We start from the raw sequence: 131,829 nt of genomic DNA, 5'->3' as shown, positions 1-131,829 counted from the left end.
AAGTTTTTGTAATTGGTACATGTTTTGTTAAACCGCCCATAAAAACCATATTTTGACTTTTAGCTGGAGAATATCCGACAAGAGCTTCCATTGAATGAATAATGGATCCAGATCCTAAAAACAACAATGCTTTTGAATAAGCATGAGTAATCAAATGAAATAAAGCACCTCGATAAGATCCCATACCCAAAGCTAACATCATATAACCCAATTGAGACATTGTAGAATAGGCCAAATTTTTCTTAATATCTTTTTGAGCAATAGCTAAAGTAGCTCCTAATATTACTGTTATTATACCTATAAAAGCTATTGCGTTCATTATTTTGGGTAGCACTATGAAAAGAGGAAAAAGACGAGCCACAAGAAAAATTCCAGCGGCTACCATAGTAGCAGCATGTATAAGGGCAGAAATTGGAGTAGGTCCCTCCATAGCATCGGGTAGCCATACATGAAGAGGAAATTGGGCAGATTTTGCAACTGAGCCACAAAATAGCAAGAGGGCAAACAGAGTAAAAAAAAAATATTCATTTCATTTTTAGAAATCAAATTATTTATAATTTGAAACAAATGCCGAAATTCCAAACTACCCGTTATCCAATAAAGACCTAAAATTCCCAATAATAAACCAAAATCCCCTACACGATTCGTTACAAATGCTTTTTGACAAGCATTTGCCGCAATAGGGCGGGTGAACCAAAAGCCTATTAATAAATAAGAACACATTCCAATTAATTCCCAAAAAAAATAAATTTGTATCAAATTCGAACTAGTAACTAATCCCAACATTGAAATATTAAAAAGAGTAAGATAAGCAAAAAATCTCAAATATCCTTGATCATGAGACATATAATTATCACTATAAATAAGAACGAGAATGCCAACCGTAGTAATTAATATTGACATAATAGAAGTAAGTGAATCGATCAAGTACCCAAACTCTAAAGAAATATCATTATTTATGGTCCAAGACCATACATATTGAAAAAACAAACTATTCTTGATTTGATGAATAGACAAATCAAGCGAAAAAATCATAACTATAGTTAACAATAAGATACTAGGAAAAGCCCAAATACGGCGAATATTTTTCGTTGCAGTGGGAAAAAGTAGAAGTCCCACTCCTATTAACATCGGAACTGGGAATGGAATAAAAGGTATGATCCATGAATATTGATGTGTATATTCCATACAATAAAGAAAAAAAATTAGGATTCTAATGAATTTGGTTTCTTAGGTTTTTCTTTTATCTTTTTTGTAAAGTAAAGGAATGGTTTCGGTTAATAACAAAGAAAGATAGAATTTAATAAAATAGAATAATCGATTATTCATTATTCTGACTCTTTGGACAATATTTTTTGAACATTGGTTTAGTTCATTAAATTTAACTTAACTAATTAAGTTTTTATTACAATAAGAAATAGCGATTTGGGGAAAACTTTCTAAAAAGTATTATATTCTTATTATAAATATAATAAAAACAAAAATGGAAATTCAAATATATAAATTTTCAAAAAGGTCCACCAATGTTTTTATTGACTTATTACATATTCATTGAGTAGAAGAAATTAAAGGTTGTCTGCCTTCAAAGGGGGAACAAAATGGGGTCCACCAATGCCCTGAGATTATTATTCTATTCAAAATTTTTACAAATAAATTGTCCAAAAAGTCTATCGTGGGTTACATCTTACATTTCACTGAGTCGCATGATAAATTTCAAAAAGGTCCACCAATGTTTTTATTCACTTATTACATATTCATTGAGTAGAAGAAATTAAAGGTTGTCTGCCTTCAAAGGGGGAACAAAATGGGGTCCACCAATGCCCTGGGATTATTATTTTATTCAAAATTTTTACAAATAAATTGTCCAAAAAGTCTATCGTGGGTTACATCTTACATTTCACTGAGTCGCATGATAAATTTCAAAAAGGTCCACCAATTGAGCGTCGAAATTGGGGAAAAGTTTAGGTTAGGTTATGAAATTGGGAGTGTGGAGGGGTTCGGGGATTGAGCAACGACAGCAGAAAAAGTTGCGTCCAAGTGTTGGTGTGAGACGGAGCGGGAGCGGGAGAGGGAGAGGGAGAGGGAGAGGGATTCGGGTTAGGGTTTCTCGTTGGGAGGGGTTTTGGGGTTTCTGGACCGGTTGGTGGGAAAACGTGGAGAAGAGGTGTGTGTGGTGCGGGTCTGTGTGTGTGCGGGAAGAAGGAGCGCAGAGGGGTTTGAGGGCGCTTTGGAGAAATGGAGAAGCGGTGGAGCAGTGAAAGACTTTTCAAAAAAGAAAAAAGAAATGCGCAGACTGGTGTTGGATGAAAGTGGCAACGGGCTGTGACCACGCACGTATAAGAAAAATGACTCTTCCTGCACCCAATTTAATTTTTCAATTAAAAATTAAAAATTTTAAATCTGATTTCCGTTGCCACGTAAGCTGGTCATCAAAGTGGTAATTTTGGAGTGTCATTCTATCATTATTCTTTCCGAAATAGATAATAAAATAAAATGAAATTAATTTCACTTGGGAGTGACTGAAAGAAGATGGCAGCGGTGCGGCTGGTGGCGTTGCGGCTGCGCGTGGTTCCGGTGGCGGCATACCTCCTTCGAAACGCCGTCGTAATGGGCGGAGACCTTCGCAGCAGCACCAACACGAGCATGAGCGGAATGGCTGGGAAGAGGATGAGCTCTGGTTCGGGATGGTTGATGGGCGGAGCATTGAAGTTACCGAAAATTGTGAAAGCCGGAGAGCCGGTTCTGCACGAACGAGCCAAAGAAGTTGAGGCGTCGGAGATGAAATCCGAGAGAGTGCAGAAGATCATCGACGACATGATCCGCGTCATGCGAAAGGCACCTGGAGTTGGCCTCGCTGCTCCACAGATTGGAATTCCTCTTAGGGTTTCTATCGTATCATTTTCTGGAGTAATAGTACTTAGCTATACAATCGTATCAAAATATATGATTTATTTTATGTGTTTGTGTGCAGATAATTGTTTTGGAAGATAAAGAAGAATATATGGGTTATGACGATGGGGAAACACTCAAAGAACAAGATAGAAGACCTTTTCATCTTTTGGTATGTCTATGTCTGTCTTCATCCCCAATGTTATTCAATGCAAAAACAGGAGAGAACTATTCGATTCAATTTCACACTTTTTCCCTTGGCATCGTAATAGGCATATTCATTCAGATATGTTGATTTGAAGTAGGTGATATTGAATCCTAAGCTCAAGAAGAAGTCCAATAGGACTGCACTCTTTTTTGAAGGATGCTTGAGGTGTGTCTATACCTAGTTAACAATTCTTTCACCCTTTCTTTTCCTCTTATCATACATTACTTGTTTTTCCACAAGTTTCAATCATTCAGTGGCATATGCGTTTGTGTTTTTACTTTTAGGAATTCTGCATTGAGAAATGCTGGTTACATACTTTGTTATATACTCTTGTTTGAACTCACTCTTTATTATTGATTTCAAATTTATTTCAAATTACTAAATTTTGAACTTCTTACTTTGTTATTATACTCTTGTTTGTCCTATTGTAAATATGCCTCGTTTTCAGTAAGATTGTCCTCCAACCTGATTGGATCCAAATGAATTTGTTGATTAATGATTGCTGAGGTAACAGCTAATTCACAATATAAAAATTCTGGATCGCGTGTTTTATGTGATAGTTTGTCTAGCATGTATGTCATCTGTAACAACGTTTTGCAGTGTTTCTGGGTACGCTGTGGTAGAACGATACCTTGATGTTGAGGTTGAAGGTTTTGATCGTCACGGGGAACCCGTAAAAATAAATGCTACTGGTTGGCAGGCTCGGATTTTACAGCATGAGTGTGATCACTTGGATGGAACACTGTATGTTGATAAGATGGTACCTAGAACTTTCAGAGTTCCAGAAAACAGTTCTAAGCCTCTTGCCCGTGGCTGCCCAAAACTTGGCCCTCGCTAACGCAGTTGCTTGCCGGAGCTTGAAGTTGAAACAGCTTTTTATGAGCTCATCAACACAAATTTCATGTGCATGTCAGTGAAAAGTTGTCACTAATAGATCTTAGCATGTAGTCCAGATGCATTGAGTTAGAAATATTTAGAGTTTGGGAGTAACTAAGTTTCACTCACTTTTCAGTGTTATAATTGAATTTTGCCTTTCTGTTTGATCAGTTCACTTCATACAAGTTTCAATATCATGATATTGATTATACAACGAATCTTCTGGGGTATATACCATAAACATGCTAGGTGTTTTTGTTTTGAGATATAAAGTTGTATGTTTATTATTAGTCTATTCAAGTGGTCTCCTTTTACCATTTATGTGCTGCTGAAGAAGTCATCTTCTACTGTATGTAAATGGTAGAAAAGTTAATATCAATATAAAGAAATATCATGCAAATGGAGTTTAACATTTTTCTTTATGTGTATTTGTTTTTGCCTTATCAGAGAGCATAATTCTGATGCTCAGAGATTACTCAACACTTTTAAAACGTGTAATTGGAATTTGACAAAAAAGACCAGAGAATCATGATATGGATATGTCTTCCCCTATAGACAATGGCTTCAAAATAGTTAAACTAAATCATTTGTTCAATAATATAATATTTTTTGGTTATGCTTATTCTATGATTTTAAATTTTATGAACCAGTTTTAAAATGTGAATATTGAGTTGGAAATATGTAAAGTGGCATATGATATGCTTGCTAACAATGATTATTTCATCTGAACATAAATCTGGACTTCAAAACCTTCAAAATGGATCAAAAGTGATCATATCTACCTTCCCTTTAAACGATAGAGTACAAACTAATTTCTAAGGAACTCGCATACTCATTTTATTCTACACGTAAATACCTTTAATCTGTATACCTTCAATTCAAACGGAATGAATAGCATGGTTTGACTCTACGAAGATATTTTGTCTAATAAAATCATCACTGGTTGAGAAACAAGTAGGAGGATACAAGAAACCCCGAGCAGAACCGTGAGCTTGCCAGCAGAAAGAGTTAGTATTTTCTCCAAAGCATGATACAAGAAAAATATTTTCAAGATATAGATCTTCACATGGAGAAACGTCACTGCAAGCAAATTTAATTGCTTCTTCAGAGGCTGAAGTTCCTTGTATATCAATGAATGATATATTCTCCACGCTAACAGCCGAAGTCTGTAATTTGATACATGAAATTACATTCTTGCAGCATATTTGAGCTTCAGCATAGGTTACTACAAATTCCATACCTGGTTTTCACATGGATGTTGCGAATCACAGTAGTATTGATCTATTATTATTGGATTGGACACATTTTCCATCAATATATTCTGGAAGGTGATCTTGGAGGCCAAACCAGTACCACCCTGACGAAAATTTGACAGAAGACAATCAATGTGTACATTGCTGGGTGACTATAGAAATGAAAGTGCTACAGTTGTCAAGAAACTCACCTGCCAAGTTTTGATCCTCAACCCATTATCTGTGTTGTAAAGGTAAGCTCCCTCCACAATTACATTTTGCACACTCTCCCATTTATTTGATTTTCCCAAGCTACCGATGCTGGAAAAAATAGGTTCCAGGATCCGTTAAAACAATTGTACCACTTAATGTCTTGAGAATTGAAAAGTGAAAGTTACTTTCACCTTATCCCATGTCCAGGACCACAATATATGTTTTTGATCCAGACCCGTGAAGAATTTCTAACTATTGAAATGCAGTCATCACCTGAAATTGAAAATAATGAACAGAATTATTTTGCTTTTGGTATATCATTTGACCACTAAAGTTTATTCTGGAAGATAATGCAAATGATGAAAGTATTCATTGCATTTAGACTTGGCTTTCGTCCAAATTCTGCAACATGCATGGTTTTTCACAATTACATTTTGCCTGTTATTTTTCATGTTTTGCTTCTTTTTTCTTCTGAATTTTGTTGTCTCTTAACAATAAAGCAAACTTGGTACGATGTTATTGAAAGGCTATATATCCTGAAAGTAACAAGTAAGAATTGACATGCAAACCATTAACTTCAGACAGCTTTCAGCACCAACGAAGAAAAAAAAAATCCAGACATCTTCACAATCCATGTCAACCAAAAGCTTATCAGATAATTACTTTGTTCTTTCATTTCTTTATTACCATAGGGTTTCAAAACCATTTAAACTAGTGTCATTCTGCTTAACTTGATCTTTATTAACATGAGGCATATGCATGTGTTCTGTAACGTGGCTAATTATTTAACAATTATATGACAATCGCTATTTGAAGGTAAAAAACATATATAAATTACCGTTGAAACCATAATATCATTCAAGCCTAAAATGACACTTGGTTGAAAATAACTGTACAGCAGCAGTACCTGTTCTAATTACACTATCCCTGACCTGCACTCCCTTTGTTGCACTAATATGGATTCCATCAGTATTAGGGCTGGAAGCAGGTGCTAATACTTTGAGATGGGATGCAACAACCCGCATACAGTTAGTGAACGACAAGTGCATTTGTTGGCTATTTATCAGCATAAGATTTCTAATTTTTAGATCCTTGCATCTATGAAAAGTCAGAGCCTGCAGTGTCAATGTTGTTTCATATTCAGCTAATATAAAACACATAGCAAATATCAGATGAGGGAAAACGATCTGGTTTGCTCCATATATTTGAAGCGCCACTAACCGTTGGACCAGGATGACATGGCTGCGAAAGGACATTTTGAAGCCACTTTAGTTACACAGTTGATTAAACTTGAAGAAAAAATATTAATTTAAGCTTTTCAGGAAGCAATACATTTGTGGAGTTGATCTTGCAAGATCTGGCCCACCATTCCTCTCCCATTCCATTGACACTCCCTCCACCATCAACAGTGAGGTGATTCACCCCATGGAAGTAAAGCCATTTTCGCTGATTCAAACCAAGCCACACCTCAGGATCTTGAGGTGCAACTATTGTACCTGATATCTATAACAAATTTGAAAATTAATAGTGAATATTTTCTGTAAAATCACACCTCATTCAAGAACTGAAAAGGAGAAGATGACAAGAATTTTCTTCAACATGTGAGAGTTTTGACTCTGTGAGCGTACCGTCAAAATAATCTTAGATCGACAAGGCCCACCAATGTCCACTGGATAGATAAGAAAAGTTTCCCCAGATGGAAAAACAAGATTTACAAATCCAGCGAGAGAACATGCGATTCCCCAAGCCCCCAGGAAGGCCTGAAAAGAGAAATAAATAGACAAAGTCACGGGGACATTCCTAATCCTACCTGGTCCGTTCAGACAAATTATCAAACATTTCATGGGCTATTATGAAATCTACTATAACCTGGCCGCAAGACTTGAATCTGAATACTTCAGTTTTAAGCAAAAGAATCATCCAAATTACCCTCCTCCTTGATTCACACTCTAAATAAACATTATTAAGCACATCGGTTCACTATATGTAACTGATTTCTCTGTTGCAGAAAGTATTTGCTTACTATGTAAACTCAGAAATTACAAAATAGAAGGAATCAATTACCTCAGTGTCATTGTGAATACCATCGCCTTTCGCACCATAATCACCGACATAAAGAACCCATTTGGATCTAGTTCGGGTTCTTCTCCACCTGGAACGTGGGTACTGGATCACAGAATCAAACCCTTCTGCACGAGTGAGATATGGAGTGACAAGTACATTTACATGAATGAATATAATGACAAACGCCCAACTGAAACAATATCTGAGATTCTTCATTTTCTGTCAGATTCCGACCATCGACAGGTTTCGTGACAGAATCTTATGTTGCTGGTTCAACATGAACAACTAGTGACAGAAACACCATTTGAACACACTGCACACTACTACAACGTCAGTGGCGATGTTTCTATTCATCAAACCATAACCGAACCCTTTTTCTCTTTACATGTGCATGCAATATAATTTTTGTCAAAAATAAATGTCACATTCATGTTGCAAAATTTAACTATTTTAGCATAGAATTTATCTCTCTTGTTAATCTAATACTTGCAAGACCCGAAATTTCCTTCTCTTGTACCCTTCTTTCCTTACTACAATAACTGCATCCAAATGTTAAAGAATTTCGCGCTATGTCGTTTGTTCACTCTCTTTACTCTTGTTTTCTTCTTGCTTTGGGCCTAAATCAGTAAAACTTTTGCATCAAAAAAATTTCATGGCCATTATTATTAAAAAAAATAGAAGTAAAAATTTGAAAGTTCGTTTTTTACATGGACGGAACTGGCACTCAAAATCAGTGGAACAAAATTATAAAATTATAGAAATAAATATATAAAATTGGGAGACAAAATAACCTTTTTTTAGTAATAACAAACATGTATTGCTAGATTGACACATCATTCTGGACTTGGTATGAACTTTTACCTCTTCATGATATGAATTTGAATATTCTTAACACGATTTTTTTTTTTTAATGAACAAACCTTCAAGTGTGTTCCTTCAAGTCTAGGAATTAATAAAGTAATTATAACTAAATTAGTTTGTATAATTTTTATAGTCCTCTATTGATACTCTTCATCATATCATTAAGTATTAATGATTATTCGTGGTGCCATTTATTTTTTCTAATTTACTTACGGGGATAAACTTTTACAGAATTACTCAACAGAACTTAACAAACAATAACTTTATATTTTCTAGTTGAAGTCGTATTTGTAAATAAGATTTTATTTTTTTCTTGCTAATTATTATTTTTTTATCTGAAAACGAGAATCTACTCTTTTTTTAATTGAAATTGTGCTTAAAACACAATTTTAATAAAAGAAATCGTGTTTAGGAAATATAATTTTAATTTAGTTAAAGAACAACAATATTTTTAAAATTTTATGTACTTTGATAAATCACGAAAGAAAATAAACTTAAATTATCTCACAAATAAAGATGATTCTACTCTCCCCTAGCTTAACAACTTACCCAGTTATATCGGTGTTTTAACTGTTATTGGACTTTCTTGTGAAAATATCACATCTGAGAAATTATATATGCTCCTAAGGTGCATATCAATTATTTTTTGTTTCGATTCTAAGTATATGAAAATGAGTTTTAAAGACGAATCCTACTTCTCAGAGATGTTTTTTTAAGATAAAATTATAACTTCAAATATTTTCTCAATATACTTGGAATAGGAACATTTTTAATTATTATCTTATGTAACTAGTATTATTTATTAATTTTTGTCTACTTAATTAGTAATTTTGTCACAAGACATATGTTGTATCTATATATTTTTTTACTCAATTGAATTTATGTTTTTATTTTTAACATAGTCTATGTGATATTTTATGTTAAATCAACATTAACACTTTGTAATGTGTAAGTGTGCGAATCTTTGATTTTCTTTTCTTCTTTTTATTTTCTCCTCCAAACTTCCAACACCTTCATTTATCATTTATAAGGAACCGGCTCATCTCATTTTATATTCCTAAATATCACTAAAAAATCTCCTTAAACACTTCATATACATCAATTATGAACTCAAATTTCAAATAGGTAATAACCAACAACATCATTAATAAAAATATTTAACTACAATCAAAGTTTGAACAACAATCAAAAATCATAAACTCCAAGGAAGTCGGAGAGAAACAAGAAAAGGGTGGTAAGCTATGATACACGAATACTTCAACTTGGATCACGTATTCGTGTCCGACACGTATCGTGTTACTTTAGGATACTTTAACAATAATTATCAATGAAGTATCTACTTTATAAAGTCATAATACACTACGATAAAATCTTTGAATAGTGAACAATTTTAATGATAAAAAATAATTAGTCACTATATTGATAATTAAAATAGTTCTAAAAAATTATAATTAGTCTCTAAATTGATAATTAAAATAATTTCAATTATGAATTGGTTTTTAAATTGGTCACTAACATTAGCTACCAGTTTTTGACTACTAAAATAATTGTTCTCTAATTAAAATTTTTGGATTCACACATTAATAATCATATATTTATTATATTTGTAAAATTATTGTACATTTTTCAATATTTATATATAGTGTATCTATCACGTATCGTATCCTATTATTTTGAAAATAAATGTATCAGCGTATCGGATACATATCATATTCGATACACATATCGTATCTGTGCATCATAGGTAGAAGAGGCAAAAAAAAAATAGGAAAAAATGATGGGTGGAAAAGAGAAAGAAAGGGAAAAATGGTGGTAGGAGAAAATAACATAAAAAACAAGAGAGATTTCAAAAATAAAATATAATTCAAATTTTTACCCGTGACACTTAACAAATAACTTTAACTTCAATCTAACAAAAGAGTTAATATTGTCTCTATCTAAAAATAATAGTCTCGATTAATATTAAAACAAAAACAAATGAATTATAGATTTAGAACTAAGGTACTAATTAAACTTTTAGTTTTTATCATTTTAATCTCTAAAATATTAAAAAGAGTATTGAATGGTGGGTTTGAGATGATGACCCAATCTCCACGGATATATAAGCTTGAGTGAATGGCCACCGTAAAATTTGGGCTTCATATCATATTGAAGCAAGTGTTGTGTGTTTGTTTGGAATGTGTCCCAATAGATACCAAAATCTAACGCATAGATAATAAATGAGTGCCTATCTAATACTTTCCACCTTTAGTGGACACCTCTTCACGCATAATACGCCAAGAAAAAAAAAGATAGAATGAATAATTTATATTTTGGTTAAATATGTTTTTGGTCCCTTAACTTTTAGTGAATTTTAAAATTAGTCAATTTTGAAACTTTTGATCAATTTAGTAATTTATCTTTCGAAATATGTGGATTTAGTCTTATTAATCAAATTTTGTTAGATTTATTTGATATTTCGTATTGTACTGCATTTCATGATTGTATTTGAGTTGTTTATAATATTTGACACATTTTTACTTTAATGATAAATTAAATACTATTATGAAACACACTTCAAATGTCAAATAAACTTAACAAAATTTGATTAAAATAACCAAATTCACGTATTTTGAATAATGAATGACTAAATTGGTCAAAAGCTTCAAAATTGACTAATTCCAAAATTCACTGAAAGTTAAGGGACCAAAAACATATTTAACCTTTTATACTTTTATGTTATAAAAATTTTAATAATGAAAATTTGTGTTATTAAATCAATTAATTAAATAAAGTATTAAAAAATGAAAGTGAGAATAACATGAATAATGTTTTGTTGCAATTAGTTTTGGGATAATATATAGTTATTTTCTTAAAGCTCTCTAAAAATATTATTTAACCCAAATAAGTTACGTTAGATTTACAGAAATAGTTTGAGTGGGGAGATACAACACTAATGAGACCACATAAGACATTCATATCACTCTCAATCCAAAACCTTAAGACAATAGATTGATGGATCGTGTTTTACTTTCTCATTTCTAACTAATGTGAGATTTAGACTCAAAGTTAGATTTCTAACAAGTTAAACTAAACCTACTCATTATTTTAACCCCATTTCATAAATTGCAGAAAAATTATGTTGTTAAAAACTCAATTCTTGTATTTATAAGGATAGATAGAATTAATTTACAGGAAAATTGAGTTAGAACTCAATTCCCTCGTTTAAAATTCTTAGCAAACTTTGTATAACTATATCTAAAGTTATTTAATATATAAAACAACATTCTATATTAATATAAACACAAAAATTCCTCGTACGATTACTCAATTAGATATCATTACTTTACTAGGAAAGAAAAAAAAAAACAGAGCAGGACAACAACTACTTAAAAGTTAAAGTACTGTAATGATTTGTCAATCTATGATTAACATTAATTTTGTTTCAAAATATTTAGTAGGTTTATATTATTTAGGTGTTGAGATCAAGAAAATTTGAATATCTTTTGTTTTTTTCTAATTCTTTGAAAGATAGTTGAAGAACAAAATTTTACATGAGCAGATTTTGAAACTGATAATATTTCATATACGGCAATAAAACAATCTAATATTTTATATTTATAGTAATGATTTAATACTTTTTTATTTAACGTGGTTTTTGTTATTAATTAAAGTTGTTTAGAGATGATGAATTAAAGTTTATAAATACAATTAGCCATTCTTTTTACGCATTCTCTTTACCCGTTTATTATTAAATCTCAAAGATAAAATAAGAGGAGCGATATTAATGTTGACCTAACATAAAAAATCATTTTTTTAAAATTTAAAGACCACATTAAATAAAAAATATTGAAATCACAAAAATAAATAAATAAAATATTAAATACTACAAAATATAAATTGATATATTTGTCGTATTTGTTTCCTCATTATCCTGTAGTTTGCAATTTGCTGTCATAGCTAACATAATCATTAAAATATCCCGTTTTTGAGATTTGCTTTGTATAAAGATAACTTAATCACAATCAATACGCATTCCCATATAAAGATTATATCACTATTCGACCCAATAAAAATGTTAATCTATTTTTTTACCCATTTTAATTTATTATTTTAATCACTATTAAATCATCACATTATTCAAAAAATATTAAAATAAATTATCTAATTGAAATAATAAATTAAAAAAATAAAAAAAATAGTTAAAATATAAAATTAGTGGAAGACAATTTCAATGATGAAAAAACAAACTAATAATAAATCTGAACATAGTATAGAGTGAAATGAAGAGAGAAGAAGTAACAGAGAAGTGATGACTCATGATTATGTTCTTAATTTAACATCAATTCAACTCAACCGGCCCTACCCTACAAACCTAAAAGTAAAAGACATTACATCATAAAACCAAAAGAGTAGAAACCTGGCCGGAATATTCTCTCTCCGTCGCCTGAAACCACCGTCGTCTACCTCGTTCGATGCTTGGCGGGTTTAGTCCGCTGCGCCTTGTTGTGGTCCCGTGGCGGTGCTTTTCCAAACGCGGCGCAGAAGCCGCATGCAGAGAGTCTGGGAGACGGAGGCTCGATCGCCGGCGAGACTTTTCCGGTGCGGTAGGCGCGCGTTCCGCCGTTGGAGCGGGTTCTCTGGAGGGGCGGCGCTGGTTGAAGTTGAAGGTCTTTAATCTCATCGGTGTCGTTGTTGTCGTCGTTGTTTTGGTGTTGGTTGTTGACTTTGTTCAATTCCTCTGATAAGAACCTATCGTCCCAAACAAAGCCAGAAGAACCCTGCCTCCTGAAGGACACTGCAGATCTTTGAAGACCAGCCATGGCGGCGAGAGTAAGGAATTATGAATTTTTGTTGTAGCTACTTAGCTCTACTTCGGAGCAATACCCACCATCAATCTCTCTTTTAACTCTTCATCTGTTTTTTTGTGTTGTGTTCGCTATGTATCACTTTTTCTTCACTATGCGCATAATAAATAAATGAGAGAGGCAGTTGGTGAAGGTGAAGAAAATGGTTAAAAGTGGTTAATAGGAGTGTCCTATTAAGCCATATCCAACTCAATGTCTCCTCTCCTCCCATTTTTTTATTGTTTTTTAATTATATTATTATATTATTGAGTATACAAAAGATAGGTATGAAAGTTGAATTTCTTTTACTTGTACGCGGAAGAGATTTTAATAATTCCAATAAATTAAAATATATAGTAATTTTGAATTTTTTATTTATTAAATAATTAGATTTGATTAAATAATTGAAATATTTTATTTTTAATTCTTTTATCTGAGTCGATTTGTTCCGAAATTTAATGGAATTAATTCGTGAATTTAATGGAATTAATTCGTCTTAATTTTTGGTTCACACAATTCAATTTTTGAAAATTTTCAATTTTCTTTGTTTGAGTGCATTTCAAAATATAATATTTTAATTATTTAAAATATTATTTTAAAATTTTTTATTTCAAATTTTTTTAATTTTCTCATTCAAACATGCCAAAATTTTTTTAAAAGAATTTTAAATTATTCAAATACATAAATTACCAACTTATATTGTCACCATTACTGAAATTTTTGGTGTTGTTTACTCATTGTGTTTTTTAAATTCCAACATCTAGTCATATAGATAACATAATCCGATCAATTATTATAACCCAATCATATTGGAAATATTGTTTATTTTAAAACATAATTTTTATTAAAATTTTATCTTTAGAAAAAAAACTTTAAAATATATTTTAAAGATGATTGGATAGAGTGGAACAACTTTATTTTGAATATTCATTGAGAAGAAAGGAAAAAATTAATCAAAAATTTGTATTAAAGATTTCATGTCAATTATAAATAAGACAAGTTTACATCATATAAATATGTACAAAGTTAATTTTATAAGATCAAGTTAGATTTTAAGTTCATTTCTTAACGTAGTACCATAATCATGATTAAAATCTATTGTAACAAAAGAATTTGTTTATTTAATTTATTGTTCTATCTTTTATCATGATAGTACTATTGAACTATCTTTTAATTTTTAATTTCATGTTCAAGATATATAAAATTTAAAATTCATTTTTTAATATTTTTGATATTATAAATAATTTTAGTGGTAAATAATGATTGAAAATAATATACGAAGATTTTTAAAGATCGTGCATGTAAAGACCCTTAAAAAGGTATAGACACTAATTAATATAGGAAGTTGAATAATAAATGGTGGAGGCAAAAGCTTGAATGTATATTTGGATATATTAATTAAAGAATTGTTAATTAATGGTTTATTTGGGGTGGTGGTTGTGTAAATTAGAAATATAAAAAAAAAAAATGATGGGCATTGTGACTTTGTGCGCAACTTGGCATGACACACGGGGTGTTAGGTCCACCAAGTGAGTGAGTGTGTGCACACTAACTCCACCGGCCTGTCATATCATAATCACTCAATAAATCAAACAAACAAAACGCAATTCACGTCCTTGTCTCCTAACAAAGCCTTACCACTAATTATTTTCTATTTCCAACTCATCTTACATTATTTAATATATTATTAACTACGGATTTTAATATTTATCTGTTCATGTATAAAATGATATAATGTTGTAGTAGTCACTTTTTGCCTAATGTTATATACTTTGCACGTATAGGAAATATTGACTTAAAAAAAGACTTGTTAGAACTTATAGATGAAATGGAGTAAAAAAAAGAGAAAATGTAAATAAATTACAAATTCTTTGAAGCGACAAAATTATCGGCAAATAATACAAATTCTTCGAGTTACAAAATTATAAGTAAATTGCAAATTATTTAAAGTAACAAATTTATAAATAAAATGAAGTAGAAAAGATTGCATACCTTTTAAAGTTTTTTTTAGTTGCTGATATAAAGAATACTGAAAAAAAGTTAAATAGATCGGACAAAGAAACAAAATTATAAACAATAGAAATCCAAAGAGACGAAAATGGGAAGATTTCTTGACTATTGTCACTTTTCATGATCTTAGTTCGTATGTTACCTAGCACTGTTCAAAAGTTAATTAAATTAGAAAATTTAAAAGTAACAGAATTATAAGAAGAGGAAAAAATTAATTCCGCGAGTTACGGAATAACGATAAAATAAATTATAAATTATTCCAAGACAAATTTATGTACCCACAATGTATTCGCACGCGTCTAATAATCCAACCGAGGATAACTAAGAAAAAATCAACGATGATGATAATTCACTTACACTTCCTTCTAATATATCTACCCGAACATGATTCACCAAGACAACCAAGAAGACAAGAAAAGAAGACCATATAACACGTCTCATAGATAATTTGTTTAGCATTCCCTTGTAAAAACAAAGCCATTGTACAAATTTACTTTTCATTTAAATTTTTCATTTAATTCAACAATCTTATTTCTTTTAGTTACTCATATTTTTTACACAACAAAATAAAGACACTTAAAAAAAATAAATTAAAACCAAAATATACATATACAAACCAAACTATTAAAACATAGTAAATTTAATGTCACGATCTTAAATAAAGGAATATAGACATATGTAATGGATTATCAAATATCTTCAACGAAATAACATAATATACTATTTTAATAAATTACTTATTAAATAGTTTGTTAAATAATTGATTAAAAAATTGTTTAATAAATAAATTATGTACTGAATACACTGTGACATAAATTGTTACACAAATTAATAAAAATGTATTACTTTATTTAATTTAACACTATTAAACAAATCAGTGTATTTTTTATTTAATTTCTTTTATTAACATATATTAATGAATAGTTTAATATTAAATAGTTGTTCACATAAATAAAAAATGTTACAAATATTGTTAGATAAATTAAACTAGTTATTAAATAATTTATTACATGATTTTGTTTCATATTTTTTCCAGCCAATTTTTAAAATTTTATTTTCTTATACAAAATATATATATATATATATATATATATATATATATATATATTAAATTTTGAAATTCAAAAAAAAAAAAAAATTCAAACAAGGGAAAGTCATGATTTATGCAGACGACTTCTCCTTTATAATAAAAACAAAGAATTCCTCTTTCTCGAATACTATTTCACCCAATTATCGTATTATTACACTAATTAAAGACTACTTCATGGATTAACAATTTTCCACCAAAATCTAGTTATGCTTCCATAACTTTTATTATTAATTTCTAGCGCAACTTGAAATCATATTTAATAAATATGACTTTTCTTGAATGAAGGCATGCACATAAAACATGATTTATCCATTTCTGTAATAAATGCAGTTCACCCCCACCAACCAATTTAACCTATTTGTATTTTCTGCTGTTTTTTTAATATTACTTTTAAAGATCTTAAAGTTTTAAAATATATTAAAAAGAATTTTAATATACCATCGTCAATCTATTTTTAATGCTAAGCAGATCACAACAAAACACACACACCAGAAAATATGAACTACTCACCAATTCTCAACGGTTTGGGCTGAGAGTGAAGTTTTATGGAAAGGACAAGCATGTTCTTTTATTACAGAGTGATGAATTGATTGTTTTTGAAACACGGCAGCGTTTCTGTTATTCCATTTACGCCATAGAAGGCAAGGTATTAAAGCACATTTATTTGAAACTTTGGCCGCATCACATTTAACTCTTCCCGGCCATAATTTATTCGTTGCATTAAATAAGAATTCAAGTGGAGGAGTTGGGAAACATTCTACTGAGACGTGCAATATATAAGAAAACTCCAAATCTTAAACCAAAACCTAATCTCACAGCATAATCTTTAATCCGATATTTACGCGAAAAGCACACTCATAGTATACATTGATTAATGAGAAGAAGATTAGAAAACGAAGATTACACACCTGGACCTGGAACACATTAAGGTAGAGAACCACACAGGAAGCGAGAAGAGACTAACCCGTTCCGAAAGATAGTATTAGAGTCTGATGCGAGCGTTAGAGCGGCGTTGGGACTGCGATCTCTAAGTCGACGACGAGGGTTAAAGTCGTCGGAATCGGAATAATCGAGAGCAGAGAGACACGAGGTGAAGGGAGATGAAGTGATTTAAAACGGTTGAAGCGATGCGCAGATGAGTCTCCAAGGAGTTTTTTATAGGAGTGTGCACAAACTAAAAATATATTTAAACTAAAATAATATTACTAAAATTAAGAGTGGCATTTTAACACTAAAAATATACACCCAAAAGATAAATACATCACAATGTTTGACTCTAGGTTCCAATCAAATAAGATAATATTTTCTAAACATAACAAGTTTAAATTTAGAATTAAAATAAAATAATTTAATGATTTTTATTATTTTTAAAATAAATTTACTTAAAAATTCAGCATTTATAAAAAAAATCATTATTCATTGTATCTTTTTCATTATTATATAATGCGATATTAATACTGGCATATTAAGTTTGTATTCTATTATTACTTGTATATACGAAATATGAAACATAATCTATGATGTGAATACCCCACCTTTACTCAAAGGAAAAAAAAAAGAGTTTTCAATAATAATAATAATAATAATTTATAATAGTGTGTTTGATTTTATAGATGTACCAGTTAAGGATTTTACCGAGAATTTTTTTTTTAACTTTTACCACTAAATAGTCAAAAGATTCAGAGAAGTATTATAAGAAATTTAAATTCTTTTGGAGGTGTAACAACAGAATTCTTTGGAGGTGTAGAGAGAAACCCTCTTCCATTAATTTGCATTGACTTGACGGATTTAAAGAATGACCGAATTTTACACAAATTTATAATATATTTTACTTTTAATTAAATTTTTTCACTTTTATTTGAATTTTAACTATATGGTAAAATTTTCACTATGATAATAATAACGATAATATTGATAATAATAATTTTATTATTATTAATTAATTTTAATCAGAGAATAAAATTGTAATTTAATTATTTTATTTATTAAAATAACTTTTGTCTATCACATTATTTATTAAAATTGAATTTACTAAATTAACATACTTTATTAGAATTGAATTTGATCAATATCAGCGAAATGAATTATTTTAGAACTCATTATGAAGTAAATATAGTACAAAATTAATGACTTCAATAAATGACCAATAAGAATAGGTCTTAGACTAAATCTAAAACTATATTCGACGGTATGTGTAACCATTTAATTTAATATCAGCGAAATGAATTATTTTAGAACTCATTATGAAGTAAATATAGTACAAAATTAATGGCTTCAATAAATGACCAATAAGAATAGGTCTTAGACTAAATCTAAAACTATATTCAATGGTATGTGTAACCATTTAATTTAATGAGATCGTACCATTCTATTAAAAATAAATCATGTCATCAATTTTTGAATCAAGGAAATAATAATTCATAATAAAATGCCACGATTAAACGATCTCCACACAAGGTTATGTAGTCATACATTCTATGTAATATCACATCTAATCCCATTTATAAGAAAAATAATAATTTAATTTGATTTATACAAAAAAACATTAACCTATTTTCGAACTAAGTCCTTGTTAAATTATTTAAGTGCCCTATATTTATTAAGAAATATATTTCTGAGACATTAATGCAAGGATAATTGGGAATGAAAGTATAATTTGTTATAATTAAAAAAAAAAAACTCTATACTTATTGGTCTTAGTAAATTAGTTATTTGTGTTTTATAAATTGGAAAAGAAGCAGGTAGTATTAGCAATGAAATAAAGGATTGAAAGTTCTCATGTCTGTCACCTGTTAGCTCTGTTAGCTAAAAGTAGTTGTACTAACATGGATAAGAAAATCCCTAATTTGGATGAAAGGGCAACCATGTTTTGCAGTTGCATGGATCCAGGCAAAACTTGTCCGGCGTTAGCTGACAACATAGAAGAAAGTTTGGATTTAGTATATCAAAGCAGGCAGATCATCACAGAAAGATCGGAAACGCCTAATAAAACTCTTACTGTAGAGAATCATCTACTGATGTGTCATGTTAAAAAATGGCCTCCACAATTCCATGGCTACATTGCTGAAGCTCCAACAAAACTAGAAAATATGGAGGTCTCATCTTTCAGAAGAACCTGTGGGTTACCCTGTTCAGCCTGCGCCAACGAGAGGAAAGGTCATGTTATTTCATGTTGCCTGATTCTTTTTTAACAGCAACTTACACGAAATTCTTGGAATATTCAGTCAAAATACTCACAAAGGTCCATTTAATTTTCAGTTGGCAATAGTTAAATGAAGCTGACAACAAAGAATGACCTTGAGCTAGTTCCAACTCGGACAAGTGAAAAGTTTAAGAAAATAAAGCATACCAGTTTCCCATGGTCAAGAATCAGAATGTTGTCCATGTTTATAACAGTTGAAATCCGGTGAGCAATTGTGAGAACTGTCATTCCTTTGCATTCACCGGATATGGTAGTTTGCAGCAGTGAAGCAGTTTGAAGGTCTACATTGGCTGTGCATTCATCCAAACAGAGAACCTAAGAGGACAAAAGGAACCTCTCAGTTACCTAATGATCAGATCTGGGAGTAGTGTACGATATTTTGTTGAGATAACAATATCTGGAAGCTTTTGTTCTGTGAAATATCTATTCAAGAAACCTTAATAAGACAAGACAAAAAATCCTCAAATAATCATTCTTACCTTGGAAGATTTCAAAAGTGCACGGGCAAGGCAAAGAAGTTGCCGCTGGCCAACTGAAAATGACGTCCCTCCTTCCTTTACAAGAAGGTCCAGCCCTCCAGCTGCTTCTACTTCGTCTTTCACATGGCACTTTTCCAATGCATTCAAAATTTTTAAGTCATCATTCATTTTGAAAGGATCTAGGTTATCCCTAGAACATTGAGAATGCAGGGCATAAGTATTGATGAAATGTAGGTGCAGTCAGAACAAAAGCTAATACAGTTTCTTCTTGAAAAGAATGTAAGAACATTATCATTGAGAAGGAGCTAAATCAGAGTTTGCCTCAGAAGTATTAAGTAGAAAAGTCCAAATAAAGTACCTTAATGATCCTTCGAACAAAAATGGACTCTGAGGGACAATGGCCAAATGTGTACGTAGTTCTCTGACAGAAATATTTTTAATATCCACGCCATCAATTGAGATGGAGCCTGTACATATTGGAGTAAGACGGAAAAGAGCATTTAACACACTGGACTTTCCAGCACCTGTTCTTCCAATTATTCCAACCTGAATTACATGTTGTGTAATTAGTATTAAACCTAATGGGTGTGAACCTAAGAAAACTTCAATACAAATTCAAAAGTAGTTCACTGACTTGGGTTCCTCCAGCAATTCTAAAACTAAGATTGCAGAGTGCAGCTGGCAAAGATGGCATATATTTCAAAGTAACACAATCAAATTCGATAAATCCTTGATTTGGCCAATCTGGATTCAAGTATAGGCCTCCGGTTTGTTCTTCTTGAGGAATGTCCATGTACTAAAAAACATTAAACGGATATTAGGCGTCAGCGTATATATGTCAAAACATGTTTCAATTAAGGGAAATAAGTCTCTTATTCATACTTGAAGAGTTCTTTCAACTGAAACCATCTCCTTTTCTGTTTCAGTGAAGCTTGACAAAAAACTTCCCAATAAGGACACAATTGGAGCTGCATATGAGAGGGCCAATCCTACCTTTTAAAAAAAAAGTTACATGTTCAGTTTTGATATAAATTGGTTGATCAAATCAGAGATTTAATTAAAGATTAAAGGATAGCAAACAAACCAGTCCTGGGGTACCAAAGTTGATGGGCAGACTGCCACGAGATCCAATAACAGCCATCACAGCTATGAAAGAGATGATAAATGCACCTAATAACTGGAAGAAAATAATTATTAGCAACAACCAATAATCCAGATTCAATACAAATTCATATTTAACCTTTGGATGTACTGTATTGTTGCACGTATAAATCATATAAAGTTTAACATGTTTTAGGTGAATTGCTGTATTTTCTCATCTTGAAATGTTAATAAATATACTTGGCTCAAAGGACATACCTGAAGACGCAAGGAAAGCCACAAACTTGCTACTATCTCTGTGTAGGAAGTCTTCTGATACAAGGTTACATGTTCAGTGAATTTGGTAAAGAAAAAGTCCTGGTAAAAATGAACATTGTAACATAGTTAATTAGTTACACCAACTCACATAGTATAAATTTTTCCAGTACATATGACAAGCAACTAATGCATGTAGAAAAAAAAAAAGCTTTAAAGTGCAGTAAAAGTCAAGAAAATGTATTTAGGTTAATATAACTCCATAAAACCAGCTTACAATGTGGAATGGACACCCACTTATATATTATAATTTAGTTATATCTCTAGTCATTGTAAAATTTTCAACAAAAAGGTATCGGTAAAGGCACCATAACCAGATAAAAAAACCAAACAAATAGCCAGCACTTCAGAAAGTTCAGTTGACAGTGCTGCCTATTTCCAAGTAACCTTGAAAATAACTATGCTTTAAAGTAGTTGTTTAAAAACACTAATCGATATCTTGCAATCTTTTCCTCTGATAGTAACAGATCTTGATAGGCGGATACGCGTGCTGCAGGTTCATCTTTATGATTGCTTTCTTTAGGAAGATAGAGCATGTACTCTTCTTAATTTTGTTAAGGTAGTTATTATAATACATAGATCAAACAATAGTTTCCAGCCACGTCTAAATCTTTACTTAATAGCATACATATTTCTTGGCAAGAAATTTCACATGGTAAACGAGGTTTTTTGGAAACACTAAAAACTACAATAGTCAGTAGCAGTAGGGTCACTCCATAAACAAAATTTTTATATTATGAATGGATGTGACAAGTAAAAGATTTTAAAACAAATAGTTATCTTCTCGTCCTCAAATCTTATTGATATGCATGATATATCTTAAGTACCCTTGTTGAGTAAAGTTCTTCAACATGATACAAAGTTCTTTTTATTATCATTACTTTAAAATGACTTATATTTACCTCAGATTTAAACGCCCTAATAGTTGATGATCCATCAAGTGTTTCAGTGAATGATGAGTATATTGGAGAACGTGAAACACTATCCAGTCGTCGTAATTCTCTCGATGTTGACCTGTAGAAGAACTGAAGCCACTGCATAGATCAGTTGATTGTTGTCTATTATACCAAGTCAAAGAAGTGATTATGGTTTTAATCGTTTGAGACCGAAGAAACACTGAATAATTTATTTGTAGTTTTATAAAAGCCTTATTTTGTACTCCATAATTATGAGGGTTTCCAAATTCGTACAATTTAATAACAAATAATCCTAATAGATTTAGGAACTTACAGTCTAAAAAACAAGGAGTGTGGTTAAATATAAAAGTATCAATAAGAAAAATAATACCTGAAGTCTACTGTAGATATACCAAAATGGCAATAGCAAGAGTAAGAAGAAGACCTACAGAAAATCGAAAGATAAAAATAGATCATGGGGAACATTAAGACAAATCTTGGTAGTTCCATAATACATATGACAAACTAAGAAAATCATTGCACCTGTACGTAACACAAAATTATTGTAATACCCAACAGGCCTACGAAATTCGCTAGGAGAATGTTTAGAATGAATGGAAGTGAATCATCAATGGTATAAAGATCTGAAGATAACCTACACAAAACATAAGAAATCGTGAAACACAAAATTCATATTATCATTATCTGCTATTATTCCCTGAAGACATCTTATTCTAACCTGTTCAGTATTCTCCCACCAGGGGTCTGATCAAAGAATTGGACAGGCGCATTCATAAGCTTGTTGAGCAATTTATTGTGTACCTTAGTTGCAGCTTGTAATCCACCAAAAGCAAAAGAGAATGCCCTCACCAATGTGAAAAAGGAATTAATAATACAAAAGAGACACAGTATAGCCTGCACCATTAATTATCATCTCAAACAAATTAGAAAATTACATTCAATAGTAGCTTATAGTGTAGTAGGTAAATAATCAGGTAATTTTAACGTACTACAAATGATTTTAAAATAGTGAACCAAGAAATTAAAAAAAGTTTAATACTGAAATTATCTGAATTACTTCAAGTATTTTGCATTACTTTCTAAATTGTTATAAACCTTTGCATTACTTTGAACTGTTATAATTGTTTTGTGCTTCTTGCACTAGCTATATTTAAATGTCCATGAATATTTGCTGTGCCATAAAGTATTTAATTGTCCATGAGTCATGTCCAGAAAGAAAAATGTACTATGGAAGCTAGCACCGCTGCTCATCCCTTACCAGATAGAAAGACACAGAATATCTTGTCTGACTGCTTTCTGTTGTTGTATCAACCCAATATGACAACCATAAATCGTTTCCATTACGAGAAGCTTGCATCAGAATAGCTGATAGGCATATAATGACTGTCATGAACCAGCCAGTGAAGACAGCATAATTCCTTCAAAAGGCACTAAATTGTTAATCAACTATTGAAGACCAATCTCCATACATGTCTGATATCAGAAACGTATATGTTTACTTACTTATACACTCCAATTTCAACTTTTCCCTCTTTCCTCAGCTCAACTTCAACGATCTCCTCTGCTCCCTCCAGAGCACGCACAATACCTGTGCCAAGAAGAGACTGCTCCTCGGATTTGGAAGAAAGATTTGGGCTGCAAGATTCTCCATGATTCTGTAAAGCTGAATCAATTTCATTCAGCGGAGAGAATTGTGTACATGAATTAATTGGAAAGTCATCTGAATTTCCTATCCACTTTATGCGTCCCTTGTCCATTACAACAATCTTGTCAGCAGAAGATATTGCCTGCACATAAATTTAGATGCATCAATAAGTTAATCCTTATACAAGTACACCTTTTATACCAATACAAAATATATAATACATATCTACTGAAAAATATCAGTGAAAATATCATGTTCTTCTGAATTTAATCAGAATACTTGACAAAATAATAGTTTTGAAGAGAGTACACAATAACCTGAATATTGTGGGTACAGAGCAATCGGGTTTTTCTCTGCATAAGGGGGCCTAGAAGGGCATTGTATAAGATACATTGAGCAACTTGTACATCTACTGCACTCAGGACATCATCAAGCATAACAACAGCTGAGTCATGATACAATGCCCTGTTAATTGAGCAGTATTAGGACAACTTTTTTTATAAAAGTAATCAAGGCATAAATCTCTCAAAATATAAGCACCTTGCCAAGGCAAGACGAGCTCTCTGTCCACCTGATAAGTTGACTCCTTTCTCTCCAATATAAGCCATGTCACCTCCAATCATCAATGAGACATCAACATCTAATGCACATGCCTTCAGTGTATCAGTATACCTGTTAAGAGCATTAGTTATTTTGGTTCAAAACATATTTATAAAGGTCAAGGTCACACGTTGAGCAGAAGAAAAAAGTCTAGGTTTCAACAAGATTAAAATTGAGGCATAAAAAACTCCTAAAGTTGAAGGCATTATACCTTTCAGGATCATAACTTTTCCCGAATAATATGTTGTCGCGCACCGTTCCAGATAAAATCCAAGGGACCTGCTGTGTGAGAATTTGAGGAAACAAAGACACAAGAAATTTCACTCAAGGCTAAGCATATCAATTATCATATACAAACCTGTGGTACATAAGCAATGGATTCATTGGAATAAATAGAGCCACGAACAAGTTGCATTTCTCCAAGGATTGAATATAACAGGGATGATTTACCTGAACCAACCTGAATACACACAGTAGAAGTAATTATAGATATAACTAAGTTGTGTTTCAGATATTAGTAGGTTCATTTATCAATTTGAATTATGAATATTGAAATTCTGGTGATGTTGACAGATATAGAGGACTGAGTGAATGGAATCATGACATACATTATGTATTTTAGTATCCATTTTTCATAAATTTGATAGGTGAGCATATCCAATGAAATTACTCTACCATATAAGATTATTTTACATTATTTGCTAAAGACATCTTGATTAAATTCAAAAAGGGATCTGACCTCTCCAATAACTGCAACAAAGGAACCCTGGGACACACTTAGAGTCACATGATTCAACACCATATTTAATGCCTGTTCCTCACTACTTGACCAAGTACAACATGCATCTTGGATAAATACACCCAAACGTTGAACAGAATCAGGTTGTTCACTTAGGAATGATGATGGAGAGGAATTTGTGTCTCCCACTTTAAATTTATGTTCAGAACAAGCGAGAAACCTACTCAACCGTCTAGAAGATATGATGGCCTGTAGTGACATTAATAAAAACTATTCATCCCAATGCATGTACAAATCAAATATGTTCATAAAAACTATGGAATATAGGAGACTCACATCAATCAATCCATTAATTACCCAAGGGAATGAATTTAGTGGTGAAATAAGGGTGTTGAACAATGCAAGACAAGTGAAAACCTGCAATAGAGGTTTTTTACTGCATTAGATTTCTTAACATTGACAGAAAATAATTAAGTGCAAAATAAAGAAGAAAAACTAATCTGTAAGATTAGGTGAAATAAATTTCAAAATACCATTGCAGCATCAAGTTGATGTCCCATCAGTGCATAGAGTCCAAATGTGAAAAGGGAAAAGAGTGTTGGTGTTGTAGCCCAAAAGAAAACACACCACGCATCCAAGTACTTTCGAGTCTATAAAAGTGGATGAAACATGATCATAAACATTAGATAAGAAAGAAAGCAAACAATTTTCTTTTGCCATTCTTGAATACTACCTCAGTGGATTTCAAGAAAAACTCTACAGTGTTATCCATAAAATAAAATCAGAACACCAATTCTTACAGCTAAGTGTTTGACTTCCAAAGATCTTGTATCCATCAACCAACTAGAAAAAAGAAGTTCCCATCCATACATCTTCAAAGTGCGAATATAAGTCAAAATTTCTCCTGTCTTACGAATCCTGTAACAAAATCATAACTTTTAATATTGCAAATATGCACCAACAGATTTGATCATATCCATCCACCATTGCCCCAAAGAAAAAAGTTAAATGAGAAAATTAGGCAAAGAATAATAAGCTGTTAATCTTAAGAGTAAAAGTTGCTTCTCATCCAAGCAACACTTTACTTTCTAGAAACTCCGATCATTCACTGATAACTAGAAAACTTCTCCAAACTCCAAAGCAAATGAAATGATTGCACGAATGTTAGAATTTATGCATAGCAGCTTATGTGCTGCAAATTTTTACATTACATGTCCATGAGACATGTGACTGTAACTTAAATTGCACTTTTAGCATTGTGTCACAACTTCAAGAGTTAAGAAAATTTTAAGCAACATGCAATGCACTGTGTATGCCCTCCGTAAGAATATAAACTTTGATGGGAAAATTATATTGACACGTGTAATATAATTGGAAAAGCAACACAAATTGGAATAACACAATTTGCAATATTTGAGGAGGGAACTGACCAAATGAATTAAATGAAGTATGAAAGTCAAAGTTAATCAATTTATTTATGGTTACCTTTCATCTTTCTCCTTCATCATCTGCTCAGTAGCCCTTGCAATCAATTGTGCTATCCATTTATTCACTGAAGATTAAAATTGAGTAATAAACCAAAACATTAATTTTTTAAATACATGAATGAACTTCAAGGTCAAGTAAACATTTCTTAAAAATTATCCACTATAAAAAGCTGCTAATAGCGTCCCCAGCAGGCTTGTCTTTTGAATTTCTTAGGATGAAAAAACTGTTTCTTAAAGAAATCCCGCATTGGAGATAATAGACGTAGCACAACCAATTTCTTCACCATAAAATTTGTTTCTTATAAAAAAGAAACGGTTTATTCAAATTACAAAACAACATTTTATAGCTTAAGAAACTCATATTAGAGATGCCCTAAGATACATGTTAAATAAAAACAGATAGCAGACAAACATCCCTGAAAGTACAACTTAAATTAAATGTTATTGATACAGTATAAAATAAAAACTTCTCTCTAAATTAAGTTATTGTTAATATTTAAGAAAAATTACTGTTTGGATTTTAAGAAACAATTTTATGTATAGATACAGTTGTAACTTCTACGCAAATTCATTCCAACTGATATTCACCATGATGAACTCAAACAGGTGAAAAAGGATTAAACACAGGGCGTAAGATAACAAGTCCGGCTTATTATCACAAAAAAAAAACAAAAATCTAAGTGATATTTCTACCTGGTATCAATAAAATGGTTATTGCTAATCCAGATACAAATGCAAATTTGACTTGAGTATACAAAAGATAGAGAGCCACTCCAATTTGTAGAGGCAGGCTGAAAAAAAAAAAACAGTGCTTAAGATGTATACAAATTACATCGTTAATAACGGCAATGACTTCATATCAAATGTAAGCTACAGAAGATGTTTTCCGGTTAGCATAAATTCTATCAAATATATCTGATGTAAGACCCAATATTATCAGATACAGGTACAGCTAAACTTCAGCAGGTTCAATGAAACAAAAAAGTAGCCTATAATCATATCTTTAATCCATAGAACAAATCATTCACGGTAACTTTATGGAATACCTATGAATGAAATTCACACTCAGACAAAATAAGGATCTTTTACGATTGATAAGTATGTTGGTGTACAAATATTTAAGAGAGAAGGAAAAAAAAAATGGTAAAGCCTATTGGCATTAAGAAGTTCAAATTAAAAAGGGAATACCTCCACATATCATGGAAACTATTACATAAGTTTACAGTTCGGTCAGCATCCACTGACATAAATGTCTGAATTTCTCCATTTGTAAATTTTGAACGCTCTGCTAAGTTCACTCGAAGACACTTCAAACACATGAAACAATGTCTATATTTTAGTACCAAAGCATAATCATGAGTCGCTATCAAAAGCCATGCATGCATCAGCAACAACAGTAGAGGAGTATAGAAAAAGGGTATGCGCATTTTATTATTAAAAAAAACTACAATTACAACATTCACAAACAGTTCGGTCAGCATCCATTTACAAAAATATCTGAATTTCTCCATTTGTAAATTTTGATCTGCTAAGTTCACGCATAAGTACTTCAAACATATGAAACAATGTTATGTTTTATTACCAAAGCATAATCATGAGTCACTATCAAAAGCCGTGCATGCATCAGTAACAACACTAGGGGAGTATATAAATAGAGTATGCGCATTTTATTATTATGAAGAAAACTATAATTTCAGCATTCACAAACAAATAAAAGAAGAGAATTGCGTACCTTCTCATAGATTAGAGTCACGATACTAGATCGCAGCTTCAGCTTCAGTTTGGAAAGATGAAAAGTATATTGTGTATCTAAAAAGGATCTAGACCAGAAAGACACTTCTCACTAATTGTTACTGGTAAATAAAGCCAAAAAACATGAAAGTTATGCTAACCCATACAACAAAATATACGTTGCTCAAAGACCAAAGGAAGCAACGTAAAAATATTGCCTTATAGAAGAAAATGAAATGAAGACATGTTTACGTTGTTTATGTGGAGGCCTGTGGATGGTTTTATTTTATATCAACACATTGATGCAATTCCGTTTTCTGTTGAAAAAGATAATGATTTTTTTTATTGGGTTCTCAACTTCACTCTTTGTGAATCTAATGCTACTTCCACAATTAAATAGCCATTATAAACAATGGTTGAATAATTATTCTATACATTTTTATTTCATACATTTTATTTATCTCGGGATTTGAGTTTAAGACTCTCAACCCCACGAAATCATTTAAGTCATAACTTTAGTCGATATGACTATACACCACCTTGAGGCTACAAATATAAAACCTCCAAAGGGACCACAAGACTAAGGCAGGTTAGGGATGACCCACAATCAAGATAACTTTCCAAAAATAACGCACAAGAAGAGAAGATAACTTAAATAGAGCTTATAAAGTTTGGACAATCATCACCTGAACCTTAAACTTATTAGGCAGAAAAAATATATAGGTGAAATATAATGTAATGAACTATATAACTGCAAGAGTTAAACTTACTTAATTATAGAGGTGAGCCCCAAGGATAATGCAAGTAAATACCCATCCACATTCACTGAACCTGGAAGAAATAACAAAAATGGAACCAAACTTTTCTTAAGTTTTCTTGTTACAATTGTTTGATATGCAAATAGAAGGAAATTATTTAAGAAAAAAAAAAGGAATGGCATTACCATCACTATAACCATGTTTATGTTAGTATGTTTGACAGGTAGATATTTGCAATGTTTTCAACTGACATATAAAGTTGTGTATCAAGGAATGCGAAATAAAAGTATCGTGCCTAAAGGGAATAAAGTAATGAAGAAGCTTATCAAATAAGAGATAAATAAAGCAATCGGTATCAACAATGGAGAAACTCAAACTATTGCTCGTCGTAACACCTTGTTGAAGAAACTGGATCAGTTTATTGAGAAGCAATGGCCCCACAAAACCAATACAATCATTAATCACCTGGAAGAATTTCATACACTTAGTAGACGCGTATAATAAATTGAAACAAGATAAAACAAAGCAAAATCGAATTAAATTTTGGTTTATTTATGGCCAAAGAATTGGTATTTTAATATTGACATAGATATACTTCATAAAAGACATCCAAATACAAAACAAGGACATGATAAGCACTCATTATCATATGGAACATCTTGTTGTGTTCTCTTGTAACCAATAAGTACATGTGTCAATTGTCATGGTGTTGGTGTCATTAAAATTACGTAATAATCCTTGTAAACCTTCTTAAGTGATCTTATTTTTAAACTGACATGATAAACAATTCCGATTCTGTAACTTTAAAACATGTCAAGGTATCAATACCTTGGACCATGGAATGCCATATACAAACTATGAAAAATTCTCTACTTATTTAGACATTGACAAAGATCGGATTTTTCCAATAAAGATGTCAAGGTACAAGTAAAACATATTATGTCATGCAAGCTGTCATACAATCAGTATATTTTCTAGTGGCACAACCGAAATTTCTAAGTACATAAACAATCAGTTATCTATCACAATAGTTGGGAAACTATACTATTTTGATTGATAGACCTTGAACCATTGCTTGTTACAGAAATCAATGCATAGTTCAAAACAAAAAAGCATCTTCTGTACACATAAGGACAGACAATAAATTTCCTTTCATTCCAAGATTAAAAAAAAAGGCTAGAACTTGCATCTCCACAGAAAAAGTCAGAATCCCATGTTGGAATTAAAAATTCGAAAGTGTTGAAGGAGATATAACTTGGACAAATTAGATTCCAGCAGTCCATAACAGCCATATGGTATAAATATTGCATATAAACACTAGTAGAGAATAACGCACAAGCTTTTTGGTTTAGCATGTGAGAGGAAAACACGATTTTGAATTGAAAAATACCTTCAATAAACCCAGGCGGAGATATGGCCATCCATATGCACTACAGAGTGCTCTAAACAAAGATGGATTAGAGCCATTGTTACTCAGTTGAGCTTGCCAGCAGGATAAAATCACATCATGACAGGAAGAAGGACCCATATCAGTCGGTAGAGGCAACAGGTCCTCAGAGTCTAATTGTTTTACCACACCATGATTCATTACTGGAGTTATGAAGTTGAAAGTCATCAAATCCCAAAAGTTTCCATCATTTCCCTATATAGGAAGAATATTAAACAAGTAATAGTAAAAACATATCACTCCTGCAAATTGAAAATAAAAATAACATAATAAAACAACATGAAAAGAGTATATTTTCTTTAAAAAATAAGCCAAACATATAATTATCTCCAAAACAATTATGAAATTTTCGTAATTATCAAAAGCCCCATACTAATAAAAAAATTTGTACATTTCCCCTTTAACTTTTCCACCAACCAACTATTTAAAAAGCACACAAGAACTAAATTGTATTCAAATTCAAGTTATACTCTACACTTCATCCCATACAAAAATGGAGACTAATTATTTTGAGAGTAAGCAAAGGAGTCTATGAAGAGAATTATGTTTGATGATTAATCAGACTTACAAGGTCTTGATAACCACCTTCCTCAAGGTCCACGCCATTCGAAAGAAGTGGATCTTCCAAAAAACTAAAATCGTGACAGCAGATTCATTCAGAATTAAAATGTGCTCTAAAAACAAAAAAGTAATTTTCATATCTATATAATAAATCACATATACTATAAAATGAATACACTATGCCTGCTACTACAATCAAATCAACTCATTTTAAATGGCATCAAATGCTTCTTCCTATATAGTATATAACCAAGGATATTTAAGAATCTAGCATGGCACACAGTTTACTAGCTGCTGCTTTTAAAATTTTATCTAATGCTTATCACTAATTTTATCTAAAAAAGAAAGTGATCCTGTAAGAAACACATGCCAGTATATACCTGCTTTTGTAAGATGGTCTCTTTATCCTGATCACATTGATGGCTATGCCAAATGAGATATTCAAGAGAACAACTAAGCTCTCCGTGATGCAAATTGAAACCTACTATTGAAAGTGCGTCAGTGTTTCACATGTAACTAACTGGTTTACAACTTATTTAAAAGAATAAAAGTATTACTAATAAAGGTAAACTTGTCATGCCCAATTAAGAAAAATATAAGCCAAGAAATAATAGCACCTTCAATGATGAAATCTTTGTCATCAAATACAAAACTGTCAATATTGCTTTAGGAATCCACCAGAAACATAAAACACGATTGAAGACAATGTGGTGACTGCTGCCACGCTTTGTGAAGAAAATAATATTTATCTACATACAAATACGAGTGAATAATAAGCAATCAAATATGTTAAACTCTACACAAAACTGGAGCTGACATCTAAAAATCAGGAAGCTTACCCACACCATCAACTCAGAACAGCTATAGAACCATTTATGATATCCAACAAAGTGACTACTATGCTCTTTCTTCCACAGAAAAAATATGTCTACAATTGAAAGACATACTCCAACAGCTGGTATAAAATCCAGGACAATTTTTTCTGGAAAGGTCATCTGTTTATTCAATGTAAAGCATCAAATGTGAATGTCATTTATCTCAAGTAAATACTACTGTAGAATACAGAAACTATGTGTGGGGGTAATGATAGCTATCCAGGTGAACCAGACATGTTTAATTTAACAAAGTTTGACAATATTGGACAATCACTAGCTACTGTTGATAGCAGCAGTGACTATATTTATATGCAAGAAAGAAGAAGGTCAAGAACAAACAAGAAAAAGACGGAAGAAGAAGATAAAAAACAAACAAGAAAACAGAGGGTAAAACCAGTGGCAGCAGAGTGTGAATTAACTCTGGCTCTGATACCAGTCCTGGATGAAAATAATAGGGGCTATTGGGGTTTTGTTACGTCCCCGCTAGCTACTGTTGGTAGCAGTAGCCATATTTATATGCAAGAAAGAAGAAGGTCAAGAACAAACAAGAAAAAGACGGAAGAAGAAGATAAAGAACAAACAAGAAGACAGAGGTAAAGCCAGTGGCAGCAGAGTGTGAATTAACTCTGACCCTGATACCATATCGGACATCTTGGTTCATCTAAAAGGAGGATAAAACTTGTATGCAGAATGTGTAAGCATGAGATGAGAACATGTCCTGCATGTATATCAACATATCTCCATAAAAGCCAAGAGGAGTAAGAATCTGTTTTCTTATTTTTCTCTTGATGTGAATGAAATTAAGCCTATATATAAGCTTGTACAAAATAAAAGAAAAATAAAGAAAGGAAAACGGAAAACGGAAAACGGGTTTCTTAACAAAAACTCTAAGATCGGCTAGTACCTGGCCATCTGATCTCCGAACTCCTCGATCAATCTTCTGGCTAAATCCAAGCACAACGACCATAACAGCAGTCACTATGTTAACCCCAAAACCTAAAACAGTAGGAAATATTAAGGAAAATCAATTCATATACGTATTTGTGTGTATAGTGCGTGAGCTGAAACTAAAATCTCAAAAACAATGAGGATATATGTCTTCAAAGCAGTCAGAGAACCTCTCTCCATCCCAAATCTGTAAACAAGGAAAAAAGGTACAAGTCAAAATGAGATTCCAATCAATTTTCATGATCTTTAATGTACAAACATTAAGGCACACTATGATATTCCTTTCATTTTGAGTCGTTTCTCAATATCTCAGAAAGAGTGTTAGTCACTGACAGTGTCACATAAGTGTAGTTAATTTTGAAGTCAAAAGCTATCAGTAAAAAACTAAAGAATCTGGAAGAAAAAGAAACTTCCTTCTGTGTTGAAAAGAAAGAAGAACAAAGAAACTATACCGTTTACGATCACAGCTATAGTCAAAACAGGGAAACAAACACCCCTAAGCTAATAAAAGAAACAAAATATTCATATAATTGTTATCTCAAAATCTCCAACAATGTTCCCATACCATCAAGAAAGCGGCAGAACACAAATTTAGTAGCAAACAGAGCAAACACGATAAATGGAGATTAAGAGACTTCATGCAATAAAGAATTACAGTTTATTTGGGCATAGTTGAGAAAGAACACAGAAACATACAGTTGTAAAACGTTAGAATTTAAAGAAACGATGACAAGAAAAAAATGGTGGAGATATATTAAAATACAGAAATGTATGGCTGTGGGTGGCAAGAGTCGGTTGCTTGTAGAAAATTGCTTACAGAAAATAGAGGAAAGAAAAAGATTGGAAAGAGGAAGAGATGCATACGAATGGAGAATTAGGGCAAATTAGATGCAAGAAATCGTCCATGGAATAGAAGAAGAGCAAGAGACAGAAAGAGTGAGTGACGCAAATGTCGTGTGTGGGTTGCTTTATAGTGTGTTCATGCATAAAAAAAAGGCGCTGGTTCATGGATTTTTTCTTTTTTCTTTTTCCCGATTTATTAGATACGCGCCTTTCACATCAATAGAAGTAAAAGATATTAGGAATTTATTTATTTATGTAAACTTTAATTTTAATATTAATGCAGGGGTTTGATTGTGCACTTATACAACATGTAAAAAAAAAGAGTAGTATATAAAAAAATATTTGTTGTTCTATGAAAATACAAAATTATTTTTTATTCAACGTTTAATTAATATTTTTACCTATGCATGATAAATCATTTTTATATAAAAAAATTTCAATTTCACTAACGACAAATTTTACGATATATATATATATATATATATATATATATATATAAATTATTAATGTATTTTGCCTTAATTCAATTATTTTTTTATTTTTTAATCAAAGTTAGCAAAAGTATAATATTGTATATAATGATTTCATTGCTGAAATACTCAAATCTTGAAGAATTTGTTTAAACTACACAATTGCAATAAATAACAACTTCTCTAATCAAAATGATTTAGATGTCATTTTAACCATTAACTAACTTGTTATTACTCGATTTTTTACTGAAAATTTTAATCTGAACTTAGATTAATTATATTAACATCTTATTTGGATTACTATCCTTAAATAAGTCGGAGCATTAAAAATCTTAAACAAGACATTAAAGAAAAGTGAAGAAAATTAAAATTCACAAAATCAAATTGTAACTCTCATGTACATGTCACGACATGAATGGAATAAAAATAATGATTGAAATAACACCTATTATAGAATTAAAAACTTATGTTAAAGACATACACAAAACACCAAATAGAATGGTTAGATGTTGGGTCTTAGAAAAAAATAAAATATATATATATATATATATATATATATATATATATATATATATATATAATGAAGGTTTAAATAAGATTTTAGTCTATTTATTTTAATATGAAATTAAAATTTGTCCATTTTCAAAAATTTTAATATATTTTAGTTCTCAAACTTTAAAAATTAATGTATATAATTTTATAATTTATAGATGTTAATTTTTATTTGTTAAGTAATGTTTCATACTCATATTTAGATATATTATGTCAAATAATGTAAATAAATAATGTTTTAGATTAACATTGAATTAAAGTATGTCAAACGGTATAAATAATTTAAACGTAGAACATCACTTAATACAAAAAAAAATTAATTAAAATAAATATATTCATTTATTTGTAATTTTTAAGAACCAAATTTATATAAAAAATAATAATTTAACATAAAATTTTAGATACTAAAAACATATTCAACTCTTCAAATAAACTAACAATTTCAGAATTTGTTTATAAATATAATTTACTATATCACTCTAATCAAATCTACTGAGCTTGGTTCGTAATAAAAAAGTGGCTCCCAAAATTTATATATATTTGGTTTCTTTAAAAATTTGTAAATTTATTTTTGACACCTACAAAATGTTCTTTAAGACTTGTGACTCATGAAATCCATTTATATAAGGGTTTGTTGTTGTTATTGCGTTAAATAATTTATATTTATTGACTGATAATTTTACTTGTATTTATATATTCAGAAATATATATTATCAATCCTAAACTTCAAGTAAACATTTTGAGATACTAAAAAATAAATAATCGTAGAATGATATCACGGTGCTATAAAAAAGATTAGTGTATACATTTGAATTTGGATGATTTCCTTTCCAAAGACTAATTCACCAATATAACTCCTTGGATTTATACCATTAAATAAAAAAAATGTTATTTGTCATCTTTTGACTTAACTATTCTACATTTTTATAAATACAAAGCAATTTATTTAATAAAATGAATAATTAAATATTTTTATATTTTAAAACAATCAAATCATTGTTTTTAAAAAATAATTTTCATATGATTTTAATAAAAATTATTAGTGTCTTAAATGATAAAAGCTTTATAAGTAAATGACTTTAGTGGTACAGGACCATTTAATAAAAAAGTAGTGTTTCACACATGGGAACTTTGTGCACAAATGGTAAAGATAGTCACCAAGATTCAATGTGGAGAGACATAAAGAAGAAAGTACATCAGAAAATGGGATAAAGGAGTGATTAAAGTTTCAGGAATCTCTGCACTATTAAAATCTGAGCTTACTTTTACATGCAAATGGTGTCATTAAATTGTGATGCCTTACACATGTTGTACATGTCACACTTCCACTACACTTGTAAATGAAATGTTTATTCGTATTTAATTCTATATTATTTTCGCATTATATTTAAATTCTGACTACTTCAGAGCTGAATATATAAAATTTGAATTGATTTATTAGGTGTTGAGATGGGAATACTTTGAGGTTGCTTTTAGAGAGGATTTAGAGTTACTTAAACTAAAATAAGTTATTTTCACAAAAGATTTTAAAAAATGAAAATTTGAAAAATGTGTAATAATAATTTGGAGACTACTAATCAGTGTTTAGAGCACTGTAGACGAAAAAGAAATAATTAATACGTACTGATTTTATCATTTTTATAATAATTAAATATATTAATTAAAATAATATAAATATATATAACAAATTTTATAAATATATAATTTTTAAATAATAATTTTTTGATGTAAAATAAGAATTTTTGAACTTTTAAAGTCTTTATTAAAAAAAAAATCTCTACTATAATTTTCTATAAACTTTTTAAATATTTAACTCTATTTTTTTTATTTTTTTTAATTCAAATTTTCTTATATTTAATTATATTTGAACTTTTTCGCATTAAAATATAAATATTTTATTATTTATTTATTTTTAACTTTTGTTGAACATTAAATAAAATATTAAACACATTTATAAATATTTTTGTCTTTTAAATAATCTAAAATTATATTAATGGTTATAAAATTGTATTTTATTTAATATCACGCTTAATTATTTTTCTTAAGATTTCATGCATGCAAATTATTTTTAGGCACTGCTAAACAAGATTCTAATAATTTTATTAAAATTCGTAGTTTTTATAATTTATATTTTTTAATTTTTGGTTTAGGTTGTTTACTTCTATTTTTTTCTCTTAAGTTTTATTAGTATAATGTTGTTTTTAATTTTGGTTGATATTATTGATTTACTTTAAATTAAAGTGTTGTTAGTTCGATATCTTCTGTTATTAACGGTGGAGAAAATTTATTTTACGTTATACTTTATCATAAATATGTTTCGGTAATTTTCATCAAGATTATTTTTATATTGGTCAATATTATTTTTCAAAAACTTTATTTAAAATATAATTTTAATGACACTTTCTCTATTTCAAGTAAGATTTCTTTATCAATCTCAACTTTAATTAATTATTTTTAGTTAAAGTTATTTTCTACTCACATCATTGAGGTTATGAGCTGAGCTAATTTTTAACTAGTACTAATAAGAATTTTTTTCTCTACTGTGTGACGTGACTACTTCTCAGCTAATGTAGTAACATATATTTATGTGTTTTCTTATGGAATGATAGATAATTTATTTCTCCCAAATACACAACTGTGAATGGTATTTTGTTATTTGTATTTGAGTTTATATATTAACCTTTAAATTCACACAACTTACTTGTATATTTGAAAGTTGTCACATGTTTAACTTCACTACTACACAAATTTACAATATCTCATAACTTGGACAATAGGTTTAGTTTCCGTTTTACATGTGTAAATACATACTCAATTTTTAAATTTCCTTTACATATCGAAAGATTCTTTTAATGACAATTTATATCCGCTGTTATAAATTTAAGTTTATGATTTAATTATGTTTTAATTTTATGATAAATTTAAGAATTTTTAATTTAGTCTCTAATACATTATTATAGTCTACTGAATACTTAAAAAAACTATTTATGTTTGTTGTTAACCTTTTTTGCTAATTTAGTGTGTTATTGTTGAATTATTAATGTAATTATTATTTTGTTTAATTATTGTCATATATAATTTTATTATTTATAAATATTATAAATTGTAATTTTATAAATATAATAATATGATGATATAATAATATAATAATATAATGATAAGATAATATGACGATATGATAATATAACGATACAATAATATTATGATATTGATTCAAAGATATAATAATATAATGATCTATTAATATAACAATATGACAATATAATTATACGATAATAATAAAATATAACAATAAAATATGATAATAAGAGATCATGTATGCTAAAATTAAGTTAAATGTAATGCAATTATACAAAAATAATAATAATTTTATTGTATTTAACTTTTTATGTGCGGCATCTAATTTTATTTGTTTGTATTATATTAAATCTTGAATTTCTTCTACAAAGGTCACAACAATGCCAATGAAGCCAAGAACAACGAATAGTTACAGTGTGATTAAAAAGTGAAGAATTATGAAATTTATAAAGAACTACTGAAAAAAATACATTGTGGTTATGACTCATTTAATTCATATTACAAATAATCTCAACAAACTAAAAAAGGCATTGTGATCCTATTATTCATTTAATTTACAACTAATCTAACCAAGAAATAATAAAACAATTACCAGGTCAGTTACCTAATCAATGAAAAAATTAATTTGCCAAACAAAAAACTTCAGACACCAAGGTGTAATCTTTTTTTTTCTTTTTTGAAAAAATACATGAACTATAATTTATATATTTTAGAAATACTTATGTTTTATTTTGTTAATTTTTTTTTAATTTTAAAAGTTTTGACCAACTTATATCAAAGTCATTGTTACTCACACCCATATTATATTAATTTTAGAATTGATATTTGATATATTATTTTTACATCAAATAAATTTATATTTAGTTTACACAGACAAAACATATTCCTACCATTCATATAAATATTAAAATAAAAAAATAATACATTGTTTGCAGAATAAAATATTATAATTTTTTGTACAAAAAATTACACGTTTGAATATCTTATCTAAAAATAATTTTAATTACTTTTATATAAATAAATTTATTAAAATAAACTTATTGTTATTTGGACATAAATAATTTTTCAGAGTAAATTAGACGTGAAGTTCTCCATTTAAATTCAAATTTATTTTTACCATTTTGTTTATTTATAATATAATGGAATAGATTACTTGTGTAATTATTTCTTAAACTATTGTTTTTCATATTCTTTATGCAATAAAATTATTAATTTTGAGATAATTACTTAAAAGGTTATATTTATGAAATACTTATAATAAATATAAATGAGTATGTTTTTGTAATTCGAATCCGGTCCAAACACACGTTGGTCTTGGTGCGCCCCCTCTTGGTGCAGAACCAAACCTTACTTTTCAAAATTTTAGGGCTTAAGAGCGGTTTCCTTCAAAACTCTTGCGCGAAGCTTCAGCGAGAGAGCCATGGCGAACGAAGACTTGAGTAGTTGGACTGATCTTCTGCATTCTTCAACGAAGCTTCTAGAACAAGCTGCTCCTTCTGCTCAGTTCCCTCCACTTCAGGTTTCTCTCCAAACTAACTCACGTCACTGTTTCATTTTCATCGTTTATCTGTGAATTTCATACCAATGCCGCCGAATCAATTTGGAGACCGAGTTTGTGAACCAAGGATAACTTCAATTTGTTAAAGATAATGGATATGCATTGCCTGTTGTCAGTTAGATTTGTGAACAGTCACTAAAACGAAAATTAACAACTAATGATTGAATGTAGAGTTTTTGTTGTTGTTGTAAATCTCTGGTTCTGAATCCACTCTCTTATGTTGTTCAGAGGAACTTAGATCAACTAGAATCATTATCCAAGAAGCTTAAATCCAAGACGGTAAGGACTGAGGCACCATCTCAATCTATTGCTGCAACAAGGTACTCTTTGACTATAAAGTTGGATGGATGCTGCAAGTTTTTTTTTATTACGTCTGTAGTAGTCAATCTTGAATAATATAGGAATTATAAAAAATCTTGGATTATGTTATGGCTAGTTGAAGTGCTTTTGAGTTGTTAGAAAATTTTTACTTCTTCGCCAAGCCTTATTGCCTCCAAATGGTGCTGGGTACTTGGATTCCAGGTTTTCATTTTGTCAAAACTATTGGATGAAAAAGAATTCTGATAGAAAACACATTCTTTATTTCTCTTACTTCCCTCTTTACGGTGAGTACTGTTATATAGATGACAGCAGAAGAACTTTTCCCTGTTACAATGTGCCAACTGATTAACTACTAACCAAGGCAGTTTTAACTAATAGTCAAAGACTAACTAGCTAGGAAATATTGCTGTTAACACATTTCATTCAAACTCAATCTTGTATCATGCATTCTGGAAGCCAATGGTTAACTAAAATACTCCTTAACAGTATACCATTTTCAAGTTCTCTCTTGGTTTCTTTTGGTCTTCCTCTATCCCTTTCTAAAGGGCCATGCATTTAACATAATATTTTTTCTTCATAGCACATGTGGAGATTGTCTTCTTACATCCATAAAAGATGGAGTTTCCATATTTTTTTAAAGCAGAGTATGTGTGATAAAAGGATAACACATAGTCAATTATTATTATCATTTTTCTTATTTCTTTTCGATGAACAGGCTCCTTGCTCGTGAGGGGATAAATGCAGAGCAACTTGCAAGGGATCTGAAGTCATTTGAACTGAAGGTACTATTTAACCAACCTTGTAATATTTTATACACTGACCATTTTCTCTTTGCTTGACTTATTGAGTATTCTATTTTTTGCCTGTTAGGTAGATAGTTCATGCATTTGATTATAGGTTTCATAAATTGTGAGCCATAGTTTTATTCACACACTTGTATTCCACTTTTTCTGATCAAACTTGTTAGTTAGCAAAATTAATTTCCCTTGAAGTTTCATGTCAAGTTGTTTTGAAGTGGTTCTCTCTTTTACTTAATTTACATGGCTACTATCTTGCTGATGCCATACCTTTTATCTTTTTCCCCTCTATAGACAACTTTTGAGGATGTTTTTCCTGTTGAGGCAACAAGTGTTGAAGAGTATCTGCAGCAGGTAATTTACACTTTCAGATTGGCTGCTAGTAATTTTGGATGTATTATAATATTTAATTTAGAGATTAGAATGATTCTATTTGGACGGATCAATTTTATCAGTGCCAGATACCATGCATTTCAAAATTTTGCACCCGTGTGAGAAATATTTATTTTTAAGTATTCAAATATATAACTATGTTTTTTTAATTCCTTCATTACTTTTAGAAAATGGACTTTAAGCTTAATTCAGTTTCACAAAATCGACTTGTAAAGTGAAATTTACATCCACTTATATGCTATAATTTAACTATATCTCTAGTTGATATGAGATCTCCAAGATATCTCCTTCATGCTCAGGACTAGACATATCGAATGTGAGACTACATTCCTGTGTAGTTCGGTAGTAGGTGGTACAATGAGTCTAACAAACCTTGCCATGATAGGTTTTGGTATTATCGTAGAAAATAAACTGGAAAGCCGAACTTAACTTCAAAAAACTAGTTTAGGAGGTAAGATTTGCAGCAACATTTATACTATAATTTGATCATATATCTCTAGTTGATATGGGATCTCCAACAATTACATTACATCCTAGAGTTAAAGAGTGATCCTTTATTGATGGAAATTATTATTTGTTCCATTAATATCACTATTTATGTAGTTTTTCGTTTTGCACATGAGCCCTATTATGCCGTCATTGTTATATTATATCTACATGCTGTTTCTGTCCACTGCCATCTTTGTTCTATAAGCAATAGTATTCAGTATATATGTGGTGTTCTGCTGCTTGTTATGTAAAACCAAGAAAATCTTACTTTGTAGTCTGAACATCTATTCCTTTTTCATGGAATTTAGACAATATGTGTACTGTATTTTTCCCGCAGGTTCATGAAATGGCAATGGTCTCTGCCGTACAGGAAGCTCAAAAGGATAATCTCAGGAGTTTCAATGATTACATGATGAAAGTTTTAGAGGTTAGTGTAATAATGTCTTTTATGATATAATACTCTTCATTAAGTTTTCAATTATCTTCCTCTAATTTGAGATTTGGTTCCTCTCTATATTTTACTTCTGATATCTTTGGTAACAGGTATTGTCTAAGTTATATTCATAAAACTATCAGAAAATGAATCTTTGGCATAATGTTGGTAAACTATTTTTTTTGTGCACTTGGTTTGTTCTTATATGATCGTTACATTGCCGAAAACATTAAATCTGTCTTATATGGTTATATCTTCCTTTTCTTTTCTTTTGTTTGTTAAGTTGTTGTAAGATGTCTTTAGAATTTTTATGACCTTTAGGACTTGATTGTAAACTTTCTTATAAAGTAGACTTTAAGTTAACTTTGCAAAACTAGCTTGCAAAGTGAGATTTCCACTCTCTTATATGCATTAATTTGACTATATTTCTAATTGATGTGGGATCTCCCCAAATACTCTGGATTGAACATATCATATGTGAGACTAGATATTTGTGGATGACACGGTATGATAGGCCCAAGAAACCTTATTAGACTTCAAGCTTAATTCAACCTTATAAAACCAAATCTCATTGTAAGATTTGTTTTTACTTATGTAGTATACTTTGATAATATTTGTAGTTGATGTGAGATTTTAAACAAATTTATCACAAAGGGACTGAATATATTTATTGTATTAACATGATTGTTTATTTTTCCATGTTCTATTTTGGTGTCTTTGTTAGTGAGGACATCTCTCTTTTGGGTGGAATTGACTTTCTTAGTAATCCTTATTTACTCTGAAATTTTTTCATTTTTTCTGAAAAAATAAATATGAAGAGAAAACAAAAGGACAAGAAAAAAAATATTTCTGTCCAAGTCATGCAACTTAATAGCTTTTAGCAGTCTTAAGAAGGACAATTAGGTTTGCTGACGTGCTTATCTTTCACAAAAGCATTCGTTTTAGATGATTGGTTTTCTAATTGAGCATGCTTAGGTCAATCCATGGAACTACACATATGAAATGAAGTAGCATAGTGAAGTGAGTAAATAATTTTATCTCACCTTTGCAATGATTAAATGGGATGAGTAGTTTTCTGGCTCAGCTTCCTCACTGTGCAGTAGAATTTACTTTATGACAGGAGGATTGGCAAAAAGAAAAGCGTGATTTCCTTCAGAGTTTAAGTCGAATTTCAACATTACCTAGGACAAACATTGCTGCTAACAGCAGTGTGGGTACCCTCCCAGGTCAAATTGCATCCGTGTCTTCTACTCCACAAGTCTCATCTGGTAGTTCAAGTATGGAGATTGTTCCTCTGACTGGCAGACCTATTGTGGAGAAAAAGGCATCTGTGTATGCTGAGGTAGTGAAGAATCTGAATAAAGCAAGGGAGTCAGGGTTACCATTTAAAGTATGTCCCCTATTTTGTTTATCTCATAAATTTATAATGACATTTCTGTATTAGATTAAACTGTGTTATATTGCCTGTTCAAAATTCATATGCTCCGGTGACCAAAATATTTACTTCCGTGAAAATAGTGTTTTGGAATTTTCATCCAATATCATGTTCATTTTTCATTTTGGATATATAGTAGCATATTATATGTTTTGTCATGTTTTCTATACTATCTTCCCAAAAGATCTTGGCTATATACACCTTTTTGTGTTTACATGCCTGTAACTTTGTATATGCTAACTTTTGTTAATTTTTATGGTTCTTAGCCTGCAGCAGCTTTCAAGGGTGCATATGAAAATTTAGGCATTGATACTAGTAGTGGAAAATCAGTAACGATGCGAAAGATATGGCACCTTGTTCAGGTTGTTCTTGTAGTTGAATACTGTTATAATATTAATAATGTGTGTGAATGCAACTTTATTGCTTGTACCTATCACAAAGTAAGCATTTTATTTATCCTCTATAACTTAACTCATTGAACAGATGCTGATGGGTGAGGACTCAGCCCCACAACGTGTTTCAAAACGGATGTCATTGATTATTGGTGCAAGACGCCACCTTGAATGGGGACATGAAAAATACATAATGGACACCATACAAAGCCATCCTGCACAAGTAATTTGTTATCAGGAATTTCATACTAGTACTACTAGTGTCTGCTGATCATTTTTTTAGTACTTGTTTTTGTTGACAGTTAATTCTGCTTTTCTTCACTGCCTACTGCTTGCCCTCGCTGGCTATGCTTTTGAGGGAGTTTTTCTTTTTGAGAAAAACTTTGTTAAGCTTTTAGAATTCGAATGCTTCCCACTAGTTATTTATTAATATAAATAAAGCCTATGCATTATTTGTGCCAATGTTTATCTTACAAAAATTGTTTACACTTGTTTATTTATTACTGTTAACAATCTACATTTAGATTTCTCATGTTTCCACCCCATGCCTTTGAGGGATATGCTTCTAGAAACTGTGAATAATTTTTCAAGCTTCTCTTAATGTTTTTATCTCTGGTATTCTTTATTCATATAAGATAGAGAGTATGCATTAATTTGTATTTGTTATCAGCACTTAATTTCTGTTCTTTTTTATCTAATGGTAGGCTGCTCTTGGTGGTGGTGTTGGGAATTTGCAAAGAATTCGTGCCTTTCTTCGGGTTTGTCTCAATTTGAATAGTGTCTTATAAATAATGTCATGCATTGAGTTTTCAATAGGTTGCTTATTTTTGTTATTTATATGTAGATTCGGTTGAGGGATTATGGAGTACTGGATTTTGATGCCAGTGATGCTCGGAGGCAGCCTCCTGTTGATACCACATGGCAGCAGGTTTCAGATACTTACTATTAAATTGGCTATACTAAATTGACTTTTTTTCTTGAATATATTTTTCTTTTTTTTGACTCAGTTCGTTGATATATCTTATTCTTTTTTGTTTCTTGAAATTAATACGTTGGTGAGCTAAGCTTGTACTATTTCATTTATTTATTTGGTGACAGATATATTTTTGCCTGAGGTCTGGTTATTATGATGAAGCAAGAAATATTGCCCTATCTTCACGTGCTTCACATCAATTTGCTCCTTTGGTACATACTATGGTCACCACTTCTTACTGATTGATGATATAATATATCTTAACAATTTGCTTGTTTTTGACAGCTCACAGAGTGGATTAATACTGGAGGGATGGTCCCAAAAGAGACTGCAAGTACTGCATCAGAGGAATGTGAAAAAATGTTGAGAACCGGTGACCGGGTTGGTCGAACTGCATATGACAAGAAAAAATTACTTTTGTATGCCATCATATCAGGGTCCCGAAGACATATTGATCGCCTGCTTAGAGATCAGCCAACTCTCTTTAGTACAATAGAAGATTTCTTGTGGTTCAAATTGTCAGCAGTGCGGGATTGTCCTAGTGGACCTTCATCCCTTGTTCTAAGCGATGGTCTGATTCCGTACAGCCTGGACGATTTGCAGAGTTACCTGAATAAATTTGAGCCCTCATACTATACAAAAAATGGAAAAGATCCTCTAGTATATACCTATATCTTGCTTTTAAGCATTCAGTTGCTTCCAGCTGTATTATACTTGTCTAAGGAAGCAGGAGATGAAGGGTATAACATTGATGCTGTACACCTATCAATTGTGCTAGCTGATCATGGGGTCCTTTCTGAAGGTGCTGGTTCTGGGCAAAAGTTGGGAATGATGGATGCTTATGCAGAAGTATCCACCATTATCAGGCAATATGGATCTATGTATTTGCGTCTTGGTGATCTCCAAATGGCCCTGGAATTTTATGCACAAGCTGCTGCAGCAGTTGGTGGGGGGCAGTTGTCGTGGACAGGTAGAGGTAATGTTGATCAGCAGAGGCAGAGAAATCTGATGCTGAAGCAGCTTCTCACTGAACTATTATTAAGGGATGGAGGCATATATCTTTTACTTGGTGCAAGAGGTTCAGGAGAAGAAGGTGAATTGGGACGTTTTGTGACAGATCCGAAAGCCAGGCAACAATTTTTAATTGAAGCTGCATGCCAGTGTCAGGAGGCTGGGATGTATGACAAAGTAATTTCTTTCTTTCTTATATTTCTGTTTTCGTTTATTAGAGGGAAAATAGGAAAAGAAGGACTGTCTTTGTTCGCCATCACCTTAATGTCTGCCTGCCAATGCCAAATTATAACATGACCTTTCTGATAAGAATTATCTCACACATCATAATCAGGTTCTAGAGGAAGCTGGAATGGAGAAGCACTTCATTCTAAATTTAGAGCTCATTTTGATTTGTTTTCTCTTAGACTTCCTTTTTCTGGTGTGGAGCTAAATCATTATTTTAGTGGAGGGATATTGTTCATTAATTCATTTTCAAAGTTTAATAAATGTGATTTCATATAAATTTTAATTAATTTTCACATTTATTTCGTTGTTTTGTGTCTCTACTCCCAGATTTATATTACCAATAATGTTAGCCATACTTCGTTTCCATCATCCATTTATTCATTAACCCCTCTTGTTGTATGTGGAATACTGGGTTTTCATCTAACCTTAATATTGCTTTTGGTTTAGTCAATAGAAATTCAGAAGAGAGTTGGTTCCTTCTCAATGGCTCTAGATACCATCAACAAATGCCTTTCTGAAGCTATTAGTGCCCTTTTCCGTGGAAGATTAGATGGTGAAAGCCGGACTGCTGGCCTCATTCATTCTGGCAATGAGATTTTGGAGACATATACTTATTATCCAGATGTCAGGTCATATTTAATCTTGTACCTCACTACCTCATTTCATAGTACTCCGCTCTGGGATATTGACATTGTTACATTTCTGCTAATTCTTTGAAATATATGAACCCTAGAGGCACATTTAGAACTTATTCTGTGATGATTTCATCCTAACTATGTTTTGCTCTTCAAACACATCTATTATCATGGGGGAAGCAGACCTAATGTCTGTTTTTTGCATAACTGGAGTGAACTCAGGTTTAATACCTATGGGATTGGTCATCTCTTTACTGGTTCCATGGGTATCATTTCGGTTAGGTGTTTGCTATTCTTAAAGTAGGACTTGGAAATTCCAAGAGGCCTGACTATTTCTTGAGTTTCTGCAACTCAGAAGGATTTTGGAAGTTGAAGATGTACTTTTTAATGAATTGGTGATCCTAATAATTTGCTTGTTGGCTCTTCAATCAGAATTATTTAATGAATGCTTTTAACTATACAAAATTATTGTTATTATTTATATGTAACGTGGAAGCATTCCATCTTTCAGTAAAATGATTGATTGAATTCTTTTTGCAGTCTTCAAGAGAGAGAACACGTTTTTGAGCAGCAAACTGTGTTACGACAACTTGAGTCAATATTATCAATTCACAAATTAGCAAGACTGGGACATTATGTCGATGCACTAAGGGAGGTTGCTAAACTTCCATTTCTTCCTCTAGACCCCCGAAGCCCTGATAGTGCTGTTGACGCGTTTGAAAATTTATCTTCACATGTCCAAGCTTGTATTCCAGATCTTTTGAAAGTTGCCCTCACTTGTCTGGACAATGTGACAGACTCTGATGGATCACTTCGTGCCTTAAGGGCTAAGGTATTATCTTGTGGATACCAATGGTTGGTTGGGCTATTTCCATGTTTTTTTCACTTTTTTTTGTTTGAAATACCATAATTCGGATTATTGTTTTTAAAAAGTAATGTGTTAGTAGCAATCACAGATCTAATAAGCTTATTCCTTCCATATAGTATGGTCAAATCTACGAACCCATATCTTGCAACTTTCCTAAGAATCATTATTCATCTGTTAATATGAATCTATGTTTGATAACAATTTCTACTCTTCTTCCCTTAATCACTTTTGTTGTTGTAGTACTAGTAGTATTTGTAAGTTGTAGTATGTAGTTACATTTGGTGTCTGATGGGACGATTGCAGTGCTATTTGATATTTACTTAACAAATATGTGCTCTTGTTTCGTGATGGCTAAATCTATTTTATTTTTTGCAGATTGCGACTTTCATTGCAAATAATTTAAAGAGGAACTGGCCGCGTGATTTGTACGAGAGAGTTGCCCAGAGGTTGTGAAAGTAGCTTATGCGATGGTAATTGTAGTTACCTTTGAGTTCTTGAAAGGCAACAGAATATGTTTGGTTAAAGGTTTTCAGTAGTACAACACATGTAAAATAGTCTTAATGACCTGCAGTGGGAGGAACTATAAAAGGAAACACACTGTTTATGAATGTTCACACACCCTTTACCTTTTTGTTTTAGCTAATGGCAATTTTATACTGTTGGATTAGTATTAACAAGAACATCAATAGCAAATATCATGCTGTTCTTGTTTGCGTCTTTTTCGTTATTTTGGTGGGACTAACATCAACTTGTGTCCAAATTAGTTTGTTTTAACTTAAAAAGGAAATTACTGTCAAAGTCTTATCGAGTAGAGTTGTTGAAGAAATAGTTAAACAGGTGCTTTTGGTTGCAGATGACGACCTTTTATTTAATCCAATTTGTATCTTTTCTGTTTTTGCTTAAAGCAGTTCGCCTATACGAGTCGAAATTTCGATTTCAAATGATGATTCTTTTGCGATGATTATCTACTAGGACTAGCCTGTTTACATGTTGTGAACTCAAAAAGCATGACAGATTCTTTTGCCACCTTTTTCTGTATAGTGGATTTAAAATGCTTATGGTTTAATGACTATAGATTTTGTTCAAACTTTCACGCCACAATGACCGTGAATAGAAGAAACCTAGGGTGTTGACAGTTTTTACACAAGTATGTAATTTTAAAGTATAACTATGATTCATAAATTTTAATATCTTTAACTTTTTTTTTAATCTATTGAGTATTCAATTTTTTTTAATTTTATAATTGACTTTCTATATTTTAATTTTTTGTTTGTTGGATGGTGGTGTTTAATCCTTTTCCTTATCTTGTTGGTTTTTTTACCTGTGAAGTTTTGTTGTTAATATAAATTGATGTGGTTAATATAGAACACTTGTTCTTGTTGAAATGAAAGAGAAAGAAACATATATCTATAAATAAAAAAATACAAAGAGAAAGATATGTATATTTAATAAAATAACAATCAATCTCGGTATATTCAATTATTTCATAAAAGACGGAATTTACACTAATACCTAAAACAAATTAATTCTTACTTATAAGTTATGCTATAGTGCGTCAAACTATTTTAATGAGCGTAAATTGTAACACGATATGGTAAAATATAAATAAATATGAAAATTAATACTAAAAAAAATAGAAGATTATGACAAAAGTGAATAATATTTGCAAAATTATATATTTTCTTAAATGACAACAATAAAGAAGAAAAAAAAATATGACTTTGCAATCTATCATAAGGAAAAAATAAAGAGGTCCAAACCTCGTTCTTATAACAACATACTTAACACTTTTTTAACCAGCTAACTAAAAAAAAGTTGTCCATTTGAGAAATAGCACTACTAATAATCACAATAGTCAAAATCATAGGAAGCACCCTCAGAAATATAAGTGTGGTAGTAAAATGTAACAGGGTCGTAGTAGTTGCTATGTATGCTCACTTTCTCAAGAATCCAATCTTCATCTCCAATCCAATATAGGTGCAGATGACAGATTTGGTTTGCACATGCTCCATATATGTCATAAGTATTCGTGGTGCAATCATCAAAAGGACCATGCACTTCTGGAACATGAACCTATTCAAGATCAATCAAAAATTGGACAATGATATTTTGATTACTAAATTTTAATAATTTTTTCTTATAACATGAGGAGTCATCTTTTAAGTGGTTTTAAAATATTAAGAATGGAAAAATAAAAAAATAAAAAACTACTTAAACGATGTCACCTAAAATTGTAAGAAAAAGTTGTCAAAAAATCATTTTCTATACTAAAAATATATTATCATGTTCAGAATATGAAAATCAGAGCATAAAAGTTCTTAAGAGGAAAAGAGAAACATATATATGATTTTGAATGCAGGACCTCATTGCCATCAGCGTCGCCAAATAGAAGATTTATTTGGCCTCTCGCATAGAAACTTGAACTGCAACTTGTGTATATGTTAACAACGTAACTACAACCCTCGTTCATCTGCAACAATATCTTCAAATGCTCAGTTCAAATTTGAGTATCGAGCTGTAAGGTTGGTTTAATGATAAATGTTGAAAGGGATTGTCATAGGATTATAAAATTGGTTTGCAAGTGTAAGTTCAATTTCCCTACTGACCATGTGTTGTACGGATACAGACATGGTTATAGATATGACATGAACACGAAATATTAACTAAATTAAAAATATATAGGACACGGAACATGACGTGTACACGCATGTTAAGTTTGAAACGATCACCTAACACATTATCAACTAACATAAAAATGAATCTAATCTATCTATTTAATGTCCAATATGTGAAAAGAAGTGATAGTATAAAATTTGTTCCTTATTTTAATCATTAAAATCATGTCAAAGATAAAAAAAATATCTTTCAAATTAGACATAATGTATCCTACAAGTATTGTACAAGTGTTAGTGTCCGATAAATGTCAGACATGGAACACACCATTTATGGTGTCAAAGCATCATATATACTAGCAACTAACATTTTTCGTAAAAAAAAAAAAAAAACTGTATTAACGAAAAGTTTCTTCTTACTTGGTGTTGGGTCTGGTTGAACTTGGAAGATCTGATGGCTTGGCGTTGAGTAACGTTTGGTGTTGCATGTGAGAAGGCAACGATGATGCAAAATGTGAGGATTATAGTCCAAATAAGAACATTCATTATTTTGTTTTGTGCTTTCAAGAGAAAGAGGGGGCTAGGAGGTAGAAGGAAATTAGTTGCTCTTTTCAATTAAATGAACAACACGTGAGTGGTGTTTATTATTTTTTAACAATGGATGTCATGTCAATGTGTGGTGAGTATCTCACTTTTGGTCATGATAGACACAATTTTTCTGATAAAAATTACAAACTTTTTCATCACAATTTTTAGTAAAGTTATTACAAATTTTCTTATATAATTGTTTTTAATAAAAAAAAATGCATGAAATGCAGATCTTAAAAATATTCTTGAATCATCAGTATAGTTTTTCGCATGAAATGTAAAACCTTTGCTTTTCTCAAAGATCATGACTCATTTTTTAATCGTTCCATCTAATTTTTCTGTTTCTTAACGTTGTCGAAAACGAATTTTGAATACTTGTCCATAAATATTCACACTTTATGATATGAAAAGGAAATTCTGAATGAACTTTTAAATTTGACCATATAAGTGCTCGAAATATTATTTCATCTATTAGAAAATTTGGTGAGACAATATTTAAAAAATTAGTAGTTGGTGACCTTAAGAAGTTAGTTTTGAATCATTCACTGTTAATAGACTTCTTTAGCATTAACATAAACAAACTATAATACATCATTCATTCTCTTTTGCCGGCTAGCTAGAACGTAGTGTTTATTTATTTATTTATTTAATAAGTAGAGATAAAAGGAAGAGTCTTTTTCTTTCTTCACCTCCGTAGTTTCTTTATATATTTTAAAATGTTACAAATATAAATTTTACATTTTCATCATTTAAAATGTATTTTTCGTTTTTTATTTTAGAATATACATTTTAAAGTATATATATATTTTATTTCAGAATACATAACTTCCAATACAAGAATTATATTTCAAATTTTACAATCCAAAATTTAAATGTATATTAAACTATGTTTTTTTATTTACATTTATATTAAACTATGTTTTTTATTTTATATTCTAGAATGTATAATTTTGATATAAAAAAGTTTTTTCAAATTATACATTCCAAAGTGTAAAAATTTATGAAATACATATTGAAACTATGAAGACGCACGAATAAGCTGTCCTGTGAGTTTTATAAGAGAGTCTCGGAAAAGTTTTGCTCAAACAGTCAAATTGGGCCACTATGTTGGACATTGGATGGGCCAGCCCGAAAACATGACATCCGAAGTGTAGTTAGTGAGGCCCTTTTCGAAAAAAAAAATCAAAATCCCAGGATGAATTATTATTACTTGGATGAAACTTAATAAAGAAAGTTTGTGATTTGAATAATTTTCATTATATTTTTTACATAAGCGTGGGGCCCAGAAGAGAATGATAGAACCAATGCGAAACGTGACAGTAATACTGCACATGGCGAGAACATCCTTCGATGCTTCCCATTCCCATTCCTTGTCTCTTCTCCTTCATTTCACAACAATTCTTATCGCTTTCTCATCAAATCGCACATGGAATTTTCCTATATGGTAATTTTTTTTTTCTAGTTTTTTCATATATATCACAAATTTTTCCTTCCTTAAATTTTCATTCTCCCGTCGTAACTTAAAATAAAAAAGGTGTATACAGTGAAGATTATTTTTATAGTAACTACTGGAAAATTGTATATGAAATTTAATTAATTTGGGAGCTTCACTCAAAAAATTTAACAAAGAAAACCTACTGAAATTTTGTATACACCGACTGGGTTGTTTTCCGTTTTATTCTTTAGGGTATTTTAAGCGCTTTCACATGGCTCTTGAAAACTAAAACCTTCTGAAAATTTTAATCTCTAAACTTATTCTCTTGTTAATATTATTTTCAAATCTATGTTAAGTCACGTGTATCAAATTTTAAATCAATATACCAAAATGGTCTTGTGCACAATATTTTCTTAGTTGAATTCAGTTACATGATATCTTAGATTTTTTCAACAAAATTATAGATGTAAGTGATGGATAACACATTAGTCTCTCTGTTTTTTTCTGAATAAAAAAGAGTAAACGGAAAGTGTTAGTGAAGAATTGTGGTTTGGTGATGTGCTAACAGTGCGAGGGTGGAGAAAGAGGAGCATGGTGTGGTGGGTTTTACTGTGAGGTGAGAATTGAGAAAGGTTGGTGTCAAATTGTGAAGCCACATGTCTGCACAAGGGCTTTTCTACAACATGCTTCTTCTTCAACGAGGTTCTTACTCTGCAACTCAAATGGGGTTGTAGATTTCACACACACAACAACTCTCAAATTTCGTGGACATTGGAGATGTTGGATGTGATGTCTTTGAGTTATCCGTTCCAAACATTATTACTAGGTTGTGTAACTGCTCCTACTCGCAGATACTTTTGCAGGACAAGGTGGTGCCATGTTCAAGCCACACCCCCCTCTTCAGTTATTTTGAATGCAGATGAAAGTGGGAAATTTTCTGAGAAGATTCATGCCACAAACCTTGCTTCAGGAAAGGGTGTTCCTTTCGCCACTCAGGGAAGTACTGTGGGTATAATTGGAGGGGTGTCTGTGGATGCCACTCTCAAATTTTTGAGAAAACTTGTGGAGTTGAGTTCAGAAGATGGAGGAAATTCTATTCCTTTTGTTCTGTGTTCTGATCCTCTCTTTAGTAAGGAGCTTCTGTCCTTCGAAAGGAGTTATTTTGTTTCTAGCACAAGTAGAGCGGAAAATTTGAAGCTGGATTCTTCTCCGATTGTGGAGAGTCTCAGAAACAAGAGGGTTTTTCTTGAGAATTCTGGGGCCAGTTGCATAGTCATTCCTTGTAATGTGTCACATTCTTGGTATGAACAAGTGTGTGAGGGATGTTCTGTTCCTGTTCTTCACATGGCCGAGTGTGTTGCCAAGGAGCTCAAGGAAGCTAAGCTAAAGCCTCTTGAAGCTGGTAGTCCTTTGCGGATTGGAGTACTAGCAACAAATGCAACTCTGGCAGCAGGTTTTTATAAAGAGAAGCTTCAAAATGAAGTAATTTCCCTTTGCTGTTTTCAATAACCTGATATCTTAACTATCAAGCAAATCTTATTACTGCACATTAGGCTTAGAGAAATTAATAAATCAGGTCAATGTAGTTGCTCTCAGGAATGTCCATTACAGTGTTGCTTTTCATAGTATAACTAACTTTCAGCACGCACTATATGATTCAGACCTGGAACAAATTCTTTCTAAATTTGTTGTTTTCTTCCTGTGAGTTTATGAGTATTGAACAACTGCAGAAGTTTTGATGGAGCTTCTACAGATTTCAGCATATAAAATTTCATAACTATAATGTAACATGTGAAGGCCGAAGACATTCATTGTTACTTGAAACAGATTATAGGAACCTAGCAGTTACCATTTATAATGGAAAATGTGACAGATTACAGGCCTTTTGGAATTGGGAGTTAGGAGCTTTCTTTCAATAGTCTGAGCCAGTTTCTATTAGGGGCATTTCACTTTGTGAAATGTGAGATGCCTGATTTAATGTTTTAGCACTTCCTGACCTCTCAATTTCATATCCATGTCCTTTTCTTTTTCTTTGTCAAGCCATATATCTATGAACATTGCTTGCAGCTTTGTTTCTGTTCAATAGGACTGTGTTTGCAATGAGTAGATAGTTTGTTTTGTATTGTTTACTTGTTTCTTAATTTCAAGCACTGTGACATGACAGTGTTTCTTCTCGATCATTAAATTTCTACATCTTTTAGACCCAGTTTTCTTAGTCAACCCATTATCTATTTCCTGTGTCAAAACCTACTTCTAGATCATTAAAAATGAATCAGTGGTTTAGTATTGGTTTGATATTATGTCAGTTGGAAGACAAAAACCTAAGAAGGGGGAATTCTTATCCCATATTTCCTTTGTAATAGAGTACAAGATCTTAATGTTTTCTTTCTAATGCAGATTATGTACTGTCAGAAGCTTTTGCTTTATTACAATACAACATATACTTCATACATGTACATATGCACATTTTCATATATTTGTAGCTCTCTTCTGGTTTAGCAACATATATGAAGAATAATCTGTGTGTGCATGCAAAGTATAGTTAGATCTCATGATTGATATTATGAACATTGAAAGAATTCTACCTGGCTACGTCTTTATTCTGCTGCAGCTCTACTAGACTATTATTTCAGTGCACAGCAGGGTTACCAATTGCAACTTTTTGTTGGTTTTTGGAATTTTTTTCATTTTCCTATTTATGAACAAGGAGTTGATTGTCAAGAATGTACTTACATATAATGCACTACTAGTTGTTTTTTTCACTCTTTCTGCAAATGTTGAATTGGGATGACACTTGACAAGCCATAGAGATTTGTATATTTGTTAACTTCATTTTCTTATATTCAGGGTTTTGAGGTTGTACTGCCTGATAGAGCAACAATGGAGCATACAGTGATACCTGCAATTGAAGCTTTGAACAGAAAGGACATGGAAGGGGCATGCAATCTATTGAGAATTGCACTTCAAGTTCTTTTGGTGAGAGCAGCAAATTCTGTTATTCTTGCTTCTGATGATATGCGGGACCTCTTGCCCCCAGATGATCCTCTTCTCAGAAAATGTGTTGACCCAATGGACGCATTAGCCAGGTCAACTATGAAATGGGTAAAATCCTCTGAGCATAATTTATGAATAACAAAGGAAAGCAACTACTGTATTTCATTGTGTATCAATATTCTTCTGATTTCATTGATATCGTTCATTTCATTAATGCAAACTCTTGTACTCAATAATACTGTAATCATGCTGAAGATTTATGTGGATTTTCAGAGCATGTATTGCTTTATATTCATGTGCAGATCAGTGTTATTTGAGCTTTCAAAACTTTTTTTTTTCTTATTAATTTTGTTCAAAAGGAGGAGACAAACATTAATACTATGGGTTTTACAACAACTCAGGTATTGTTAAACTGTTATGTGTGTGTGTGTGTGTGTTTTTCTATCTTATCTATAATTTGGTAACAAAGCCAGAAAGTAAAAGACCCAACATAGACACGTGTTTAACCAAAACTATGACAATACAAGTTATTAAGCCTAGTAATATAAAACCTGTAAAAGCTCCTCTTGTTTTTTTGTTTTTTGTTTTTAATGAATGAATAGAAGAAGAGTTTTGTTTTCACTCAAATAGATCGTTACTGGTGATGCCTATGGCTAGACGTAGAGTTAGAAAGAAAATGATACTATTCATAATTCTTAATATTACTTGATAGACATCACCTTGTGCGACGGAATGAAGTATAAAAAAATAGTGAAAGTGTAGAAATTTTGAAATTACGTTATTCATGTTTCAACAACATTCTTAACTCATTTTTATGAAAACTAAAATTTTCGAAATTGATACTTTATTACTAGTTGAATATCATGAAAATTAAAATACTAGAATAACAAATAATCATAAAGTTTTCTATTTTACTAATTTTTACTTTAAATATATGAGTGAAAATTAACTAAAGATCAGATGGAAATGAAGAAAAAAAAATAATGTCATTGAGAAATTTTTAAAAAGAAAAAATGTCTTCTCTAAATTACTAGTTGTAATGCTGAAAAAGTCTTCGCTGAGGAACACACTGTATCAACGTCTTTTGAATATTTTATAAGCTGGGTAATGGTCCAACAGTGCAAAAATGAATATGCACTGCTTACGATTTCAATTTCTTTGAAATCTTCTCCTATTTTTTTGGCTAATATTTTTTTCGTTACTCCAAGGTAAACAAGGGCCATCGACATAAATGTTCTACAACAGTATCATAAATTTGGTAGGTTCAAAAGTTCTATATATTCTAATACCTGATGCAATACTCTGCAAAAAAAAAAGAGGCAAAAAATTTAAACCCAACAATATTCCTCAAAATCAGACTCGATGGGACTGGTTCCTTAGTTTTAACCCATTGATAAAAATTGCTTAGTTTTTTATATAGTGATCTACTTGTCCAGCCAGTTTCTCAGCGGGGTAAATCTGAAATCCAATCAGCATAAATGCGATTGATCTTTTTTAGTTCGTTTTTCTTGAATACGAACTTCACAGCATATGGTTGATTCTTATGGGAAGGGCTAGCTACCCCAGTGCTAGTTGAGGCATCTGCAGTAGCAATATCAGTATCATCAGTTTGCATTGTCCTACTTTCTGCATAAGAAGGGTACCTATCACTTAGAGCAGCTGCAGAAGTTCTCATTCTCTTGTATTCTGCAGAAGAGGAGCGATCAAATTGTCCTACTTCTGCATCACAAAAACAGGGGTCAAAATTTATTAACATGTTCTATTGAATCACAATGCCATGCAAATATTGTAGAATATAGCGTCAAATCAAACCCATCATCAGTTTTGTTCATCAAAATGACAAAAAAACAAATGTATCTGTCTCAATTCTTTCAAAACAGAATTTGTTTTTCGTTCGACCAAATTATTTTTCTTCCCACAGATCCACTCATACCTGACGAAATTTGCTGGCTTCGCGAGCAAAACTTATTTCAGCTCTATTCAATGGATTGACTAAGGACTAGCGGTGTTCAAAATTAAATTAAACCGATTATCATCAAATTGATTCAAATATACTTATATTAATATGTAACAATAAGTACTAATATTTTAAAGTTTCAGTAATGATAGTGTGGGATTTCATGTATGATGAACATTTTGGTTATATTGAACAATGAATTGATGTTGTCCATAGAATATGATTTTTTTTTATTCCATGTGTCCTCCTCGTGGGAGGTCCTATTCAAGGTAACAACAATGAATTTAAACACTTTCTATATTGCATTTTTTTTTTCCTAAAAGATTTCTATTACAATTATTATCACGTATAAATGAGGAATTTCACTTTTACTATTTGGGATCATGTAAATGTCATTTGCAAAAGTTCTTCAATAATCAATATATTTCCTGTAGTACGAAATTAACAACAATGTTAACATGATAAACCATTTTTTTAATGTAACTCAAGTCAAAAACAACTTAGTTGGATTTATGTTTGATATAACATCAAAACCTAATCAAACTAAATTGTGTATGTTATTATGTTTACTTTAAATAACATCTCGTCACGAATTGAACCAATCTGATACTCAGCAGAAAAAAAAAATACTACATAATTAGATTCCATCACGTCCCGTAGGGTCAACACATTTTCAAATGATAGAAATTTTTATTTCAAAGTAAAAGATTAATAAAATAAATTTCAATTACGCATGTATCATGACGAGAGAATATGTATATGTATCGGTATCATAATTACATTATTCAATCAAATAATAAATTAACTACTTAAAAAAGAATACTACTAGCAGAGAGGTAGAGTACTGGAAATATGATTTTGAGGATGGTAAGAAGAAGATCTAGTACATATGAAACCTGCATTATTAATGGTGGAATCGTAAACGTCGCCATGGAATCGCAACGCGTGATAAACAATGAATAGATCTATCTACGTTATGTGATGATAGAATTAAGAGAAGAAAACCTGACTGAGATTTTAGATTTGGAATTTGAAAAGTTGATGGTTGTGGTGGTAGCGGTGGCGGCGTTGGTGTGGCTGAATGCAGGTAGCGACAGGTGCGTCCGTAGGGACAGTGTTTGTTTTGAAGGAACAATCTGCATAGTTTGGGTTGGCGTCGGAGCTCTGCAACGCTGTGCGCGAAATCGCATTTGCTTCCGTGACCGCACACGCCTCTCCTGAATCTCCTGCACAACTCAGTCTTCACCATCAAGTTACGATTATAGTTAACATTGTTGTGATGATTATTGTTACTGTAATTGTTTTCCGATTCTGTTGAGTTTCTGAAATGGTGTGTCTGTGCTCCCTGTGTCTCCATCTTCACTTCACGCCAAATGCACCGCTCTTCATCCAATCATCTAAAACGGTCAAACTCTCGCACTAATGAATGAAACAAAAGGAGTGAATACCAATAGTTGATTTTGCTTTATATATATATATATATATATATATATATATATATATATATATATATATATATATATATAAATATATGCATGTATTTATATTGACCAGTTTTGACACTCAAATTTCTAACACGTAATTCGAGCCCAAATGAGATATTGACAAAAAAATTAGGAAAACAGTCTCACCACCACCCATGTTATGGGCTTTGGACTTCATTTTCAGTTTTGTATGCGAAATAAAAATAAACATTTTGTTATTTACACTCCCTCAATTGATTTAGACATTTCCCTTTTTCTAAATTTACTTAATTAACCTTTTTCCCTTTTCTAAAACCTATGATCAGTTTGAATACTTTAAATCCTAACCTAATTGAAGGAAAATAAATAAGTAAATGAATTCGTAAATTGAAAGCTTAAGTTATATCAAAATCTTTTAAATAAGTTACAAGTGTTCTGTATTATTTATTTAATTATTTTTTGTTGATAAAAAAGCCTCTGAATGAATTAGTAAACCTAAATTTAGATGTAAACTTTTTCTAGATTTTTAATTGCAAAAAATATAATCTCAATTTATTAAATTTCAAAACTGTTCAATCTAACGTTATTATTTAAATAAATTCTTTTAAAAAGTTCGAACTTGGAACTTACTATTTAATAAATGAATATTACGCTGCTTAAGTCACACTCTAGATATGTTATCATTCTCATGGGTGTGCATTGAATTGTAATTTTGAAGAATTAAAAAAGTTATCTATTCAATTAATACTTTAAAATGATATAAACAAATCATGTATTTGATTAGGACTATCATGAATTATTAAAGAAAACAGCAGAATAAGCCACAGTATTCAAATAAAACTTTTATAGCTTACAGATAGTTTTTTTTTTTAAAAAAATTGTATACATTTTGATGAGTTGATTTTAAGATGAATTTCAAAATATTTATTAATTTTTAATAAAGTGTATAAATATGTATCCATCAAATCATCTCACCAACCCTTTATTAACTTCACATGCAATACTTGATAATTGTTCTCTTACAAAAAATATTTTATTGGATTTTTGTATTGAATTAATTATAAGAACTAATATAATATGGCACAAAATTGCAAATTAGAACCCTTATTATTCTAACTCAAGACCGAGAATATGGTAATGCATAAAAACTTATAATTGTTATGACAGATATACCAACAGAAACAGGAAAGTATGAGAAATTTGGTTATTAAAATTAAACCCAACTGGTTTGAAGAGATTGAAAAATCAAATTGATTTGACTTTTCTTTTTATCCAATCTTTTTTTGTACTGACTTGTACTTTCAAATTTTACAATCATTAGCTGTTTCAAATATTTTAAAAAATTTAGATACAAATACATCAAGATTCAAGTTTCATAAATTTGAATACGAAAAGTCTCCATATTTGAATACAATTTTAGATAAATCTATGAATTTTGTCATAATCTTTAAAATTTCAATGGATCAACATGGGTCAGATTGCTAAGGTGTTTTCCTGGAAATGGTTTTTCCTTACCCAATTCGATGGCCTCAATAACTTTTAAAGAACAAACCCAAATGCCAAGAGCGTGAGCTAAAGGGTGACAAATCCACTAACAGAAACAGAAAAGTATGAGAAAACAAAGTTGTTTTAGTTTACCTTTGTCTTTGCTATGGAAAACTAATAGTAAAAATAAACAAGCTATGGACCACAGGAAGTAAAACAGTAATGAAGCATTCCCATTGGTAAATTACAGCATAGTTGGCAAGAATGTCTCTTTTCAAAATTTCAACCTATTGAAGCTTCTTTATTCCTGGAAATGATGGTAATATTGCAACAAGAGCGTCACCATATCCAACAGGATCTGTGAAAAAACAAAAATAAGAGTCACACACCACACAGAAATTAAATTAAATTGATTGGGAAAACCAAAAACTAACCTCCATCCTTCCGCAGTATCTTGATGACCTCTCCGGACACATCAGACTGCAAACATTGAGAGTCATGGCAATGGTAAGTACTCATCATATTACAGTCATTTGCCCTTTCTAAACATAAAAAAAATCATAAACATGAGAGTCACACAATGACTTGGAAGAGAGTCAAGACACAAACCTCAATTGGCACCTGACCACCCAGTTGTTCAATGTAACAAATCACTTGCCCCTCCTCAACCCTTTGTTTCTGTCAATTGGCACACTACTTCATGAGAACACCACGCCAAAACAAAATAATAATAAACCTATTTTTGTGATGTTGCCCTACCAGGAAACTGCTAGCCTTGTTTTCAAAATATTGCAATTGTGTTGTGATCATATGTTTAAATGTCAACACTCAATACAGATAGAGATAGGAAAATCATCAAAAAATAAATTTTACAAGTTGTATGTTTCTGTGTAGCCTCACATGGTGGATAACAAGATTTCCCCAATAAAAAGGAAAAGAGAAAAGCCATCAACAACTGTACCTCTTTACAAGATGGTGGAGAACGCTTCCCTTTTATTGTTCGTGATCTTCTAAAGAAACCCACCTGCTTACGGTTTTAGAGAACATTATGTAAGGTTTGTAAAATGTGAAGTACAAGTTTCAGATTCTTACCTTTGGAGACGGAATTATTACCAAGCCTTCATCAGCAGCTCTGTCAAGGAATTTCTGGATAGATCCTGGAGAAGATATTGGGTCGACCGGGTTTACAGGCTTTGAGATGGCCAATGAAGTTGTAGAAACTGATCCATTTGTTTTAGGGGTTTCTATGACATTATTTGCACTTACAGAAGCAGGAATAGGAGGAGGTAGAGTTTTATGTTTTTGAGTCAAATCCCTCACTATATGCAGGTGAAACCCAGCAAGCTGATACCATTTGGAATTTGGGCAGATGACAATGAAGAGAAGAAACAACAATAAGAAGCAAGTCAAAGATAATATATCTAATGCCATTATGAGAGAGAATTCGAATAATATTGTGCTAATGAAGACATCTAAATTCAACTTCATTGTACTTACTTTTAATTCTAACTCCCCAATTGAACTTGAGTCACATAATTTAGTGACTAGGAATTCCACCTGCAAAGAATGTCCATACATATAGAGATACACGACTTCAAATTTTCCATTCATGAATAATAAATGTAGAAAACAGACTTGTGCATTACAATGTGACAATCTCTTTTCAAGTGTCATAAAAGGCAAGTTTTTATAGCTGGGAAAACTTCAGAACTAAGATTAAAATGATTATTTAACACTTCCAAGTAAAGAAAATCACAGAAGTATCCACACAAATTTCTGTAATAAATGAAAGCTGGGGATGTAGGTCAAGCCTCGGGAGCTAGGATGCTAAACATCTGATAGGTTCATAAGCTTGGACACAAACTGTACTTTTATTTTGGCTTGTGCTTTGTCAGTTTAATCAGAAAGAGCTTAAGCTCCAGAGCTAATGTAGAGCCACATTTCAAGCTAAGCACTGGCCAATATTAGACTAAAATATACTGGTAACATATGCTATACAATATACCAGAGCACATAATGGTTTATCTACATAAAATGGTTTTATAAATATGGAACAGCTTACTCAAATATTGACTAACAAACAAAGAAGGTAATAGATGAAAGCAGCACAATAAAGTCATCATGAATTTGGATCTGTTTTATAGATTATTCGCCCTGAAAAATGAAAAAAGAAATAGATGAATAAACAATGGGATCTTCCAAGTACTAACCTCGTTAAAATTGGGAATAAGCGGACTTGTCAAATCTGAAGATTTAATCTCTTCAGAACCTTCTTCCGACCTTTTAATAACTGTGATGTAATCATTTAAGTATGTTATAGAAGCCAGACAATGGTACAAATATCAAGTTAATAGTATTTGCCATAGTGAGAAACTTCAAATCAATAGCTTTACAGCTTTTACACAATAAGTCAGAAATGTGAATCAGATTACAAAATGTACAATCGTAACATTAAAAAAATCCTATAAAAGATACAGTTATGAAAACTTTACAACAAAGAACAGTACAAGTTCCTGCATAGTGTCCATATTCCTTGTATTTATATGATAAGTACGTACCCAAGCAGTTGGGGAACTCACCCAAAAGCTAACTATTTAAGAGGGGGAGAACCAAATACTCAAACACTCCACCGAGTATTCTAAACTACTCAATGTAGAACTTGGACACCCCATAATACCTAAGTTCCTATCATTATTTCGTACGCCAAAGGTAAAGGTGAAATCAATTTGACTTCCAAGCAAAGTTGATGCTAATATAGTCTATAAACTGCGAAAAGTGACATCAAAATCGCCTTCTGTTTGTTCATCACAAGAGTGAAGGACTTAATCAACATTAGTTTCAATGGCGGAGGCACTAAATTGATATAAACTCTTGTGGAAGGTCAAATTGCTTTCACTTTGATCAAGAAAATAAAATGATATCAGCTTTCTTTGGAGGATAAACGGATGTCACAAACATCTTTGAGGACTAAAATAGAACTCTATTCAACGCAAAATATTTTAAATTGTCAAGTATATAAGTAATTAAGTATGATTTATAGTTTCAATTCCAATAATATAATGTTTGAATTTATACAAACATATTGAATATGGTTTAATTACTTCTTTCCTCAAATAAAAAATAAATTAATAAAAACTTATTTGTTATGCAATCTATTTTAATATAAGGTTTTTCCATATAATGAAGTTGTCATCAACCAATTATTCCAAAAGCTTAAGCTTTAGATGGAAGTACAAGAATGGATTTATATCCATCACATCCTCCCACCCAAGAGTCCTGTGCCCTTTGAACACCGGTCAGTGCAAAGACTCATAGTGTGCTAACATTAAACTTTTTTTAGAAGAACTGGAGGAGCAGCTAAGATTGAACTCTAAACCACTTGCAACATAGGTTCTAATACCATGTCTTCAAACAACTAACTAAAAGCTTAAGCGTCTAGGTTAAAACACATGAATGATTCTTTGTCAAAACAGAAATAACAAGATCTGAATGTGTGTTATATCATGCACACATAGTATGACATGAATATGCATGCCAAAACTCACACCAGATTACTACCAGAAACCTAAATTGGACAGAGATAATGCATTGGATCCACTAGAAATCATTGATGGTAAGAAATTTAATAGGATTTGAAATTGAGAAATAAACTAATGACGGTTTTTATATAACCTATATGACAAAAAATATGTAAAAAATAAAAGAATAGAAGAAATTACCCTTGATCTCTGACGCTGGGTCATTGGATGATGCTAAAAGCCTATCTGCCTGTCGTGACGTAACCAAACCAGTGTACTGCAATGACTGCCTTCTCCAGCTTCTCGTACCAACGTGTTTTGAAAGTCCAACATTTTTTCCACTAAAGTGCAAGTTCAATACTTTAATATTTGGGCTACCTAAGCTACCTGTGATAGAATTTATGACATGATAACCACTCTTTCCGGGGTACATAACCATTTAGTAGTCTTGAAAGAAACACCAAACTCTTGCATACTAAGTATCCAATATATCAAGACAACAGAAAATGATTGAAGAATAAAGAAAAAGTTTCTTTGAAATGTTAAATATTTTGTCAAATGCACACTTAAGTGATGCTTTGGTTAGTAGAAAAAACAAAAAAAAAAAATCACAAGAAAAAGTACATTGATGAAATCAAAGAGAAAAAATACTAAAGAAGAAACAAAATAATAGAAATTTCTAATAGATTCCTACACTATATAATGGAACTTCGGCAAAGATTACAAATAACAGAGCACAATAGAAATGATCTTCGGCTGAAAAAGTACAATTTTCAAGACTCAATCATGATTATATTTTACACACAAAAAATGCTAGAGGGGGAGACATGTATTCTTTTCATTCACACTCATTGTGACCTATGCTTGTTTCTCAGAAATCATTCATAGTTATGTTAATCTACTCAACTAGTAGCCCATCTTTGAGGCTTAGAACAGCAAGCCCATACATAATCCTCACTTGAAGGAACAACAGTAAACCAGTAGGCTCACAAATTAAAGGACAAGATGAAATAGCTGCCCCAATCTGTACAAAGAAGTGTCGGACTATTGTAATGTCACCAGCTCAGGAAAATATCTAAGGTTCAGTCATGAAATTAAAACGCCAAGCAGTTTCACTGCCCTCATACACTGTATAAACTGTACAAATCAAGGCACCTTTTTCCTATTCCAAGGATACTAAAAAAACAGAGTTTTGTTGTCAGGGCTAACTTAATCCAACTGTTTTTCAAATACCCTCTCGGTCTCAAACATAAGCAAACCTAACGAGTGCTGGCCTCGAATATAAGCAAATCTCAACTAATTTTACCTCGTTTAATGAGACTATTTCTAAGATGCCTTCATTTAATTGAGAATAATAACTCTTCTATTCTTGATATCAAGATTTAAAAAGTTAAGATTACGAAAAATATCACTTTCGTAAATGAAACTAGAACAATTAAATACTACTAACATCATTTCTTAATTGATGTGAATTAGTTTTTCTTGGCCTATATTGAAAACGGAGGTAATATATCTTACAATGGACATGAACCTAACAAACTCAAAACACAAGAACCCACAAACAGAGTTTCAGAGACAAGTACAATATTTGGTTCAAAAAATCAATACATTGTACAAAATAATTGAAAAGACATCGTAGTGAAGGCTGCAGCAATTACGAATTTATGAACAATCCGGTACCCATAGCGTTGGTGGGACGAGCAAAGTAGATTACCATACGCTTGACCCATCAGATTAAAAATACAGCAGATTGTCAGTACTCAGTACAAAGCAAATAAAACAGCACTAAACCAGCATCGACCATGTCACCGAAAACTACATCTCAAATATAAAATCACATTCCACTTTCATTTCCCAACCCCACTCACGATATTGCAGAACAAATCACATGAAAAAACATAAATTATCGAAAAGGCCCCTCTTTGAAGTAGTAATTGTAATCTGTAATCGAATGGATATAAAATAGAGAGAAAGAAAAACTCACATGAAGCCATAGGAAGCGTGGAGCAGAAAGTGTCGGGGAAAAGGGTAAAGGGTTGGGAAATGAAGAGAGTGAAAAAGAAAAGAGAAAATTGTGGTGTCACTTGAAAGTTGAGAGAGTGAAAGAAAATGAGACTACAAAAGAATGAGAAGAGAAGAGAGACAGCAACATGAACAAAACCAATACCAACATGGAATGAATGAGGATTGACGGTTACAGCTGGATTTTTTTAGGATTGCTATTTCTATTTCCGTTTCTATTCTTAATCTTCACTCCAAAACTTGGATTTTCTTTTCTCCTCCAAAATAAACCTAATTATTTTTTTTTATTTTTACTCAAATAAACCAATGTAAATATCATGCTAGATCAATTTATTATTTAAGTTGAGAACTCTAAATTTATTATTTGGCTGGTGTGGAGTGAATTTCTGGCCTGATTTTCCAGCTTAAGACTGAGTTTTAGTCTGATTTTTTCAATATTTTTGAAAATTAGGAAAAAAAGGAAGAAAAGAAAATCGAATGTTAGTGTTTAACACGTGAATGATAAATAGGTTTAATTTAAAAATTAAAATAAAAATTAGTTTATTTGGGAAATTTTTTTATTGAATATATATTTTAAGAAAAAATTCAAAACTTGATCCGTTATTAACTAACGTATCTCCACTTTTAATGTGATATTGATTCATTTATTATTTATTAATTGATTATTATGAGTTTTAATTTAACTTTTCTTCTTCCACATTAATTTTCAAGAGTTCAGTTTTGTGAGACCGACCACGCTCCAGAGGTATTATTTTTCTTTAAATTGTATAAAAAAAACATTTTAAAATAAATTTTTTTATTCAGCACATTTAATATCTTATTACACTTCAGCTTTAGATTTATAACTTTAGTCATGATACTACAATAAAATACTTTTATGAATTAAAAATAAAATGATAATTTTAATTACTTATTCAAATAATTAATTGTTAGGAAATTTTTACCGTTTATGTTGTGAAAAAAAAATATTTGAGTAGAGTAGAAGTAATATGAACTATAAAATTAGTATAAGAAAATGTAATTCGTCAAGAGTGATATGCATCATTTTTTATGAATTTAATAATATTATTTATTTTAATAATAATTATAATTATAATTTTTTTTTTATTATCATAAGATAAAAATATATACGTTTCCACTAATTTATTGTAAAAAAAATACTTACAAAATATATTAAAAAGCTATTTACAATAAAATTATTCATATTTTTTATATTTATTATTTTATTATTTAATCATAGAAAAAGTAAATATTTTTAGTGATATAATTTGTCTTTATTTCCAGTCAAAATATAGGTAGCCTAACAAAACCTCGTTAATATCGAAAATGTAGAACTGATTTTGAAGTATTCTGATTCTATTATAATAATAAGATGTTATGATACATGAACATCTGATATTCTATTCAACACCTATCCGATATCAACAAAATAATATTTTTACTTTAAAATATAAAATCATTTAGAATGAATCAATTAAAAGAGTAAAATTAAATTAATTAAATGTTGGAAAGGATGTGAAAATTGAGTATGAACATTTTTTATATAATAAATAGACCAATATAAATAAAAAAATACCTTATAAAGTAAAGATTATACACTACTTATATATTATACTTTGGTATGAAATATATCCAACATTTTTTACAATATATTATTGCTTGTAAATAAAATTTATATTATTATTATTATTTTAACTACAGATTAAGTTAATATTTTAATTTGTAGGGAAACTAATAGCTAACAAATTATAAAAATATGATTTGTTTAATTTTTTATGATTAAATAAATTTATGTATCAATTATTTAAATATGAAATAACATGGTAAAAGTATTGAGAACATTATATGTGCTCCCCGTAGCAATGATATTATAATAACAACAAATTAAAACAAACTATGGTGACTTACACTATATTTTTTTCTTTATTTTGAGCATCAATCGAAGCATACATCATATGTTTGCTTGATTGTAATAAGAAAAATTGAAACTGAAAATGGCAATTTATCGCAAAAATTAAAATCTTCCCTAGTTTGGGTACTATAAGGATATAAGAAGAAAAAACATTTTTTTTTCTGAAAAAATCTTACTTTTTGTGTTTATGAAAACTGAGGACAAAATATAATTTTTGGCTTCTCTCTTTTAATTCTATTAAATTTTGGTTTGATACATTAAGTATCGATTTTTAGTTAATGATCTATTATCTAAAAGGAAAATCATGAGAATGGATTCTTGTTAGCTTTTTCAATAATTTAAAGAACATATATATCAATTAATTACTAATTTAATATCATGAAGTAAATTAATTATTAAATTCTTAAATCCTTGTAAAACAAGTTGTAATGCTAATATATGAATGGTGAATATACCCAAAACTGGATAATCTTATTTCTAATGCAAGTCTCTTGGAGCACAGCATTTAAAACATTCCATTCTGCTAGCGAAGTTATGTTCATTGCATCCAGATCTGCAGAAAGTGAAAAACAAATTGTCATCACAAGAAACACATGGAAGAGAGTTGATGATTCATCAAAATTTCGTTAAAATAAATAAAATAACGTAGCATATATAAAATGAAAAATAATATTTTAACAATTTTGATAATCACATATTTTAAGTGATCTTTCATTTGTTTATTTTTTTATTTTTATATTTTCTTTCGAACAATATGATTTTTATATTTTGATTCTTATCATTTATTCTGATGTAGTTTAGTGAGATTCATTGATTAATAGACCACTATTTTTTTTTTGAAAAAAATCAGTGATTCATAAAGTCATGTCAAAAAATAAATGATGAGAGTAAAAAAAAATGAGAATTATAGTATAATTTTTTATTTCAAAATCAGTCAGAAGATGTCACCTCAAATTATAATAGAAAGTTGTCCTGAAATTTAAGTCTAAAAATATCGATTTTGGATTTTTTGCTGGATTTTTTGTACGGTTCATCTACTGTACCTTCATAATATATTAATTATCACTAATTTTGACGTTTTAAAATATCAACATATTGTATTTTTAATGCTCAGCAGAAAAGACTACCATACCAAAAACAGCACGAGAGAATCTAGACTCAAAAATATCACTCCATCTAAGATATATATGAGTGATCACCTGTTACATATCCAATCACCATGCTTCCATCCAGGTTTCCAAGAGGGTTTTGAAGATGAAGTGTGAGCAGCAGCTGAGTGGTTCCTGGAAGCACCACACTGGAAGCAGGTTGAACGGGTAGCAAAGTTATGTGAAGCACAGTTAGATGCATCACAGTACCAGTCACCTGGTCGAACATCTGACTCAGTGCCAAAACCACCATAACCATTCCCCTCTCCACCTTTACAATCCCCACAACGTTGGCAACACTCTCTCCTCTGAAAGTTCAGGTGCTGGCATGACCTGCACTTCCAGTCTCCCACTCTCATCATTTCTTCTCTGCACTTTTAACACCACTCAAACAAATATTAACAATCAAACCTCACACAGTTTCACTACTAAAGCATTTTCTCAAACAATACATATGCAAGTTTCATTTTTTTCTATGCATCTCTTTCACTTCATTCATAAGGAAAAAAGAGAGTAACTACGTACAAAGACCAACCTGAAGATGATGCAAAGCTTGAACAAATCAGAGAAGCAGAAGCTGAAGAAGAAGGTGGTGATGAGTGAATAAGTGATGACGAGGAAGATGGTTTATATAATGGGAGAAGCCACAGAAAAAGAGAATGAATACTTTTTGATAAATGGAATCATTGAATTCTAAAAGAGAAAAGAAAACCATGCATGCTACAATTCCAAAGATACGATACTTTTGATTTTTGTACAACACTTCCAAGATTTCATGCATCACTGCAAGTAATGTAAGTAAAGTATGTTATAGGATTAACAAAAATCTGTTCCTTTTACTCCAAAATCAGAAAGCGAAAGTGGAATAGAGATAGTCTTTCTCCTTTATCAATCTTTTCTTCAAGGCATGCATGCTTAAAGCTAAAAGCATTTCTGAAGGAGCACTTTAATTTCAACCAACATGGCAAGTGAATCCAAATTTCCAAATCTTGGAATTTGTGGTCTTAATTCATTTTTTGACTTTTGGAAGTTTGCATTCAACTTTAGATGAATTCACACTTGGTTAAATTGCTTACTTAAACGCACTTTTTTGTTATAGAAATAATATAAATAAATTAGGAATAAAATATTATTCAAGTACAGCTCGTTAAATTTCGTATTGTTATGAATTAATGGTCGTCCATTGATTTATACAATTACTCATATGATTGATAATCATATTATTCATTACTCTTTATGATGTAATATTTTGTATTTACTATTTGATTTTATATCCTTTCTGGGTTACCATATTGTACCTATAAATAGGACTCGTCCTATCAGTAATGCGACACACATAAAAACAGAAGTTGCTCCCTACTCTCTCATTCTCTATTCTTCCTCTCCTTTGTCTCTCTTATTACCTTTATTTTATAACACGTTATCAGCACGAGGGTTATCCAACTGAGCGTGAAGGCATATTTTTTTTTTCCCTAAGAACAACGCTCTATATTCCTTAACCGAGGTTCTTTCTAATCTTTTTCTCATTCACAAACTTTATCTCATTTTCTTTTTTTTTGTGTAATGATAATTGTTTGATTTATTTTTCTCTGTCATATTATTATTATTATTATTATTTGATTTTAATAATTTCATACATGAAATTTGATTATATTAATATTTTATGTGCTAGTTTTAAACACGCGAAACGTTGCAAAATTCTCTGTCATAATATTTTTATTATGACGATGATTATTATTAATATTATTATTTTGATGATGATGATTATTATTAATATTATTATTTTATGTGTTAGTTTTAAACACGCGAAACGTTGCAAAATTTGGATTTGTGACCCTTGATATTGTAAGGAAGAATTCCTTATATTGGATTTTAAATGTTGAAATATATTTAGATGCAATGGATATTGGGATACCATTAAATAAAGAAATAAAGCAACTAATTTGCTCATAACAAAAATATTGTGAAAAGAGACTTCACAAATATTGTGAATTTATTTCATGCCTATGCATGGCTGGCTGGACAAAGCAATAAAGCTTTTGATGAAAAATCATGAGATCCGCCTAATCTGCTCCATTCCCAGAAGTGAATGGAGCAATCAATATTATGAATTGATTTCATGCCTTCTTGTGGCTGAACAAAATAATGAGCTCTTGATGAAAAATCATGAGGCCCGACCAACTGGTTCTGCTCCATTCCCAGAAGTGAATGCAGCAACATCTGATCCATATAATCATGGACGAGGTCAAGACCATAATAATAATCGTGGTCGTAATTTTGGCCGTGGTCGTAGCCATGGTCGTGGTCGTGGTCGTGCTATTAATCATGGTCGTGGACATGGTTATAAAGGAAATTTTCAAAGAGAAACTTCATCAACAGAAGTGGAACAAGAATGCGAAAAAGGAAAAAGAAAGGGGTGAAAATAATGGCAAAAAGGCTGAAAATATATGTTACCGTTGTGGTAATAAAGGTCATTGGACCCGTGCCTGTTATACACCAAAGCATCTTGTTGAACTCTACCAAGAATCACTTAAAAAGAAGAATGTAGAAACACACTTTGCTTATGAAGATGGTGATTCTGATTATGGTCATATGGATACTACTCATCTTGATATTGGTGATTTCTTTTCTAAACCCGATGGAAGCATTGATCACCTTATTGGTGATGGGAGTGTTAGAAAATAGTTTTATTTTATGATTAATTTTTAAGACAATGTTTTATATTTAATTCATGTTGCTTTTATATGTACAAGTTTTTATGTTTTTATGAATAAAATCCTCTATTTTATTTTTTTTTTTCTTTCTCTCCTCTTACAAAGTAATCTCTAATATTGATATTTATGTTTATATGAAGAATGAATATTGGCATTAACACCAATGATGAGGATCTGTGCCTTGCTGATAGTGCAACAACTCATACAATTCTCAAGAGTAATAAATTTTTCTCTACTTTGGTAATGCGAGAAGTCAATGTTAGTACTATTTCTGGTACTACAAATATAATTGAAGGCTCTGGAAGAGCTACAGTACTTCTGCCAAGAGGTACAAGATTGCATATTAAAAATGCATTTTATTCTCCTAAGTCCAATAGAAACTTATTAAGTTTCAAGGATATTCGTCTAAATGGATATCATATTGAGACAAATAATGAAGGAGATGTTGAATATCTTTATATCACTCAAATTGAGTCAAATAAAAAATGTGTATTGGAGAAATTATCAGCCTTCTCTTATGGCTTGTACTACACATATATTAATGCGATTGAGACGCATGTTATTGTAAGCCAGAAGCTTACAAATAAGAATGAATTTCTTGTTTGGCATGATCGGTTGGGTCATCCTGGATATATCATGATGCGAAAAATAGCTGAAAACTCATGTGGACATCCACTTAAAAGTCAAAAGCTTCTTCAGTCCAATGATTTCTCATGTACTGCATGTTCGCAGGGAAAATTGATAATAAGACCATCACCAGAAAAAATTAGAAATGAGTCAATCTCATTTTTAGAACGAATACAAGGTGATATTTGTGGTCCAATACACCCACCATGTGGATCATTTAGATATTTCATGGTATTAATTGATGCGTCCACTAGATGGTCACATATTTGTTTACTATCAACTCGAAATCAAGCATTTGCTAAGTTATTAGCACAATTGATCAAGTTAAGAGCCCACTTCCCAGATTATCCAATTAAGAAAATTCGTCTTGATAATGCTGGTGAATTTACATCTCATGCTTTTAATGAGTATTGTATGTCAATTGGAATTGAAGTTGAACATCCAGTAGCACATGTTCATACTCAAAATGGACTTGCAGAATCATTGATAAAACGTCTAAAATTGATTGCACGACCTTTACTTATGAAAGCTAATCTTCCAATGACTACTTGGGGATATGCAATTCTGCATGCTGCAGTATTGATTCGCATCAGACCAACAAGTTATCACAAATACTCTCCTTTACAGTTGGTTTTTGGTCAACAACCAAATATTTCTCATTTAAGAATTTTTGGGTGTGCTGTATATGTCCCAATTTCCCCACCAAAAAGGACTATGATGGGTCCTCAAAGACGTTTGGGAATATATGTTGGATATGATTCTCCATCGATAATAAAATATCTTGAACCATCAACAGGTGACTTATTTACAGCTCGATTTGCTGATAGTCATTTTGATGAATCAATTTTTCCAACGTTAGGGGGAGAAAGAAAGAAACTGGAAAAAGATATTGGTTGGAATGAATTATCATTATCTCATCTTGATCCTCGTACAAAAGAGTGTGAACTAGAAGTTCAACGGATAATTCATTTACAAAAATTGGCCAACCAATTACCAGATGCTTTTACTGACACAAAAAGGGTAACTAAGTCGCATATACCCGCTGCTAATACTCCAATCAGAATTGATATTCCTGTTGGACAATCTAATATAGCAAATGAATCTCAAACACGCCTAAAGCGTGGTAGGCCTTTGGGTTCCAAAGATAAAAATCCTCGTGTGAGAAAAAGGGAAAAAAGGCAAGATGGCCTAATCGAGGGGGTAAAAGTCCCAAAAGATTCTTTTGACATAATCAATGATTCGGTTCCAGAAGAACCTCAGGTACCTGAAATTGTTGAAAATGATGAGATCTCAATAAATTATGTCATGAATCATAAAATATGGAATCGAAATAAAGTCAATATTGACGAGGTTTTTGCATATAATGTAGCAAAGGATGTCATAAGTGACAATGATGATCAAGAACCAATGACAATTGAAGATTGTCGGCAAAGAAATGATTGGCCAAAATGGAAAGATGCAATCCAAGCAGAATTAGATTCGCTTGCTAAACGAAAGGTTTTTGGACCTGTAGTTCGCACACCTGAGGGTGTAAAACCTATTGGGTACAGATGGGTTTTTGTACAAAAACGAAATGAGAATGGTGAAATTGTTAGATACAAAGCACGGTTAGTTGCTCAAGGTTTTTCACAAAGACCTGGTATTGATTTTGAGGAGACATATTCTCCAGTATTGGATGCAACAACATTTAGATATTTAATTAGCCTTGTTGCACAAGAAGGTTTGAATTTGCACCTCATGGATGTTGTTACAGCCTATTTGTATGGCTCTTTGGAAAATGATATTTATATGAAACTCCCTGAAGGATTTAATGTGCCCAACAAAGCAAATTCTAAAAAGGATTATTCAATAAAATTGAATAAGTCCCTTTATGGATTGAAACAATCAGGACGTATGTGGTATAACCGTCTAAGTGAGTACTTATTAAAGGAAGGGTATAAAAATGACCCTATTTGTCCTTGTATTTATATGAAAAGATCCGAGAATGAATTTGCCATAATTGCTGTTTATGTAGATGACATAAACATAGTTGGAACTCCTAATGAGCTCACAAAGGCAATTGATTGTTTAAAGAAAGAATTTGAGATGAAGGATCTTGGAAGGACAAAGTTTTGTTTGGGATTACAAATTGAGTATTTAAACAAAGGTGTTCTTGTACATCAAGAAGCTTATATAACGAAAGTGCTTAAAAAGTTCTATATGGACAAATCACATTCACTATGCACTCCAATGGTGGTGAGGTCATTAGATGTTGATAAAGACCCTTTTAGACCTCAAGAAAAAGATGAAGAACTACTTGGTCCTGAAGTACCATATCTTAGTGCTATAGGAGCACTAATGTATCTTGCTAATTATACTCGACCCGATATAGCATTTGCTGTAAATTTGTTAGCAAGATATAGTTCTTCACCTACAAGAAGACATTGGAATGGAGTAAAACAAATACTCCGTTACCTTAAAGGCACTATGAATATGGGCTTGTTTTACCCAAATGATTCAAAATTAGATCTAATGGGTTATGCAGATGCAGGTTATTTATCAGATCCTCATAATGGTCGATCACAAACAGGATATTTGTTCACATGTGGTGGCACAGCGATTTCATGGCGATCTGTGAAACAAACAATAACAGCAACATCGTCAAATCATGCAGAAATTTTAGCATTACATGAGGCAAGTCGTGAATGTGTTTGGTTAAGGTCTATAATTCAACATGTGCGACAAACTTGTGGTTTATCCTTGGGAAAAATGAAACCAACAACGATATATGAAGACAATAGTGCATGCATTGCTCAATTGAAAGAAGGATATATTAAAGGAGACAGAACAAAACATATTCTTCCAAAATTCTTTTTCACTCATGATCTTCAAAGAAATGGTGATGTAGAGATCCAAAAGATTCGCTCATGTGAAAATCTAGCAGATTTATTTACAAAGTCTTTGCCAAGGAGAACTTTTGAGCAATTGGTTCATAGGATTGGACTCCGCCATCTTAATGATGTAAGTTTACATGAGGGGGAGAAATTAGAAGATGCAAAGAACAATATTATATAGAATGATGTACTCTTTTTCCTTCACTAGGTTTTTATCCCAAAGGGTTTTTCCTAGTAAGGTTTTAACGAGGCACATTCTTTTATCAATGGACACCCAAGGGGGAGTGTTATGAATTAATGGTCGTCCATTGATTTATACAATTACTCATATGATTGATAATCATATTATTCATTACTCTTTATGATGTAATATTTTGTATTTACTATTTGATTTTATATCCTTTCTGGGTTACCATATTGTACCTATAAATAGGACTCGTCCTATCAGTAATGCGACACACATAAAAACAGAAGTTGCTCCCTACTCTCTCATTCTCTATTCTTCCTCTCCTTTGTCTCTCTTATTACCTTTATTTTATAACACGTATTAATTAAAAGTTAAACATATGTAAAGAATAAAACTAATAAATTTATTCTCTCGTATATAGATTAGAGATAATTTCAATCTCTTATATAAGTTTCATACAAATATTACACATTAATGTGTAACTATTTAACCATAAATTTAATGATATTCATACTTTAATAAACTTAAATATTTTTAAGTGAAATGATCAAACGTTTAATAAACAGCTTAAATTATTGGTCAATATATATAGCATTTAAACTATAGACTACTTTTAATTATTTATTTTTTTCATATACATCCACATTTGTTCTATTTTAAATTATCTTATTATTATTTTTGTGTTATTCTACATTAGCTCAGAACAATTCTAAAGAGACCACAGAGTATCAAGTTTTATAATGTTACCTCTTTTTTACTTTTTTTCTAATTCATGTTATAGAGATACAAAGAACCAAAATATGCAATAATAAGTAAATAATATGTAAAAGGAAACGAGTATGGATAAATTATTATAACATTTTGCAATAAATAACACTAGTTTATTTTAAATAGCATTGAAAAAACATACAATGTAAGTGCATACAAACATTAAAGTAATATTTTAATGATAAAAATATGAGTATATTTTGTAAAAATAAAATAAGTGCATATAAATTATTTACTCCATTTGAAAGGTAGTTGCTATTTTATCAAAAATATTAAGAAAAAAACGGTTATTGTCTGTAAGAAGAAATAACAACATAAATAAATAGAATAAACATGAGTGCATATATTAAGAGTTATATGAAGTTTATAGTTTAAGCATTATACTAACTATTAGTTTAATCATTTTATTTCAGATTAACAGAACAGTTCCAGAACCTTCCCTACGTATAGCAAAGTTTATGTAGAAACAAAGCACGAGATTATAAACACACATCTTTAGCAACAAGTATTTTGAATCAATAATTCAACAATAAATAAGTCTAATGCAATAAATATATAGACACTTTAATTTTACGTATATCCTTCATAAATATTGATTTAAATGTAGAACTTTTCTTGCACGTATATCACCATAATTTAGATCATTCGGAGCTTTTGTATTTTCTTCCAAGATGATATAGTTATTGTCAGATTTGAACTAAAATCTAAATTTCATTTTTCTTTTATGGCATTGGATTATTTAATTTGTCCTTTTCCTTATTAACTTCGAAACTTCTTTGTTAGAAAAGTAAGAAAATGCCATTTTTACGTTTTTTCAAGAAACAATTCAACTTATTTAGGTAGAGTTATGCTTTATTTTTAATTTGATTAATTTAAATTCAATTTTTGAACACGAGCTTTAATCAATGTAATGTTTTATCATATACAAATGAAATTGGCCCATCTATTACCAAATTAAGAACTGTTGACAAGTGTTGCAAATCACTAAAACAAATACTTACCTATTATATACATATAAACTATTAACCTTTTATTATAATTATCATGAAAACACACACATATTATAATTATCATTACTAGCGAAAACAGATACGGTATGTTCGATTATTTTATTTTCATCAAAATTTAAGTTAAAATCAATAAAAAATATATAATTGTTAAAATTAAAAAGAATAAAATATATATAGAAAAAAATAAATAAATAACCGTTAAAAAAAGAAATTTTTAAAATAATGATTAAAAATAAACTATTTATAAAATAATTAATTTTTAAAATAATAATTAAAATTAAAATTAAGATAACAAAATATAAACGAAAAAATATATATCTTTATATATTGTTATTTATATAATGTTAGAGATAGATTACATAATTTTTTTCATGTAAATTGTATATACACACGCGGCATACACGTTTAAAATAATCAAATTACTCAAGACCCATCCTAAAAATGTTTACCCTGACTAACATCACAACCGACAATTTTCAAATATCTTTATTGATCTAATAAACCACGAATCGCACAAAGTTCCTTTGACCGTAGCATTTGGTTAAATGCAACGAATTCAATTTTCAGTCCCACCAAAAAAAAGTCGTGTATAGTGATAAAAGGAAAAAAGAAATCAAATAAAGGGCTATTCAAAATGCTTTTAATCCAACCGTGAATGCCATTTGATAATTTCAATAATGTGTTCTTCAAAATGAAAGAAATCACCAAACCGCCATTTTTACTCTATTACTAGCAGAATACATCATCTAGCATCATTTCAACTGAGGCAATACCATTTCCATGTACATTCTACCTATTAAACATCCCATTTTAGGAAAACAATCGTAAATCACCATCATCGATTATATTGGTTGAAGCATTACTTCAAAATAGAGTTTTCACTTCAATATCCTTTTCTGCTCCGGCTACCAGGACTTGCCACCTTCCTAGAACCTGATGATTCCGGTGAACCGTGCAAATTTCTCAGACCAGGAGAGGAACCTCCTCGGTGTGTAGGAGATGCAACTTGTCGAGGAGATCCAGTACTTGCTTCGCTACCTCTATTATATGACTCAGCCTCCAGACTTTTGGCTTCTTCACTCAGAACTGATAGCTGTCATCATATACAACACATAGATGTAAGAAATTATTAGACAAAAGTTTAAAAAAGGTTGAATTTCACAGAGGATCGGGCAAAAAGAATTTGAAATATGTAACTTTTAGAAGCTAAGCTAGTCATACGGTCAGTGAAAAACTATCATGATTCGAAAAATACCCGAATTTGATTATCTCTCAGTCGATCTTGAAGCGTACTTATAGCAGGACTTAAACTGTAAAGTCAGAAAGTAGTAAATTGTTATTGGAGAAGTAGAAGAAAATGAGGAGGAACTAGAAAACGGACATTTTTTCTCTTACCAGTATTCAATCAACTTGCACAGGGAAGCCTGATAAGTAGAAGTGTGGTGTATAAAAGTCAGAGGATGCACTTTCCCATCCCTGGAGAGTAGAAACAAAGGGTACATCGGAAATTGAAGACAGCAGAAAAATGATGACATAAAGCAAATAAACAAGAAAATTAAAGACAATTCGTTGAAGTATTAATGAGAATATATTTTATCAAATTATCACCTCATATTTTGTGAGATGGCCTGATTATATGCACTTCGCTCCTCTTCAAATAGTACATTTTGCAGATCTGCGTATGATGATAATGGCGAATCAAGGTTGAGTATAGACAAGGCTGGCACAACATGAAGGGGAACTTCTTTTCTTACGTTCTGTGCACCTCTGAAACCAATAAAAGCCATTTTAAAACCCAAGACTGGGAAACTATCTTGTCAACCTCAAATGATTAAGCATGACTGACCTGACCAAAAATAATACAAAGAATGCAGAAGAGGATGCTATTGTTTTATAGTAAAGAGTTGCTCTACAGTTATTTTATAGCTTCCGTTTATCATTCAACCAACCACCAAGAATGAGAATCATCCACATAATGAATGCCTATCTCCGTCTCCGGTGTGATTATATTTATTGATAGAAAATTCATGGTGTAACAAGTTATTAAGGCCAATACCTAGCACATATCTTTGATCTTATCAAATCACCTAAGGTTTGAGACTAGATATGAACGGTAGCACCATGTTCCCTTATGGATCAAGAGGACACACAGAATCCAAATACCAAAAATAGGCCTAAACTGTAGTTGATAAATAATAAAGATATTAGTGGTGCATTACGCACTTATCAATATTATATACCTCATGTCCAAATTTGAACGATGCATGGCCTCTTGCATACTATCTGACATATCCATGGGATCAACATCAACTAAGTTAATGTCTGAATTGTTGGGATGGTAGTTGGCATCAGCATTAGCAAAGAAATTCCCCAAGTCTGATCTCCCACCGTCCTGGCAAAAATATATAATTGTATAAGTCTTAAAGTAAGGAAACACAATGCAGTATTTTAATCCAGTATAGAAGAAAAAAACTAGTTTTATTGATAGGACCGCAAGGGACTGAATTCATTTCCCATAATGTGAACATGGAGAGTTTATGTTTTATCTTATACCCTCATCTTGCCATATCAACAAAATGGTATACACAAAATCCAGAGTCGTAATAAGAAACTTCAAGTAAAACCAGTTTCAGAAAAGAAATGCAGATTGGATACATGCCAAGGGTGGTTCTATAATAAAATACAATATTGAGTGCTTAATCATGCACAAAACAACAGTATTCTTGTTGTCCCAGAGACAAAAGTCTCCAACAGAGAGTTCTCTCTTTACGCAAGCTGCACATAATAATACACTTCCTTAATTACACATCCCACTATTACTAGATATAATCCTAATACGTTACTGAAAAATGTTAATTTCTATGAATACCAACCACTATGCAGTTTCCCATACGGAACTAATGCAGAATTACTAATACAAGATGTTATTTTATATTCCATGCATACAATTTCGAATCCCATCTGCCTCCAGCCCATCCGTGGATCCTTCCTAACCCACTTAACTCTAATATTTTCTATGAATAACTGCAACCATGCAGTTTCTAATACAGAACCAATGCAGAGTTACTACTACGCATATTCCTAAAAATAACTGACTCTAACCCATCAATGGATCCTACTACCATTTGGTCCCAGTTCCAAACACTGAATCCAATAGCTTCATTTCATATTCTGAAAAGAGAGACGGGATTCTAAAGCTTGTTGGTTCAAGTATCTGGCATTTAAAACTTTGTCATGATATGAATACACAATAAAAACACCACTGGAGGTGGACACTAGAAAACAATGTCATGATGGTATTTAAACATTAAAAAAATAATTCTTCAAATCATCTACAGATTTGTTTGAAATTGGGACTGGAAAGCACAAAAACAAGCAGAACTACATTTTAATAAAGAAACAAACACCCCTCTAACAATTTCTGTAAGCTGCATCATGTTTTACAAATTTTACATTCAAGCATAATAAGCATTCTAAATACAATTGTGTATTGTACGGCCAACCAACAGCACAAAATACCAAATTTTAAATCACGTTGAAATATAAAAAAAATTATACCTTACTAGCACCGACACTTGTTGAATCACCAGTGTCCTGCACAGGGCTCTCTGCCTTGAAGTAACCAGGTCTCAATGATAAATTCTCCGAGGAACTTGGCGAAGAATCGATATCAATAATAGAGCTTCTATTTACAGGAGACAAGGGTATAGGTCTTGATGTGTGATTCTGCTTCCCATCAGTTGACTGGAAAGCAATTACTTGAATTCTTCCAACCTGAACACAGCCCAAAGGATTTGACGATAAACTTAAAAACAAAAGTTCGAATTAAAGAACGTTTTGGCCATGCATTGAAGACAAACCTTGTTTGCATCTTCACTGTAACAGGAAAAAATCAAGCCAATAAATCCAGTGTCAAGAAGCTGATACATTGCCTGGGTGCGTACATCAACATGGGAAGGGAGAACTGTAATGTGAGGGTGCGAATGGTACCAACCGATAACCCTTGTCGTCGTTCCGGTGGCGACGGTCATTCGGTCAGCGTGGGCAGAAGCGGCGGCCAGCAGCTCAGGGTTGGTTTCCACCCGATCCTTCTGCCGATCAGACCTCGTCTGAGGAGACGCCCCCCAGATCAATGCAGTCACGTTCCCGTTTTTCGAATGCTGAATCAACCCAATCCATCACAATTATTAATCGAATCGAAACCTGGTACTGCGTCTATGCGTTTCTTCAATTGACTCGACAACAGAGAAAGAAATTTTAGGTCAGATTACCTGAATGTCCCCGAGAAGAAGACCCATAATCTCTTCGGTTTCAGTGGACAATGCATGAGTGAGGCAACTTAACCACACTTCTTCCGACATCTTCACGCTAGTTAGAGACATTTTTTTTTCGATTCAATTGATTCTTTCTTCTTCTCTTCGATGCTCGTAGACCCCACCGATTCCGAATTGCTCTCTCTTCTTTCTTTATCTTTCTTCTCCGCCCAACAAAACCTCACCCACCACTCGACAAACACAAACTTTAGCTTCTCTACCTCTTCTTCTTTCTTCTTCTTTTCTTCTTCGTTCTTGATTATTAATTAAAAACTCTTTTCTTTTATTACGTTGCCATACCCTAATGTTACTTACTCCCATTCAGCAAATGCAAATTTAGTTTCATTTAGGAAAATAAATTATCAGAGCAAAACAATTTTTGAAACAGATCAATTAAAAATCATAAAACTTAGTCATGTAATTATCTAACACACTTTTCATCCTAATATAGTTTTAGACATGCAATAACATTTCAAATTGACTTTTTTTATATTTTATAATTACTAATTTCGTATCCTAACATTTTATTAAAGTTCAGTATCATACTTTTGTTGTTCAATTTAATATTCTAATTATCTCGTTAGATCGGAGTTAACATCGTGTCCGTACAGGACACGTGTCAAGCCATGAATTTTTTAACTTTTTTTAAATTCTTTTTTTCAAAAAATTAAAAAACTGTCACGTGTCAGTTTATCATCGTGTCACATGACAGCTTACCATCATGACATGTGGAAGTGATAATAGTTGTTTTCAATTTAGTACCCTAATTTTTTAAAATGATCTAATTTTGTTCTTTCTAATTTGAGACCAAATTAGTAAATAAACTTAATTACAACTTATATATATATATTACAGTAACTTTTTCTAATATATACATCAAATCATTTCACTTAAGTACTTAAATTATTTTATTTTTTACATTTAAATTTTGTAATTTTTTACACATAAAATTTTTACACTTGTAAAAAATAAAATAATTTGAATATTTAGGTGTAGTGATTTGATGTATAAATTCAAAACAATTATTTTAATCTATATATATAAGTTATAATTAAATTTAGTAACTAATTTGGTCTCAAATTGGAATGGACGAAATTAGATTATTTTTAAAAATTGGGTACTAAATCGAACCAAAAATTTAAATTGGGGTACTAAATTAAAAACAACTATTACCTCTGTCACGTGCCATGATTATAAACTGTCACGTGGCACGATGATAAACTGATACATAACAGTTTTTATATTTTTTGAAAAAAAAAAAATTTCTTTAAAAAAAAATTATTTTTTTCAAAAAAAAAATTAAAAATTTCATGACTTGACACGTGTCTTGTACGGACATGGTGTTAACTCCACCTTAACAGAGAGGACCAAATTGAATATCTTTAAATAATTTGAGTATTAAATTAAATAAACTAAAAGTATGAATACCAAATTAAATTTTACCAAAAAGTTAGATACCAAATGAGTAATTATATTTTTTTTTCTTAAAAAAAAAATTATTGATTTTTTTCTTAAAATATTTATCTTCAACTTCACCAAAACAATATATTTATTAAAAGAGTGACTCGTTTCATTCAAATAAAGGAATAACCTTTTCGTTTTTAATATAATAAAAAATAGATATATAAATATTTTAAATTTATTGCGATTATTAAATACTGTCTTTAGTAATTATCACGTATATTTATAAAAAAGTAATATTAATATATAATTAATCGTAAATAAATTATTAAATCTTTTAAATATAAAAAGAACAAACGCTATACAATCACTAGATACTCTAAACCATTAACAATTTAAATAAAACTAATAAGACCATACTATGTTTTTATTGTTAAAAAAAAAAAAAACAATGATTGTATTAAACCGACAATTTTCTAATTTTTTTTCTATTAAACAAAATAACAAATGCTATATATAAATTAATAAATAAAGTGTTGTTTGCCATGATATATATAATTGTCTCCGAAATAAACACTATAAAAATATTGATTTGTTTAAATGGGAAACACCAAATAGCATAATTTATATTTACTTCTGAAATTAATTTTATGTTGACAATAAAAACTTATACAATAATTTTGAACCATGAAAATAGGTATATTATAATTATAACTTGCATAAACTTAAATATTTTATATTATTGTCATGAAATTTTATATTTTTATGAAATTAAATATTTTTCTATTATATAAATATAGAGAACTATTTTTTAAACTGTCACTGCTTACAAGTTCATGACTTTAATTTAACTTTAGAACAGTAATATAAATTAGATTTAGTTATGTCTTAAGTAGTGGATAAATTTAGAAAATTTTAATTGAGTTTTTAATAAAATTTTATATTATATTAAATATTCAGTCTAAATTTTTTAATTATATTTATTTTGTTTTATTAATTTAGTGATGTAGTTCAAAAGTGATCGATATAATTATTATTTTTGTATTGTCATTATATTTAATTGTTGTCACATATAATTTTACTATTTTATTGTTTTAAAATTTTAAAAATTATAATTTATATTTTTATAAATATGAAAATATGATGATATGGTATAATTATATTATATACTAATATAATAATATAGTGATAAAACGATGTAACCATACTATGAAATGATATATAATAATATGATGATTAAAGATAGGATAATAACGATAAAATCACAAAATATAAAATTACAATTTATAATTTTAAAAGAATAATTAGATTATAACTATGTATTGAGACAAACTTGACAATGTGTTATAGTCGTTCTATGATTTCTTCCAGGTTAATAGAGTTTATTGTTCTTTTGTAATTATTATGTTTTGATCCATAATCTAACATATACTTAATAAAACAAATAAATTTAACAAATTAAAAATATTAAATTTACCGTAGATTTAAAACAAAATTAAAGTAATTTTTTTTCTTATAATTCGTAGCATTATGTAAGAGATACGAATACTCACGCTATTTAATTGACTAAAAAAATATTAAATTTTTTATATTTAATATAATACTGACATTCTGTTTAAATATTTTTTTGTGAAAATTTTCTCTGACGGAATGATAAATGTGTATTTTTTACACGTTAATTATTGTTAATAAATAAACAGAAAGTTTATATCTTTTATATTCATTTCCTGTTTTAAACTGATTTCTAAATATTATTATTAAACTATTATTTAGTTGTTATTACATTTTAGCATTCTTATAGGAGTTATTTAAAATAAATGATTTTTATCTTTTTGTGTTCCTTATCTTTCTTCCTTCAGATTACTCCACATGAAAAAGAAAAAAGAAAATGATGAAAAGTAGATAACGTGGCAAAAATCCACAGGCTCATGGAAAGCTTGTAATAGCACTCGATTTTAAGAGCGGCACGTGCCTTATGCGTGTCATGAAGCTGGACACGTGCCTTTACTACAAAAGGCATGAAACGCTATAAATAGATAGATAGAAAGCAATTCAAACATAGTCACGAGTCACTTGAAAAAGAAAAAAAGTTCTGAGTTTTGAGTTTTTGTGTTTTGAGATCTGAAGAGAACATGGCATCCCATTACCAAAGCTACAGTGCTGGTGAAACCAAGGGCCGAACTGAGGTAATAATCTTTTTCAATTCATTCTTGAATCACCAAATGTTTTAGAGAAAAAAATTATCTATATTTAATATTGTTTTAGATATTTTTAATTTATAATTAGGGTTAAATATGTAGTTTTAATGAAATTTAAAATTAATTTTTCTTTAAAAATTTTATCAATTTAATCTTGCATTTTTTAAAATGCAGTACGATAAATATTGTTTTAATGTTAATGTTAATTCAAATATTGTTTTAATATTAAATAAACATAACAAAAACAAAATTTGATATCGATAAGAATAAAATGTTAGTACTTTTAAAGATTAAAAATTAATTTGGAGGGACTAAAAACATATCCTTGTAATTAATATTCATCTTATAATTAATAATTAATATTCATGTAATCTGTTTTTGTTTGGTGATGTAGGAAAAGGCAAAGCAGACTGTGGGCAATATCGGAGATAAGGCCCAAGCTGCAAAGGACAAGGCCCAGGAGATGGCCCAAGCTGCGAAGGATAAGACCCAACAAACAGCCCAAGCTGCGAAGGACAAGACCAGCAACACTTCCCAAGCGGCAAAGGAGAAGGCCCAACAGAACAAAGATGCTGCTCAAGGGAAGGCCTCGCAGATGGGCCAGTCAACGAAGGAAACGGCCCAATCAGGGAAGGACAACACCCAAGGGTTCCTGCAGCAGACAGGGGAGAAGGTGAAGGGCGCGGCCCAAGGTGCTACAGAGGCCGTGAAGCAAACTCTTGGGTTGGGCCAGAATGACGAATACAATAATCGCAGAAATTAGTTACTATGTTGTAACGGTTTTACGCAGCATCACTTTTTAAATAAGCTGCTATTCCCTCGTTTCATCCATGTTCAATTCAATGCTATATATATATATATATAGCCTTGAATTTATAATATCATATTATATGAAAAAAAAAAAGGTTAAAAACAGAATATTTTATAATCTCAAAATCTCTTAAATAGAATAATTTGTTTGCATACAACTGATACATTATTTTATGCAACTTATGAGGACCCTTCAAGCCCCAACTTTGAACTAAGCCAAGTGCAAACTTCATCCATCTCTCTGGGAATTGTGTAATGACCAAGCCTGAAAACATCACAAACCAAAACTTTGAAAACCTGATTCAACCAATTCATGATGATTTCATCTATACAAAAAACAGTTACCCATCATAGGATTTGAATGCAACATATCGAAACCCTGATGAGCATAAAGATTGAGCTGATTTTTCACCATATTTGTAAAGGATCACATCATCACCTACAATAAAACTGTTTTGAATTTACTCTAAAAAATTAGGAACAATGACATTTACTTCTGAGTTTTATAGATACTTACTGATTCCATGGCACAACAAAATGGGTAATGAAGTTGCTCGTCTTCTTGCTTCATGTGATACTTCTATCTTGTTCCTTAAGCTCCTGCAAGTAGCAGGTTTCAAATGGTATGAATTTAGTATGTGAAGTATTGCAGATTTGTTAACAAAATCAGAAATGATTATTAGGAATCTAATGAGAAAACAGAGTCAAATGTTTGTTTGTGTTAAAAGACCAATGTCATGATTAACAAATAGTTTTACAACATACCTTGATCCTGGAAGCCAACCACTGAGTCCAACCACTGTTCTTAGATTGAGAGGGTAGGGAATGCCATTTCCATACCTTCCTATGGCAAAACAAGTTGCAGAGTACAGGGCTATTGCAGCACCCATGCTGAACCCTCCAATAGCAACTTTCACTACCACATAATTCATTGATTAACAAAGTAAATCTCTAAAGTAACAGATGAATGCAAGTACTAATAGAACAGTGATTGTTCAATTTTCTTAACTAATAACAGTACTGAAATGTATTGACATTGTAAATTTGCAAAAATTGATGTCTAATTAATTTATTTACCATCAGCTGGCTCTGTTGACAACAAGTTAGCAATGTGTGTTGCTGAGGCATCCAAACCCTCCCAATCATCTGGGCCATCTTCTGAAAGTTCTCCCACATCAAACCCTGATTAATAAGCCACTAAGCAAGTTATTTTTCCTTTTTATGACTAGAAAAGTCTTATATTGATAAAAAAGTTTTTGTATGTAATACATGCTGTGCAGGGAAAACCACCAAGTATTGCCACAGGACGGGTGGGAGCAGTTGGACAAATCCATTTTATCTGCATCATGTCATATCATATTGTGAGAAACACCCCAAAGGTCTCACAGTTATCAACTGGAATATTGGCACAAAAACGTTAATCTCAAACTGATTCAATACACAAAATTCTCACATTTGGAAGTGGAAGGGATTCCAAAAGCTGAGATGAGCTACAAGAAACAAAGCTTAAAATTAGATAAGTGTGTCACAGGTAAGTAAATATTACAGGAACCGGTTTGAAGAAACTAGTTCACACTGTTTTAAGCTCCTTGAGTTCCATAACAAAGCATAGAGGTTGCTAACAATGAATCTTCTCATGTTGCATTTTCATGTGACATGGTCATGTGAAAAATTTGTGTGTGTCTTTGTTCTCATGATGCCAACCAATATTAATTATGATTTATGACCCACATACTTAATGTGTGTAGAAACAGGTAAAAGCATTTCACGTGTTGAATTGTGTGAAAATTCAACATGAAATAATTCATTCCCATGTGCCACAAATACCTTAGCTGTGAAAAAGAGAACAGTGAAAAAGAAAAGAAAAAAGAGAGGTTGGAAGAAGAAGAAGGTACAATATTAGAAAGCATTAAAGATCATGAAGGTAAAAAGGAAAAGAGAAGTGAATATAGGACAACTGTATGAAAGAATGAACAACAAATAGTTGTGACAATGTCAGAATCAAAGAGAGATAGCATTTATACCTCAAACCATTGTCACCAAGACCATGCAACCAAATTATAGTGGCTTGGTGTTTACCTTTGGGTCTCACAACATATGTCTTCCCAAACTCAAAAGTACCTCGAGTCATTCTGCTGCCTATAATTGTAGGCGAGAAAACATATTAATTAGTAACTGACTTGTAAGGTGAGATTTGTATAAAATTATGTACATATAATCTAATTTAACTTTATTTTTAGTTGACGTAAGACTTTCAACAATTACTAACAAAATTCAAAATACAAGTAAAAGACATGCAATCTTTTATATGATGCGAGCGATGAAATTAAGTAAAGCAAGAAACTATAGGAAAATAGTATAACAAATGGTTTACACAACAACAGATGAATAGAAAGAAAAAGGTCCTATAATTCAGTGATATATAGCAGTCCAAAGACTAAAATTCATCAAGGTGAAAAGAAAGATAAAGGACTAGAAAGAGGAGAAGAAGAACAAACCAGAACCAGTATGAGAATGTGCATGACTCATTTTATTGTTTGAAGAAATTGGAGAAGCACAAACAATCCCAGCTACTACAATGAAGAAGATGTAGGATGGTGATGCCCCTTTACACCCAAAAGGGTATGGTAGAGTTAGAATGAAACTTGTGACTATGCATTGCAATGTGTATATATATATAGAGTGACCAGTGGGTGCACCAACTATAGAGTGATGCTGCAACAGTCTACAAGGGTATCCATGAAAAGGTGAGGTAAAGACAAAGACAAAAGAAAAAAACCTTTATGAGAACATAGAATCAAAGCATAAAATAACACAATCATCCATTCCTAAGCTTCACAACACAACTACAAGAGAGAGCTCTTCATTCTAACCTTAGTTTGTAAAAAAAAAATCTTTTCACAATTATTTGTTTATGATTTTCTGAATGATTGATGGATAACCATTAACCTCAAATTAAAGTTCTTTGAATTTTCACCCACTCGAAGGAACTCAAGGAAAGAATTGGAAATGACCAAGAACAGCACTTGTGAAAGGGACTGAAGTTTCTTGGTGTTTTACTCTTCTTTCAAGTACCCGACATATATGATAATCAAGCTATGTAACTTAGCTGGTGTTTCAAATTAGAATTGACACCAAAAAGTAAGTAAGCTTTTCGTTCTAACCTTCCTTTTTATTTTTTGTTTTCTTGCTTGCCACTAAACATAGTTGCTCTAACCCCACCTAAACAAAATTTTATTTATCTATACACATGAAAACAACAAGTCTAAAGACTATAAACCTTGTCTTAAACGTAATGATAAACTATAATGGTAACGAAACTTCTCTTTTACGCATCTAGGTGAAAAAATAACCTCCTAAAATTTCATTTGTTTAGCACAGATAAATTGTCCAGAAGAAAAATAAAAACAAAGAAGTTTAACTCATGATCTTCGCTAAAAAGGAATCTTAAGAAACATATCAGACGTAAGCACACTCTTTATTAAGTTTCAATGTGATGAATTATAAGCAAAATTTTGAATTTTGTATATACTTTCTTTTGTGAGTCTATCTCAACCCAACAAACTGGCAAATTGTAAGATAATATTTACACCTATTTATATATTATAAATCTGTTTTATCTTTAATCGATGTTGGATCTTTAACACATCTCTCACACCGAATTATATATATATCTCAAATATGTGATTATACATTAATAGACTCCAATAAGGGTCTGATAACAGATGGTACGATCAATCCAACAAACACAAAATGTTGTTAGAATAAACTCTGGATCACTCTGATACTATCTTGAAAAACAATAAGTCTAACTCAATTTCATAAAACTGTTATAAGATGAGGTTTACCGTCACTGATATATATTGTAAATGTCTAATCTCTAATCGATGTGTGATTTTCAACTGACGAAACATTTTAAGAAGAAGATAAACTTGAGGTTTACTGAGGTAGATCACCATGCATAGGTTAATGAGTGCATTCGTTGTGCACCACTATGTGTGTCACCCTATAAAATCCAACTTTCATGCAAGCTTACCTGGAAATCTTAAAATGCTACTTGTCCTTCCTTCTGTCCACTATCTACTTTCACCATTCATTGCTTTCATTGATGGAGACTTTGAACTCAGATCAAAAATTCAAGTTGCGATGTCATCAAGCTCTAGAACAACTCGTGACTCATAGACCAAATTCTTTTACCTTGTGTCAAACTTTCATCATATGCGATATTCCTTCTTCATACTGTTAGTGTAAAAAACTTTCAAACATTGCTTAGACTCAGAACAAGTTAGAATTATTATAGGTGAGTTATCCTTTATAACATAGGCAAGTTTCGACTTGAAAAAAGGTGAAGGAATGTCTATAATTCTCACTTACGCACTATTTTTGTCTTAACACGATCGAATCAAAATGTTTAACACTTTTTTTGTTTCTTTGAACTACTATAGGAATTCAACGAAAACTATATATTTTGCTTTTGCATGTCTTGATTAGAACGTGTGTAAATAAAATAATAAAAAAGAAGTTCACTTCCTTCCTTGTGAAAAATAAATATGCATTATTATCTTTTTTGACATTATATATTTAATATTAAAAGTTAGAGATGGGTTAAGAAATTTTTCACTATTTTACCGCCAATTAATGAAAATTAGGTCTGAATGAATTGATATGAGATTATTCCAATTAAACCTATAATTCCCATGAGTTTGAGTTCTATGCATATTTCATTGGTTATAAATGGGTAAGATAGAATTTTAGACATATTATAGGGAAAATTAAGCAATTTAAAGTGAAAATTTTTTGAACTTGTAGAAAGAATATCTGAGGATCACATTAAACATTAGGGTTTGGTTGCTCATAAGACAATGTTAGAAACTAAAAAACAAAACAACATCTATATTAAACTGGTTGACTTTAAATTTTGAATAAGTTGTGAGGTGGCAAATGCTAATTGGTTGAGCATCTAATATATCACTCTAAGGTGATATTGAGATCAACTTTCCATTTCGTCCACTCTTTAGAAGCCTCACACTCAAATTCAGAAAGAGAAATATATAGTTGAAAATTCCATTTAAAAATAATAATAATAATATTATGACAATAATACAATGACTTTGATTCTTTACTTAAGGTGACTTATTTCAAGGTGACTTAGTGTGAATCATTAATTAATATATCATTATCTTTTTTTTTGAAAAAATTAATGATTCACACTAAGTCACACGTCTGACATAAAAGATAAGAGTAAAAAAATAAAAATCATAGTATAATTTTTTAGAATAATAAGAGGAGCGTTGGTGTTATGAGGAGACAATATATGGTGTTGGCACTAGCTTGTTATTGGAGATTAAAGTACTGTGTGATGAGTGTAATCTTTAAGATTGGGAGGCTCAAAATAGGCAAAGCTTTTCGGTAAAGGGAACATAATTGAGTAGGGAATTGAAAAAACTGTGAAAACTTCAAAATCATAAATCTTTAGTGCAACTCGTGTGTGACCATTTTCAAATATTTTGGAGATCCCATTTCCTACATTCAAGCTGGCATGCACATACACAAACAAAATTCCTTTGCTTCATCAAGAAAAACATTTTTTTTTTCAAATTTAATCCAAACCAAAAAATGGCTATATTTTATCAAGTAACCCATTTTACACACACCAATGCCTCAAGATAGTAAAAGTTAAAGTGAGTTTCAATGCCAAATTCTAGCATTAAAAAATAAAAAAAATTAACAAGTTAATACCCTACAAAAACAAATTTAAATAACAACTAATTTTAAAGACAAAAAATAATTAATTACTAATTTAGATATTTAATTATATCCTAAAAATTATTGGTATTTAAAATAGTCTTTATTATGAATAAAAAATTATAATTATTTTATAAATTAGACTCTAAATTGATTACAAATATTAGTCATCAAAATTTTGATTATCAAAGCAATTCATGTTTAAATTGATCACTAATTAATTAGAGACCAATTTATACATTATTTTACTTAGTAACAAAAATTTTAATAATTAATTTTAATGACCAATTTAAAATTTAATACACAAATAAATTATAATTTTTTATTTATAATAAAGATTATTTTAGAAATTAATAACTTTTGGTTTATAAATTAATTATTATATTGAGTATTTTTTTTTTTTGCTAATTTTTGTAGTAATATCTCAAATAAAAAAATTTCATCTCCCTCGTTATAGGAACTTTAATTTTAGGGTTTTAACTTAAACATGACGTTTGTGTTAGTAATTAGTTTCACCATCATGATCTAGGCGAAGAGGGTAGCACTTATCTATTGCCTATTGACTAGGCTTCTGTGAACCATGGCATGCTTCTTTCTAGCTTCACTTTTTGGATGAGGATGAACTAAACAATTTCATGTATCACAAGAACAATCAAGAACTGAAACCATGCTTAATTTGGTGTGAAAAGATGCTAATTTTTCCTAGGTTGATTTTGAAATGGAAAATCTATTTATTTATTTAACTTTATTGTAAGATACAATCATATGTGAAAAAGAACTTAGCTTTATATATGATTGACTTAATGACTTCAACGTCCTAAAAAATTATAAAATATTTATGGAAAAGCACAACCTTCAGCACGCCTTGCAGCCTTTACTATTGAGATTACTTTGGCATATCTTGTGCCAAATCTCAAACATGTGCCAAAAGATTGTTTCTAAAATTATAGAAAGCACAGCACCACAACACCTTTAATTTTCTGCCTTTAAAATTTATATTACTTTATTATGATATAATTGTTGGTATCATGATATATATTTACCAGCTAAAATATGAATTTGTTTTATTTATTAAGTTATTTTTGTCATGGATGATTTACGATATTCGATATTGTCATATTTTTATATATTTTTGAGAGGGATATATTACAAACTCAAGTATAAAAAAAATTATTCCTAACTTAAAATTTATAGGTTTTTTTTTTTATTTTTAAGTATTTAATTTTTTTTATCTCTATCCAATGTAAGACTTAAACTTCTATTTGTATTTTTAACAAATTTTCGTTGAAGTTAGTCTTTTTCATTAATGGACTCTACTGAATGAAAATATTTTTAATCACACATACTTCAATGGTGACACACTCTCTTGAAACACATTTCAGGAAAATTTTTGAAATAAGAAATCTTTGTATATAAGATTTTTCATCCATATTATATATGTCTAAACCGGTCATTAAGATGAATATACAACTGATTAACTTTTAAAAGGAATTCACCTTATAGACACACTAACAAGATTTGAGCCAAACTCACATTAAAAAGTAACTTTACATTCAATTCAAAATGTTAAGATAATAGATTTATGGATCATCTTCTTTGTAAATTACTCAATTTTTTTTATCTTTATTAAATATGAACCTACACTCATAATCCCAACATTTTTTTTGTCATTTTACTGAGTCTAAAATTCTAGATAATATTCTGATTACTAAAGAAAGAGATGGATATTTTGATAATTAGGATTTGAGAAAAACTTTTGCACTACTTTTGTATTGAATTTTAAATAGGAAGGAGTAAGACAAACGGGTGCGAATGAAATCCTTTTCAATAAAAGTGTAATTGTGTCATTATTACTTTGGCTACAAAAAGTAGATTTTGATTGCTATGTAGTTTTCAAAATATGGTTTGATGTTAGGGTGGACCAATATAATTAAAAGACAAAACTTGTTTAAAGGTTTAAAAGAAGTTTGAGCTCATCATTAAAAGTCAAATACAAATGATAAACCAGTTTGATCTATTTGCACTTCATCTTTTGTATTCGGTAATCATTAAATGCTATGCTTTTGGATTATCTTACGAAAATAATTACTAATTTAATTAAATTTTTCGGATGTTACACCGTTTACCCTTGGTTTTGGTTGCGATGATGCAATAATAAAACGTATTATGATAATTACATTTATGAACTTATTTAGTTAGTTTATAGTTTATTTGTACTAATTTGACTATGAGTAGAGTTATTAGTAATGGGTTTATCCCATTAACTTGACATTTTTTGCATAATAATTGAAGCAGTGTTTGAATTTATAGTTTTTTCACAGTTATCCTTAATATTTTGTAACACAAATATTCAGTGTTTGGCTACTTTAACATTTAAAATTCGAGAGCACCTGTAAATTTTTGACTTTTTATCTATACACTCCGTATTAATAACTTGCTGGATCCTTTAAGCTTATTCACCAAATAATCCCGTATTTTCTAAAATGAACAGTTTTTCTGTGTAATAATTTTGTTCCAGCTTCTTAAAATAACAAGGTGAAAACAATCAACAATCTAATTATAATTCGAAACTGTTTAATTAAAACAATTTCTCATAAAATTAATCCTTTTAATCAGAAGCAAATAAATTTTGTAATCATACTTACATGGATTAACTTTTCTTTCAAACCTCTAAAATAACCATTAAACATTTTCCTCACTAATAAAATAACCATCAACTAATTCCTGTCAACGAATATTTTTGTGTACATACAGACCTAAAAACGAACTCCTAACCCTTTGATTAAGAAAAAAAAATCATCACCTATAATACACCATGTTTTTTTTTTTCGGAAAGGATTTTGGAGATTAACAAAAATAATCGACATTTAAGAACATATTACTCCTACGGACACATAACATGTAAAATAAAACACGCCAGCGCATAGGGTTATGAAAAATTTAGCAATAAGAAAAAAACTTGAGTTGTCTCCATCTGCATTGCCAAAAAATTATTCAATTCGATCAAATTTGTAGTTCCTTACTCCCTTTCGTGGTTTAGGGGTGCTAAAAATAGTTGAAGGCTCTACATATTGAAGAATCGACAAAGAATCAGTGTTGCTATCAATTATTTGGCAGAGCCAAAAGAACATCCTTGCGGGATTTGATAGCTCAATCGAATGACCAGCATGTCTAATAAATACTGACAGGAAAATTCTATTCTAAACTCGCAAAACTGCAAGGTATAGACCAATCAAAACGAGGCCTCGTAATTTTGAGAGGTGAAATTGTCTCTCTTCTCTTTGAAAATTTTATTTCTGAAAGAAAATTGCGGGATGAAATCAATGATGATCGCCATGTCCATAAGGATCACCACCAGGTCCGACCACTTTGAGCTGTAAAAAAAAAGCAAATAATTAGTTTTAATGGGCAGTAAAGCACCCATCAAAATAGCAACATATTCTAATCCAACTATAATTTTAAGTGTGAAGAGAGCGCAATTTAAGATTATTCAGTGTCCTCTTTATTGGAATTCTCAAGCTGTAGTTCATAAACAAAAAAGCTCTAAGCATGATGGTTTGCACCAACTTCATAACCATATCCAGAAGCAGTGGCGACATATTCAACCACAAGAGGAATTATAGTTGGTGGAGCATCTTTTATGCATGTATTTTTTATGTAGGCAAACACCATACGGTTTCTCTAAATCAAACATAATACTAGCTGAGATATTAAATGAAGCGTTTATGAGTGGTGACACTAACAGAAGATAACAAATCAGTTCCTGTAAAATTTTAATTGTAACCCAAATTAAGTCCACGCAACTTCATTGCTTCTGGAGCAAAAAGGCTCCTTCTGACTTGTCACTTTTTTTGAGGTTAAAAACCGGATCGACACTAAAATGTTAATACAAAAATAAATCATGAAATTTTAACGTGTTAGAACCCCATCAATTTAGAATGTCATTTTTTGCTAAAATAGGAATCACACATACACACAATACAGTAACATGCTATAACTCCAAGAACCAAGCAAATAATTGTCAGATAATCTTACTTCAATCTATCATGGAAATTCATAATATTGGGTAACAATAGAAAGGGACCCAATGCGTGTCACGACACACAGATCTAATAGGATCATCCAAAGAATTCGAAAATTTTCAATCTACATAATCACGCATCTTGACATCTCTAAGACCAAATATATCACGGTAGGTCACAATGGTATCATCAACAGATTCCAAATGTGATTTCCAACTTACCTCAAAGTACTGTGTGCACACTGGACATTCATGAGGTTTGCCATTCTCAAGCCAAAACCATACAACATCATGCTCATCTTCTGCAGAAAAAGGGGGATTTCACATCACAATGATACCAAGATCTAGGACCTTTTTCATCAGATTATGACAAGTCTTACACACAGATTCATAGAGAAAGACAACGAACACTTACCACCTTCACCTCCTGGGCATCCAACTATCCTTCTGTCATAGTAAGATTTAACAATAGCAGGTGCTTCCTATCAACCAAAACAAACAACAGAGTAGACATATATCAAACATACTTCAAAACAGTTATGCATCGGGCAACATGAACAAAAAGAACTTAATAAAAAATACAATATTTCCACTTACGAAAGGGAAGAGAGAGAAAAAAAAATGCCTAGGACATCAGATCCCTTTATAAGAGATAAGGAATAGGATTTCTTCTGTTCGGATTCAACTTGCATAGCGACAACTCTAACAGTAGTTTAAGTCTGTTTTGTTTAATGTCAGGAAACCCTCAAATTGAGGTTGGGTAAAAGCTCAACAAGCTATAGATCCCCTCGATTTTCTAGCTTCATGCTTATTCTTTAATCTTTATCTTACAACCAAGTACAGATGATTGCTTCAACACTAAACTCAGTACGTGTGTATACATATGTTGCCCTTAAAAAATCCTGTCAGAGCAATACCTCCAGAGAATTGCTTCTACATTAAATTCAGTGGGAATTATCGTAATTAGGAATGGTCCCAAACCCAACAGTCATTTTTATCACTTGAGCGTTCTACATATTTTTACAGTTTCGTAATTTAATCCAAAATAGTGTTAACGACTTCTTCTGCACAGATCATGCCAATCAAAATATTTTGTTTTAAACAATAATGGTAGTGAAAATATAATTCTGGTATAAAACAAAACAACTAAACGAAACAAAAGAACAATAAGACAGTAACAGGGTGGTACTACTCATCATACGCTCTCAAATAATTAGACCGCACAGTACAACAATCGATAGTAATTTTTAACAACTCGATGCGAAACATTAAACGCACATATTTAAAAAGGTAATAACACTAACCTTTGTGCCGAAAGGACCTTCAGGATGGTTGATTTCAAGAATATCCCTTCCCTAAACAAAAGAGAAACAGAATAAACAAAAAAATCACACGCCTCTATTAAATATTAAAAAGCAGCTGCAAAAATTATGAGCAGACTACAATTGAAAAAAAAAATCAGGATATTCAACAAAGGAATCTCTTAAAATACGCACAATCAATCCACCTTTTTTTTTTCAGATACGTGATATAAATAGATTTGATTGATATCGTTGATTGCAAGGGAAGAATCTAAGATACCTCGAGGCTGGCCTGAATCTCCTCACGCTCGTGGCCGGTAGCAATTGGCAGGACATCTTCGACCCTCTTTCTGACGGAAGAAGTTCCTGATTGGAATAAGAACAATTGAAATCAAAATGAATTGAACTAAAATAGAAGCGTGCAATGCAATCGGAGAATAAACGGATAGAGCGAATACCTGATTGAGCAGTGACGTGGCGGGTGAGGAGAGGGGCGGCGAATCGGGGACGAGAAGGTGAGAGCGCCGTGTGTAGGGATTTGAGATTGGAAGGAGAGAGGAATCTCCGGAACATGATTAGGGTTATCGATCTGAGGAAATGGCGTTCTTCTCGTTTTTCTTCTGTCTCCTTCGCAACACCAAATGCACAAATACTCGCTCACACTCTCAATATGAATCGCAACCATGCTCAAGAAGAGGCCAACCTTGCCACGTGAGCCACCCCCCTCGCACGTGCCAGTCAAACAAATCACTTTAATTTTGGCTGGCTCTCACCAACCATTTTTACCAATTTTAATTTTTTCAATTTTAGTTTGGAAAAAGGTAAGTAAGAAAATCACAAAACCCATTTCTTTACTATCTTTTCCATTGAAAATTAAGGTGATAGATGAATCATATTTTCAAGTGCTATTTTTTTTATTTATTTTGATGTTTTTAGTACCAAACGAAATATAATATACACTTTTTTTGCAAAATCTTAGAGTATTGAGAGGGAAAGAAATATTGCACATAAGATTTTAACTACAGTTTAGAACAGATAATAATCAAATTAAAAAAAATTCTATTAGTTGATCTACAAATTTGATAATTAATTAAATAAATTAAAGTTTAAAATACACAAAAAAACAAAAAAAACTGGCATGTTGGTCCACTACCTTGATTTATTTTAGACCGATAGCAAGTAAAAATAAATAAATCATTTTGCGATCCTATCTTAAAGTTTTAAAGTGGAATAACCTTTTTAATTTTCTGTAATAATTTTTTGTACTTCTTTCGATAAATGAATTAGATTCTCACGTGTAATAATACGAATTTGGATTAAAATTGATGTTTAAGTTTTAAAATATATTATAAAGATATTTAAAATATGTGTATTTTTAATATTTAACAAGAATAACATTATCTTAAAATATATTAAAAAATTATTTAAAATATTAATATAATATATTTTTAATGTTTAACGGAGTACAACGTGAAAACAATTAGTAAAGAATTTAGATCATGATAATACATATACAATGACGGTGGATTTGGGAAATGGAAAAATAAATTGTACAAATGTGTCACTGGTTAAGTATACAATTTTTGAGCAAAATTTTATATCTAGATATTAATATCTGTAACTTTGTTGCCATAAATTGAATAAAACATATATATATATATATATTCGTAAACATTAAAACATGTCATATTTATTATGTATTACTTTCATACAATAAAATCACATTACAAACACCTTATTTATTGTTAGATACACGTTATATATGTCCAACTAAAAGGATATAAATGCGTTTGATTTTATTGCATCAATTTCAAGGGTAAAAGACCATACATACATAAATATGAAAATCACATGTTATATACGTCACCTTCATCTAATTATCGGTTTTTCTACAGTACAACTATTAAAGTGTCTTTTTATAATTAACATTTTTTAAATATTAATTTGTTTTTATACTTCAAACCGTGTTATCTCTAATAAAAAATTAGACCAGTCAAAATAAATTGGAACTTGTGAGTCAAGTTTAATCATAAGTTCAGATCGACTTGGGTTGAAATATTTTTACAAATTTTAATACAAGTTAATTTTTGCTTCGACTCATTTAGAACTCGACTCACCAACCCGTAGATAAAAGGGTCACACAAATACTTTTACTAAATTGAGCTTTACATTTAGATACTAAATTGAGCTTTACATTTAGATAATATTAGGTTATTTTTTTAGCTAACACATAAATATTAGGTTTTTTCTTTTAATTTTAATTTTAATTTGTATTGTATTAAAGTTTATTGAAATTTTAATTAGAATTATAATTTAATTTTGAAAAAAAAAATTATATATTTTTAATCAAGTGAACTCCTGAGCCAGTCCATTTACTACTTTAAAAAATGTTAAAATGAAAGAAATTAATATGTTTTTATAAATTATGCAAAAAAATACTGCAAATTATTTATCGTAAAAAAATAATTATTCCTTTAAACTAGTATGGTACACTGATGTTGAATCTGAGTTCCATTAGTGGAAAGAACTCTCTCTCTATCTCATCACTGCATATGATTTTGATGGAAAAATAGATACATGAATATAGGAGACTTGGTAAACTCACTCACTCATCAATGCTCACCCTACTATTATTACGAGAATCCTGTAGTATTATACATGCTCAACTACAAGAATCAAGCACATGTGTTTCGATTGTATTAGGTGTAGAAATTTCACGATCAACCATGTGTGGGATAACGAACACTAAGCAACTTTACATCATCTATGACGGGTCCACAGAGCGAGCCAGAGTTATCACTCTTCATGGTGTAGAAGGTGCTTAGGAACCTAAGACGTGTACGAGTTGACACAGCCTTGAACCGAAGTTTTCCTCTCACAGAACCTCCTTTACCCTTGGACTGGTATGGAACCTGAACAGTGTCTTTGCCAGCAAATGCTTCCACCACCATGGAACCTTCACATGCATTGTTGGCATCACCCACAGCGAAAGTGAGGTCATAGACCTTTCCGATTGTAGTGATCACAACCTGTGCAAGGGCACTCTCTTTCCCTGCAACAAGTTCAATGGCTCTTTTTCCCTCAGGCACAGAAAAATGGTCTGAATCAATGTACTTCACAGCCTTAAGAGACTCCACTATCCATCCTGGTAAAGGACTGTGAGCATCCTCAATGTGGGGTGGGATCAATGCCCCCCATGACGAGTTAGGGAACAGATATGGCCCTTCTTCAAAGTTTCCGTTTTTCAGCAAATTAGCTGCACCACAAATGCACAAATAGTTTAGTGAAATCAACTATGTAAAGTAAAATGCATAGTTTGTGATACTGTGAAACCAATCGATATTTACCTCTGGTTCTTTTGGGTGGATACAAAACCTTGAGGGCAACGGAATCGATGAGTGGACCACAAGCAGGGTCTTCTTCTTTGCCAGGGTTATGGATGACGATTTCACCTTCTGGGAAATCTGCTCTGAACCCACAAGTGAAAGATTCCCAACCATTGCTACCATACATGGTCTGAATGGGGATGATTCCCCAGTCCCTATTCTCAGCGGTTGGAACCACAGACACGTTGAGTTTCTCTTCTTGTGCACAGGTTCTAGCAGCGCTTAGCGTGATGGAGTAGAACAACCCCTTGATCAGCTTCACCTTCTGCTTGATGGAAGCTTCGTTGCCGAGTCTAACTGCATAGTCACCCTCTGGCACCACCAACAACATGTCACCCTGTTTCTGTCCTGATTTTATGTACTCAACCATTCCCGATATGGTCCAGTTCGGAACGGCATCGTGGCTAGTCACCACGGACCCCTTCAGTTGTGATGCCTTTGGGCCCTGCTCGAAGTTCCCGTTTGGCAACAACCCTGCAATTCATCGAACACTTGGTGTGTCACTGTAAAAACAAAATGAAATGAAACAGTTCTTTCTTCTTTTTTTCGGAACAACTTTTTGGTCGTGTTCCATGTGACAAGAAACAATGCAGGACGTGAGCACGTGGAAACATGAGTTAGCCATGTGAAAAGATTTCCAGGTCTTTCGTAGATCCTTACCATTTGTCGGTATATTTTTTTAATGGATCTATATTGCCACATCAATTTATACATATTTTAATTACCTTACTCAGATTATGTAACTAAAGATAGATAAAATTGTAAAACAAAATATCAATATAGAAAGAAAAAAATCGAGTGATTAAAATATTGAATTAATATATAGTATTTTAAAATTTACTTCTATCAGTTAATTTCTAATTTTTAAATATTCCTTAAACAAAAAGTAACAAAAATGACTGTGACATGCCAAATTAGATCTATGGTAAGTGATTGTAAAAGGAAAAATGTATCTACAGTATTGAAAAGTGTGATAGAACTAATACTTTGTTAATAATATAACAACAGAAAATTGAAGAACGACCTTAGAAGAACGAAAATTTGAAGGCTAATTCTGCATGTTAATAATATAATAGCAGAAGGCCTTAAGATCTGACAAAAAGGTAATTCAGACCGAGCCAAGCAAAACCTTGTACCATTTCAAAATACTATTACTGCAAAATTATTTAAGGTTTCTTGAGCAAAACATTTATAGTATGCGAGGAAAATGATGAATAACAGCATACAAATTATTCATGCATAGTCTTGGGTGGTAAATAACAGCATACTCTTTTGTGAGTTCAAATCTGAATGATATGATAAATGAAGGAAATGAAACAAAAGAAATTAATGACCATCGAAGAATATATGATTATACAACTTGCATTAAATGATGGATGTTTTGAGTTTTAAATGTAAGAATGAACAAAGAAGTTAAAGTGATATAGAAAGAGAGACATGATTAAAGATAGTAAGAACTAACCATCTGTGAAAGAGAAAACAACGTGACAAGTTGAGATTGAGAGGAATAAGAGTAGTTGCAGTTTGAGCTTCTGCATTTTCATGAATTATCAGAAAACAGAGAGAGAGAGAAAGAAAGAGAAATTGGAATGGTGTTGAGATCCCAGAGGGAGCACTCGGTTTTATTCAAACCATTACATGAAAAAACCACTGATTTGACATGAAACTACGTTAATGCCACTGGAACTATCCTATTGCTGAACCAAACCTTTTATAAGAATTCATTTTTCCGAGAACAGATAGCTTTGTCTGGAAGAAGACATGCATGCCGATATTGCCAAACAAATCTCACACGTGTCAAGAGTTAAAAAGTTTCTCATTAGTGTTTTTCTTTTTTATATCAAAGTTCTGTGCTCGTTTGAGACGTTATGATACTACTTGTTATGTTTGTTAAATTTATAGAAAAGTTTAATTAAAGAGAACAAACATGATGAAATTTAAGTTGATATTACTTTCGATCTAAAATTTTAAAACAAAAGATTTATAAATTTTTATTCTTTTTTATTTTTAATCGATGTAAAATTTAAATTTATACTTTAATTCCTGACATAACGAAAAAAAATAAACATTTACGATTTATTCAGTAACATTTTGTTTTACTTCTGTTATTCAGATTCAGCATATAATTTAGTTTCAAGAAACAACAATTAACAGAGACTGATTTCCACATTCCAAAGAAAGGAATATTATCGAGAAAAGTGTAATTATATGAACACGTGTCATTTCGAAAGACATGGTTTTACACTTGCAAGGAATTGTATAGAGTTAGAATATTTATTCATGCAGTTCTAGCAGAAGGTGAGACAAAGCAATTAAAAACCACATGCTCTTTCAATCCAGAACACACTGTCGGTGACTATGAATGATTAGCTATTTTTAAAATATTATACTGATATTGCTTTAATATTTTTTCACATGAGTGAATAAAAATAGTACTGTTATATCTTTGATAAAGGAGAATGATTCGTTTGTAAAAACTCTTTATACATAAATCGAAAGAATAATTTTTTCTAAATAATTATTTATTAAGAATTTAACTCGTGACTTTGACTCTAATATGGTTAAAATCAAACCCTTATTATTAGGTCAAAGTTTATTATAGTTAGTTAAAATATAACTCTATGTATAGAAGAACGTAACCGTTTAAGTGTCACAATTTGAATGTAACTCAATTTATTTGATTTCTTTTATAGAACAATTTATACGATTCTATGTGAACTAATCTACGTGGTCTATATTATGAGCCAATTGATATTAAATACAACGTAAACGTAAACCATGTAGATGTTAATCTCAATCAGTTGAAGTAGAAATTGTTGTACTTCATAAGAACTGTATAAAAATTCAATAACAAAGACATATCTTATGTAAGAGTTTGTGTTGCTTAGGTTTGTTTTGGTGATCTCTATGTGGGTTTGTTTGTTTGTTTCACCGCCTTATCACAATTCGCAGAATTTTGTCCTTAATGCGAAGTGCAGTGTTCATTGATTTCATTGACGATAATTTTTTTGAAAAGCAGGAGCTTGAACAATTTGCAGAAATATTGGAGAAAGAAAACAAAACAAAAATGGAAGTAAAAGAGCAACTAAACATGGTTGCAGCACATGGGTTTGAATTTGATAATGTTTGTGTCGATCTTGTTGGTTCTGGGAAGGTGGATTGGGTCCAAGATCTGTGGATTACAAAGACAACATTGCCCTTCAATTATTGAGAATTGCAGTTAGTTTAAAATGGGTATCAGATCCTATCTTGGGCAACCCATGTGAGTGTAACATTTAAAATTTGAATCTGCCCTTCATCTTCCCTACAAATGTTATTTTTTGTTTGTTGTTTGAGTAGATTGAGTATGAAGATGACGATGAGAGTGATTAAGGGACAGGTTCGAGAATAATTGCTTCTGTGTTCAAACGTTAACCAACAATTAACATGGTTGCATGTGTTTTAATTCATGATTACACTTTCGGATTTGGATTTGGACTCAACACTGCTACTGAGTTACACCTTGAGAAGGTTTTGAAGATATTGACAGTGAAGGATTCTTCTTTTATTACAGGTTTAATTATTTTTATGTTTAACTATTTGTTTTAATCAACATAATCATTTATATAAAAAAATATAACATGTACATACCATGTTTTACTTAATTTTGAACTTACATGAGACTATTTTAAGAAATAATATAAGAACGATATAATAATGTATGATATAAAAAAACGAAACTAAAAAAATTCTAATTAAAATAAAAATTAAATATGTTTTTATTTCTTGAAGAAAAAATTGTCCTCTAATCTTATGTAAACTTTTGATATATTTGATCTCAAATTTTAAGATATTAGTAAGTATATTATATTGGACAAGTAATAAAATAAAAAGTTTAGACATGATTGTGCAACTCTCGTAATTCACACTTAATTAAATAACAAAGTTTACTAAAATATAAAGCAATTTTTTTTGTATTTATATTAGTTGTTGTGCCATAGAAATTTATCATAGAGTATTATAAATCTCATTTTTTCATTTTCGTACATTTATAAATATCTCAATTTTAATTTTATGTTAAAATCAATTTACAAATATATTCAAATCCTACCCTTAAAGACTTTAAACATGTGATAACTCATCAGAATTCAATTTCTTAAACTATCACCAAGTAAAATCAAGCATTAAATCTAATTTAAAATTCTTAAAATTACTAATCAAAAAATTTTTATCCCTAAATATAAATTTTATTTGGTATTTAAATTCTTGGTTCAAGATACATTTTCTGACATCTTAAAAATCAAATCAAGAAATTATAAAGGTTGAAGTCGCAACAACCATAAATATTTAATATATTGACTAATTAGCATGACTTTTATTTATAAAATTATTAAAAACCAGTTATATTTAACTTAAGAATGCATGTATTTAAATACAATATGACTAATGTAATATAAACATAAACACGTATTACGCAATGCCAAATATTATATTAAATATTTTTATCAAAATATACATATAGCGTAATTTGTGATCCTTAAGGTTACACTTTTTCTTAAAATATATCAATCCTTTTAAAAACTTATTCCTATTTTAATTTTCAAGGTACAATTATTTATTGCTCATACATTTAGTATCTTTGAAACCGAATTTTCAACCGTGATTATTACTACCAAGTTATTTTTATTTTTAATTTAAAACATTTTAGAAATTATATTATAATTTAGTTTTTGGATAATCGAACTAGAGAATGAATGTTGTTTCATGTCAAGAATTCAATTTTACCTTTGCTTACTTTCATTTAACATTATTCTTTCATTACTTCTTAAATTTTTATTTATTTTACAAATATAAAAATTCATTTTTATTAGATCATTATTCTTCATTACTTTTTACTTTTTAATTTTCTTTACAAATATAAAACATCATTTTTATTATTATTACTATTATAATCATAGGGAATCTCAGTGTTTGTATAGTACCATGGCTCCACCTAAATTATTTTAAAAATTAAAAATAATATATTATATTAATGAAAATTAAATTAGGTAGATTTTTATTTTTTATAAAATATAATATTTAGTGTTAATAACTAAAAAAATTAAAAACAGTAAAAAAATTTATTGAAATTTTCTTTTTTTGTTTTCTCACCTATCAATTCTCATATATATTTTCTTTTATTTATGAAAAAATAGTTAAACATAAGTTTATATTTTTTATTCTTATTATATATATATATATATATATATTATATATATATATATATATATATTATATATATATATATGACATCCCATTTTTTTAATAGATTAAACTATTAAATAAAACATCACAAAATTATAATAATGAGAAGCACTCAGATGAACATAAAACGTAGGAAAGGTAACTGTTACAGTCATCCAGAATTTTACTATGAAAACTAAATTTGGCATACCACCATGCCAAAACGAAACGTAAAGAAAAGTTAACAGTTTAGCAAAAGGGGTTGCCACTAAACAGCTATTACAAAAGACCCCATGACCATGAAACTGCCCCTAAGGCCATCAAGACAAGAGAATTTAAGACGCACTGCTGCTATCCCCAGATCCACCTCGCGCACCTCTCTCATCTACTCCCACCAGAAGGTGATCATCCCAAAAAGAGGAAACATAACAGAACATACACAAAAATGCAAGAGTAAGCTAGTGCAGTTTAAAACTTATCATGGTATAAAAGAACAAGTACTTAAAGAGACCAGTCATGCAACACAGGAGGCATAGAGCATCACTTTATAGCAAACAAACAGGACACTATAACTCAATTATCCGGATACATATACTAAGATCGGATTCACTGGATGCTTGCACTCGTGGTGGCCTCTACTGCTCTACAGAGCCATTGCCAATGGGTTTCACTCTACCACACACAAAGTTAACCTTCAAGCACCTAAGGCCATTATCCTGCCAAAGACTAAGGCCTCCCGCCACTCTCACCACTTGGGTCAGTTTGCTCTACTTGAGACTCACTGACCCTTTAGAGTTTCGGGATGCGATCCTTACTTGAATCCATATCTTAATATATACACTACACGCCACCATGGAGTCCCCCCACGAGGCTCATGGAATTACGCCTATCACATACGATTTTCATGTCTCTCATACCACAACCACCACTTTCATCTCATACATTCAATTCTCATTTCACCCAAACATCATGTACAATTCCATACCATTACTCGTACCAAACATACCAATTCCAGGGCATATATCAATATCAGGAATTCATGCATTTACAAATCATGCAGCCAACCCACAGATAACCAAAGAAAATAGACCCAAACCTGACCCCTTTCTCACTTAGGCTAAATGCCTTCGCTTAAGCTACACAACTGTCTCGCTTAAGCTAGGCGAAGTCACCTGGGCGAGATCTGCAACAGGGGCACTTTGCAAGCTCTCGCCTGGGCAAGACTCCCTCACCTGGGCGAGATCACTCTTCGCCCAAAAAAAAAAACGAAATCCCTCGCCTGGACGAGAACGCGATCAGAGGACACCAAGTTTTCTTCGAGAACTCGCTTGGGCGAGACACTCTCGCCTGAGCGAGACAGCGTGTCGCTCAAAACAAGAGCACTCCGCCTGAGCAAGCTGCTCGAACAAAACCTGGGCGAGTCTCAACCATTCTCGCCTAGGCAAGACGAGCTCGCTTGGGCGAGAATAATAGTACTCTCCACTGTTACGCGCATGCAGCAGGAAATCAAGCTCAATAGCAACATACCAGAACTCAACAAGCCAGTTCATACTATCCAAAACATCAATCAGATATAAAATCATGGTACAGATCAAAGACATGCAGAAATAGCTCTTAAAGACTCAAAACCTAACTTCCCTTACCTCTATATTGAGCACCAAAAGCAAACAGATCTGAACTAAGAGGTACTACAGCTCCAGGAACTCAAACAGTGAACTGTGAAAACCAGGACAATACGAGGTAATTACTTGGAACCCTACCCAACCAACGTACTCAAACAGCGAAATGAGGAGGGAATAGACCAAAGGACTCTGAAGTTCAACTTACCGGAAGGCACTAGATGGGTTTCGTTAGCTCGAAGGTGGATGAAGATCGTGCCCTATCAGAGCTCCTAGAAGAAGACAAGAGAGGAGAGGGAACTGTTTTTTGAAAAAGGAGACAAGAGCATACTGAATGAGCTGAAAGGGGTATGGGGGGTCCTACAGTTGGGCTGGCCTTGGGCCTACGAAAAGGCCAAGCCCAATGAATATATATATATATATATATATATATATATTATTAATGATAGGAATTATTAATTCTCTTTTGTTTCATTTCTAAAATATTAGTTTAATAAATAGAATATTTTTTATCTTCTCGTTAATTTTGTTTTGTATTTAGTTTTATGAATATGAAAAGAAAAATTATATATTATAATCTTTTTTCATAAGTGTATTTTTAATTGTGATTTAATGATCAACTATTTTTCTTATAAATAATTATGTTATCAATTTTTTTATTTGATTTTGATAAATTATTTTTATTTTTATTTTTTAAATAGGTATATAGATAAATAATAAAAAAACAATTTATTAGGAGAAAGATGAAAACAAGAAAAATTATATTTCTTTGATATATTTTGTATTCTTCAAATATTTTGAGATATGATAATAAAAATTTAATGATTAGATTAGAGAATTTCCGTAACATTCGAAAGAATTACTTAGTATAATCGAAGAGTTTTATAGTTAATTATGATCATTTATTCATGTAGACTTGTAGTTAATTATCAAATGATAGTTATCATGTTAAACCACATTTTTTTTTCATGCATATTGTAATTAAAAAAACACAAGCTGAGCACAAAAACCTGTAACTGGCTTCTGCAACGTCCTAGTCCCATCTTTCATTCTTGGTTAGGAACAGTGAAACTCATGATTGGGTTGGAGCATCAAACAGGAATATGTAAAACCCATACAACAAACATGATAGGTCGGAAAAGATTTATACAATGAAATCAAACACCACCTCATTCCCATTACTGAATACTGCGAGCGTCAAACAAATCCTAGGACATTTCAGCACTAAAGGAAATGAATATTTTTATCCGTTTCCTTTCTTCTTTTTTTCTGCTTCTTTATCCGTCTACTATGGCTCTTCTCTCAACAACACAAAATCTCAATCTTCTGCGACCATCATGACGGATTCTGAGAAGGCAGAGAAGGAAGGCCTTCCCTCACCGTTGTCCAGTGAAGGTGATGGTGGCTCTGGAAGTGCCAGAGACCGACGATCCATAAATTCCTATGATGACTTTCCGGCATAATTTCTGGGAATGGCATCTTGAAGAACGTGTTCAAGAAAATTAGGAGCACGCAAGATGTCATTCTTGGAATCATGTCTCAAAAGTCATCACCAACATTCATGGATCGTCGGTTCCGCCACCATCAGAGATACTTCCACTGAACAACTGTCAGGAGGAGATACTCTTCGTTCTCTGCCTTCTCAAAATTCGTTCTTTGATTTGTGTACAAATTTATAAGCTGAATGGCAACTCTGAAATAATTTTCATAGATGGTATATTGCTAGGGTAATTGGAGGAAACGGTTAGGTTTTCAAATAAAGTGAATTGAATTTTGTAACAAATGAGCTTCTACCACCACTACCTGGTTGGATCAACGAAACTAGAAAAATTCAGTACTTCTTTTCTTACCAATGAAAAGTTCATGCCAAATTTTGTAATGCGATATTTACCTATATAAATATGATGCTTCTTTGTAAAGTCTCTCAAGTGGAAACAAACTTTAACAGAAGAAAAAGTCTATTGTAAGTAACTCAAAATGGAGCAATGGATCAATTGTTTTAGTTTAAAATGGGTATCAATAAAACTTTCTGACATTTAAAATTTGGTTTTGACATTCTCTTGAAAAATTACAACTTTTAACCATGTAATAATAAGGAAAGATTTTATCTCATGGATAATATATCAGAGAATAGGCTTATTCTTTGCAAGGAGACGAAGATGAACAACAAATAACTTGTATTGAGAAGGCCATGTTTCTTCACATATAAGGTATAAGTTTTTTGTTTCTGCTCTTCTACTGCGCATTCAAATAATTGAAATTTTAAAAAATATATTAAAAATATGGGTTAAATACAATTTTGATTTCTCAAGTTTTAGTGAATTTTGGAATTAATTCTTCTTCGAAATTTTATATCAATTTAGTCCTTCATATTTAGAAATGCGTAAATTTACTCCTTTCTACTAAATTTTGTTAAATTTATTTGATATTTTAAATGCATTTTATGATAATAATTGAGTTAACATTAAAGTTAAAATGTGTCAAACGGTGTAAACAATTCAAATACTATCTTGAAATGCGTTTGAAACCGAGTAAACTTAACAAAATTTAGTTAAAAGAACTAAATTCACGCATTTTTAAAGATAAAGAACTAAATTGATTAAAAAATTTTGAAAAAAAAACTACTTTCAAATTTCATTAAAACTTTTGAAAAACCAAAAACATATTTAAACCTACAAATATTTTTAAATTACTTTATAAATATAAATATAGCCTTCACTCTTTTTTTAGTCAATATTATTTTATCTTTATGAATTATGAATTGATTGCAGGAACTCCTGCATTGGCTGAGTCCTCTAAGATATCATGTTCATTTTTAATTGTTGTGTGTGTTGTTTTTATTTATGATAGAATATATACAACATTTTTTATAGATCAAGGGTACCTGCAGAAGAAGGAAAAAGATTTGATTCTAACCACACAAATCATAATATTCAGTTATTTGTTAACCATACACGCCCTAACTTTCTCTCCATCGGCTTTGGCTTCTTTCACCAACTGGAAACAGGGCACATCAAACACCGGGAAATGGAAGATTTTGGAGCATGTCTTTTTATTTGGTTACAAAGGTTGTTGGATTTTTCTCAACTTAGAGTTCTGGAGATTCTTGTATAATGCATATTTTAACACTATAAATTTGTCCATGTGATAGGACTAAAGAAAAAACAGAGCAACTCTGAGAGAAACAGAGCACTCTGTTTTTTCTCACAGCTTTTACTCAATGTCTGCGACCATGATGACGGATTCTGCGAAGGCAGGGAACGGAGACTCTCCTCCTGACGGTTGTCCGGTGGTGCCGGAGACTGACGATCCATCATTTCCGGTGATGACTTTCCGGACAAGGTTTCTGGGAATGGCATCATGCGTGCTCCTAATCTTCTTGAATACGTTCTTCACGTTCAGGACTCAGGCACTCACCGTTTCTTCCATTCTTATGCAAATCCCGCTGAAATGTGGTGGCCTGCAAACCTTGCTCAAGTGTCGCTTTGAAGCTTTGAAGGTTCGTTCTTGCTCTTTTCTTCAATTAAACCGTTTAATTACGTGTGATGTTTCTTTTTTCCTTGTGCTAAATAAGGCTATGCTAACTACACAATTGGAACTTTCCGACGAACTATTTAACCGTCGGTTTACTAAAAAGTTCAGTTCAAACAATGAAGTCAGAATACATGCAAAATTTTACTTTGGTTACATCACTAAGATTCTTATTTACAGGGCACTCCATGAGAAGGAGCAGAAATCATAAAGTTTTAGGAGGATGCAGTTTTTCCTCGTTGCCATGGGTGCAAGCTTCTTGTACTATGTAGTATCTGCAGCACTTGATGCCGGCACAGCTTTAATGGGTGTTTTAATATTCTTTACTCTGCAAAATGCTGGCCATAATCTCAAGCGGTGGGGAAGTGAAATGGACCATTGCTCTTTGGCCACTTACCCAATTGCACCTGGAATATAGGTTCATGGGTTTAGCTTCTTTGTTTGGATGGGATAAAGTTGCCTAATAAATAAATACAGGTAAAATATTTTTTTATCTCTTAACTTTTTGAAGGAATTTCGGAAATAAGTGAATTTAAGTTATTTTAATTATATTTTATTAGGTTTATTTGATATTTTGTATGCATTTCAAAATTGTATTTGAGTTGTTTATATTATTTGACACATTTTTGTTTTAATGTTAAGTCAAATACTATTATGAAACACGTTTAAAATGTCAAATAAACTTAATTAAATCTGATTAAAAAGACTAAATTCACGTATTTCAAAAGATGAAACATTAAATTGGTCCAAAGTTTCGAAATAGACTAATTTCAAAATTCACTTAAAGTTAAACAACCAAAAACATATTTAACCTATAAATATATATCGGTCAAAAGATATATTTTGACAACTTTTTCTTATAATTTGAGATAACATTTTTTTAAGTGATTTTAGAATATAAAAAAATAAAAAATAAAAAATTACTTAAAAAATATCACATCATATTATAAAAAGAAATTTTTCAAAACTTAGTTATATTTGACACCTTTAATGTTTTTATTCATAAATATTGAATAAAAGTATTATTATTTTTTAAAATAGTTTCGACTAAGTTCAAAATTAAGTGAAACAATATATGCACATGTTTTATATATATTAGTTAGCGTGTTTGATTACAACTAATAGTTAAACATAACATTATTAAACGAGTAATGAAAAATAAAATAAATCCTGCATTGTAAATATTCAAACCCTCTCAAACTATAACTATGTTGCAGTTTTGAGTCCAAATCCAAGGATTTAACCACTGAAGTTTGGAGTAATTTGTTGTGTTGAGGTACATTTACACTATAAATAATAATTTTTAAATAATTAAAAGATGAAATTGGATAAAATTATAAATCATTCTAGTATAATTCTTTGGGGACAAATCTACCTTTTACTAATTGAGGGATGATTAGTGATCTTGTCCGAGCTCGATTAAATTTTGCATTCGTTTACGATTCAACACTGTTTGGAATTATTAATGATTGTATGCAAAATGTAAGGGAACGTGATTATGCAATATGACTATGATGGAAATATGTGGTGATGTGAATATTTTTTAATGTGATTTTATTTTAAACAAGATGAGAAAGAGACGTGTAATTGTTGATTGTACACACTTAAGCTTTTAGAGTTTAGGATTTTTTTTTTCTTGTTTAAATTTGTTACCTACGAAAAAATAATCCTTTGATAAAATACCATTTTTATATTACATTGATATAATATATGTTACCCTTACATTATTATCCTACGTTATCCTCGTTCAAAATATAACTATTATAGTCTATTATATAATCGTTACCTAATCAAATTCCATATAAACTTCATTTTCACAGAACTAGTTTTACGTTTTGTTGTATCTAAAAGTCTACTTTTATACTACCATAGCAATCACACACAGAGAGGATATAAGTAACTACTTGAAAAAAGACTAAAATTTAAGTGCTAAAATAGTGTGTTGTTGTACCTATGAACCCTTAACCTCTTACTAGAGGCAGCTTCAAAATTTCTACATTCTAAAACTTCATCTTAATCAACACATTGATATCATCCTCTATTTTTCTTGTAGAGTAGACGTGCATGAATGTCAGAACCCTTCCGCACGGATTGTACACTTATCATATACGATTCGATTCATCACCTTTCATCCCTAACAATTTGGGTCTGGAGATCCGGTTTCATCAGGGTGCACCTGGAAATCCTCAACATTCAAACAAACACAAAACCATTCACGTGAGAGAAAGAACAAAAAATGATAAACAAACAGTTGAATTCAAATCAGTAACAGTGGAATTGTTGTTACCTGGCGATTTCTTTCCTCACTAAAGCTGACATTTCTGACCTTCAACTCCCCTCTATTTGTAGTTAACTCGTCTAAAATTTCTGCATTAACTATTTCCACTGATCCAACTCTGGGTGATTCTACCTCCTGTTAAAAGTAAACAAGCTCTTTCGTATCCCACAATGTAAAGAAGAACTAAGACGAAATGGTGATAATAAAGTATGGCATCGTACCCTGAAAGACTTGTTGAAAGTTAATCCTGGAGCAACAACTATTTCTTCATATTCAGCTGCATCTAGTTCCCTAAGATGGTGAGGCTTGAACAGCTTGGGGAGTATATGCTGCCTCAATGTGATTAGTAAAAAGAAAGGCAAGGGGAACAGTATTCCAGCTATGGGAATCCATGTCACTCCAAAGCAAACCAAGAAATACACACATTGGAAGAGAGTGAAGAATACTATGTATCTGTAAGGTACTGACTCAACAAAGGAAGCATGATCCCCCTCCAACAACCTGCCAAGATTATATATAGGTTGGTGTTAGAAATGGAGTTAATCGAATGAAAATATTGAGGGTGGAAGTTTCATGCTGTAGTAAAATTGGTGAAAGAATGGTAACTTTTACTTACTTGTACCACCTACTAGGTGTTACAAAAAGGAGTAAGATCCTTTCCCAGAATTGATTTCCTGGAAGACTATCAATGGCCATGTAAGCAAAATATCCCCACAGAACTGAAGTTGGTATCTTTTTTATTGCTGGCATGCCAAAGACTGATGCTCCCACAAAGATTGATTGTAAGAGATTGCTCACTCTCTGCTCCTTTACTCTGACGGGCAAATATGCATCAATGTGTTTTTCAGGATCAAAGTTACTCTTGTTCTCAGGTCCTTTGTCTTCTCCGTTTAAGACAACCTCTTTCAAATCCTCTAGTTCTTTGACCACTGAATGATTCTGCAAGCAATCAAATTCACGACCAAAAGAAAACTTAGCTATGTATCGATTTTCATAATTGGACAGGGGCAAGAGGATTAAGGGTGTATATGCTTACATCTGGACAGTTATCCATTTCTATAAACACTGCTTGCATCTTCCCATAAATTTCAGAATTGCTAGCTTTCTGATTTATGCTTTCCTTGGCACTTTTAACCATCTTTCTTCGGATCATCTGCCATTGAAAAAAAAATATCATCATATCAAATATCCAATTCAATCATGACAGTTACTAACACTCACTTATCCTATCTACCTGTTTCTTGAGAATAGCCAGGCTCTTGGTGTGCATAGGAGATTGAGGAAGAACTCCATTTGAAGGGGGTAAGCCAATTAATCCACAAAGCAAAGTCTGAAATTTTTTATCCAAATAAAATCATCAATTCCCCTCGGATCACTAGTATAAATGATCATTAACCAACCAAGTACAAGAGAGAGATACCGTTAGTCCTAGCAACAATATGTCATAGTGGTATGCAGAAGGTTTCTTGAGATTGAATTCCTTCTGTTGTGCCAGCTGGGAAGCAACACTATGGTCAAAGAAGTAAAGCCCCGCTATCATTATGGCGGGAATAAAAGCAGCAAAAATATATGACGGAGAAACCTTCCCCATATCCTGCAGAAAATGCTATGTAAGTAATGACCAAAACCACTGAAGTAAGAACTGCTTTGACTATATGCAATATTACGGATTACTTTGATTACTGTCCAGTGATGTAAAGATGTAGACTCCCAAACAAGAGGAGAGGTGAGCCTTCTGGGAATTCCAGAAGGCACTTTACTTGGTACTATGAATGATAATGCTGTCCACACCACCACCATGAAAGGCACCCCATAGTCTGCAACGAAACTCCTAAACCACCCTGTTCAATAAACAAACTATGTCAGATTCCCTACTCCAACCATGCTATGGTTCAAAACACTTGAAATTCACTTAACAAACCTGTGCCATATAACCATGACCTTGCTCTTCTGCTCTTTAAAGACGTATAGAGAAGGCCAAAGGTGAATATAATACCCATCAATCCATTTGCATACAGCCAATCAAAATGGTACTTTTCCGATGTTGGGTCTCCCTCTTTAGGAACATTAAACTCACTTATAATTCCCTGAACTTGCAAAAACTTGTATCAAAGTACTTTTTCCATGTCTTATGCCAAATCATGTCTAATTTGATATTTGATACCTAGACTAATATACCACAAACTGACCTTTATAGCCTCTTGAATGAACAAGACTGTGATCAACATGCCAAAAAGCTCACCCGCGATCCTTGTAAATCTATTGATGATATTTCCAGCATTGAATATTGCTAGAAGAAACAGCAAGAGAGCAGTCCATACACAAACCCTGGGACGTTAATTATATCAATTAGACATTGATTTCACAACGAACTTGGTTCATATAGAAAATGTTTTTTCTTACCATCCTGCCCACGCTAAAAAGAGTTCTCGTCCCAAGGAATCCTTATCTTTGGCAAAGTTGTACAAATAAGTGTACATAATGATAGTGGGTTCAGCAACTCCTACGATTAAGAGAGGCTGGCCACCCAAAATTGAGTGTATGATTCCACAAATAGCTGTAGAAGCCAGCGTTTCTACGGTGCTCAAGCTTCCATCTGTATACAAACAACAGCTAGTTCAATCTTACTGTCAAGTTTTTCACTAATAAAGAGACTAACTTAAAACCATTTCTTCTCGTGCTTACTCATGCAGTAAAATGCATGAGAGGTTGAAAAGGCTTGTGCTAATGTATGAAACACACTTACTTGTAGTACAGAAAATGCATTTTAAGTTGTCATTTTAACTTTCTTATAAAATACAGAAGACGTACCTTGCTAAAATACTTCTAAAATAATCAAGTTGAATTGTATATAAAATCATGAGATTTATCAACGTAGATTCATTTTTTAGAAGAAATGTTTAGCAAATTACCTGTGTCTCTACTTAGCTGCTCGCCAAAGGCAATGACTGGAAGAGCAGAAGCAAAGAAAATATAGGTAGTTGGGGCCAATATTCTGTCAACAAAAAGAGAGTGTTCATTAAAGATTACTATTCTTTAAAAGTCTACTTAACGAAGATCTGATATATATAAATAAGAAGCTTACCCAGCTCCTGAGTAGAGACCAGTTGTCCAATCATCTTTATAGTACACCGCTCTTCCTCGAAGGTCTTTCTTAGCACCCTTAAAAGGTGTTTTTAAGCTTTCCATACCTGCATTCACACGGTGATGAGTCATACTCATTAAAAAATTCTTAAGCATCCAAAGGCAGAGAAAACAGAAAACGAGAAAGTGGAAAACATAACACGCATATACAATCACACATACACGCCTTAGGTTTCTCTCCATTGGTTTTGGCTTCTTTCACCAACCAATTTGACAGGAAACAGGCCATATGGACCATTACTGGAACACTCAAAAAAATGAAAAAAATAAAAGAAAAAGACGGAAATGTTTGACTTCACACACGCGTTCAATTTACGATTTACTTTCAGTTTCTGTAAGTGCTGTTCGATCAATAAGAATCCATAACGAAAGAGATATTAATAACACAAACACGAAAGGTGCTCGTGACGAACACAAGAAAAAAAGAAGTTAACCAAGAAATCAGAATTCCGGCAACACAAAAAAGAAACCAAATTCTTTACATTTGCAAGTATACATGCAGAATTAGTATACAAACCAACGAAAACGATTCAAGAACGAAAAGGTGTGATATCATGCAGATTAAAAACCAATGCATAAATGTATTATACCTGGTTAATACTCAATGCAGAATTGATAAGAACGAAGAAGAAGAAGAGAGATGATACTGCACGTAGCGGAGATGTTGAGGTGGCCACGAGGAGAAGAGCAAAACTAGTATTTGAATTGGTTTTTCGCTGAGTTTGGGTGCTTTTATTACGCAGACGGAGTAATGAAACAGAGAGAGAGGCAAAGTCCACGTTGTTCAAAGGGAGAAAATCCTAACTGGTCCCCACTGTCACAGAAATTACTGTTTACAATTCTGAAAGCATTTCACACTCAAAAAGTTCATTAAGTTTATAACTTTGACAAGGTAAAGTTGAACTGTGAAATCAACAATGGAGAATTGTTAGGTTGAAGAGGAGAGAAGGAACTGGTTTCTGCAACCAAGAACCCTGGATTAAATTTTGTTGGAGGATGTGTTCAGTATAAATGTTTCACTGTGAGTGTATGTGGAAAGGATACAACTATTATATAGAATGAGAAACTAAAAACTTTTTTCATTAATGTTTTGTGTGAACAATTGTTACATTTATGTGGGGTAGTTTTTCTTTACTATTCAAGTCCACACCCTACTTTTTTATTGGAAGGAGTCATCACTCTAAATTTGCTATTTCATTAATTAAATCAATTATGAAAATTTTATTAACTTTTTAATAATTAATTAATTGAAATGTTATAATTTTTATGATCTTTATGCTTTTATGTTGAATAAATATTTATAATATTTACGGCATATAAAATAATGATCCATGAATATATTTCAAAATTTATACATTAATAAGGAAATATTTAAAAGTGTAAATATTAAAATATATGTGCAGTTAATTATAGCAAATAAATTTGTGATTGAAAATACGAAAAATGAAGGTGTATTGATGTATTGTTTCTTACTCCTCATTTATATTTTTTTTTTAGTTTTCATTTTTTTTTATTTGATCAAGTTGTGAGTTTTAAAAAACGTCTGGAAAAAAGTTGGCTAATCATCAATCGAACAAAAGACCATTTTAAACTATTTTAAAAGCTTAAAGAAATAACCCTATTTAGAAAAATTAAGAAATCAAATTGATCGTAAAAAAATTGAAAAAACTATGATTATAATTTATTCTAAGCTATTATCAAATCACCACAGTAAACAAGATATACAGAGATCTCAAAATTAATTTCAACCCATTAATCAATCTGGTTTATCATGGATTTGGGTCGGGTTGGATCAAAAATATTCAATTTTTTTGAAAATGGATTAAATTCAACCCGACTCACTTAACCCATGGATTAGAGTCGGGTTGATGGTGAGTTGACCCATTTAATCCATCAACATTTTTTTACAATTTTTTTTTGTTTTTTAATAATTATTTACTATTTCTAATTATATATGTTCACAATTTCATATCTCTAAATGTTAGAATGTTGATCAATAATATTGAATAGTTTGAATGTTTAATTAATTTGATTGTCAAGTTATATACGTTGATACTTTAATTTTTAATTATAATCTTTATAGTAAATTACTCAAACAACCATCTTATAAACAAAATTTTCTAAATTAGCATGACAAATATGTGTAATTTTTTTATTTATATTTTGTTGAATAGCATGACAAAAAATATGTAATATTAGCCATGTTTTCTTAGATTATATGGATACTTTATTGGAAACAATTCATCGTATATTGGTGGTGAACATGATGAAGACATTGGTTATTGATTTTACCGCGATTGTAATCTCATGAATTGTTTAAAAAATTATTTAAAAAATTATTTAAATATTTGAATACTTAAAAATAAATAAACAAGTAACTTTTTTGTGTAGTTGTTGTAAGTCAACCCCACTTAACCCACCAAACCGTAGTGGGTTGAACTGGATTACAAAATTTCTTGTTCACCATAAAGTGAACTGGGTTGGGTTCACTTATTTTCAACCCATGTCGTGGTAAACCAAACCGTGTAAGCTGGGTTTGCTCACTTTAATATGTCTAAAAATAAAGTATAATTATAAAAATATTTTATAAAACATGATAAATTGATTTCTGTATATTATACAAAATTCATTTAATATTTAATGATTTAATTATTTGTTTTAATTAGAATGTAGACCTTTGAGACCCGCCTTAATTATTATAATTAAATATGACATATAATAATATTTTATACGAAATTTAGAAGGAAAAAATCAATTAAATTCAAAAAGGTTTTCCTTTCAAACAAAATTTACATTTCTTTATGCATAACAATATTTGGAACATTCTATCTCTGTTCACTTTTTTTTGTCACTTTTAATCACATCCTTTATTTTATTTTTTCTTCTCTTTAAGTTTTTGTTTTTATGGTCTCTTTAACCTATTTATGAAAGACGTAATCATTTCAAACAAACAAGTTTATTTTAAATATTTGGATGTTGAGTCTTCTTACTTAGTTAAGAGATCTTGAGGGTATGAAGATTTAGACGACAGAAATTAAAATTTGGATTTTATGTTAGGTTTTTTTATTTTTTATTTTTTTATTATGTTTTTATAATATATTGATTATTATTAATTTTAATATTTTAAAATATATTAAAAAATATTTAAAATATTAACACAATATATTTACATTGTTCAGTTTGTTTATAATGTTTAGTAGAAGAAAACAGTAAAAATTCTGGACTTTGAAAAAATTTGAACTCAGAAAAATCAGTAGAAGGTAACCTTTAAATTAGAGTTATTATCTATGAAGGTTTTAGAGAAGAAATTTTGTGTTGTTACTGAGAAAAAAGTTATATTGTTGCATGTGTGCCTTATGTTTTTCAGTTGCATATAGAAACTTAGTCATGTTATAAGTGGACATTTTTCAATTGCAGATAAGATCTAAAGCTGATGTTAATATATAATAAATTTACATTATAAATTAAAATTTATTTTAACTCTAATTTTTATTTTAAAAATATTATATATCAAAATACTTTTAAAAATTAATTGTATAAATTACTTTTTGAATATGTACAAAAAATTATTTTATCACACCAATAAAATATATTAAAATCCAAAAATAAACCTTCCCTCTCTTTCTCTTATTCCTTTTATCTTTTCCACCCTGTCCTTAATCTTGACAAAATTAGTTTGTTTTTTACATTACAAGATTCGTATTAATTGTTTAATTAATACAATCTACCTTGCTATATTTAAGTAAAATTAATTGTTAAAGACCGAATAATTTATTCAACAAAGAAAAAAAAATTAATTGTGGTAGTCTGACATTTTTGAGTGCTTATTAGTAACAGTATATATATAGTTGTATTAATTATATTTGTTCGTAATATTTATTTATTATATTTCAAACTTTATTTGGAATATTATTTATAATAGTAAAAATCATGAAAATTTACAATTTTGGTGACATATATAATTTATAACTAGGGACGGATCTTCGTTGGTCCGCGGGTCATAGCCCCCTCTCAATATTTTTTCTATACGTTAGAAATTAAAATTTATAATATGTTTATAATTTTAAAAAATTAATTTAATTATAGGTAAAATTTAATTATTTAATGAATATAAAAATAATAAAAATATTTATTATCATCTTTTCACTTATTCTCTTACTATTAATTAATATTTTCATAACTAAATTGTTAATATCATGTTCGATAGAAAATTAATTTAAAATTTTAATTTCAATATTTTATTGTTAATATTCTTAATTATTAGAATTTAAAAAATCTATCAAACATCATTGAACTATAGCAAATTTTAACAAAAATAAGAATTATATTTTACTTAAAAAAATATTTTTTTATTAAACAAAATTATGAAATAAAATAGAAGATAAATTTGTTTTACATAATATAATTATTCATATTAATAATAAAAATATAACCAAAAATTATCACTACTAGAATTATTATTTCATGAGATTTTTTCTACAATCCTTTTATCAATTTTTGCAACAAAATATATTTTTTTTCTAAGAGTTTTAATTGGTTACTAATTCATTCATTAATGGATAATTATTTCCTATAAAATTATAAAATTTTCAAGTATTTTTTACAAGTTTTTTTGTGAAACCCTAAATAGTTTACTAAAAAATTAGTAACAAATCCTTACAAATTATTTTTCATAAAAAAAATTGTAAATATTTATTATGAAAATAATTTCAAAACAAAAAAATTAATAGTGTATATTTTAACTTAATTATTGATGAGTTTAATAATTTAAAAATACAAAGAAATTTTATTATATATATGATTTATTTTATAATTATAATTATAATTAAATTATATATTATATATTATATATTTATTTTTTATACTAATCATAATAATAGAACCATATAAATTTTAAAATATTATTTTCACTTCTCAAAATTAACGTTCCAAATCTGTCACTATTTGTAACTTTGTGTAGCACGACCAGATCACAAGGGAGTTTTTCTTATGTCGATTTTAAGACGTTTATTTTTTAATTAAATATAAAAATTAATAAATAAATAAAAATGATATCTTAAAGTATACAAAATTAAACTACTTATTAATTATTGGTTTTTAGAAATAAAAAATATATTTATTTGCATTCGAAAATTATTAGCTTTTATACATAGGCGTAATAAAAAAATTAATGCTACGTAATTTTGAGGTAAAAAAATAAATTATGATCTGACAGCTTTCACTCTGCACATAACTTAAGTAGATTATAAACTTTTGTGTATTATTTGAAACATATAGAAAGAAGCTTTGTTAGTGCAATTTGATGCAGCATTTTGGCTCAACAAGAATTGGAGAATCGGAATCACTGTCACCTTTCCAACTTTCTCTCACTGTTACTTCGGTCATTATAGCGAAAAAGGGTAATTTGTTAGGAAAGAAAATTATAAATGGTTGCACTCTGTATTCCCATTATCAATTTTTACTTTAAAAAATTATATTAATGTGATTTAGTATATGGTATTAATTCTTTCAAAAAAAATAATGATATATTTAAAATTTATTTAAGCTATTTTTTAATAATGTCATAAAATGTAAGATAATATAAATGATTCACATGGTGCCACATATTCTAAATTGAATGCATCTAATATAACATCCATCCAATTTACAATAAATGAACACCGAGTGTCTGTCAGGTAAGGCAAAGATTGAAAAACAAGTATATACCAAATATATAAAGTCACAGTCCAGTGTTAACATATTTATCATCAACCATAAAATATTCATAATTAAGCATATTCAAATATGAAAAAAAAAAGCAAAGAACATTTTTATTAGGCAATATTTATTTGAAAAATTAGTATACAATACTTTAATTTATTATTATAAATTATTAGAAATAGACTTTAAATTTAACACAATCTCACAAAACTGCTTATAAGTTGATATTTGTACCTCATTTATATACTATGAAATGTTTTTATCTTTAATCGAGGTGAGATTTTCGATATAAGCTAAACACTTATATTCTAATTGATATTTTATTTAATTATTGACAAAAAAAAATATTTTTTAAAATAAAAGTATTTTCTTATGATGCAGAATCTTATTTAAGATGTGTAGTTTTAAATTTTATGATATATCATCATATTCTGATAGAGAGGTAATACAATATATATAATATTTGCAATAGTCTTTTAGGATAGTTTTCTCATTGGTAAAAATATTTATCTAATATATATGTATGTATGTTCATTTGTTAAGAGTTGAACAATTTTCACTGTGCACGTAACTAAAGTAGATTATAAACTTTTGTGTATTATTTGAAGGTTATAGAAAGAAGAGTTGTTAGTGGTATTTGATGCAGCATGTTGGCTCAACAAGAATTGGAGAATCATGTCATCTTTCCAACTTTCTTTTACTGTTACTTAGGTATGTATGAAAGTGAGAGGGAAAATAGTGAAAAAAAGGGTAATTTGCTAGGGAAGAAAATTATTATAAATGGTTGCACTCTGTATTCCCATTATCAGTTTTGAAGAAAAGAAATTGATTTTGTATTAATATAGCACAAACAATCATTGTGGTCTTCACATTTCATTCTTATTATATTATGCTAAGCCACCATGTTATCTTTCTTTTATTTTTCTTATTAATTATATGTTTTATTAGCATTAATGTAAACGAAGAAATTAACAAAAAAAATATATAAAGAGTTTTAATATAAAGACCTATAGAATAGTTTACAATTATATAGGTTTTAAAGATGACATTTAGATAATTTTGTTCGTAAAAAGTTTTACTTTTTATTATCTCTTTAAAAATTCTCTCTAATTTTTTGAGATTGTCTCTCTAAAAGAGAATTAGTAAATCTATTTTTTAGTTAGTTTAACATTTTTGCACAAGATTATATGATCCACATATGTGTCTTAAAATAGTTTAATTAAATTTTTACATGGTTATATAATTCATATATGTGTCTCAAAATAGTTTAATTGAATTTTTATTTAGTTATGATCGTTATAATATGTGTACATATGTGATCTAGTGCGCGTGAACGTAATTATAACTCTAAAAACAACTTTGAGATAGGGGTATTTAGGTTAGAAAAGCCATTTTAATTAGATGAATTATTCTGCCTTTTTGATGCGATGAGTTTAATGTTTATTAATTATCAATGTGTTGAGTTGTGAGTGTGTTATTTAATTAATTTTATAAGTTATTGATGGTTGATGAAAACCTCCTTTATTCTTATCATCAAACTTATCAACTTGCTCTATATGCATGGCTTTTTAATTAAAAAAGAAAGAAACAAATTTTGTAGTTAAGTCGAATAAAACTACTTGATAGGCCTCTCATTCTTTAACAAGGTATAAGCAGAGAGGATTCAAGAGTTTGATAGATTTAAAATGATTTAAGAATAAGGTATTTTATTTATTTATTTTTATGCAAAATTATTTATTAAATTATCATAATTAATTTCATTTAATTTTCACGTTATTTTTCGGTCTCAACTCCTGTTCATTGTTTATTTTTTTAGAGGTTTTACTTCCATTATTCATCCAAAGACTAAATCCTTAGTTAATAGCCATGCAATTCAATCAAAGCAAAATTTCAATCCCTCATCAAAATATATGTAGAAAAATTCTCGAAATCCATATATTGAAAAGTATTTGAAAAACATAGACAAAAATAATGCACTTTTAATCCTAATGCAAATTCAACAAAATAGAATAAAAATAACTTCAACAGAAACAAAAAGAAAAACAAGTTAATAAAAAATGAGGATAAAAAGATTGATACACAAACAATATGAGATTAAAGGAATAAAATCTATCACTAAAATCCTCAAAAGAATAATACTATAATGAATAAAGTTATTCTGATCCGGTCACGATTTTGTTCTTAAAAAACATCTCGGATGATGGAGGAAGATAAAAATATTTAAAAAATCACTTGACCTCGACTCTTAAGCAATATGAACCTTATTAGGTATACCGAAACAAAAACAAAGATAAATAATTAAAGTAATCAATATATAAGAAGCTACATAAATAAAAGAAGAAAAATATAAATCAAAATTGATTATAAAAAGATAAAAACAAGTAAAGATTTTATTTTTTTCTAAACAAAATTATAATTTATTAGAAAAATATTTTAAATCATTAAATATCATATTTAATACCAATAAAAATTAATAAACAATTAAAATAATTTAATTAAATTTATTCTAATTTTTCAAAATTAATTTAATAAAATATATTATACTAAAAACATAATTTTATAATTAATTTAATAAAAAAATTAGTACTAACGACAAATATTCTACCTTTCCTCTTAGATGTCTAAAACGGTGACTGTCATACGAACTTGAACTTGAGTTCTATGTATAACTAATAGTTGACATTATATATTCAGATTAAAATTAAGATTATATGTGGGTGAAATTTTTTCTGAACGTTTGATTTAACCTTTTTTATATTTTTATTTAATGTAAAATATTTAATTCATATTTAAATTTCTATGAAATATCATTTTCTCCTTAAGATGTGGTCGGAGATTTGTCTTAAGTAAATTGTGATTCTTTGACCATTTGATAGCATTAAAATTCTCTGTGCGTTGGCATAGAGTTTTTCAGTTCTGCCACGTCTTGCACACAAAAAGTCTACCTATAACCCACAAAATTTGGACGCGTTATTAATGGTTACCCATATATGCCTAAAAAATAAATGTACAAAATATAAACAACCCCACTATCATTCAAATCTATGAATAATTTATATATATATATATATATATATATATATATATATATATAATAGAAAACAAATTAAGTAAGTTAATTAGTATTTTAGTATATACGTTTTTTAAAATAAATGGTACAATTTAAAGTTATAAAAGGAAGTTATGTTTTGTATTTTTACATTAAACTAAATAAAAGGTTAAATATAATTTTTTATTAACTTTTAATAAAATTTATAATTATTCTCTCATCGAAATTTTAGTCTAATTTAGTTTTGTAATTTCATAAATGTGTGAATTTAGTCATTTTAATTAAATTTGGTTAAGTATATACACATTTTAAACGTGTTTGATGATAGCATTTGAACATTTGAGTTGTTTATACGATTTCACACACATTCCAATATTAGTTAAGAATCACATTTGAAATGTCAAAAACTTAATCCAATTTTATTTTATTAAAATTATTAAATTCATGCTAAATTAGTATGAAATTTAAAAGAAAATTATCATAAATTATAAAACTAAAAACATATTTAACTGTTAAATGAATATTATTTTTGTCCAACCTAGCAATATGTTAACTCTTATCTCTTTCTCTCGATGATTTTGGATAGTTATTGATATGGGTTTAAAGAGATGTTACTACCTGCAAGAACTTTTCTCCCACTCATGATAATAATATGTGTATTTATAAATAATAAATGTTATTGATTATAAGATTCGCTAAAGCTATAAGATGTCAACTTATTTTGTTCAGTTTATAAAATATACTTATACTGATTTTGATGTTTTACCAAAATTGTTGAATTTTTAAAATATGGTGATGTATACTGATTTTAATGTTTACCAAATGTCCAACAAAAATTCTAATTGTTTGCTTAATTTATTTAATTAATTAATTGATATAATGAGCTCAACCTTGTTTTATTATCATTTCAGATTTTCAAGATCTATTCGGGTGTGTTTCTTAAACTTTTTTGATTGACGTCATTCAGTCTTATATAACACAAATATAATAACATATTATTGTTTGATGTGAATTGGATTAAAAAAAATATTATAATTCTATGGTATAATATTAATTCAGATCTATCTAATATATCTCAACCAAAAGGTAGTAAATTGGTTATTCAATCTTTTACTGATTTTTAAATGAATCTTGAAAGTTTTTTAATTTTTATAATCCAAAATAACACAGTTTTTCAGTTTTGTAGTAAGGGACTGATTAAAGCAATTAAGAAAGATATAAAAGATGAGAGAAACAAAGAACAAAACCATTTTTATACTGGTTCGATTCAAGATGAATCTACGTCCAGGTCTTCTCCTAAGTAATCCACTTAGGAGGATTCCATTAATTCAATAGAGTTACAATGATTACAAGAGCATCTATATAATTCAAGACCCTAAAGACTAAAGAGTTTGATCTACAAATTAATAACTCCCCTAGATGCAATGCATCACACAATTACACTTAGGCCTTCACTTCACACAGTGAATCAACTGTAAACATAAATATAATAAGAACAGAAAGAAGGAACGAATACACCTAGTGGATGTGCAGATTTATCACTTGATCGTAGATCCAAGCTTGACCCTCCAAGATTGAGTCCATTATCAATCATTTTGAATATCCAAATGGATGATCACCAAGAAAGTAAGAACTCTGTGAATCTTGATCCCATAAAGAAATCTCTCAGTTCGTCTCTTAATAATTTAGTTATTTCTCTATGTTTTAAAATTGATTTCAAAACTATTTTTATACCAGAGTTCTACTGCAGTAATTAATCGATTAGAAATTTACCTAATAGATTATCGTGGGTGTAATCCTATATATAACACCTATGCAAAAGATAATTTCATGATGAAGTCTAAAACAGTGATACACAATATTTGTATAGGTTTGAACATCATTACAATAATTTTCATTAGAATTGAGCTAGCTCCCCCTCTTAGCATATATGATTCTCCAAGTATAGTTGATGGATTGATATTATGATAATTTGAGAAATTGTGATTTATATGTGTTAATGTTTACCGTTACATATATAGTAATATTTATTTGAAGAAAAATTAAAAGCTATTTATTTATGAGATATTGTCATGTATAATTTATATTATATACATTTACTAGGTTAATGACAAATATTATGGTGACTTAGTATTAGTTTTTCGGTGTAATTGTATTCATTGAGTTGTTATACTATGGAAACATGTTCGATGTTATATTTAGTAATTATTACTTGAACTTATTTACGTATGAATTGTATTATATGTTTGATTAAAATATGAAGCCATTTTTTTATTTATTTATTTTTTCTAAATCTGTGTTGTGTAACGTAGTCAAAGTAATTAGACAGAAACGTAAGAAAATTGTACTTCTCATCACGTAATGAGAGTAATAATAATATGACAGTAGAGAGAAATTAGACACAAGACGTAGAAAACTGTACTTCTCATGGTCATCTTTCTTTCACGTCATACATTTTATCCAAACCCCTCCCTCTCAACCGACTTTTTTTATTTTAATTCCTTTTTTCATGACATTCATTTCAGAAACTGATAACTAAAGGACGTTTTAGTTTGATTTGACTTTGTATCACGGTTAAAATATATAGTTAGTCCTATTTTTATTAAATTTTATTAATTTCATTTTAATATTGTTTTTTAAATTAGATTTCATCAATTTTATTTAATTAATTTTATTTTAACATCAGTTAAATAATTAATATTAATAAAAAGTAACTTACATGTGTCACTGATTTTTTTAATATTTTATAATTGTTTTTAAATTTTAAAAAATTAAAAAAAGTAAAAACTAAAAATTACAAAATAATACGTCATAATCAATATTATTTATTATCGTTAATTATTTAAATGAAATTTAAAAAAAATCAAATTAAATAAAATTGACAAAAATTTGACATAGTTAAAAAATAATAATATTATAATTAAAATAACAAAATTTAATCGAAACTAAATATATATTTTAACCAATAACTTTTTATTTACTTTATAAAATATTTTTTCTTTAATTTCTATAATATTTTAATCATGAAGTTTAGTAGAAAAATTTGAGAAAAATAATTATCTCAGTATACTAAATTGTTGTATTATATGGATATCTTGTTATATAAATATTTAGTGGAAGTAGCATAAATTCTTGGTCAGTAGAAGTGTATTTCTTTGTGTTGTATGAGATTAATTGTTTTATGATAAATGTCAAGTGGACAGAGTTATAATCAAATTATGATGTTTGAATTGTTACACTCTTAAATATAAAGAGTTAAAATAACAACAAATACTAAAAAATTAGAATACTTTTCTTTAAATTTTGTGATGATGATAAATATTTGTGATATTTAACTGAGTTTGTGAAAGAGGTTGTTTGTGTTGATTTTATTGAGTTTAACTGTATAAGTATAATTGGAGTAAATTAATCTTTGAGGTATTAATATTGCCATTTGAATTATTTGGACAAAGTTTTGCATTAAATATATATATTTATATTTATTTGTAGTGTTTAATATTTATTTAAATATATTTACAATACTAAACATATATATTTCATGACGTGGAGTATTACGTGTAACTAACCACTATTTTTCACACATTCCTTAAAATAATTTATTTACTAAAATTAAAATTAATATAATATTTTTTTCTGGTTTTTCTCATACCTTGAATACTATAATTCAAATAAAAATTAAAATTTTGAAGATCACGCAACGACTTTCAGATAAAAACGTAAATTAATTCAACATACATGTATACAAAATGATCAACATGCAAATATATATATATATATATATATATATATATATATATATATATATATATATATATATATATATATATATATATATATAGATTATATGATTTTACTGTCAACACTTTTATCAAAATATCTTCTCTTTTGTTATGTATCAATCTTAAATCCTTTCGTTAAATTAAGTTTATACCAATATAAATAGTCTGGCTTTTGAAGGTGGTAGTGAAAAATAGGTGCAAAATAATTTATTAATTTTATTACACTTAAATTATTTATAATGATATTGGCATCTTAAAACTATACTAATAAAAAATATATCATATCATACTAAAATGTATCATCTAATAATTTAATAAGAGGAGAAGAAAAAAAAAATCCTAGGATTAAGGCCTCGTTGCTTCGTTTCGAGAAAAAAAAAAACAATAATGACTTCTGTTGATTTGTTAAATTCATGAAGAAATAATTAAATAATGAAAATATTTTATGAATTCACCCGCTCATGAAAAGAAAAAAAAAGTTATCACAAATATCTTCTTCAACTAAAATTTAAGTTTTGATATCATTTGTTAACATCACATCTCAAAAATTATTTTAAAAACATTTCATGCTCAACCTTTAAGGACCAAGAATTCAATTCCAGAAATAGATACGAAAAAAAAAATACCAAATTCTTAACCAAATTAGCAAAATGAAAAGTTATGAATAAAAAAAAAATGCCAAATTTTCCACTGGTTTGGTCAAAAGTTTTCCTTAATAAAAATAAAATGTTAATTTTTTGTTAAAAAAAGAAAAAAACTATTTCTCTCTTACGACGGTTCTTACTGCATAACAACTTAGAAATTGGACGCAACTTTCTTTCCCAAGTTTTTGGCATTTGTCTTATTTAACAACTTCTTTGGCCAAAGTTTGAATACTCAAACTAATAAAATTGGTATCCATCTTTCACTAAATTCTCTTCCTTGGATATTTACATCTTAACCAATTTACTTTCTTTGTTTTAAAAAGAAAAAAAAAATTGGATTAGTTTGTATTTTGTAGCACAGTTTAGGGATGTCTTCTTCATATATTTAAATTTATTTTATTTCGTTTACATTTAGAAATTAATATTTTACTCTTTACATTTCATTCTCTAACATTGATGATTTTTTTTTTAATTCACAAAGTATTTAGAATATTTTGTTAGGAATGCAAGTGTGAATGTAAGTCTCACATTGACTATAAATGAGAACATAGAGCACGATATAAGGATAAAGACCCATAAATTTATTGTCTTAAGATTTTGAGTTAAGAGTGATATCAATTCTTTATGTGATTGAGTTCATGTCTCATTGATATTATATTTGGTGTTGTATTTTCCGGTAAAACTTCTCCTTATAAATCTAACAAGTGGTTGTCAGAAAAATTTTGTTTGTTTAAGGGTTTTTCATTTTGTAAATAACATTTATTGTTTTTTATATTTTTCCACTTGCAGGAACCAAGATCGACAAGGTAGAATTTCAAATTATATTAATGCATACTAATTACGTATTACTGCTTCAATTAGATATTTAGTATGCATGTGTGTATATCCCATGACTTAAATACAGATAAAGAAAAAAGAAATATCTAGACATGAAAAAGGTAAAAATGTTTAAATGTTAAACTAGATATTTCCTCATTCGTTCATTCAGATGTAAAATTATATGTTCCCTTATTAGAAAAACATAATAATCATAGTGAGATCACAAACATGAGTTAATTATTATTTAAATAAATATATAAGTATAAATAGTTACATATATAATTTACTAAAGTTTGTTGGAAATAGTCCAAATGTGAGTCAAAGTTTCACATTAGATATAACAAATAAAGTTAAACACTGTATAAGAATAAAGACTCATAATTTTATTACCTTAAAATTTTTTAATAAATATAGTGTCAAATATTTTATATGTGTAAAACTAATGTCATATATATAAAATCACAATCTCTATATCTATAATTCATATGTGAAAATATATATAAATCCAACAATTTTATCATTTAAAAAAAAAGATGCTGAATAGTTTTCCTTCTTAAGTTCATCCCTGTGAATTTATACAGATCTTTATAAGCAGATACTCATCACTCTCTTGTTCATCCTTGTAAACAATAATTTCCAATAAATAAATACATCCACCAAAGTTTTGTATTAAAGATAATGTATTTTATGTAGGAGTGACTCATAAAAAATAACAAATCCTCTTAATGTATTTCATACAAAATATCTTATTACAAACATAATAAAAACCATAATTTTTTTTTATTTTACATTATTTTTTTATGATTTTCAATAATTTGTATAAACTATATATCTTTCAATAATCCATTTAAAAATGAGACCTTAATGGCTGCCACCAAAGTCACCCCCTTCACTCATCAAATTAAATTGCATTTTCTTTTACATTGAATAAATACTATTTATTGTTAAAAGTCACAAAATTATTAAATTAATTTAGGTGTTAAACACATTACCAAGGATTCATTAATACAACATTAAATTCAAAGTTAAATACCTCGAACTTATCAAAACTCAAGTGAAATTTTATTTTAATTTCCATTGCTACCACTAAAAAATAAATACTAAAGATATATAATCTTTTAAAATCTAATTTAATTAAAATTCATGCAGAATTAAAACAAATTTGATTATAAACATTTATATGTAAAATAACGATAAATTATTAAAATAAAATAATATGTTTATGTATAAATAACTCTTGAGTGATTTTTATTATAGATATTTTTAATGTTTTCAAAAGTTTAATGCTATTTAAGTTTTTGAAAAAGCTTCAAAGCATTAAAGTAACATTAAACTTTGAAAATCTTAAAAATATCTTAATTATTACTTACAAAACTTTTTGTATATTTATATTGTAACATCCAATTATATTAGATAATTGCTATAACTAGGTTATTATGCAATGAAAAAAATAATTTAGAAAGTGTGTATTTATATCGTTACTTGAGCAATAGTTTTACAGGTAGAGATCGAAATGAATTTTAATATGTTCATTATTCCTTTATTGAACAACTTCTAATAAAAATGTCGTATAAAATATTAATTTATATTAAAGATATTAAAAAATGTATTTAAATTATTTTTTCTTAAAAATTGTTAATGTCATAAATCATAATTTAAGTATTACCTACAATACGTTTAACTCATAAAATAATTAGGCATAGTTTTATAGAAAACATTATACAGCATGTACTTATATAATCATTCACTTAATATAAAATGATATTTTTACATAAAAATGTAAACATTATTTTCCTTGAAAAAAACTATCCATGTTAATACTTTTAGATACATCTTTACATTAAAAAAATAAAATATAAAGTATAAAAAATTATATGAACTATTCTATATCTGCATCTGATAACAAATTAATTAACTTTGACACAACATGTTTTTATTAAATAAATAGAATATATTGTAAACATATTTTTTATTAATTGTTATAACATTTTTATCTTACCATGTGATTAGGATATTACTTAAAAAG

At 30.2% G+C, this 131,829-nt stretch overlaps 15 protein-coding genes, 1 long non-coding RNA gene and 1 pseudogene across 24 annotated transcripts; 4 read left to right on the top strand and 13 right to left on the bottom strand.

Moving 5' to 3' along the window:
- Positions 1–710, bottom strand: part of LOC114185163 — a 941-nt pseudogene extending 231 nt beyond the window's left edge.
- Positions 711–2,138: 1,428 nt separating this feature from the next.
- Positions 2,139–4,263, top strand: LOC114183390 (peptide deformylase 1A, chloroplastic/mitochondrial-like). Of its 3 annotated transcripts, XM_028070403.1 has the most exons (4): positions 2,139–2,883; positions 2,972–3,061; positions 3,195–3,262; positions 3,698–4,263. In XM_028070403.1, exons 1-4 carry the CDS (start codon positions 2,530–2,532, stop codon positions 3,933–3,935), a joined length of 750 nt encoding a protein of 249 aa, XP_027926204.1. In that variant the 5' UTR covers positions 2,139–2,529; the 3' UTR covers positions 3,936–4,263. The 3 variants fall into 3 exon arrangements, 1 of the variants encoding a protein (XP_027926204.1); XR_003604356.1 differs by having other exon boundaries at positions 2,661–3,061; positions 3,162–3,262; positions 3,698–3,915; XR_003604355.1 differs by lacking the exon at positions 3,698–4,263 and having other exon boundaries at positions 2,661–3,061; positions 3,162–3,539.
- A 416-nt stretch (positions 4,264–4,679) lies between these two features.
- LOC114184151 (probable polygalacturonase At1g80170) lies at positions 4,680–8,052 on the bottom strand. Of its 2 annotated transcripts, XM_028071411.1 has the most exons (10): positions 7,483–7,595; positions 7,288–7,367; positions 7,047–7,178; positions 6,751–6,921; positions 6,640–6,660; positions 6,326–6,533; positions 5,610–5,691; positions 5,418–5,526; positions 5,214–5,330; positions 4,680–5,139 (listed from the first exon to the last, which is right to left on the bottom strand). In XM_028071411.1, exons 2-10 carry the CDS (start codon positions 7,336–7,338, stop codon positions 4,852–4,854), a joined length of 1,179 nt encoding a protein of 392 aa, XP_027927212.1. In that variant the 5' UTR covers positions 7,339–7,367; positions 7,483–7,595; the 3' UTR covers positions 4,680–4,851. The 2 variants fall into 2 exon arrangements, with proteins under 2 accessions (XP_027927212.1, XP_027927211.1); XM_028071410.1 differs by lacking the exon at positions 7,288–7,367 and having other exon boundaries at positions 4,681–5,139; positions 7,483–8,052.
- Positions 8,053–12,551: 4,499 nt separating this feature from the next.
- On the bottom strand, positions 12,552–13,402 carry LOC114183681 (MAPK kinase substrate protein At1g80180-like). The gene has a single exon (XM_028070790.1). It carries the CDS (start codon positions 13,143–13,145, stop codon positions 12,786–12,788), a length of 360 nt encoding a protein of 119 aa, XP_027926591.1. The 5' UTR covers positions 13,146–13,402; the 3' UTR covers positions 12,552–12,785.
- A 5,563-nt stretch (positions 13,403–18,965) lies between these two features.
- Positions 18,966–34,009, bottom strand: LOC114185311 (ABC transporter C family member 13). 2 transcript variants are annotated; one of them, XM_028072969.1, is made up of 37 exons: positions 33,939–34,009; positions 33,221–33,261; positions 33,031–33,130; positions 32,091–32,246; positions 31,869–32,000; positions 31,632–31,732; positions 31,259–31,322; positions 30,634–30,885; positions 29,639–29,708; positions 29,256–29,316; positions 28,487–28,574; positions 27,943–28,061; positions 27,448–27,545; positions 26,753–26,819; positions 26,068–26,185; positions 25,801–25,917; positions 25,604–25,684; positions 25,268–25,516; positions 24,887–24,988; positions 24,740–24,810; positions 24,469–24,600; positions 24,246–24,393; positions 23,787–24,070; positions 23,542–23,701; positions 23,002–23,177; positions 22,806–22,917; positions 22,654–22,707; positions 22,269–22,391; positions 21,310–21,408; positions 21,035–21,127; positions 20,833–20,943; positions 20,585–20,746; positions 20,309–20,496; positions 19,951–20,140; positions 19,619–19,786; positions 19,268–19,405; positions 18,966–19,179 (listed from the first exon to the last, which is right to left on the bottom strand). In XM_028072969.1, the coding sequence occupies exons 1-36, from the start codon at positions 33,978–33,980 to the stop codon at positions 19,325–19,327; spliced, it is 4,410 nt and encodes a 1,469-aa protein (XP_027928770.1). In that variant the 5' UTR covers positions 33,981–34,009; the 3' UTR covers positions 18,966–19,179; positions 19,268–19,324. The 2 variants fall into 2 exon arrangements, with proteins under 2 accessions (XP_027928770.1, XP_027928771.1); XM_028072970.1 differs by having other exon boundaries at positions 24,740–24,807.
- Positions 34,010–39,314: 5,305 nt separating this feature from the next.
- LOC114185114 (nuclear pore complex protein NUP93A-like) lies at positions 39,315–48,277 on the top strand. The gene is made up of 15 exons (XM_028072640.1): positions 39,315–39,536; positions 39,804–39,895; positions 40,612–40,678; positions 40,988–41,047; positions 41,913–42,002; positions 43,129–43,398; positions 43,710–43,805; positions 43,927–44,058; positions 44,540–44,593; positions 44,680–44,763; positions 44,934–45,020; positions 45,094–45,996; positions 46,495–46,676; positions 47,223–47,514; positions 47,926–48,277. Exons 1-15 carry the CDS (start codon positions 39,438–39,440, stop codon positions 48,001–48,003), a joined length of 2,586 nt encoding a protein of 861 aa, XP_027928441.1. The 5' UTR covers positions 39,315–39,437; the 3' UTR covers positions 48,004–48,277.
- Positions 48,278–52,070: 3,793 nt separating this feature from the next.
- Positions 52,071–55,506, top strand: LOC114183341 (probable amino-acid racemase). Of its 3 annotated transcripts, none has more exons than XM_028070339.1 (3): positions 52,071–52,194; positions 52,754–53,667; positions 55,033–55,506. In XM_028070339.1, the coding sequence occupies exons 2-3, from the start codon at positions 52,963–52,965 to the stop codon at positions 55,312–55,314; spliced, it is 987 nt and encodes a 328-aa protein (XP_027926140.1). In that variant the 5' UTR covers positions 52,071–52,194; positions 52,754–52,962; the 3' UTR covers positions 55,315–55,506. The 3 variants fall into 3 exon arrangements, with proteins under 3 accessions (XP_027926140.1, XP_027926138.1, XP_027926137.1); XM_028070337.1 differs by having other exon boundaries at positions 52,703–53,667; XM_028070336.1 differs by lacking the exon at positions 52,071–52,194 and having other exon boundaries at positions 52,233–53,667.
- A 735-nt stretch (positions 55,507–56,241) lies between these two features.
- On the bottom strand, positions 56,242–58,567 carry LOC114185879 (mRNA decay activator protein ZFP36L3-like). The gene is made up of 2 exons (XM_028073819.1): positions 58,142–58,567; positions 56,242–56,898 (listed from the first exon to the last, which is right to left on the bottom strand). Exons 1-2 carry the CDS (start codon positions 58,491–58,493, stop codon positions 56,624–56,626), a joined length of 627 nt encoding a protein of 208 aa, XP_027929620.1. The 5' UTR covers positions 58,494–58,567; the 3' UTR covers positions 56,242–56,623.
- Positions 58,568–60,167: 1,600 nt separating this feature from the next.
- Positions 60,168–65,850, bottom strand: LOC114183142 (biotin carboxyl carrier protein of acetyl-CoA carboxylase). Its single transcript, XM_028070049.1, has 9 exons — positions 65,587–65,850; positions 63,804–63,989; positions 62,295–62,374; positions 61,582–61,641; positions 61,177–61,428; positions 61,046–61,108; positions 60,694–60,762; positions 60,519–60,564; positions 60,168–60,442 (listed from the first exon to the last, which is right to left on the bottom strand). The coding sequence occupies exons 1-9, from the start codon at positions 65,594–65,596 to the stop codon at positions 60,372–60,374; spliced, it is 837 nt and encodes a 278-aa protein (XP_027925850.1). The 5' UTR covers positions 65,597–65,850; the 3' UTR covers positions 60,168–60,371.
- A 1,975-nt stretch (positions 65,851–67,825) lies between these two features.
- Positions 67,826–69,733, bottom strand: LOC114186133 (zinc finger Ran-binding domain-containing protein 2-like). 2 transcript variants are annotated; one of them, XM_028074162.1, is made up of 3 exons: positions 69,220–69,733; positions 68,736–69,053; positions 67,826–68,089 (listed from the first exon to the last, which is right to left on the bottom strand). In XM_028074162.1, the coding sequence occupies exons 2-3, from the start codon at positions 69,044–69,046 to the stop codon at positions 68,014–68,016; spliced, it is 387 nt and encodes a 128-aa protein (XP_027929963.1). In that variant the 5' UTR covers positions 69,047–69,053; positions 69,220–69,733; the 3' UTR covers positions 67,826–68,013. The 2 variants fall into 2 exon arrangements, with proteins under 2 accessions (XP_027929963.1, XP_027929961.1); XM_028074160.1 differs by having other exon boundaries at positions 68,736–69,058; positions 69,220–69,731.
- A 7,765-nt stretch (positions 69,734–77,498) lies between these two features.
- LOC114183239 (lys-63-specific deubiquitinase BRCC36-like) lies at positions 77,499–81,440 on the bottom strand. The gene is made up of 8 exons (XM_028070174.1): positions 81,135–81,440; positions 80,724–81,023; positions 80,422–80,637; positions 79,104–79,255; positions 78,472–78,630; positions 78,259–78,339; positions 78,119–78,173; positions 77,499–77,956 (listed from the first exon to the last, which is right to left on the bottom strand). Exons 1-8 carry the CDS (start codon positions 81,243–81,245, stop codon positions 77,747–77,749), a joined length of 1,284 nt encoding a protein of 427 aa, XP_027925975.1. The 5' UTR covers positions 81,246–81,440; the 3' UTR covers positions 77,499–77,746.
- A 3,193-nt stretch (positions 81,441–84,633) lies between these two features.
- LOC114183496 (late embryogenesis abundant protein 2-like) lies at positions 84,634–85,711 on the top strand. Its single transcript, XM_028070529.1, has 2 exons — positions 84,634–84,763; positions 85,170–85,711. Exons 1-2 carry the CDS (start codon positions 84,710–84,712, stop codon positions 85,536–85,538), a joined length of 423 nt encoding a protein of 140 aa, XP_027926330.1. The 5' UTR covers positions 84,634–84,709; the 3' UTR covers positions 85,539–85,711.
- On the bottom strand, positions 85,680–88,696 carry LOC114183495 (acyl-protein thioesterase 2-like). 2 transcript variants are annotated; one of them, XM_028070528.1, is made up of 9 exons: positions 88,535–88,696; positions 87,610–87,724; positions 87,039–87,075; positions 86,855–86,924; positions 86,663–86,767; positions 86,351–86,501; positions 86,103–86,185; positions 85,931–86,024; positions 85,680–85,850 (listed from the first exon to the last, which is right to left on the bottom strand). In XM_028070528.1, exons 2-9 carry the CDS (start codon positions 87,714–87,716, stop codon positions 85,766–85,768), a joined length of 732 nt encoding a protein of 243 aa, XP_027926329.1. In that variant the 5' UTR covers positions 87,717–87,724; positions 88,535–88,696; the 3' UTR covers positions 85,680–85,765. The 2 variants fall into 2 exon arrangements, with proteins under 2 accessions (XP_027926329.1, XP_027926328.1); XM_028070527.1 differs by lacking the exon at positions 88,535–88,696 and adding an exon at positions 88,084–88,476.
- Positions 88,697–94,277: 5,581 nt separating this feature from the next.
- On the bottom strand, positions 94,278–97,330 carry LOC114183357 (cytochrome c oxidase subunit 5b-2, mitochondrial-like). Its single transcript, XM_028070361.1, has 6 exons — positions 97,111–97,330; positions 96,933–97,018; positions 96,656–96,706; positions 95,767–95,833; positions 95,574–95,653; positions 94,278–94,704 (listed from the first exon to the last, which is right to left on the bottom strand). Exons 1-6 carry the CDS (start codon positions 97,223–97,225, stop codon positions 94,651–94,653), a joined length of 453 nt encoding a protein of 150 aa, XP_027926162.1. The 5' UTR covers positions 97,226–97,330; the 3' UTR covers positions 94,278–94,650.
- A 1,770-nt stretch (positions 97,331–99,100) lies between these two features.
- On the bottom strand, positions 99,101–101,727 carry LOC114185730. Its single transcript, XM_028073612.1, has 3 exons — positions 101,501–101,727; positions 100,000–100,512; positions 99,101–99,908 (listed from the first exon to the last, which is right to left on the bottom strand). The coding sequence occupies exons 1-3, from the start codon at positions 101,580–101,582 to the stop codon at positions 99,373–99,375; spliced, it is 1,131 nt and encodes a 376-aa protein (XP_027929413.1). The 5' UTR covers positions 101,583–101,727; the 3' UTR covers positions 99,101–99,372.
- A 3,633-nt stretch (positions 101,728–105,360) lies between these two features.
- On the bottom strand, positions 105,361–107,205 carry LOC114183105. Its single transcript, XR_003604296.1, has 3 exons — positions 107,068–107,205; positions 106,884–106,956; positions 105,361–105,625 (listed from the first exon to the last, which is right to left on the bottom strand). It is a non-coding gene; the product is annotated as an uncharacterized LOC114183105 (long non-coding RNA).
- Positions 107,206–112,240: 5,035 nt separating this feature from the next.
- LOC114184230 (boron transporter 4-like) lies at positions 112,241–116,669 on the bottom strand. Its single transcript, XM_028071512.1, has 14 exons — positions 116,403–116,669; positions 115,754–115,859; positions 115,581–115,663; positions 115,072–115,264; positions 114,858–114,996; positions 114,590–114,755; positions 114,343–114,509; positions 114,089–114,262; positions 113,903–113,998; positions 113,705–113,821; positions 113,285–113,607; positions 112,890–113,169; positions 112,678–112,803; positions 112,241–112,566 (listed from the first exon to the last, which is right to left on the bottom strand). Exons 2-14 carry the CDS (start codon positions 115,855–115,857, stop codon positions 112,525–112,527), a joined length of 2,010 nt encoding a protein of 669 aa, XP_027927313.1. The 5' UTR covers positions 115,858–115,859; positions 116,403–116,669; the 3' UTR covers positions 112,241–112,524.
- Positions 116,670–131,829: the final 15,160 nt, after the last annotated feature.

This window comes from Vigna unguiculata, chromosome 5, assembly GCF_004118075.2.
Source record: "Vigna unguiculata cultivar IT97K-499-35 chromosome 5, ASM411807v1, whole genome shotgun sequence".
NCBI lineage: Eukaryota > Viridiplantae > Streptophyta > Magnoliopsida > Fabales > Fabaceae > Vigna > Vigna unguiculata.
This window is presented reverse-complemented; position numbering and strand designations above follow the sequence as displayed.

What these genes read in the sequence shown, in the direction of transcription:
- LOC114183341 (XM_028070339.1), top strand. Translation starts at nt 52,963, where the DNA reads ATGTTGGATGTGATGTCTTTGAGTTATCCGTTCCAAACATTATTACTA. An exon ending in AAGAGAAGCTTCAAAATGAA is followed by an intron (nt 53,668 to 55,032) that starts GTAATTTCCCTT and finishes TCTTATATTCAG; the next exon opens with GGTTTTGAGGTTGTACTGCC.
- LOC114184230 (XM_028071512.1), bottom strand. Translation starts at nt 115,857, where the DNA reads ATGGAAAGCTTAAAAACACCTTTTAAGGGTGCTAAGAAAGACCTTCGA. An exon ending in GGTCTCTACTCAGGAGCTGG is followed by an intron (nt 115,664 to 115,753) that starts GTAAGCTTCTTA and finishes TTTTGTTGACAG; the next exon opens with AATATTGGCCCCAACTACCT. An exon ending in GTCATGGTTATATGGCACAG is followed by an intron (nt 114,510 to 114,589) that starts GTTTGTTAAGTG and finishes TTTATTGAACAG; the next exon opens with GGTGGTTTAGGAGTTTCGTT.
- LOC114186133 (XM_028074162.1), bottom strand. Translation starts at nt 69,046, where the DNA reads ATGATGAGAGTGGGAGACTGGAAGTGCAGGTCATGCCAGCACCTGAAC. An exon ending in GGTGATTGGATATGTAACAG is followed by an intron (nt 68,090 to 68,735) that starts GTGATCACTCAT and finishes CACTTTCTGCAG; the next exon opens with ATCTGGATGCAATGAACATA.
- LOC114183496 (XM_028070529.1), top strand. Translation starts at nt 84,710, where the DNA reads ATGGCATCCCATTACCAAAGCTACAGTGCTGGTGAAACCAAGGGCCGA. An exon ending in AAACCAAGGGCCGAACTGAG is followed by an intron (nt 84,764 to 85,169) that starts GTAATAATCTTT and finishes TTGGTGATGTAG; the next exon opens with GAAAAGGCAAAGCAGACTGT.
- LOC114183142 (XM_028070049.1), bottom strand. An exon ending in CCCAGCGTCAGAGATCAAGG is followed by an intron (nt 62,375 to 63,803) that starts GTAATTTCTTCT and finishes ATTACATCACAG; the next exon opens with TTATTAAAAGGTCGGAAGAA. An exon ending in GATACTGCGGAAGGATGGAG is followed by an intron (nt 60,443 to 60,518) that starts GTTAGTTTTTGG and finishes GTTTTTTCACAG; the next exon opens with ATCCTGTTGGATATGGTGAC.
- LOC114183357 (XM_028070361.1), bottom strand. Translation starts at nt 97,225, where the DNA reads ATGTTCCGGAGATTCCTCTCTCCTTCCAATCTCAAATCCCTACACACG. An exon ending in AGATTCAGGCCAGCCTCGAG is followed by an intron (nt 96,707 to 96,932) that starts GTATCTTAGATT and finishes TCTTTTGTTTAG; the next exon opens with GGAAGGGATATTCTTGAAAT. An exon ending in ATGCCCAGGAGGTGAAGGTG is followed by an intron (nt 95,654 to 95,766) that starts GTAAGTGTTCGT and finishes CTTTTTCTGCAG; the next exon opens with AAGATGAGCATGATGTTGTA.
- LOC114183495 (XM_028070527.1), bottom strand. Translation starts at nt 88,114, where the DNA reads ATGAGTCATGCACATTCTCATACTGGTTCTG. An exon ending in GTCAACAGAGCCAGCTGATG is followed by an intron (nt 86,502 to 86,662) that starts GTAAATAAATTA and finishes ATTATGTGGTAG; the next exon opens with TGAAAGTTGCTATTGGAGGG. An exon ending in TTTGTTGTGCCATGGAATCA is followed by an intron (nt 86,025 to 86,102) that starts GTAAGTATCTAT and finishes GTTTTATTGTAG; the next exon opens with GTGATGATGTGATCCTTTAC.
- LOC114185311 (XM_028072969.1), bottom strand. Translation starts at nt 33,980, where the DNA reads ATGGACGATTTCTTGCATCTAATTTGCCCTAATTCTCCATTC. An exon ending in CAAAGATTTCATCATTGAAG is followed by an intron (nt 31,733 to 31,868) that starts GTGCTATTATTT and finishes TTTCAATAGTAG; the next exon opens with GTTTCAATTTGCATCACGGA. An exon ending in GGGCTCACCTCTATAATTAA is followed by an intron (nt 28,575 to 29,255) that starts GTAAGTTTAACT and finishes TTTCTGGTCTAG; the next exon opens with ATCCTTTTTAGATACACAAT.
- LOC114183390 (XM_028070403.1), top strand. Translation starts at nt 2,530, where the DNA reads ATGGCAGCGGTGCGGCTGGTGGCGTTGCGGCTGCGCGTGGTTCCGGTG. An exon ending in GAAGACCTTTTCATCTTTTG is followed by an intron (nt 3,062 to 3,194) that starts GTATGTCTATGT and finishes GATTTGAAGTAG; the next exon opens with GTGATATTGAATCCTAAGCT. An exon ending in TTTTTTGAAGGATGCTTGAG is followed by an intron (nt 3,263 to 3,697) that starts GTGTGTCTATAC and finishes AACGTTTTGCAG; the next exon opens with TGTTTCTGGGTACGCTGTGG.
- LOC114184151 (XM_028071410.1), bottom strand. Translation starts at nt 7,698, where the DNA reads ATGAAGAATCTCAGATATTGTTTCAGTTGGGCGTTTGTCATTATATTC. An exon ending in GATCTAAGATTATTTTGACG is followed by an intron (nt 6,922 to 7,046) that starts GTACGCTCACAG and finishes AATTTGTTATAG; the next exon opens with ATATCAGGTACAATAGTTGC. An exon ending in AACATCCATGTGAAAACCAG is followed by an intron (nt 5,140 to 5,213) that starts GTATGGAATTTG and finishes ATCAAATTACAG; the next exon opens with ACTTCGGCTGTTAGCGTGGA.
- LOC114183681 (XM_028070790.1), bottom strand. Translation starts at nt 13,145, where the DNA reads ATGGCTGGTCTTCAAAGATCTGCAGTGTCCTTCAGGAGGCAGGGTTCT.
- LOC114183239 (XM_028070174.1), bottom strand. Translation starts at nt 81,245, where the DNA reads ATGTCTCTAACTAGCGTGAAGATGTCGGAAGAAGTGTGGTTAAGTTGC. An exon ending in TTCTTCTCGGGGACATTCAG is followed by an intron (nt 81,024 to 81,134) that starts GTAATCTGACCT and finishes GGGTTGATTCAG; the next exon opens with CATTCGAAAAACGGGAACGT. An exon ending in TGCAAGTTGATTGAATACTG is followed by an intron (nt 78,174 to 78,258) that starts GTAAGAGAAAAA and finishes CTGACTTTACAG; the next exon opens with TTTAAGTCCTGCTATAAGTA.
- LOC114185879 (XM_028073819.1), bottom strand. Translation starts at nt 58,493, where the DNA reads ATGGAGACACAGGGAGCACAGACACACCATTTCAGAAACTCAACAGAA. An exon ending in AAATCTAAAATCTCAGTCAG is followed by an intron (nt 56,899 to 58,141) that starts GTTTTCTTCTCT and finishes TTTGTGATGCAG; the next exon opens with AAGTAGGACAATTTGATCGC.
- LOC114185114 (XM_028072640.1), top strand. Translation starts at nt 39,438, where the DNA reads ATGGCGAACGAAGACTTGAGTAGTTGGACTGATCTTCTGCATTCTTCA. An exon ending in CTCAGTTCCCTCCACTTCAG is followed by an intron (nt 39,537 to 39,803) that starts GTTTCTCTCCAA and finishes TATGTTGTTCAG; the next exon opens with AGGAACTTAGATCAACTAGA. An exon ending in TTGATACCACATGGCAGCAG is followed by an intron (nt 44,764 to 44,933) that starts GTTTCAGATACT and finishes ATTTGGTGACAG; the next exon opens with ATATATTTTTGCCTGAGGTC.
- LOC114185730 (XM_028073612.1), bottom strand. Translation starts at nt 101,582, where the DNA reads ATGAAAATGCAGAAGCTCAAACTGCAACTACTCTTATTCCTCTCAATC. An exon ending in TGTTTTCTCTTTCACAGATG is followed by an intron (nt 100,513 to 101,500) that starts GTTAGTTCTTAC and finishes GATGAATTGCAG; the next exon opens with GGTTGTTGCCAAACGGGAAC. An exon ending in TCCACCCAAAAGAACCAGAG is followed by an intron (nt 99,909 to 99,999) that starts GTAAATATCGAT and finishes TTTGTGGTGCAG; the next exon opens with CTAATTTGCTGAAAAACGGA.